General features: G+C 33.6%; 1 protein-coding gene across 2 annotated transcripts; it reads right to left on the minus strand.

Moving 5' to 3' along the window:
- Window positions 1-35124: 35124 nt before the first annotated feature.
- Window positions 35125-88739, minus strand: LOC123538059 (cardioacceleratory peptide receptor-like). Of its 2 annotated transcripts, XM_045322022.2 has the most exons (10): window positions 88009-88739; window positions 56572-56710; window positions 55241-55344; window positions 54148-54241; window positions 49949-50094; window positions 49509-49650; window positions 41456-41521; window positions 36875-36961; window positions 36341-36527; window positions 35125-35777 (listed from the first exon to the last, which is right to left on the minus strand). In XM_045322022.2, the coding sequence occupies exons 1-10, from the start codon at window positions 88141-88143 to the stop codon at window positions 35177-35179; spliced, it is 1701 nt and encodes a 566-aa protein (XP_045177957.1). In that variant the 5' UTR covers window positions 88144-88739; the 3' UTR covers window positions 35125-35176. The 2 variants fall into 2 exon arrangements, with proteins under 2 accessions (XP_045177957.1, XP_053385972.1); XM_053529997.1 differs by lacking the exon at window positions 41456-41521.
- Between the last annotated feature and the right edge of the window lie 55440 nt (window positions 88740-144179).

A 144179-nucleotide genomic window follows, 5' to 3' on the forward strand; every position in this document is an offset into this window, starting at 1 on the left:
CGAATAATAATTCAAGTGTATAATCCTGTCGGGTACAGAACGTTAGCATGGTTATACAATGGTTCTGAAAGGTAATTATAGATAATATGTAAGAAAAGTCGAACGTTCTGGAAATATTCCTAAATCTTTTTCATAGAATCATATAATTTATTGACATTTTTGGAGACTGTCTTACTTGAGCAAGCACTAAAGTGCTAGCTCAAAGAAGCTATGAAATGTAGAATAAAATCTGTAAGAAGATTCTTTTAAAGCATAGAATAAAGACTTGTTACTACATGTATTGACTACACTCGAGAAAATATATCCCTCTCAATTAGTTAGCAAGAAAGTCTAATACAATTTTAATATTTTATGAAATATCCCCAAAGGCACAGTTTCTATAATGATTTAAATGGCTGTTTATTCTGGAAATATATGGAATCAACAGAGAAATTATTTTGAGAAACAAAGCCATTGAACTTAAAATAGGTTAGATTCCTTTAACCATAGTTCATTCCATATTATCTTTCATTAAATCTGCCAACGAAAATATTCGATATAAACAGCCCTCTGTAAATATAAATATATATTAAAGGTGTACGTAAGTTTCACATAATCTCATTTTATGCGAAACTCTCCTAATTCCCTTCAGATGTACTTTGCATTTAATTTTCCATAGTTTCCATAAATCCATACCCGATTATAGAACATATAATATACGATGTGTATAAGAAACGCAGAGATTTATCCTTTATATGTCGAAATCACTGAAAATGGGAGATATCATGATAAAAGTATATTGTGTTAACTGCCTCTTATGTTATTCATTTATACTTTTGAAACTAACAAAAACCTTTCAATCTATATTGTGTAATGCATGAGATGAGGGGCAAAAAACGTAATAAAACAGGGTTATTATAATAGTATTCTGATCTGCAATATTGTATTCGGCTCAAGTGAAATCTTCCTGGCCTGGATCCCACAAGTGCCGAGTGTGATCCGGTCTGGCAAAATACAAGAGAATCGAATGCATCATTGCTGTTCATGGTACTGCTATAATGACCCTTTTAATATACGTATATATATACCTATTTCTAGTGCTATATCAGCCAAATTGGCTGTAATTTAAGAAAAATAAGGCCGAAAAGTCATTTGAAACGGTAAACATTTTTACGCATGGAACGTCGAGACACCATAATTCTGACGTCAACATTTCCTGTTTTTATATCAAATGGGAGCAAAGCATATAATAAGGACAGATATATAGCTGATGTCATATTCACCTCGCTCTTATTGGTGTCCTTGGTAATTATTGATGAAAATCAATAAATCTAAATAGAACAATGACACAAAGGTACGTATCATACTTTAATTAGCAAATTCTTGGCACTGATCTGCAAGAGCTATGTGTATGTAATTTCTGACCAACTGAATCAACAATAAACTTCAAAAATGTTTTAATAAGAAATCGCTTTAATGCAGGATGGCAAATCAGTATACCTATAACGAATTATTGTCCTACTTAAGCAGCAGATGCCAGTCTTTGAACTTTTTGCAAGCCAGTCAGAGATCGTCTTCTTTAGATTCGTCACGAATCATCTAAACACAGAGATTTGAAAGAAATTAAGAATTAAATGATCATGTTTAGGATTAAAAGATCATGTGTATGAAGTTTATTTAAAATCCATAGTTATAAGACTGTATAGTCCATACATAGCAAGTAGTCAAACCTAGGTTCGCGAAAATACGGGTTAAATTTCTACATTATTACCATGTTTGACCACGTGGAAAAATGTTAGGGGAAAAGCAAGAGTCCAGCAATGCATAATGCCTAGCACACAGACATCTGTTCTTCATATACTGCATAAAATAATTATCCATAGACCGTTTTCTTTTTTCAGGACTATCTGCTTAATCATACCTCTGTTGTTTTGTCACTTGCATTTGACCGGCTTCAGGACACTCATTAAGTTCAGTTGGTTTCAAAATTATCCCTTACAGAACTCCGAAACAAAAAAATCGCATTGAACATTATTTTAATGGGAAATAAGGCATTCAGTTTCAGTTTTCGCAACTAGGACTGGAAACTACCTAGTTGCTACCTTATAACTGATATAATTAGCTCGCGGAGCGTACATCTTTATGGTGTCTTAAAGCCTCCTAGTGTGAAATAATGTTTTGCAAACATACTCAAATCAACTGAATAATGCTTCCAGCATGCGGCCTGTCTATTCATTCTCCTGCTTTGGTAGCTCACCTTTGTCGAATTCCAGATTTTGTTATTTTGATATGCCTTGCTCATTTGTCTCTCACTAAGTTGCATAGAATCTAGCGTTTTATTTTTCAATTTAAATACATATGCTAGCATACCGGACTGATTGGCGTGCCTGGTCATGTTACCAAGTCGAAAAATCTCATAAGAATCTATCATGCCAAATGAATTTTGTGCAGTAAATGATATCTAACGAATTACAGGGATGTAGTATTTCCTGCATTAATCATAATATACTTTCAATAAAAACGTACACCAGGCAAATACCTTGATGGTTGAAATGAATCTGTCAGCAGATGAAGAGTCAGGGGCTTGTTACCACCAAAACAGTTAAGTGTCTGTACCTACAACCAATGATAGACTTTTGCACTCTCTGAATGACTTTCGTTGTTTTGAAGTGAGTGAGTCTGTATGAAAACCTGACACTTTGCATATTTGATAAATTACAGCAAAATGTATTCATCCATTGAACGCGTTAACAGAGCCTTACAAAGTTCTGTAAATCAAAATCTAGTAACATTCATTATCGTATTGTCTCAAAAGCATGGCATTATATAAACATTAGTTTATGTCTAGTCCTGACAATTGAGAGGTCTCAATAAAGACGCATTTTACAAATAAAACATATTCTTTAGTGGTATTTAAGCTATTCTTTCTATAGTGGCATAATGCTTTTCCATTAAGGCTTGACAGAAAGCAATATTTACATCTAAGGATCATTTCAATTCACTTTCAACAAAGTCTGTAAAAAGTGTTTCACAATATTTTAATCTAAATGTGCTTAATAATTATCTGTCTAAATACCAATGGCATGATGAAAATTATTGTTTCCCTAGGTAGAGCTTATCAAAATAATAGATGATTATCAAACAAAGTGTAGACAATCCAACTGACATTTGTCCACAAGTAATACAGTAGTGTCAAGATGTAAGCTAGATTAAAAGCTGGTCATCGATTTCGCTTTCCGGTTTCTCTATCAAGACTACATATTCGCTTTATGTAGTACGGCGGACGTAAAACTAGAAAAAAAGCTACTTTCCAAAGAGAAAGTGCCCTCAAATCAAAAGCGTACTTACTGATGTTTGCATGACAGACATGCAGACAAAATTTAAGTTAAACATATAAACGACATAGATGCAAAAGAATATAGAAGCAACAAGTGGAACATGACCTATGAATGAACAGTGGCAAATACACCACTAGGACAGTTTTAACCCGTTATTTAAGAAATAATAAATTGTTCCGATATTTTATAAGTTAATAAGATATTATTGGTGGGTACCAGAAACGACTACCATGCACCCCCACCCGATACCTTTTTCATACGTATCAAATTGTTCGGTAGGACTAACTTCTTAAAAATAAAAAATAAATGTTCCAATGAAAAAACTCTTCAACTATATACAATTTCAATATTTCCATGGAAATTGTTCATTTTTTTTTTTGGAAAAGACAACAGTATAAATGATAATCAGTCATATTTTTGTGAGTTTTAATCAAACAAATGATATCAAAATGGAACTGAGACATTGGCCTTTTAATAGCATTAATTTGTCTTAACTATTTTCGTATTCATGAATATTAATGGAAATGTTACGAAATGACAAAATGTTGTCAGAAAATAACATTGCTACATTTTAAATTTATTTAAATGTACCAAACAGTCTTCAACATGTTCCTCTGGTCTTAAAGTCTCTCAGGGTTTTTTCTTAAATAGCATTTTGTAACTGATGGATATGTATGTACTGTAGACTAGGTATACACTATTTTTTCTTGGATATGATTACAGGAAGTAGCGTTACGCGTAAACATTCAATTATTGCCCATGATTTTGCTTTGATGTTGCTTGGAAATTCATTTATATAATACAGTTATTTTCCCAAGGAACAAAGTAAGACACATTGTCCTGCTTGAGTTATCATTAACATTACACTCTGAAGATATTAGTATTAAAGGTCGAGATATGATTTTATTTAATAACTTAGATAACTGCCTTGGGAAAATGACTCCGTGCAAGAAGGACATTTTCTTCCAGGTGACAAATCACATGAGGTCGTGTTTTTGGTGCAAGAAATCTAATAAATATAATATATCACAAACTTTATAGATGTGCTGTGGTATAATCACTTTAAGAATTCATTATACTAAATAGTTAAGCATTATTCATTCAGTTTTTCGGTCAGTGATATGTCATCCATAAAAGAATTTCGCAATGCCCTTTTCAAATAACTTTAGAATGAAGTCACAGGAAAAACTGACAGGTTATAATATCTCGCCCAGGTTAACTACCCTCTGGCCAAATAATGATTGTTGTTTTGTCCAGTTATTTATTGTGTTGACAAGCGTGTTTCTTCGGGAAAAACATTTTAGTCATTCGATTGTAAGTTTTCCTTAAATTTCGCTAACTTTGAGATAGAACTCATTTTGGTACTCAGTATCATTCTTGCATTGTCCGGTTGTAGATACGTATGCTGACACTCCATACGAAATAAGTTAGATTAGGACCGAGGCAGATAACGATGATGTGTTTATGTTAAAGATTAGAGATTAATTGAAATACTGGGGATTATGTTAGAGAATTATGAAGAAAGACATTGATGTTTATATATTATTGTAGCATATAGTAAAATATTAAATAGTAGTTATTATAGTTGTCGTTGTTGCTGATATTTAGTAGCGTGGACCCTTAGACTCTGTTACACCACAGCGCGGTTTTCTTCTGTTGTATTTTTTATTAAGATAAATGGAATGAAAGTAGAATTTCTATGAAGTTAACCAGGTATAACGTATGGTAGTGAACAGACATTTATAACAAAGTGTATAAATTTCTATCCGACAAAAGTATGATCAAATGATTCGAATATCATTGAGAAAAAATACATATATAACGAATTGTAAGATTTGGAACATTTTCGCTGCAAAGAGCACGATTTTAGAACTTACTAAGGTATGAACTTTAAACTTGGAGTATGGGTGTGTGCAAATGAAATGATTTGTGCAACGATCCACGTAACCCCTCGAGCACCTACGTTCACAATCATCATCCACTAAAAACATTTATATATATTCTTGTGCTTTAAATATTTCAGCGTATAAACCAGGTCTGTAGGTAAAAGTTCAAGGTTACATCAAGGTATAATCTATCCGTCATCAATTTGTTTCCAGAGGATAACTTGATAGCCTATATTTCTGCTGATTTCAAACTTGGATTAAAGGTGAAATTTGATAAGCTGATGTGTAGAGCATATTCATTTGGTTGGTAGATCAAAGGTCAAGTCCCAAAGTGGCCTCATGTGTAAGATCTAGCCTTAGTATTTTGTATTTGGAGCAGAACTTCAAAGTCTCTAAACTTAGAATATAGTGGGAGGTGATGAAACAATTTGAGGACTCCTCATTACTTTCTCTAGACCCCCAATCCCCACCTACACAGACACACATATTAATCCCACCCTTATAGTTTCCTGCGCCTTATTAATCCATCACTAAACTCCAAAAAAGCCCTCAAACTTCCACCAACCGCCACATTTGTATCACCCGTCTTACAAAAAGACCTCAAAAAAGGTGTCTTTAAAAATTACTTCATCCACCACTGATCTAAAACTTTGGGCATACTTTGTCCCACTTTGTGGAGTTCATGTTTTGTTTTATATCTGAAAAAGTACTTAATCAACGTTGGTATAAATTTTCAAACATGTCTAAAATAGGAACTGACACACAGTATAAAAGAGATATTAACAGCATTCAACGTATAGTTGGCACATGACTGGCACCATCCTGGATCATTTAGTAAGGAAGTGATGATGATAATGAAAATACACATACACAACACTGAACTATAGATACTAACAAAGATACAGTAGAATCAGAATTCCTTGTAATAATGTCTAAATGTAAGCATGACTGACAGTCCGTATAATCAGCCACATGCACACCCTATTTGTGATTATATAATCACAAAAAAAAGTTTCAGTGACATTCGTTCTCCTTACATATGTATGGCAAACACTGTATCTAAATTTAATATGAAGCCCCTGTTTAAAGAAAATACAAACAATATGAATCAGGTCTAATAATGCATAAATTTAATTTAGGTAAATACATTGTTAAGAAAATGAAAATAATATATATCTTTCCGTATCAAACTTTTAAGTTGGTATTTTTTCACTGACGTATTACATCAAAACGCACATGTGACCAAGGAATGAAAGAAAGAATATTTGATCAATAGCGAGCTATAACACCTGATTCATCTCAAGGAATAGGGATATTTTGAACTGAATGATCTATTTTCCTGTTCTGAAACTCTTAAACACTCTTGTTGTCAAACTGATACTAAAAAGCTATAGAATTATCTCCAGTAATACAACTTAAATGTCATTGAAATGTTTTACACGGCAAGCCAATTCTGCAACGCAGTATGATACGAATGTCAAAGTGTTTATAGAGAATTCTATTGACTCTTGGCCTAAAAGTAATTAGACTCACCCAGTTCAATAGCTGCTTTCATTTATCAATTTATACTACGAGATTCTTACAAAGACTCTGATAAACGGTTTTTGGGGAAATTTTTAAATATCATGTCTAAAGAAAATAAAGTAGTCGGCCGCTTTGTGTTTCCGTTAGAATGTAAAAATTCCAAACCGTCATTCATGTAACAAGACACACTTCCAACGGAAATTAACATGTTTCATTTAAAGTGTGCTGTAAATAAATCATAGTAAATATATGATAAAAATAAGTAATCGCTACCAATCCGAAATTTATCTGATATTGGATTTCTTGCCAATGGTACCCGTAATATTTTCATTATAGTTTTAACACGGTTATTTACTTAAGGAGGTAGGTTACCTTGTTACCAAGATAAAGTCAAATTAATTGAACCGCAGCAATTTTTTTGTTTTGTGTAATTTAATGTTTTAATTGCTATAGTCTCAATTTCATTTATTTCTGTCCCTTCAAGTAAAATTTTTATTCAGGTTTTAAGTGCATGACCCTCAAAAGGTATTTTATATTGAAGAAGAATGAAAATACGTATATTTAACATTTTTCATTGTATTGTGGTTTCATTATTATCCGTAAAAGTCTTCTTAATTGATCATTTTACTAGTATGCGCGTTAGCTTTCTAAATTAAGCTCGTGTTTCCATGGTAACGCATTTTCTCTCATTTCTAAACAACTATGTATGAAAACGGGTTTTTCGACGGCTTCAGTGTCATTCTATTAATGACCAACATGGAATATTTGGGTAATATTATTAGAAAAATAACAAGCACTTTACATGGTACGCTATTTTTCTTAAAGTTTAAAGTAACCATGGCAACGGAGATGTTTGAAATCGCTTATATCTTGCTTTTTATCGCAATTTCTTAAAAAAGATATAAAATAAAATTATCTTTCTTGTTGATGTAGCTTTAAAACATCTTATTTCTAACGTAAGTAATATTTTCGTGTTATTTGCATTAAACAAATTTTAAAATACTTACAGCAGTACCCCTAGTCTGACATTTTTATGGAAAGTCGTTATGCATGCTTCTATTATTCTCATGGATATTGTTGAAATGCAAATAGAAAGCTGAAGTTGTGTTCTTTAAATAGACCAGTGTCAACGCTTTTGAATTTTACATTTAGATATATAGGTCAAGAAACCAAAATTTTCTACTGAAATTTGAACAATTTTTAGAACTTCGTTTTAGTGTATAAGTACCAAATAATCAACGGAAACTGAAAAATAGGTATAACAAATCAAACTGCCCAATTTCTGTTTGAAAATGGCCGTAATAAGTAACCTTTCATCCAACTATATTCTCAATAACATCAATTACCATCATCCATTTTCTTACATTCCGTCTAACATTTAAATATAACTACATAAAAGAAGCAAATATTGATCATTATTCAGAGCGAAAGACTCATGAAAATATTTCAGCAAACAATGGCTGCTTAAAAATAGTTCAAATAAAGAAAATGCACAGAATTACGCACTTTCAAAATAAAAGCTATTATTTTTGCGCGGTAATCGACACGTAACGTCATGATGTCAATGACGTCATTTTATGGCAACAATGTTTTGAAGCGTTTCTGCGGCAATTTATTCATTATTTCTGCATTATTAAACCCTGAAGCATCCGATCGGAGACAGGTTCATGATTTTGTTTCAGAAGAATGGATATACAAACACATTAAGTTTGTCGTAAACGTCGTCGTGAATAGTCACGTTAGCTTCCGGGTGGGCATGCGCACATACAAATATTAAGGTAACCTACCTCCTTAAGGTGATTCCGCACCTTTGAAAAACTGGACCTAATGGCAAAACGTCATTTATCTTTAAACCTGATCCGGAACACGTAAATTTAAATAACTCCACAAATCAAAGGCAATATTTGTGTTTATTGATAAACCGTCATTGTTTCTACATTTACAAAAACCCGCCCGCTTAGCTCAGTAGGTAAGAGCTTTGGTCTACGGATCGCGGGGTCGTGAGTTCGATCCTCGGGCGGGGCGTATGTTCTCCGTGACTATTTGATAAACGACATTGTGTCTGACATCATTAGTTCTCCACCTCTGATTCATGTGGGGAAGTTGGCAGTTACTTGCGGAGAACAGGTTTGTACTGGTACAGAATCTAGGAAAACTGGTTAGGTTAACTGCCCGCCGTTACATAACTGAAATACTGTTGAAAAATGGCGTTAAACCCAAAACAAACAAACAAACAAACGTTTACAAAAATATATGTAAGTGACCAAAACTGTCGACACAAAATTCAAATTGAGTCATAAAATTAGCTTGAAATAAGCAGATCCCTTTCTACATTGGCAAAAACAGACCTATTTTTAACAATACCGAAAGACAATACACTCTCCTTCGGTTTGTCTTATTCTTGATTGTGAGATAACCTCAAATACACTGAATTGTCTAAACAATAGTGCACTAGTTATTGTAAGGAAACTCTCGAACAAGACATAATTAGAAAGCAGATTAAGGAACCCGAAATATGTTATTTTGTTTTTGTCTATTCATAACACTGTATCAGCTCTTTCTGACTGTTAGAGAAGATAACCGCCCCTTTAGCCTAGTGGTAAAGCGCCCGCTTCGAGTGCGGGAGGTCGTGGGTTTGATTCCCGGCCGCGTCATACCAAAGATGTGAAAATGGTACCAGTAGCCCCCTCGCTTGGCGCTCAGCATTAAAAAGCAAACTGGCCTCTTCTCTCATACCCTCGTGGCGATGGATTCCATCGGGAATGAAGTGTCGAGAGTGATTAATATAAGGTGCTTCATTTGCTTCATAATATTGACCTAAATACCTTAGTATAAACTAAAAGAGAAGATGAAATGATATAAGATGTAATATATGATTTCCTATTAAAACAATTGCTCGTATAGTTCAAGTCAGTTCGTTTGTCAATTATATCAATTTCAGTCTGGCTTCTGTATTAGCCACAGTTACAAACAACAAATAATCTTGCGGCAAAATAATCAAACGTCACGATCTTTATTTCTCACGAACATTGTCGCCTATTCTGAAGTTGGAAAAGTGACACACATGACTTTGAGCTGATGATCTGTAACTTTTCTCACAGTTATTATAAATACATGGCTGACACTTCCGAGAGTATTTCTTGTTTGGCCGATATCTGTCTTTATAACCGCTGTAGGTATTTTCAGTTACTCACTCTATGTCGTGAGTAAATCAATTATTCACTAATTTCATATTCCTGACTACAAAAACAAGAAACAAAAATATAGGATACAGCTCTTAGCATGTGACAGCATTCCAGTGTACAACAATACGAATATATGTGTCTTGTAAATGCCAGTTGGTACGATGTTGTACGATGTGGTAATGATCGACCAGTAGAACTGGGGTAAATGCGGTTATCTTTATCTTTGTACACCACTCAGCCTGAAAACATATACTATCAAAATTTAAGGCAAACATACAATCAGATGTTCATGAAAATCTTAACTGTAAACATGGGTTTTCTATTATGTCCCGAATGAAACAGAAAAATGTAATAACTTAAACTCATCTAATCTAGAATAGTTAAACAGCATATAAGATGGCTACTCAGGTCTCTCTCAGCTTCTTTGAACAACCACAAAATCAAAAAAGAAAAATTGTTTAGCGTGTAAAACATAACATTCTCAAGTTAGAATCAAAATAAAATGAAAACTAGCTCAAAAGCTTATAACGACAATTTCCGTTTGATAACGAAAGAATAACATTGTATCGGAAAAAAACAGCATAAATATATTGATATAAAATTAAAAGCGTACTTGTGAATGTTACTTTCCTAAATGTAGATACCGAGTCTGGCATGAAGATTCGGAATATTCTTATATAATGTTCTAATAGTAGTAATACACGACTTCTTACTCAGTAGTAATAATTATCAAGAAACAGTTCATGCCTAAAAACCCTTAAAATATATGGATATACATTTAAGATACGTAATTGTGAACCTTATGTTTTATTAGAACTTAAAGGAGATGTAGTGTCTGGCCTGAGGAATCTCTCTAGAACTAGATGAATACTCTTGTTTAAATCACAGTCACAAAGTCGAATCTGCCTTTAATATTCAAATATTGCTACAAGCCAACAGCAATAACTATCAAGAAACTCGACATGTCTGTAAGGGTGGGTAGGAGGGAATAAACAAATAATTAAAATACTTGTTATGCTGTCAAATATTCAACCTCGAGTGAAGAATTATCAGTTTACAATCACTTAATTAGTGCATTGAAAACATGACAAAATCGTGACTTGCAAACAGAAAACGCTGTAAAATAACTACCCGGGAACTGGAGACAAAAATAGTTAGCAGACGATGAAAAACGTGAATAATTTCATATTTTTTTCATTTCATCAAAATTATTTTATTGCACTTAACCTAATTTTATGGCAGATATACAACTATGCTGTCTGGATTATAACTATTTCGCTCTTACAATGTTGAATGTCAACGAAATATCAGTGCAGCGCACAATTTCGATTATATTTTTCCTCGATCTTAATTTTAGTTTGTTCAGTAATAAGTTGCAACCTCTTGTATTTTGCGTAAAGAGTCCAACTGATTCGCAGAATTGCAAAGCTGTGTTATCCGTTTGAAAAAGAAAAGTACGTTTTCCATATGAATGTTGGCATTATTTCGCTCATTGAAGCTCTACAGTATAGAAAATGATTCATTCCTATCTATGTACAATAAGCTTTGCAAAAGTTTAGTATAAAATGCAATAAAAGGAAGCCATTCGAAAAGTAGTAGTGTATAATTATTGATATAATTTGTAATGTGAAATTCTTTTAAAAATTTTGCAATATAATGATTTTTTTTTACTTTTTGAGTTTGTTTATCGTGTTTACTGTAAAAAATTACTTCTAATTCATATACCCATATATGATTTTTGGCAGTTGACCTTTAAGGAAACAGAGTTTAAATCTTTAATAATCATTCCGTCATTTGTGATTTATACATACCACATTGTTATTCACACTCTAAATCTAAAGTGATTATACATTGAATATATTCACTTATACATGTACCCAGCAAAGCAGAATATTGCCCGGACAAAGATTATTATCATGGTGCACCTTTATAAACATATTTGAGTTTTACTCTCCCAGTATGAGTATTACACAACCAGTATGGGTATTATCAATCCAAATAGAGTATTACCCAATCAGTTAGAGAATTACGCGGTCAGAAAACCTCATTTTATCACACGTTTTTGTCACCCAGTTAGAACTGTACCTTACCACTGACAATATTACCCAATCAGTAAGAGTATTACCCTGGCAAAGAACTTTGTCATTGCATACATTGTAACAATCAGTAAGAATATTACCCTACCAGTTTGAATATTACCTCTACAGTCTGAGTTTTACTTGAATATACATTGTTATCATTGTCCACGATTCATCAGTCGATTGGAGCATTAACAAACTTGTTAGAGCTTTGCCGAACCGGTTTAAGATTTACAAAACCAGTTATATTACTAGTCGGGCAGAACACATAAGCTTTGCCGACGTCAATGTTTTATCTAACGTTCAACACAACTAGTTAAAACTATACGCCGGGAAGAAAAATTTATTATTGCACACGTTTTATAAACCAGTTCGAATATTTCCCAATCAGAATATTCATCCACCTAATAACTGCACTACCCGCCAGAGAACTTTATCTAATCAGTATTAATTGCTCTTCTTTTGAATCAGTCTTCCACTTATAAAGTTATAGATAAGACATATCTAGACAATCACAAATACCGAGATATTTATATATCTTTGATCCAGAAAATGCATGTTTTTAATATATGCCAGAAAAGGAAACTTATTTCAGGTAAAAACTTGTACGACTTTTATTTTGGCATAACAACAAATGTACTAATATTGTAAAGAATCAAGACAGAAACTGGTGGGAGATTTCTTGTATTATCAGTTTATTTCATTGAAAGAAATGTAAGTTAACTAAATTTCTATTTAATTGTACCACATTTTTTATTATTTGATAGTGATAAGATAATTAAATAATCGCACGAATAAAAATATAAGTGTATATTCCTGTCGTGCATTAAATATTAAAGACCCACCACGACATAATGATCTACTTTTTCTTCTCAAATTAACTTCGTGAAAATCATTCTGATACGACTCGTCAGGTATAATAAAATGGCAGGTGGAAAATGTATACCCTCCCTAAGTTAAAGTATTGTCACAACTTCATCTGTAAACTTACTCAGGCAGTCTCTTTTCAGTATAGTTTTTAAAACATGGAAGTGCATACTGATAAAGTCATATAGTAAATTGTTCAGACATTAATCATATTATCTTGGCCTAATATATGTCACTGTCAATTTGAAACTAGATGCTTGTACGTATTTCTCAATGTTTTCGTGCAAATCATGTATAATTACCATCATAGAAATACATAAAGAATAGAGTTATTCTGTGGAGCGTCTTTAACATGCATCAAAAATGGATTTGAAAGGTAATTATAGATAACATGTAAGAATATTCCAAAATCGTGTTAATAAAATTGTTTAATTGACCTTCTTCTTAATGTCCTACTTGAGCAAGCACTACAAATGCTAGCATTAAATACTACATTACTGTAGAAACCATGTTACTTAACGTATTGACTGTACTTAAGAAAAATATATCGCTCCCAAATTATAATTAGTTAGCAAGGAAGTTTAATCAAATATTAATATTTTATGAAATATCCCCATAGGGGCGGTTTCTGTAATGATTTACGTGAATGTTTATACTGGAAATCGATGGAAAAGACAGAGAGATAATGTTTAGAGACAAAGTCATTGAACTCCAAATAGGTCAAATATATATAATCATTATCATGCTATTTTTGATAAACATGTTTCATCAGATAGATCTGTTTCTGTGAAAAAAAGGATTTTTAAATATCCCGTACGCTGTGGAACTGAATTACTGATCAGTGCAATCATATTATAATTCATTAACAAAAACACAGAGGATACTTGTTGTTCATATTTTTGTTGTGGTATCATTGTTGTCAATATTTTGTTCCTACTAAACTCTGTCAATATTTGTTTCTTTAAAAAGGTTAATTAACACAAATGATAATTCTTTTTTCAAAGAAAAGATTTATTTAAATTGTTGCATATATTTTACCTCAGTATTAAACTGTGTTTAAAGCATTAATTCTAGTAACTACTTTTACCTTATTTCAGTAACGCACGTTTCAGAAATGTTACAGCAAAAAGACACACTTTTAACAAAAATATACAACATATGACAGAAATATAATTCAACATTTTATGAATGAGAGGCTGCGATACGTCTTTCTAAGAAACAGGATACATTCATCATACATGTATAGCTGCATATGTAATTCTTGCAAAATCTGTGCCATTGGTTTTAAACACACCAGTGGTGTATTAAATTTGTAAGAAAGTTTGTTACTTTTTTTTTGTAATATGATTTGTTCTGTAAAAATATCATAAAACCCTTGATATTACATCCTACCATGGATTGAAACATACGTTATTTTAAATGTTAATTATATAAATACCGATCATAATAGTACCAACAGTATAACAACATTCGGATACGATAAGTGACATATTTCTTGAATCCAGGACATGCTCAATTTATTGTTGTGAAACTCCTTACTCACTGATCACCAATGTCAGACAAATGCAATAATTATAGGTTATTAGATTTGTATCGAGAAATATGCACGAGTTCTGCAGCGGAAATATTGCGCGCGACTTTAGGAGCGCAATATTAGTTCGCGAAAAAACGAGTGAAAGTAATATGTTTAGTTTTATAGAAATAAGAGCAGTATTTAAAATATATTATTTTAACGTCCTTTAGGTATGAATTGTGAAAATGGCGCCATACTCATTTAAACAAAAGACAAAGTATTTGAAACATATTGTTAATGTGTTTTTCAATAGAAACTATTTTAACAAAAAAAACAGAGGACTTCTATTGCAGCAATGAACATTTTACAGCACGTATTTCAGGTTATCAGTTTGAAAAAAGACAGTATCTTTATTAAATATATCTGAATAACCAAATCCTTTTAAATAAATATCATTTGATTTGTTTTGCAATATTTGACATTTGGACAGTTGTAGCTCATCAGTCTTTGTACAGACCTATTTCAGATTATAATATTTTTATAAAAATGAGCTGTAAATTCTCTGTAATATATTTAAATCAATATCGGGTACCAGTTGAAGAACTATACCTCTTCCATATGTACATGTTTGGTCGAATTTAAGGCGTGGTGGTCATCTTAATTTGAATAGTCTATGTAACCAAATGAATCATTTTGTTCATAAACTAACTTACATTACATGTATGTGATTTAACCAATACAGCAATGGCTACCTGAAGACCAAAACTATGTCATACGAGTGAGTTAAAATCATCAAAATATGAGTAATTTGATGGCTGTAGCTCATTGTATGTCAATTTTGCTATATTTTTGGCTAGTCTTTTTTATGGCTGTCAACTAGAAAAAAAAAGTACGGACTCTTTTAAATTTGTTCCATTTGGGTAGGTGATGATTTCTTGAAAGATTTGCGCTTTTATCAGCTTTAGCACTTCTTTCGTAATTTCTACCCTACTAGTAAAGAACAGGTCTGTCAGTATGCAAATAGCACAGAAATGAAACTTGGACCATAGTTTAAGCTGGCTGATGTTAGGTTGCAAAGATATTGGACTTTTTAGTTAATAATTAATTTGTTTTCTTTATTGCATGTTTCTTTATAGATTATCAGAAATTCTTAAATTTTCCGGAAAAGTATATAATACTAATATGGTGGGTGTGGTACATTGACCCCACCGTTTAACAGTTCATTCTGTATGTAATAAATAAAGTAGCATGTTATTACCACCAAAGCAAAATATTAATTATTTCATGCAATTAGAGATAAGATTTCGTTTCTACGATCCAAATTAACGTTATTCCAATATAAGGCTATATTGCATTCAGTAGACACCAACGTTGTAATGTTACTGAAATGTTGCATAGACCGACATCCATGTATGGTAGCAGATGCCAGTTTTTGGATTTTTCGGAAGCCGGTCAGGGACCGTCTTTCTTAGATTCAGCACAAATCTTGAAAGACTTGAAAAATATAATGGATTTAATATGCATATATTTGTGTTTTTTAAAATTCTATAAACAATATCTGTCCATTATAAGATTCTGCAGTCCATACTTAGCTTATAGTGAAACCTTGGTTCGCGAAAATATGTGTAAAATTTTCCAAACTATTACTATATTTGTCCTGGTGCCATAAGTGAGGAGAAAAGCAGAAGTCTAACTAAGCACTGTATCTTGCACACAAACCTCTCTCATACCTGTTCTGTATGACAAAACCACCCGTCAACCGGTTATGTTGTTCAGTATTTTGTGCTGAAAAACAAGGCCTCTGTTGTTGTGACACTTGCACGTAGAGCTAGCAGTCGACATTTTGCAGTTCCGTATTTGACCGACTTTAGGATTTTAATTCTATTACGGTTAGATGAATTCTTGTCAGCATGTTTAAAATGTCCATTATAGAGTACCCCCAAAAAAGTACAAGACTCTCATTGAATATCATTTTGAAGGAAAACGTGGCGCCCAGTTTAATTTTACGCAGTTACTGCTGGAAACTACCCAACTGTAACCTTATAACTGATCAAAATGGCTAGCAGAGCATACACATTTAGTGTAGCTCAATATCTCCTAGTGTAAAACACATATATTTTGCATATTTTACTCAATTCAACTGAACAATGCTTCCAACATACGGCTAGACTTCTCCTTCTATTAAATATGTAATGTAGGAGGGTAAAGCTACCCTGTCCTCCATACCATTTGGTACTAAATAGACTCGTACGACTTGTTTTCAATATTTTAGGAATTAAAAACCACTCTACAGCCCCAAATGAATGATTCGGATCTAAGAATATTAATTTTTATTATATACATACTAATGAAATACTGGAAAATATTGATGAAATGTAATTCATATTTTCACTGTATTTATTTTTCACTGCAGTGAAACATTTTTTTCTATATTTTCACTGCAGTGAAACACATTTTCTATATTTCCACTGGTTTTCCGGAACTACTTTGGTATTGTCTTGGGCAGTTACTTTTGTAGATCTACCATTTGAAGAGGAAAAATCTGTATATGAATAGTGAAGCAAACTATTTCAAGTCAAAATATAGAATTTACAATGATCTTAGCCCGCCTATGGTACATTCTATCCGGTATATGTCGAAATTATCGGGAACTGCGTGTTGTATGCAACTCGTACAACTTCACTTTCATATTTAATGTCTTTGCAGATGCTGTAAAGGTAACGATTTTTGTTTATTTCTAAAATAAGACTAAATTTCGGCTGTACGGAAAATGCATCGTTGTTGTTGTCGCTCGTTCTAAATGTAAACAAAAGACGTTTTAAATCATTTGTGTATATAATAAGCAGAAAATTCAAGTTTTTTGCATGAATCAAACATATTTCATACCACTCGATGAAAAAAACCCATATTCAAGCAAAAAACTTGATTATCCTCTATACATTTGTTCAACAGCAAGTCTACTTGTCAGCATTTGTCTTAATATACGGCATTTTATTTTGCAAATTGAATACACATTTCTTGCATACCGGACTGGCTGGCGTTTCTGCTATTTTTTTTCCATGTCAGTCGTCCCTCTTGCCGTATGTCTCTCACGCTTTAAATGATACCTAACAGATTACAAAATGTACATAATTATATAGTGTACGTTTCCACACTAATTATATACTTTTAATAAAACTAGGAAAGGCAATTATTTTTTACTGAATCGTGACCTATGCTATAAGGAACAATTGTCAAGCTTTTTTATGAAACGACAGAACTATATAATGGATCTTAATTGTTGTTTGACCTTGGATGTTAATCCCCTGTGCTTTATTTAAATACTCTGTTAAAAGTAATTTGCACTAAGAGGATAGTATTTCGTTTTATCTTGATTATTCTTCTTTTTAAAAAACGCGATAAACGTTGAAATAGATCTATCACCTTGTTTTGACGTGAGTGAATCTGTACGAAAACCTAACATATTGCGTTTTTCACTAATAACTGTTACAACACAATGCCATTCATTTTCACGGTTCGGTAAGTCATAATCCAATCGCATTCATTATTGTCTCAAAAGCATTATAAAAGTATTAGTTTACATCTTGTCCTGACAATAGAAAGGTCTCAATGGAAACGCTTCATACAAACAGAACACATCATTTAATGGTGCTCAAGCTATTTTTTTCTTTAGTGACATCACACGTAACCATTATCAAACAATATTAATTCTTAAGGAGGAAGTATATCTTAACATTTTGTATGTGCACTTGCCCAACCGGAACAGATTTATCAACCTGTCTCTCAACTGATTACTTATGCTTTAACAATGCTGAAATAATGAATAATTTGCCGCAGAAACATTACAAAACATTATGTGTTCCTTACCACTCAAAAGTTAATAGCTTTTATCTTGAAAGTACGTAATTCTGAGCAATTTTATTTGAGCTATTTTTAAACAGCCATTATTTTCCGAAATATTTTTGATTATTTTGCTTTGAATAATGATCAATACTTTGCGGCTTTTATATACTTATACTGACACTGATGTTACTGGGAATATGGATGGGTGCAAGGTTACTTATTACGGCCATTTTCAAATAAAATTAGGCAATTTGATTTGTAATACCTACTTTTCCGTTCCCATTGATAATTTGGTACTTATATATTAAAACTACGCTCTACAATTGTTCATATTTCAGAAAAAATAGTGTAATCTTGAATTAAATTAATATTACCATGGAAACGAACGTTGTGACTTATATAGCTAAATGTAAATTTCAAAGGCGTTGACACTTGTCTATTTAAAGAACACATTTTTAGCTTTATTTCTGTATTTCAACACTATCCACAAAAATAAAAAATGCAACTACAATGATTTGTTCATAAAAGAAGCACCCTATAAAAAATTAAAGGGTCACATAGACAAGTATGCACTGTATAATGATAAGGCACGTAGGTACGACAAAACTTTTAGATTAGCATAATTTAGTTATCTGAACATAAATTGTTGTTTGGTGCAAACAATGCTATTGACAAAGGATTAGACTTGAATAGGTACTGAAAACGTCAATTTTAGGACGTTTTAAGTAAATGATGTCAAATGATTGAGCAATCATTATCAAAAGCATTTTCATACAGTCAGTTTCATTTTTAGATTTTCTGTGAAAACATCTACTGTTCACGTGAAATATGCCTCGTAGACGACATTTATCCTAAGATGAGCGACAACGTGCGTTGGGATATCTGCTTGCCGGACAGACACAACGTTACGTCGCAGTGCAATTTAACGTTTGCCAGAGCGTCATGGGGAGGTTGTGGCAATTGTGCCTTGACACCGGGGATGTGTAGCGCCGGATTTCATCACATACCACCCGGAACAGGCTCCACGCTGCCAAATTGTGTGCTCGCAGAACGGTGGTAAGGCCACCCCTGACCCAACACCATCGAAGATGCCGCCTAGAGTTTGCCCGCCAGTATGTTAGGTTTGGACGTCGGCAGTTGCACACCGCTTTCTTCACCGACGAATCCAAATTCAGTTCAGATTTTCATGACGGCCGAAGGCGAGTGTGAAGGCAAAGGAACGAGCGCTCCCGTGATAGTTGCGTGGCAGAACATGACAGATTTGGAAGAGGGTCAGCTCTGGTCTGGGCGGGCATATCCTATGACGACCGCATGGACATCTACGTCATCAGGAATGAGGCACTGACCGGCCAACGTTAAAGAGACGAGATACTGGAGCCCATTGTGCGCCCGAATGCTGGAGCCATTGGTTCAGACTTCGTCCTAATAGATGACAATTCACGGCCACACCGAGCCAGGGTGGTGACCCGGTACCTTTAGCAGGAAACCATTGAGCGCATGGACTGGCCAGCAAGGTCACCAGACCTCAACCCAACGGAACATGCATGGGACATGCTGCAGCGCCGGATTTCCTCTCGGAATCGTCAGCCACAAACGCTTGAGGAGCTGACAGACATGCTGACCGACGAATGGCGACATATTCCACGGACAGACATCAGGAAGCTGATTAACAGTTTTACAAACAGATGCCGGGAGGTGATTCTTGCTCGAGGGGGGACACACTCGCTTTTGACAAAAGAATGCAACATGTCTGATTTGAAAGTAAAGCCACAGTAAAAAGATGGTTACCCAACCACCCCGTCTGGCAAAGGACTATTTGTTATGTTGATTTAAGTTTTTTTTCTGTGACACAATGAGTAATTAATGAAATACACTTGTTTACCCACATTGTTTGGTATCAAGTTCATCATTAAAACTGGTGTTATACATCTGCTGTTAGTGTCAATATCTGACCTTTCAATTTTTTGTTGAGTATATATGGAAATAAAACAAACATATTACTTACTTTAGAGAAGATAAAATGTTATGAAGCTGTATAAAACAAGAAAAATAGATTTATTTAATATTTTTCTAAGACATTGCAAGATATAAGATATTCTAAAAATCTCTTTTGGCATTGTTACTTTAAACGTTAAGATTATTAATAATAGAAAAATGCGCGTTACCATGGAAACACTAGTCGCCCGTTATATATATTTAAGCTTATATAAGAAAGCTATCGCGAATCCTAATAAAATAATCAACAACACAAACTTCTACGGATAACAGTGTAATCGAAATACGCTGAAAAGTGTTAAATATCTGTATTTTTCTTCTTCTTTTAACATAAAATAGCTTTGGATGGTCCTGTACTTCAAACCTGAATAAAATTGTACTTGAAGGGACCTTAGAAAGTAGCAGCTAAAACATTAAATTACACGAAATACAATAAAATACTACGGTTCCATTAATTTGAATCTACCCTGGTGACAAGGTATACTACATCCTTAAGGATCAGTTTTATACACTCGGCTAAATGTCTGGGATAAATGTTTAACATTTAAAGCTGCTTAATATACTATATCTCTTTCTTAATAGCAACAGTAATAGATAGAAATTCACATTCTCCAAGATAGAAATGTATCGTACAAAGCGTACACATTCATTTTGACATTTGTCTACAGGAAATAAAAATGTTAGCTAGATGAAAAGCTGATAATCTTATTTTTTATAAAGTGGATGTCGATTTAGATTTCCGGCTTCTCTATCAAGACTACGTGTTCACCAAAGCGCTATTAATGCAGTGTGGCGGACGTTAAAACTAGAAGGAAAAGCTACTTTCCTTCAAATCAAAAGCATACAACAGTGTACGTACTGATGTTTGTATGATATATACCCTAAAATCCCGGTTTTGAAAATAAGCTGGTCTCGAAAATAAGCCATAATTTCACGACAAAATAGAGCTCATACATTTGCCGCACTCAAAAATAAGCCGTCTAAGTTTTTGTATCAGAAATGTGCTAATGAAACAGGATGGTTATATGCGTCAAATGTTTTTACCATCAACCTACCGACTTGTTTTTAAATGAAAGTGCCATCTTGTAAAACATCTTCCAAAAGTTTTCAAATTTTGCAATTACGCACGCATGACTTGTTTGTTCACACCTAATCAATCATTGGGCGATTATATCATTAGTCCAGACAAAACTTTTTCATGGGTAATTATCTATTAGCATCGGATTGTTCATTAAGAAATTGTAACAAAACAGGTATGTCAGAAGTATAAGTATTTACCGACGTCGATGCTTTTACCATAAACAAAAACAAAACAAAAATAGGACATCCGTATCTGCAGTATTTTGGTACTCGAAAATACGCCGATTTTTTAACCGTTAACGGAAATATGTACTCAAAAGTTCGCGGAACTCAAAAATAAGCCGGTCTTGATAAGAAGCCACCAAATCCTTACGAACATTTAAAATAAACCGCGGCTTATTTTCGGGATTTCATGGTATCCAGACAAAATTAAAGTTAAACCTATAAACGACGTAGATGAAACAAACAATATAGATCAACACGTGGAATATGAACTTTGAATGGACAATGGCAAATACACCACTAGGACAGTTTCAACCTGTTATTGGAGCATAAATCCTCACTGCTAATGGCAAATACACCACTAGGACAGTTTCAACCTGTTATTGGAGCATAAATCCTCACTGCTAATGGCAAATACCCCACTAGGACAGTTTCAACCTGTTATTGGAGCATAAATCCTCACTGCTAATGGCAAATACACCACTAGGACAGTTTCAACCTGTTATTGGAGCATAAATCCTCACTGCTAATCCCCAAATCCCCATCATGTTGCAAAGTTACAAGACAGTGTAAATAAAATCCTCCATCCCATGCAAAGTGATTCCACTACACATGTCGTAAATGGTAACAAACTGCACGATACATCTCCATTTCCTGGCAGATGAATCCCTCACATGTTCCGTGTTTTTAGTATACAATAAAGTCATTTGATTTGTATGATATGCTTTTTGAAAGTTGTATTACTCTATAAGAATTCAGTCAATGCACCTGATTATGCGTTCGTATTGGCGAAGGAATTTAACATGATTGTATAATACAATTGATTTCCCAAAGAAAGAAGTAAAATAGATTGTTCTGTCTGAGCGATCCGTAACATTATAGACAGAAAATGTTTAAATAGTATCAAAGGTCGAGATATGCCATTGTAAAAAACTTTATTGCTTCAGGAAATAATACTCCAGAAGGAAGACAAATCACACGAGATAATGTTTTCCGTGGCAACGAATCTAATAATCGTAATATTTCACAAGCCTTACAGACATGTGGTTTTCTTCTTTTGTCTTGTTTAGTAAGAAAAATGAAATGAAAGCAGAGTTTCTGTAAGTTCGCCGCGTTGTTTAGCTCATAGAGAACAGATATTAAAAAGAAAGTCTAAGAGTACAAATTTCTGTCCTACTAAAGAATGCCTAGATGACTATAATATTACGGAGAAAAGATATATGTATAAGAAATTGTTACGGTAAGTGCAAAGTTTTGACAAACACAGAGATTTATAATGCAGAAAACATAATTATACTCTTAATTAAATGTCAAATGAAAAATGTCTGTAAACAAAAATATTTGGCGGTTCTGACAATTAAATAAAAAATAACGTTTTATTTGATCGTCTGTGGAGATATCTCAGCTCAGGGACAATGTATATAATAATGCATAGACAAATTAATCTTTGGTTTACAAATTCATAAAGACATAAATTCAACAGCACACAGATCACGTTGATGTACTGCTTTATCTTTAAATTACGTTCCTCACGACAATTGTCATATTAAACAATCTTAATCGTTCTGTTGCTGTGATTATTTGTATTCAGTTTTGTTTTGTATTATCAGGTCCACTCATACATACGTACCTTCAGAAGTATAAACTGGATCATATTGTGTTAAATGACACTTCTAGCTCAGAAGAGGGATTGTAAAATACCTATGCAAAGGACGGGAGTTCAAATGAGGGAACAAAGAATATTTTGTCGCAAGTTTATTCAGAAAAAGTCTTAGCACGAATTTGGTATAAATGATATCTCTGCCATATCACCTTAGCTTAAAAGTACATACACATGTAATGTCAGTATCAAATCGACAATAAAATGATTTACGTAGGAGGGGATCAACCATATGTAACCTACTCTAAATATGTGTAAGGTAAATACTAGTCGTTTAAAGACCAATGCCCATAAAAAATATAAGCAGCTTAAAGTTGTTCCCAGATCGTTGTTATTTACAGAAGGTTACTGTTAAAAAGTTCCAATGGCTGGCCAGACAATATGCAATAGCTGTGCTAAATTATAAAAAAGTATCAGTCCATTTGTAAGTAAGCAAGTTGAAAGAGAAGTGATATGTTGAATCTATATTGTCTACAAACGGATAGTGAAGGCTGGTTCCAAAGGACCATCTCGGTATGGTATTTATGATGTCTTAAAGATCAAAAGGTCGGACGATATTGTAGGCTGGTTCCAAAGGACCATCTCGGTATGGTATTTATGATGTCTTAGGTATTAAATGTACATAGGTTCTAACAGACCAACTAAGTATTATAATGCTTATGTCTTCTCAAACAAAGGTGAGATATTGAAAGGTTTGAATGAACTCGCCACCACCATTATAGTGTCTCTTATAAAGAAATATTGTAGATATGTTCTAACGGACCAACTCAGCATCACTCTTTTTTTTTCTAAGACAAAAGTGTACAATAGTATAGACAGTTTCTAACTTGCCAACTAAGCATCACGTTCATGCCTTCTAAATGCAGAGCAGATTTGTAGATATGTTCTAACGGACCAACTAAGCATCAGCTTAATTTTTCTAGATAAAACGTTAATATGTAGGTATACTGACAAAATTCCAATGCTGCCAGACAATATGCATATGTCTGTGCAAATTCATAAATAAAGTAAGTACAATTTGTAAGATAGTTAATGCAAATGATCATCTTAATTTTTTCTACAAAAAAGGTACATATTGATAGGTAGGTTCTAAGGACCAACTACGATCACCGTTATTTTATCTAAGAATAAAAGTACAATATTGTAGGTGTTCAACGGACCATCGATCATTAATTTTTCTAGAGTATATTAAGTAATGTTCTAACGACCAACTAAGCAATAATCCTTTAAATTTTTTTCTAAGTACAAAATAGTACATTTGTTTTAGTATGTTCTAACGGACCAACTAAGCATCACCTTTTTTTTCTAAGACAAAAGTTACAATATGTATGAGTTCTAACGCCAACTAAGCATCACTTCATGTTCTAAATGCAGAGCACGATTTGAGTATTCTACGGACCATTCAGTAACTGTTTTCTAAATCAAACGTATATTGTAGGTATTCTAACGGACCATCTCACTTAATCTTTTCTAAGATAAAAGTACAATATTGTAGGTATGTTCTAACGGACCAATAACATCACCTTAATTTTTTCTAAGATAAAAAAGTACAATATTGTAGGTATGTTCTAACTGACCAACTAAGCATCACCTTAATTTTTTTCTAAGATAAAAAAGTACAATATTGTAGGTATGTTCTAACGGACCAACTAAGCATCACCTTAATCTTTTTCTAAGATAAAAAAGTACAATATTGTAGGTATGTTCTAACGGACCATCTAAGTATCACTTATGTTTTTCTAAATAGAAAAAGTACATATTGTAGGTATTTCTAACGGACCATTCAGTATCACTTAGTTTTTCTAAATAAAAGCACGATATTGTAGGTATTTCTAACGGACCATCTCAGTTACGTCTGTTTTCTAAATGCAAAAGCACGAATATTGTAGGTATGTTCTAACGGACCAATCTCATATCACGTTCTGTTTTCTAAATGCAGAGCACGATATTGTAGGTATATTCTAACGGACCATCTCAGTATCACGTTCGTGTTTTCTAAATGCAAAGCACGATATTGTAGGTATATTCTAACGGACCATCTCAGTATCACGTTCGTGTTTTCTAAATGCAAAGCACGATATTGTAGGTACATTCTAACGGACCATCTCAGTATCACGTTCGTGTTTTCTAAATGCAAAGCACGATATTGTAGGTACATTCTAACGGACCATCTCAGTATCACGCTCGTGTTTTCTAAAATGCAGAGCACGATATTGTATTATGTTCTAACGGACCATCTCAGTATCACGTTCTGTTTTCTAAATGCAAAGCACGATATTGTAGGCATATTCTAACGGACCATCTCAGTATCACGTTCGTGTTTTCTAAATGCATAGCACGATATTGTAGGTATGTTCTAACGGACCATCTCAGTATCACGTTCGTGTTTTCTAAATGCAGAGCACGATATTGTAGGTATATTCTAACGGACCATCTCAGTATCACGTTCGTGTTTTCAAAATGCAGAGCACGATATTGTAGGTATATTCTAACGGACCATCTCAGTATCACGTTCATGTTTTCTAAATTCAGAGCACGATACTGTAGGTATACTCTAACGGACAATCTCAGTATCACGTTCATGTTTTCTAAATTCAGAGCACGATATTGTAGGTATATTCTAACGGACCATCTCAGTATCACGTTCATGTTTTCTAAATTCAGAGCACGATATTGTAGGTATATTCTAACGGACCATCTCAATATCACGTCCATGATTTCTAAATGCAGAACACAATATTGTAGGTATATTCTAACGGACCATCTCAGTATCACGTTCATGTTTTCTAAATGCAGAGCACGATATTGTAGGTATACTCTAACCGACCATCTCAGTATCATGTGCATGTTTTTTAAATGCAGAGCACGATGTTTTATATATGTTCTAATAGACCATCTAAGGTCATTCAGGCGTACGGCAATCAAAAATAGTTTGGTATCCTTATCGTTCATGCAAGTTCATTATTAAGTGTTCATTAACCTTTAGCCTGCTAGCGGCAAGTAATTTTGCCTTTTCGACCAGCGCAAACCAAGATCAGCCTGTACATCCTTGCAGCCTGATCTTGGTCTGCGGTGTTCGCTATCCAGTCAGTTAAGTTTGAGCTAACATACCTTCAAATAATAAATGGTACTGTCTAAATTGAATGATAGACCAGTCAATTTTATAAATTTAACAGGGCAAAGGATAAAGAAGAAAATTAAGTCAAGGCAAGATAGATTCTGGTGCTGATAAAGCCAAATAGTTTTATATTCATTTTATGTACAAAAAAGAAAATCTCATTTTCCAGAACAAAACATGGCTATAGATAAAACCACACAGCGATTCGTATTTTAATCGTTCCTGTCTGAAACAGTGCGATTAAGTGTATCGAGTAATTACTATTAGCGTGCCTTACTTGCGCTAATGTGAATAAATTCATTATTTCCCAGTTCTATTAATCTGATATGCCAGTAAAAAACAGGAAAGGCAGCAACAACACAGGGATAATATCTTTTATTTTGAAGTTCGCTAGGACGTGTGTTTATCCATCATTCTAAAATTTAATTTCTAACACGTACTTACAGAAATAGAAACACCGGACTATTTTTCCTCAAACTTCATGCGAAATGATCGACATAATATGACCGGCAAATTGAAAATGGGTCGCGCCTTTGCCTTGTTGATATGTCGAGAAGATTGTATTCCACGTATTAGTTAATATTCATTTTCTTCCCAAAATCAAAAACTTCGGATCCCCCTTTTTACAAGTCTGTGATATGAAATGGATTCAGACCAATCTGAGTAACCATACTAAATGGTATCTGTTGTTTTAAATATAAAGCATGGCTGCAGACGCTGAATGATAAATACAGCTATAGCTATCCCCATGCTTCAGAAAATAAGTATCCGCCTTCTAAGTTTCATTTTTGTCAGGGAAATGAGAATTCGATGACACTCCATCTAATATGATTTATCTCCACATGTTTGCCTGAAGAATGTCTGCGTGCTAGACCAAAGCCACCAACTGGTCAATGCAGAGATGAAAACAATGCGGTGTGTAGCTTTAACAGCCGATTGAAATAACACTGCGAAAAAAGGGACAATATACGGGAGTGTACGGTCCCGTATATTTCGAAAATACGGGCGTATACGGGATGTATATTACAAATATACGGACCTAATATACGATCCCGTATTCGGAACATCTAGTATACGGGAAGTCCGTATATTTGTCATGCATATACGGGATCCCGTATACGCCGAATATACATAAATGTATATTTCCCGTATATATGCAATATACGAACTTTCCTAAAAAATCCCTAGAAATGGTGTTTATTCGTGTCCTGCTTTAACATAAGTTTCATTTTCATGTATTCGAAGGGTCTTGAGACTTTTTTTCCCGTATACTTTCCGTATTTTAGAATATACGGAACACGTATACGAGCCTGTATATTCCGAATATACGTAGTATACGGATCCCGTATTTTTGTCATATACGGACTGTGATTGCATCTAATATACGGGGCATATACGGACTTGTATTTTCTAATATACGGGCTTCGGTTTTTTTCCGTATACGCATGATATACGTAGTATACGGATCCCGTATTTTCGTCATATACGGACTGTGATTGCATCTAATATACGGGGCATATACGGACTTGTATTTTCTAATATACGGGCTTCGGATTTTTTCCGTATACGCATGATATACTAAGTATACGTATCCCGTACTTTTGTCATATACGGGGCATATACGAAACTGTACTTTTTGATATACGTGCTACGGAATAGTCCCGTATATGCATGGTATACGCAATATACGGATCCCGTACTTGTGTCATATACGGGGAAAATACGAAACTGTATTTTTTATTATACGGGCTACGGAATAGTCCCGTATATGCATGGTATACGGAATATACGGATCCCGTACTTGTGTCATATACGGAATGTATTTGCATCTGATATACGGGGATATACGAACCTGTAGTTTTTGATATACGGGCCAGGTTTTTCCCCGTTTATGCAAGATATGCAGAGTATACAGATTCCATATTTGTGTCACATTTAGACTGAATTTGGTTTTCGTATTCGATGAATTCACGGACTAGTATTTCTAAAAGATACATTTACCAGACTTTTCCCGTATATGCATGTATAGTATACAAATCCCGTATTTTTCTTTTATGTAAACTGATTTTGTATATGGGCACACACTGAAAGATGACAAAATGAATGTCGGTGATACCTACAGCAGAATACGGTATGTTAGAAAAAAGCAAGACAAAGACAGGGTATGAGAAAAAAATCATATTGTTATTAATTGGAGACATGTCAGATTAAACTAACATTTTATTCAACTTAAATACTTTTTAAATCAGTTTTTCAAACGGTTATGAATCATTTTCATTTCTTGTCCAAATGAAATAAGCAGAATTAAAATGTGAGTAATCACATCAAGCATTTCTTTATATTATTATATGTTCATTTCTGATTGAAAAACTAGCAATTCGCACACTTAATTCTGCGCGGTTGACTCAACAAATCAGTTGAGTATCACTTCTTTTACTATTGTCTGTACATGTTTTCGTTATTCCCATGAATGCTGATTACCGCTATAGGCTTTTCGATTTGCCGTCTTCTAAAAAGAGCAGTACACCCCTCCTAATGTCCGAAGATGTACTTTAAAAAGACGCATGTTGGTTCTGTACTGGAACACGATATGTAAGCAGGTTACAAATGATGAACCACATGGAAATATTCAGTTTCCTGATCTCAATAAGTATAAGCTTTTATCTGTTGTTACGAATGTCACTGAGAACGAATGGCTCATCCGGGCTGTCTGTCTGCATCTGTTGATCAAACTAGTAGAAACTTCACACATAAGTATATTCTCTATCGTGATAATAAATAGTCGTCCCGTTTTCTGATTCCAGTAAACAACTCTTGTGTCAACCTGGAATAAAAAAAATGCACGCATTAAAAGTTATAAAAAATGGACTCTTGCAATTCATGGATACTGATAATTATATATATTAAATGATGTGAAAATTATGACGAATAAAATGACATGTGGTCGCGCCGGGAAACAAACCCTGACCGCAGCGGCAATAAAGAAGTTTTCCACTGTCGTTACCAATTATAACGCAAGGCAGGGTTTAGTGTTTAATGCGCGTTAAATATACAATTTTTATCGTAAAAATTAGTTAAAACATCTAACTCTCATGTGTTTCCGCAACATTATAGTCTGTCAGTATACGTAGCATAACTATACACCATTAATATCCATATATCTAAAAAAATATAATGCCGTGCCATGAGAAAACCAACATAGTGGGTTTGCGACCAGCATGGATCGAGACCAGCCTGCGCATCCGTGCAGTCTGGTCAGGAGCCATGCTGTTCGCTTTCAAAGCCTATTGGAATTAGAAAAACTGTTAGCGAACAGCATGGATCCTGAGCAGACTGCGCGGATGCGCAGGTTGGTCTCGATCCATGCTGGTCGAAAACTAAAACTACGTTGGTTTTCTCATGGCACGGCTCAATTATATATTTTTTTTCTGTTCTTGTCGGACGATCTGGAGGCCAGTGCCTTTTTTTAGTATTCGTTTAAACATTGCGTTATTTCTTAAATTTATTTTAACCCCAAGATTGCATACAGTTACACTAAAAATAAGATACTTTAATTGCGTCAAATGTTTAATCACCCTTTAAATTTCATTGTGTATTACAATATTGCCTGGGGATAAGAAATATCCGGTCAGTGTTGTTTCAAGCTGGGACATAAAAATATGATAACCCACTTACTACAAGTGATAGGTATTTTAAATTTTATGGTTTTATGGTTAACCTGTTAAGTACATCATTTTGCGCCCTGCTGAAAAAAAAAGACGTTTGTGGTCATATTTGAAGATTTACAGCTGTAAAATGGCATAAAACAGAGAACTGAAAAAATACCAGTCAATCGGAAATAGCGTCAACTTTAATTTGTTAAAATGTCAAAATGGTCCGTTGAAAATCGATTTAAAATAACAGACTAAGCTCAGCAATTACTTATTGTTTGTACATGTATGGTCCTAAAAGTAAGTGTTTGTTTTAGATGTATAATATGTAACGATTTTAAATATGTTAGATACCATATTCATATTACTAAATATTACTTTTATTTTGACAGTAAATAAAGTATTATATACATATTCGACTTGTTCCGCATTTCACTTTAATATTAATTTAAACTTCATTCAAGTACATCGTTAGTAAACCGTTTGCCCGTAAATGCATCAGATAAAAAAATATAATGACCAAAGCGATTAGTTATCGATTCACCCCACCCCCACCCCCGTGTTACAACAACAACACTTTGTACGGGAATCGGCAAATTGGATTATTTGTTCTCCCGCTTTATCGGTTTTAAAGATGTTACTAAAAATTGGTAATGCAAAAGATCTATAGTATGTATGTATTTTAGGTCACTATAAAATTCTTAAAACTTTAGGTTAATAATCAAATTCTACATAATATAAATTGTTATTATTATCAACCTTTTTTTATATAATACTTTGAAAAAAAATACGCATGACAACCGCTTACATAGACTTACAAAGTCTGTAGAGATAAAATAATCTGTAATAGTATTAATTTCTTCATACTGACACTGATATTTTCGCAGAGAAAAACATTTTCTCTCTAGACAGAGGCAAGAGATGTTGTAATTTTTTGCAAAAGTGCCATCTAGAAAAAAGCGTTATTTTGTCAGATTACCGGTACCCATTTTCTAAAAATAAAAGATTGTAATTATTAACTTTATTAATGCTTTTCCGAGATTCCAGTTTTAATCGAATGAATGAACGTGTGTGCCGCCTTATTCATTCTTAAAGCTAGCCTCGGCTACCTAGCTTCTACGAAATAAAACTTCTATCCGGAGTTGTTTTTGTCCTTTCAACTTTAATCTCGTTTAACCCCAATGGTATTCATCAAATGATTTTTGCACGATATTTTTTTATTTCAAACACTTGTAACAGCAACATTTGGTGACTGACATCCTTGTAGACTATCGGATGAAAGAATGAATGAAATAATAGTTAAATGATTAGTTGTGAAGAAATTATCAATCGAATGAATGAATGAATGAATGAATGAATGAACTACTTAACGGCTATTCTGAATTTCCTTTTTTATATTAAGATTACAAAATTAAACTGACCTTTCTGACGCTTCTGAATTTGTTAAAGCAATAAAAAGCAACCCGTGTTTCCGATTAATTGAAATATAATTCATGGTCTGGTTTGTCACAAAAAAAAAATCAGTTTATTAAAAATTAAAACATATAAATCAAATAAGTACTTACTCGTGACTTCCTTTCCCTCTGAAATATGCAATACAGATTATCGCGTGCGGTCACTTGAGCCAGATGTTATCGCTTCGGATGTTATCGCTTCGGGATATATGAACGCGCGAAGCGTGACGAAGCGTGTTCTCAACTGATTGGATACCTAATATCTATGCATTAAAGATCCCAATTAATTTGCGCTAATTTGTGTTAATTGGCATTCATCGAGTTTCTGATTTTTTCAATTTGCAGGTAGAAAAATGTTAGAAATTGTCAGACTGGGTTACCAGGCTTAGGGTACATGGGCTATCTATCTGATTTAGTTAATATGCATACAATTATTATCAATTAATGTTGCAGTAAAACTGTTCGGCAGAAATTATATGTACAGTTTATTTTCGTGGAGATGGGTAAATCAGTGTAAATGCTTATATCATTTGATTTAATGAAGACACTCATTAACCTTTGCCAATATTTTTCGAGCGTTTTCGTTAATCAGTCAGTCACGCCATCCACGTTACCACGGTTATCATTGCTTTAAAGTAAAGTAATGTGATGTTATCGCTACCTGTTTTATCTTTATAAATTTTATTTTTTTCTCTTAAAGTATTTATTTTTTAGTACGCTTGTGACTGGTAATGTGTCTTTCTTTTTGTCTAGAATATTTTAAATAATTGACTTTTTTACAACGGGTGAATATGATAAATTTTAATAAATGGACCATAAATATCACGGTGCGTTTGACAAATAAGTGGAAAGTTTGCAAATAAATTTAGGGGAAAATGTATGGCCAAAACTCAAACCCACTACCCTGATATTGGCAGCTAAACGCTTTGCCGCCCAGCTACCTGCACATGCGATAGTATAATATCAACTAAGAATTATATATGTAATATTTGTATCGCTATTCATGTTTGGACATTGAAAATGAATTTATGGAAATATACGAAATATTCACATGTGCTAGGTCAATACTAAAGAACCCTACATCCACGAGAAATAAAATAGTCTGCCACAGTGTATACTACAGTGGAAGAGAGGGGACATAGGAAACATTTTATTTATCACGTGCACACGTGTTAGCACCACATTCGCACATGTTAGATACCACGTGCGAATGTGTTGATTAACACGTGCGCACGTAATAACTATCTTAGCTAACACGTTCGCATGTGATAGCTATCACGTTCGCAGTTGTTAGCTGACACGTTCGAACGTGAAATATTACCAACGAAACTAATCGAGATATCAGCCTTTTTTCATAAACAAGAAACACTTACTTCGTAAATTACAGCTAACTATAAATAACACTTCCTTATGAAAGACATCCATTTAGAAAAATTGCAGATCTTTCACGCTTTTTCATTGATCAGCTAACACGTGCGCACGTGTTAGTTATCACATGGGCACATGGTAGTATAACGTGCTGTCACTTGCGCACGTGATAGTTATCACCCGCACACGTGTGAATTACCACATACGCACGTGGTAGCTAAGGCGTTTGTTCGAATCTTTGGACGCAGACACATTATATCGATTATTTTTCGTCTGTAAAAATATTAGAATTGATTTCATAAGTAAAGTATCAATACATGTCTTACATACTTTTTCAGTATAAAATATAAATGGATTAGTTCCTCTTTTTTTACTGTATGCACAAGCGTTGGAAATGTGCAGAAAAACAGTTAATTTATGCTTGCATTAGATTTTTACAATGGCGATGATCAACGGATGTATTTATCACTACAAATAAATAGGGATGAATTGATTAATCCTTTTCTTTTCTCAATCGGCTATTTAGATTAAATGTTACAATAAATCGGGAACGCGCTAGATGAAATGATGGATTCATTCATGTTTGATTTTAAATTTATACCTGTTTTGGTCCGTGAATGCTTTTTTTCAGTTCATGTCATATTAGTATTAAACATTTCTTTCTTTCAATTTTGGCATTCATTCTACATACACGTACAAGTTCGAAAACATGCAAAACGTTTGACCTTTGAAATGGCCGGAAAATATAATTTTCACTACACACATTGATTGCATCCCGTATTTTTGAAATATATAAGTTATTTAAACCCCGTATTTCCGGCATATACGGGAAATATACGGAGTTGTATACCAAGCATATACGGACATATACGTCCCGTATTTTCGAAATATACAAATTATTTAAATCCCGTATTTCCGGCATATACGGGAAATATACGGAGTTGTATACGAAGAATATACGGGAAATTTAATCCCTGTATTTTCAAAATATACAAACTATACATACCCCGTATATCCAGAATATACGGGAAATATACGGTGTTGTATACAAAGAATATACGGGAAATATAAGTCCCGTATTTTTAAAATATACAAATTATTTAAATCCCGTATTTCTGGCATATACGGGAAATATACGGAGTTGTACACCAAGCATATACGGGACATATACGTGCCGTATTTTCGAAATATACAAATTATTTAAATCCCGTATTTCCGGCATATATGGGAAATATACGGATTTGTATACGAAGAATATACAGGAAATTTAATCCCTGTATTTTCGAAATATACAAACTATACATATCCCGTATATCCAGAATATACGGGAAATACACGGGATTGTATATGAAACATATACGGGAAATATACGTCCCGTATTTTCGTAATATACGGATTTATGTATTCCCGTACACCAGACATATACGGAAATATACGGTGTTGTATACGATCAGAATAACCCTTTTTAGAATTTCCCGTATTTCAATAATATACGGGGTATCGTATACTAAGAATTCCGTATTTCATAGTATACGGAAATCCGTATTTTATTAGTATACGGACTTTTAAATATACAAGCCCCGTACACGCCCGTATTTTAGTTTTCCCGTATTTCTTCCCGTATATGGGTAATATACGGGATCCCGTACACTCCCGTATATTAACTCTTTTTTCGCAGTGTAATTTAAAGGGATCAGAAGCTGTGAACTATTTTGTTCGTATAAAATACATATAGCATAACGTTGGTTAAGAGCACAACATGTTTGTTTTATTTTCAAAATTGCCTATGAAAGGCATTTAATTGAACTTGCTCCATAAAAGGAAGTTATATCATAATGGCCAATTTATGATATAAACATATGCAAAGTATGTTTAACATGTTTAATATGCGAAGAGATAAAGCGTTGACTTATGTATACATATTTAAACTATTTTGAAGCCACTTCCTATTAGTCTGCTGGCAGCAAGTGATTATGCCTTTGCAACCAGTGCAGACCAAGATCAGCCTTCACATCCGTGGAGTAACTGTTCGCTATTCAGTCAGTTAATTTTCAGTGTAAACCCCTTTGAATAATAAATGGTAATGCCCAAATTGAATGATGGACCAATTCGTTATAGAAATTAAGCAGGGTAAAGGTTAAAGGCACGGAATAATGTACGAAATAAATGGGCCAATAGCCTGCAAAAAGAATTTAATATACAACAACTCTTTCAGACAATGATATCACTTATGAATATATGTAATAATTGTAGGACACTGGTGGTTATTAACATCAGTAAAGGAATATATTTACTTTGTTTAAGTTTACTACATTGCACAGCAGCGCAGAAACATCGACAAGAAGAAATCAAACTTTTTAAAATTTATTTGTAAGGAAAATGTATGTTATATTCATTGAAAAGAACATTTCGAAAATCAAACACACACTGTTGCCTCAACGTCGATTCCAACTTCTATTATAGCGAATTGCGATCCATAGACATCATTTAAGCGTCCATGTTCAGACACATTATTTCTACTTCTATTGGCACCGTTTACATGTACCTTATTTTCAGGTTCATCCTCGATTGGAACATCACTCTCAGAACAATTCTTCTCACCTTTGGATCTGTATGTTTCTAAGAGAATAGTCTCCTGAGCTGTCATTTTTCTGTTAACTAGGGGTAAACCAGACGGTCGTCGGCGATAGAAACATTTGGATTCAGAAGTTGGAACAATTGGTATGGCTTCATTGTGAGTCACGTGATTTTCTGTTTTCATAATTGTTCCATTTTGCGAGGCAATATTCGGCGTGTGCGATGAAATACGACCAATTAGGTTATGCATATCTCTGTATTTTGGATTAGATTTTAAAAGATATCGATAGCCTTGTTTTGACACCGAGACATATTTACAGGATGTGACGTCAATATTAGTTTGCTCTGAAGTACGTTGTGAGCTGCGAAAGGTGAAATTCCTCCGTTTTATTCGACACTGACAAAACCACTTGTACACAGAACCAATACACGGAATACGCCTGCAAATACATAAACAATGCCAAACATGCAATACCAATGATGTTACAGGGCATTTTTAAACACATGTACATTCATTCTCTTAATACATTCATAGCACATCGTTATTTACCACGTTTGATTCAGTTATAATTTATTTACAATTTTTGTCAATATGTGAAAAATAATTATATTCGTTATATTATTTTAACTTAAATATATATATACCTGTTAAATGATATCGCATTAAAACTGTCTTGGGAGCTGAATTAAAAATGATTCCTCAGATACATGGAATGTGTTTACAAGTAATAAATATGCCTAGTGGTAGAGTGTCCGCTTCGATTTCGGGAGGTCATGGGTTCGATCCCCGGCCGCGTCATATTTAAAACGTGAAAAATGGCACCAGTAGCTCACCTGCATGGCGATCATCATTTAAAGGGAAATTAGCTTCTCTTCACATATACCCTCGTGGCGATGGATTCCGTCAAAAGTGACCTATCTAGTGATTCCTGCAGGTTGTAGAACTTGTTTCACAATCGAACCAAAATATTTTAGTATAAACTAAACTAACAATTCAGCTTACCTCAGATTTTGGCATATGCTGGTTCCAAAGATTCCATATATAATAGGATTAGCCGCTGAATTTATAGGAGCTAGACTTTGGACCAGTGACGTCACGGCATAATGTGTAGAAGATTTTGGTTGGTTCGAATTTGAGTAGACATCAGTCAAGTTGAATACAAAATAGGGGCACCAGGAAAACACAAACACTGAAATCAGATTAAACACTAAATAACTAAAGAACATCTTAAGTCAATAAGGAACTAACACTTAAAGTGGGATGACATATCCTAATTCCAGTACTTAAATTGAATTTCAACTAAGTCATATATTTCCCATATTTTTTCACATGCAAAACAATTTCCTCGAGGCGAATCTCTAAGATAACACTAATGACATGAAAAATATCATATATTTCGGAAAGTAGTTGTAAAAGATTGAAAAGCAAAGAGCACTGATGACTTTTTTTTTTAATTTATTGTAAGCATTGAATGATGAAATACGTAACTGCATTTAATGACGTCACTGAATTGAAAAGTTTAAGCAAAGTACTTACCGCATACAATTATGAGTGTCATTTTAATAGTCTTTATTTTTGCCTGAGGGATGATGCCTTTATTTCCACCGTCAGCCGCTTGAAATTCTAAAAATAGTTTAGGAATAAATCTGACAATGTAAAGAGCTATACATTGCAAACTAACATTTAATTAGCTGATTGTTGAAATAGAAAATGTCTCTTACGAGTGGTAATTAAGCTGACACTTATATCTGAAAACCTCTTGATATCTTGAAATTATTTGCTGATCCGACGATATAAACTTTTAAGCATAATGCAGTTCTAAAATTGCAGGTAACTAATACCTAATGTAGCAATTTTATAGAAATGTAAAAATGTCAAATACGTGTCAGATGAAGCTATACAATGACATAAGCATGTTGCAAATTTGCAACAGACATATGTATTTTGAACGTAACACTTGCTACCAAAACAGTATTTAGCGTACACGTGTTGTTCAAATCATACAAAAATCTTCTGTCCCGACTTGTTATAAGTCAGTTGAGTCATGATATTTAAAATTGTACCACTTTAAAACTACAGATGTATCAGATCAGAAACTGATATCTTCCGTGTTTGTTTAATCAAATAGGCATCTTGGCTTATGGACAGCGACGTCTTCATGGCGTCAACTTTGTTTACATTATTTCTCAAGATCAACTTTTATTCAAACTATAAATTATACTGAAAAACTTGTTTTACATCAACAAACAGTTTACGTTTGAATTAAGTTTTTAATACAATACGCACGTGTGGTAACGTTATAATGTATTCAACCGATGCAATAAATATTATACTATTTGAGCCGTGTCATGAGAAAACCAACATAGTGGGTTTGCGACCAGCATGGATCCAGACCAGCCTGCGCATCCGCACAGTCTGGTCAGGATCCATACTGTTCGCTTTCAAAGCCTATTGCAATTAAAGAAACCTTTAGCGAACAGCATGGATCCTGACCAGACTGCGCGGATGCGCAGGCTGGTCTGGATCCATGCTGGTCGCAAACCCACTATGTTGGTTTTCTCATGGCACGGCTCATTTTGTCATTTGTTTACCTGGAAATCATTAACTTGTGTTCAGCGCCTTATTTAGTAGGTCAATCATTGCAGATATATGTTTGAGTTCACTTTCATGATAGGTCGAGAAGGACAAAATTCTTATCTACTTTAAGTAATAAGGCGGTTTATTTTGGTGTTTTCCAGCGTTTGCATTGTACAATGTTTTTTTCTCTGATTTCTAGACGCTTTATGAAATCATTGTTTATGCCATAATAGTATGACAAACCTAGAGAAAAGTATCGATCATTTATTTCAGACAGTTGGACTCATTAGGCACTTAATGATAGGAAATAGAATTGTGATGATGCAGATATTGTGTCATTGCCTGTACCACGTAATTACGGTTATCAAAGTATCTCTAATGTTATAATGTGTTTCATCAAAAACAGTTAGTAGTGGATAGGTTACTGTTTCATACGCTGACACTTCTGACATATACATAACGGGGATTGGGGAGGGGAGGAGTTCCGGACCGGGTGAACGTACTTATATATCTGTGCATGAAATTGAAAATCTTATTGAAAAGTTAATATAGTTTTTGATAATCACAACTGTCTTTTATGTACAAAAGCAACAAACAATTCAAAACTTTTAACGTTAAAACATTTCGTTTAAAGTCGACAATACCAATGTAAACACTATTTACACTAAATTTGCTGATATGAAAAAAAATTAGACACGTATAAAACTGTTTTTGACCAACAGTGACTCAAGTAACCTGCATAGTCACAACAGAGTACGTCATTTTGTATTTACATGTATAGAAATAGGCTGCAAATATGTGTAGATAGATTGATAGTTTATTAACAAAAGGTTACAAACCCATGAGTTAACATATAGCATATAATCATATAACATTTGAATAGTAATGTCCATGGCGTTGTAAAAATAAGTGATTTTACATATACACATAAACTCAGATGTATATCTATGCAATTTGACATATTTTTAAACAATTGTCTTGATCAGAAACAGTTCTGTCAATTAACATGTAACTCACTGAACATATCAACGACAAACTAAACTTTTTATTAGATGGGAAACTACATAAACATGTAATTATCTGGATAAAATGTCAGGGGAAAAAGTGTTAAGGGTAATAAATAGTTTTACGAAGTTCAAAAGACTTGTATACAAAGGTGGACAGTTTTTTCAAGGTTGAAATGTTTTCAGTTGATAACAGTTCTGTAAATTTTGGTATGTCTGGGTTTTTCCAGTAATATTTATGTATATACTTCGCTCTGATGTCTTTATACAATTCACATTCTAGTAAGAAGTGAAATTCGTCCTCTAGGGTATTACATATAACCCATTTCCTATCATTTCTTGGAATTTTGCTCGGCTTGTGCCATCTGCCTGTTTCTATCACTAACTTATGCGCTGACAATCTCAGTCGAGTTCATGCTATTCTAAATTTCATTATATAAATATTATCTAAATAAGACTTAAAACCGAAGGTTGAAAACAGTTTATAAGAAGAAGCTCTTGAAGAATTCTCTAAAGATGCATTCCAGTGTTGCATGAAATCATCTCTTATTCTTTGTTTGACGGTTAGTAAAAATAAAGTATGTATAGCGGTCAATACTACTGTCCATGTTTGTAAAAATACATCTTTATGGCCTTATTTTACCAACGTGTTCTAGTTCAGAATGGCGGACATATTAAGGTACAGTATTATATAATAGAAAGAGTAGGGTTCACGAGAATAATTACGCCTTCTCGAAATAACCTCATTATTCGAGTGGCCACTACGCTTTCTGTTTTGTATCATGGTCCGCCAATATGAACAACGCATTCGGCTACTAATTTTGATTGACAAGTTAACATTCCATTTTAAGCGTTGGTACTATCACGTGACAAGCGTACCCTAACTGAAACAGAGAACGGTTTCAGAAAGTTCAACATTTCCCTACAGTATTCTATATGTAGGCGGGACCTAAGACATGTTCTTATGTGCTTATAGCCGCACCTCTTCCTCAGTTGAAGAATATTACAGATAGAAGTTAACAGTTATAATGACATTGCAGTAAACCACGATACAAGTTATATTAGAGGACCACAGAGATAAATTTCATTGCGAATATACTTTTGATTTTCAAGAAAAAATAAGAAAGGTTGTAATATTTGAGGATGAAGACTGCAGTGATAGTATGAACAAAAGTACTAGGTAATACCGAAATAGCGATGTAATTTTGATGTTATTCTGCAGTAAACAAACGTAACAGGACATACTTCTCTTAGAAATCATACAACCCTATATTTCTCTTAAGTTTTGCCAGCTTTAAGGTTATGGATGAAACAATGTTAAGATGTGTAATCTTAAATGTGTCTGTGCGACAACACTGTCAGCATTGCAGATTGTGTATAGACTATAGAGATAAAATGACCCAGATCATCAACACCTATAGGCATTAGGGCAGAGTTAAATTCCTCTTGTAAATGTAAACGAGCAGCCTTTAAAGTGAGTTTATCAACCATAAGCAAATAATTTAACTGTATTAAAAACATAAATACAGGTAAGTTTATATTGTTCAGAAATTAAATCTGAAAGCAACAAGAGATATATAACACAATGTGTCATTCAATAAGTGACAACATCAAAGGGTCAAAGAAAAAGGGACAAGCAGAATTACATATTATTCTTATACAGTTAGTCAATCGCATAAATTGTAAAGCAAAAGAAAGAAAAATTAAGACCTTCTTGGTAGAAATCAGAGAAGTCAGCAATAAGTATCTTCATGCCACAGGTATCAATTAACTTGAATTGTACAAGGAACATAGCAATGAACACCAAAATGTTAGAGGTATCCAGTAACATGTATTTTATAATAAATGTGTTGCTATTGTTTTGTACAGCACTAGCTACAAGGGAGAACGTTGAAAAAAATTATGCATGCTCATACAAAAGATGTCAAATATCTTTGCATTAATTGCATAAACAACCCTCTTATTTGGCGCTGAAACATCTGAGTAGCGTTGTTATGTTTCTGATAAGTCTTTGTCAATTTGCCGAAAGGAAACAGACGTAAGTTGTCTGAATAAATGCCCAGTCTAAACATTGGCCAGATACTAAATGAAGAAACATTCATATGTACAAGAAACGTCCCGTTCATTATAAACAGTCATTTAGATAATGCAATGTTTTCGTAGGAAAAAAAAAGTATGCAAATTACACTTATTTGTGAATCTCTCGCAACTTTAACATGTTCTTTGTGCATTACTATTAAAACCAATGATGAAGTTTGTGCAGCTTTAATACATAAACAAATTGGATAATATTTCATCATTAATTGTTATCAATAATCATGCCTAAAAATTACATGGGTATTAGATAGTATCAAGCATTAAATGGAAAAAGCCCTTGTAATAAATATTAAATATAACTTTGTCCTAAGTTTTCTTATTTTGTGTTAATTTATTTTGTTCTTGATTGAAATTAGATGTATTTGAATTGTTTTATTCACAGTCACATAGGGGTGACAAATTGCAAAACACAAAGCTCATACATTTAACGACGGATTACCTAGATCCAGTCTTCTGCAACCTTGCACGCTTTCAAACTTATAGCAGTGATCATTATTCGAAGGTGCTACAAAAACAAACAAAAAATGCTCTGGAAGTAAATCGATGTTGCTCATTGCAGTCCTGGAGCGGTCTTCTGCGCATGTCCGGAGGTGATTACCAATTGGAGCGCAGGCAAAAATATAGAAATAGTTGCATGTCCGCACGCATTAAGTGTACAAAATGTATAATATACAGACTAAAGCTTAGGGTTAGTATAAGACCATAGTTACAAAATATATACACTAAAGATACTTTTATTCAAATAGCTTGAATCCGGTATATACCGGAGTCTGTAATTTATCACAGGCGCTCCAGGTCTTCAGTGAGCCACAGTCCAAGTAAATACACGAACAGTACCATAAACATATTATTTGGATATTAATCAGGTTTGGAATTGCTTACACTTTTCATAATAGTTAGTCAGCCTTACGCCTATGTGTCACAAATTGACATACGGGCCTTATTTTATCTGTAGTGTAAATGCAGGTATTGCATCATCTTTTTGTAAATTTTTGAGTTATTGAGGTAAATGTCAGATTTCACGCATAAAATACCTCTCATGTTTTTCTGTATTTCATAACTTAAATTTTCATATAAATTTCATTAAATTCTGTTCAGTAATAAGAAAGTTGATATTTTATAAACTTCAGTAATTCGTGTTTTTATCCCCAAAACCACTATAATGGGCCTCAAATTGTCAATTTCAATTCGCGCCAAAATAGTCAGATTTCCCGGCTATATCGTGGATCCCTTGAAAATGACAATAGTCATAGCTCACGGCTTAGCCGTGAATCCCATGAAATTTAGTATTTGGCGGGACATTACCCTTTAAATAGACTGGACTAGATATGCCTTGCGCACACCACCTTCCGACATTATAGACGAATCTATGTCTGAATTATTTTCTTGCTAGAAATTTATGCTCGATCGAGGTAAGAAATTTATTTGTTAGATTTTTGTATGATTTTCGCATTACGATTTTTATTTGGTAAATTTTTGTTCATTCTACAGAATTCTGTAACATTTACTTTTCGGCATGTGATTTTGGCTAGTTTCGGTATGTCAGGATAATTTATTAAATTTTTCAGACTTTTGTAAATTATTTAGAAAGAGGAGTCTAAACGTTTCGTTTATATAAGATGTTAGATTTATACTGAAATTTGTATCGTGATAATTGTAAAGCACTGTTTCAAAAACTTATGTCAAACATTTTGTTAATTATGGAACGCCATTACTGCATTGTATTGTTATGTTTAAATCTATATGGCAAGTCTAGTACCATGTATGTAATATATTATTGTAATTTGTAATTGTGTGCCAGTCTATAGCACATCTAATTAATGTCCGTTGTAGTGTATGGCATTAGATATTATATGGATGCCAACTATCATATAACGTTTGATTTATATTGAATTTTGTTAATTTGTAGTTGTAAATAATAGCTGCAGTTTATCATGTCCGTATCTATAATGTTTCATCATATACTTTTCATATCATTTCATACTTTAACTTAAGTCTTTTAAGTAAGTAATTTTTGTAATAATGGAAGTAATTAGTGACGTATTTTAATAACTTGACGTATGAACTTAGTAGCACATATATTTTGTATAAGTAGCACGTATTATTTATGGGAGCCTACGGAGGTATGGTGTACCCAAAGAAGCAGTTTTATGCCCTGACTTATTTGTTTTGCTATGGTGCTTACCATATGTTATATATTTTAGCTTCTTCCGCCAGACAATTTTACCTGGTGATGTCATAACCCGGAAGTACAATGCCCGAGGTTCACTTGTCTTCACTCGCCTGGATGTGATATTCCCAGCGCAGAGCTTTCGTCCCATGGTTGTGCCGTAAACCGCAAAGACGATGATTTTTGTTATCCTCTGAAGTCAGCTCAGGGATGCAATCACCTACCACCATAGGAAGCCAATACGGAATCAACGTATTCACGGTTTAAAGGGACTAGAAGATATGTTGTCATATATTGTTTGTGCTACTTAAAGTTCACAATTAAATTAAAGACCTGTGTCACGTCAGATTAGAATGGAACTATAAGAACTTTTGTATCTAGAGATACTGAACTTTCTTTTTTTTTCTTTCTTATAATCAGTTTTTTTTTTTCATATCATCTATTTATTGTTAATAATCATCTTTTGTAAATAAATTTGTAAATATTGTAAAGGGTGTTGATTTGTTCTGATGGTTACTGTCGCCGGTACGGCCTTTCCTGTCACACTATGAAGATGTTTGTTTCATTGTCTCTTAATATAGATTTGAAATGTTTTGTGTTGATATGTTCTTAAGTGTATCCAGAATTCCGAATTTTATGCATGGTACGAAAACAAGGAAGACTGCTAACTTAGTTTAAAGAAGTATATAATTATCATCAGCAACACTTAAAGTTGGTCATATGCGCATCGTACTGCACAAACTGTGTTTTTGGTGAATGTTTTATAAAAGCAATTTTCGGTTGCTGTGCTTTAAAATGTGTTAAATTAACGATAATGCCGCATAAGTATTTGAAGCTGATGCTTTAAAAATAAAGAAATCGGACTAATAAGATAATAATTCTTTTCTTCAATCTTCCACGCAATGATCTCCCTTACCTATAGGTAGAGATTTCTGAAGTTGAAGGGAAGCAACTCCTGCGTTCTGTTCGACTTTTTTTAAAAAGACTGCCCCAGTCAAAATAAGAGAAGTCATATTTGGAAAGCTATTATTTCGTACTTGTAACAGGAAGAGTTTGGTGTATTGGGTTAAAAGCTATAATTTCCTCCATCCTTTTCACACACACACACAAACACATCTATTTTAGCTGGATTTTTACTTTAAAAGATCAGTTCTGTCATTCCGTTAAAATAAGAAGAAATTACTATAATCCTTTTGATTACACATCAAGAACATAGTAGGCTATGTACATACAAGCACAGACATCTCATGCATTCCAATTTTTAGTCCACGGAGTTTGTTAATGTTTGATAGATAGCTACTTATTATTTATATTATTAATAACAGAATCAATTCAAATATATAAATGAATATTCAAACATTTGAACCCTAAAGATGAAGGGAAACAGTATCTAGCATTAAACATGTTACATGACTTTTCTTCGAAGAAAGAAATAAGTTCATTTCTTTAACATATGTTGATATTTGTACGGCTTTTCCTTATCGGGATATCTAAAATATCCACAGTTTCAGGCTGCAGTTTTCACTTTGTAACTGTATAAACATTTGTTAAATATCTGTTCCATAAAAAGCTTTCCACTTTTCCGCAAACTAACACACTGATGTCGAATAAACTATATTTGTTTCTTTGTTTTGGGTTTAACGGCGATTTCAACAGTATTTCAGTTAATATGTAACGGCGGGCAGTTAACCTAACCTGTGTTCCTGGATTCTGTACCAGTAAAAACTTGTTCTCCGCAAGTAACTATTATTTCAGACACAATGTATTTTATCAAATCGTCATGGAGAACATTCGGCCCGCCCGGGAATCGAACTCGCGACCCCGCGATCCGTAGATCTGCGCTCTCCCTACTTAGCTAAGCGGGCGGGTTGAATAAACCGTGTGATCTTTGTACTGTTCATGTGCAGATCATTTCGTCAAAAGCTGAGCTACAAATGTTTTACGACTGAATTAAATCAATTCGAATAAGGCACAAGAAGTGTTCCCAGTTTTGCAAATATAATTTTGTTTGTTCTTCGGGCTGATCTGTTTTCTTACAGCATGCTTTTGTACATCCAAATCAAAAGCGTGTGAATAAGATTTATCTGAGTAAATAATTGTGATATTTCATAACACATTTACAAATATAAATTTTTCGATTAATTACGCAATATTGCGCGTCATAAAACATGCAATTTCTCAAATATGAACTTTGCGATCAAGAAAAAAAGGCTTCTCTGAGATGAATGCGTTTTCAATATGTCATTATCAATTTTTCGCTTTGCTTCTTTCATACGGTTGTAAATATTAAGCTGTTACCATGGTAACTGTATTCCGAATCCTATATCTGGCAGGTAGTAATGACCGCAAATTAGGAAAATTTGATTGAAATAAGCAAGAAAAGTCTTTTATCTTCCACTTTTGGAGTGATAATAAAGTCTTGTTAGCTATTCCGTCTCTGTAAACGGTTTCATGAAATGTATTCTCCTAGTTATTGATAAGTTAAGCAAATGTCAATAACGCTGATATTTCTTTACGTTGTTCACTGTACAAGGTTTGCTGATTTTGCTTTTAGACTTTATAGAAAAAAAAGTACACATCACATCTGAATAGTTAATGATACCTGAATTTTTTGTTAGAGGTGCTAAGAATCTTCTTGCATAATATACCATAAATGGACCACTGTTTGATACATCAAAGCGTAAAAGTTTTTTTCGTAAATTGCGGCCTTTAAATTTGCAAGATCAAGATATAAATTACACATCATTTTATTGGTTTCCGAGGATGAAAGAAAGATCTTATTTAATTTTAGTAATGTCATTTTATGACCTAAATATCCGTTTGTTGTTGACAATGTAAAAAAAACTTCAGGCAAATCACAACATTTGTGTAAAAAATTTCACCGAACATTTTAATGGAAATATTGCTTCTATATTGGCTAAGATATCCATTCCGCGCAGGCTGACCATGGTCTGCACTGTTCGGTATTCAGTAAGTAAATTTTCAGTGAACACCCTTTGAATAATAAGTGGTACAGCCAAATTTGAATGATAGATCAGTCCATTTTAGAAATTTAGTAGGGTAAAGGTTAAAGATAGGTCAGGGAAAAACCTTGTTACGGAAAAGGAAAAGTAATTCAATATGTTCAGACCCGTGAAATAACGTCTAAATTATATTGCCACTTGGAATGGAATTTATAGATATTATCAATGTGAAACCATTTGTTTGCGTTTATGGGGGGATGATTTAGAATACTAGTACAAAGAAACATGAAACCAAACTTTCGATAATAGTTTTCACTTTTGTACATATCTGTTATTCACTCAAAATCTTTTGAATTAAACCTCTGCATCCTCCCTCCTCTGTACCCTTACACTTCCGTAACCTTACACCTCTGACCCCTTACATCTCTGTATCATTCCACCTCTTAAGCCTTTGACATCTAATTTTTCTTTACTTTTATACCTTCGCACCCTTACATCTCTATTTCCTTCCACCTCTGTACCTTTACACCTCTGTACATTTTCACCTCTCTGTACTTTTACACCTCTGAACCCTTACACCTCTGTATCCTTCAACCTCTGTACCCTTACACCTCTGTACTTCAACACCTCTGAACCCTTACACCTCTGTATCCTTCAACCTCTGTACCCTTACACCTCTGTACTTCAACCTCGACCTTTAACCTCTTACTTCACTCTGTACCTTACACCTATGAACCTTCACCTTCATTATTCAACCTCTGAATTCACTTCTTACACTCTGAACATTAACTCTGTATTTACGCCTCTATACATGTCCACCTCTGAACTCTTCCGCTTCTGTACCCTTACACCTCTCTTCCCTTCCATTCCTGTACCCATTCACCTCTGAACCCTTTCACCTTTGTACCCTTCAACTTCTGTATCCTTCCACCTCTGTACTTTAACACTTCCGCCTCTGTACCCTTTAATCCCCAGCAAGAGATACATTTACGAAGTTTATACACGTATAAGAGTGCCAAGTCTCAGCAAGCTGTAAATGCTTTTGTCATAAGGAGTGAGGTGCACATGAAATGCCTCAGAAAAACAACAACAGAATATCTCGTTTTAATAAGAATAGAGATATTCGTGACCTAAATCGGTAACTGTCAGCTTCGCGTGTATAACATGCAACTGTCCATAAGAACAGAGAAGTTGAAAACTATAACTTGAAGCTAGAATAATGATTTGTTGCGTTATTTTTCTCTCTTAAAAGAAATGGTATACACAATAACAAAACAAGACGTTCTAAACAGATAGTTCACAACAGTTACTGTAAAAGGAACGAACAGACATCGAAAAGAAGTACCAAATACTGCAGAAAGTCACACGGAAACAGATACTAGAACATATGCAAAACATAAACTATACCATGAAGATATAACGTATTACAGAGTAACATAAATGTATCCTCTTTAAGATCATCAATACAGTGGTCTATTTACAATATTTAAATACTTTAATACAACCATTTGGTAAAGTTCTCTCTTGTAGAGTTTGAATTTCCGGTAATTGCGTGAGAAATACTCGTTACTCTTAGGCAACTTAACGAGAGTAAGTAAGTAATATTAATTCAAATTTTATGTAATTTTAACTCTTAACATGCTGGTCACGATTAATTCTGCCTTTGCGACCATGACCTGCACTGTTTGCCAGTCAGTATCTTTTTTATGTGCACGCTTTTTTACAGATTGACAAGTTCATTATAGAAATTAAGCAGGGTAAGGGTTAAGACACTCGTATAAAAAAGATGTGATTTAGAACGATTTATAAATAGAGAACAAAGAAAGAGATGTATTGATAGGATTTAGATTCCATCATCACCAAATTATCTTTCAAAGAAAGTGCATGCAGCGAACCGACTAAACATTGATCTGGTGTTACATATAGTGTTATAGTGTGCTTCTCTGGGATTTTAATGTTTCAAATGATGCAGAAGAGTCATGTCATGCTATATGAAACATTTATTGTTTAAGGATAGTTTTATCAATTCTTGAATGCGCGACGTGTATGTCTTTTAGCTCATAAGCAGAAGGATTTATACTTTTGTAAATTACAAATTTTACTCTTTTTTTTTTTACTTATAGATATTAATGACCTCTGTGGCCAAGTGGATTATGTCACTGACTTCGATTTACTTTCCCCTCACCGCTGTTGGTTCGAAACCTCACATTTAGTTTTGAATGTGTCCCTGTAAGGACACTGGCACCAGACCAGAAAGAAATAAAAACACTGTACATGTTATACCCTACACCTAGGTATACTGTTAGAATCATGGTCATAAAAGGGAAAATGTACTAACCCTTTTCAATCGCGCATTTCTCACCTGAACCCCGCAGTTCGGTAAAAGAGTACAATGCATATTGAACAAGTGGTAATTTATCTTCTATCGTGCACTAGTCACATTGTCTCAAATCGTAGATACACTCCGCATATTTTATGCTTTCGCAAACGTTCTTTGATAAACTTCCCTAATGCACTTCTGTTCTAGACGACACGGCCATCTGCACATGTTAGGCGAAATGTAAACAAACAAATTACAGAATATTATAAATTTTAACAGCTATACAATGGAACTCGAAATGATGAATGAAAGTATTCTTAAAAATGATTTTGAATTTGAAATCATATATCGGTACACATTTTTATACGACGATTGACATACATTTCCGTATCAGCCAATCAGAATAATTTTGTTATCTAGACATTAGGGAGTTTTTTTTGCGTCATTGATAAAAATATAATCTACATGAAGTGTCTCTGTGATAAGTGCCTGCAGCACGATGTATGATAAATTACCACTAGTTCAATATCGTTAAAACCCATTTACAGCGCATTGTAGGTGAGAAATGCGCGATTGCAATTGGTTAGTATATTTTCCCCTTCACGACCAGGGTTCTGATAGAATAGGTAGGTTATAACATGTACAATGTCATTTTGTTCTGGTCTGGTGTCAGTGTGTAAGAAGACCATGCATATTGCCTTACGAAAGGCTTGTGGTTCTGCCATGGCACCCATTTCTGTCTATAAAAATGCCAAGGAGATCTCCTCGGATCTTCCTCCAACATAAAAATGTCGATATGACTTTAAACTCAATAAAAAAAACAATAAAATCAATCTTAATCTGATATAAAATAGGCATAATGTTTTGATTAAAAAACTTCAACAAAATTACGTCTTTAAAAGTGAATCTTTCATCTTCCATTTCTATGTTAACTTGTAAATTGCATCATATACTCAATCCTAGCAATATTATAAGCATGGTTGTTAAAATACTCAGCAGAAACTATCTAAGAATCTCAGTTCAAGTTACATATACTTACTATTTCGACACGTGGAAGCATTGAAAGCATTATGGAAGCCACGCCCTTTGTCCCAGATGACGAAAATAATGATACCATAGCATACGATGATAATAAGGGCAGGGATAATAAAGGCTGTTAATGCTACAAGTGTTGTATAGAGCTGAAATAAAAAAAATAGTCAAAATAACACGTCTGCTAAAAGGCGTATGTAATGTAGACCATGATGAAAATCTCACTAGACGCACTAAGGCGCTAAAATGTTGAAATAAAGACTTTATATTCCAGAAATAAGCATGGTAAATTAACTGAAATTCATTAAGATCGTCACTTTTTTATTGACCAAGTTTTCAGTGAAAATCAGGAAAATGTTTAATCGAGTTTATACTTGAAACATATTTTATTGTTGTTTGCAATTATATCTAACAGAATAATAGCAGTCTTTAATAAAATGGTACTACCTGCCAGTGCCAAGTTTCGTGTAAATTCATGATGCAGTACTGCTTTCCGCTGGTATGATCATATGTATCAAACAGCAGAAATGATGGTACTGACAGCACACCAGATGCAATCCAGGCTGTATTTACTAGAGCTCTCACAGTAGTCGCTAAAGACAATTATAAACATCCATGTTACAATAATGCTAGATGTGTTTCAATAGGACACTGGTGTCCCCACTCCTGTCACTGTATGCATATTTTTGGCTAAGTCACGGGTTATAACTCTGGTCTGGCTATATGTAGTCCCAATTAAAACACCAGGTGTACAACCTGATCACACGCTAAATAACAATCCTTTGAGGTTGAAATACTTTTTTTCAAAATATGCATGACACAAATTCGGACGGACGGATGGACGAACAGACGGACCAACAAAGACAAGTCTATGTGCCCCCCCCCCCCCCACCCCCCCCCTTCCAAAAAAAAGAATAAGGGGGAGAAGGGGCACAAAAACACTCAACAAAGCAACATTTTCAAAACTTAATAACACATCGCCGATCAGTATGAAAACCTGATGATTTTATTTACAAATGGTATAACAAACAAAGCAGTATATAAATCCACTAAATATATTTATGTTATGAAATAAAAGAACCATTCAATGCAATATTTAAGATTACAAGGTAGATCACTTTCAAAAGACTATTACAATATCTGCCTAGCTATCATCCAAAGCAGTCTATCATTTTATTAATGATTTATGATATCTATATCTTTTATTATTTACGTCTTATTCTTTTTAAGTTCTGCTAAAATCAACTGATTCATTTTTTTTAATTAGTAAACACCTCTCTTCCATTTATTGCCTTAAATTTAGATTACACTGACATTTCACCTTTAGTAGTGTGTTTGGCATTGTTATATATGCATATTATTTAGATCCCATTGATCTGAGTTACAGTTATTCAAACATTTGTTAGCTTTGAAACTATTCACTATTTTTTTGTTTTTCGTCCCGTTTTAGTAAAATATATCTGATTCTATTTAACAAAACTTATCATAAATTCAATTTAATGCTATTTATGATAATGCAATTCGATTAAGTCGGTGTTAAGGTGATTCAATGAATAAAATCAAAACGAAGATATCCTTTGGAAGCACATTCTCATCCATCAGAGGTTCGTCAAAATCCCGAGACGAACCTCTGATTTATTTCCATCGTTTGGTGAGCATGCGCACTCGTAATTACTATCGGGAGTGGTTTCAGCCAATCATTGTTCGCCATTATTTGGAACTCCGAATTGAAACTTCAAAAAATATGTAAACAAGATACTTGCTTACGATGGATAAAGGCTGTATTCCATGATTGCGATAAATAAAGATTTATTCCTGTAATTCGACGTTAAGAGATTTACATCAAGAAATAATAATATTCGTCGTAAATGGACATCGTATTCCCTCGATAATATGGGAAGGACGCGATCACGCTTTTCACGGACGATTTTGATTGGTTCGCTACGATTTGTCGCGAAACGACGCTGATTGGCTGAAACGTTTTACCTGTATTGTAACCAAACCATAAATATCGGCGAATTGTGCCAGAGGTTCATCCGGGGAACCACGGTAGACCTCTGGTATGCGAGAATGTTGGAAGCATAGAACGTAACTAAGTAACTAATAGGGGACTCGGTTTGACCGAATTTCTTCATGAGAAGTAATGAAATGTGCAACACTCCTCAGGCTTCCTCTAGCACTGGCTTAAGTAGAATTCTATAACTGTAAAATTGATATGCGTCTAGATCCCAAAAGACCAGAAAATGCAACAATACTGAGCCTATTTAGAAAGGAGTTTTTTTTTCTTTTACAGTCACCAGATCATATTTGAAGACTGCTGTTATGACATTTGATAAGGGGGTCCGATCTCTGGAAGTACAGAATGCAACAAAGCAAAATAAATGCATTTAAGAAGTTTAGATAAGTAACATTTATTTGCTTGATAAGATATCATGTAAGTGCGAAATTTAAAGAATTAAATAATTTAAATGCTATTGTTTGTGCGTTTAGACAGGTCTATATCACATTGAGACTTCATGCATATTCATGAATCGCGCAAGAGTTTCTTGGATGATTTAGAAAAAAGTCCAATACCCGTCTAAACATATCACAAACACCCTTCAATGCTTATATTTACATTTTTACAGTAGGTTGCTTCAGTAAGAAGTGGTTTACTTTCAATGAGTAATCAGAAAATCAAAATAAAGGGGAGGATATCGATCTTATCAAATTCTCGATACAATATTCAAAAGACCGCCCATGTAAAAATATTATTTGCCTTCCGAGAGAAATATAGTAAAAATATCCTAAAATCCAAGAAAAACTCATAAAGTCATACCGATTAAATTCAATTTGATGTTTAACGTCAGAAAAAAAGAGGTTTAGCTATAACTTAATGTCCATTTTGGACTGTTATGTCTAATTTCAAAAGTTTTTTTCGAACGACGGCATTTTGTTCACTTTTTGTGAATGACGTCCGCTCGTGCGTGCAGTCTCGCGGAAAAGACCATTCAAAAGTTTTTTTTGTTTTTTTTTTACGTTACGAAACATAACATGAATGTATATATTAAGAGATTAAATATTAGTAAGTTCTCCAGATACTGGCAACATGCAATGCAATACAAATGTCCGATTCCGTAGTTCGAAACGCAAGTCTTCTCATATCAAAAATAATGAGACATCAAAACTGAATTTACGTAGTTCTATTGATATTTGTCCAAAAGTAATAACAAAAGTGTCAAAGAACTCACTAGACTAATAGCTTGTCTGCCGTTTTTGTAATTTTGAGATGGTTCATTATGTGGTTGTCGTTTTTGATTTCCGGCATTGTCTTAAACTATATTGTTCGTAGAAAATCGTAACAGGAGCAGCGTAGCTACTTCTGCAAGTCTTTCCGCGCTGATAATCAGTGGTGTTATTAATACATTCGCCGTTCGTTGTTAAAAATGCAATTCCCGTTATTTTAACTCTGATGCAAGGATAGGATGGCCACACAATATTTAGAGGACCTTGTCTGTTATTTCCTCCAACTGCCCACTCCTTACAGCGGTTTCTACTTAAATTAGTTATAAATTAATAAAGAATATTGACATAAAACTGCTCAGATTACTGCAACTAAACATGAAATATAGCAGAAAAAATCTGCTTGACTTTCCTATTTAAAACATAAATATTTCCTAACGAGACGTAGAGGTAGTTTTGTCTGAAAGTTTTGTAAAACATTGTCGTTGTTATTTGTCTAGAATACAGAAGATTTTTTTATCACATATCTGCATTTAAATTTATTTCAGTGGCTAGACATAACCTAAATGTGCTTTGCATGTTATATAATTCACGAATTGATAATATTAAACCAAACTCATCTGCAACAGACTTTACTTTGCAGAGGAAAAAATACTATCTTTGTGTTGAATAAATGAAGTAAATAAAACATCTTGATTTAAATATCTGTCAATGCAGCTGATACCCATTATTATGTCTATAATATACATATTCAATCGTATTTTTGAGCTTTCTTGTTGTTGAATAAATGGCATGTGGAAAAATAAGGTTACTTTGATTGTCTTATAATCTATGAAAACAATCAGTAAACAAGTTGAAACACCAACATCAACAACCATTGGCAAGCAAAGTCCCTTAAAAATGGCACAACTGTAACTGAAATTAAGGATTATTCCAAATAAGGGATCGTTTTGATTAATGACAGAAGGAAAGTTGTTTTTTCTTTGGTATACCATAACATTTGTAATATTGTTCAAGATTAAAATCTTATTTTATGTCTAAGTTTTCAATTATACAACACAATATGTAAATACAAGATATAACCAAGTATATATATAACAAGTCAGAAAAGCTCCCAAAATGCCTGAAACTAATTTGAATGTCAACCCAAAGAAAAAAGAGTATTCTTTTGAATGTCGATACCATTTTCCCAAAGACAATGACTCAACTGTATAATATTCTGTTAAGAAAAAATAAACTACGATATACCAATATTTAGATTAAGAACTTTTGTAATATCTACACATCGGGGGTAAGGCCGATACACAGAAACACAGCTGTGTTTCTATCCCCGTCTTCATCACTGCTGACAATTTGCAAATGTTATTACGAAACTTTGTGAAATTTACCCTTTGTAAACGATCTAGGGTTAAAAGTCGTCATACCTTTTCTAGTAAAGTTCATTGGTCTAGCGATAGCATCCACTCTATCAATGCTTAATGACACTATCATGAATGTTGAAGCATACACCACCAGCACCTGTCAAGGAAACAAGTTTGTTTGTGTACTATACAGCGTAAGTGAAACAAATCAAGTGCAGAACTGACCTTTGACCTCCAGGCTTGCAACTATTGCTAAAACTCTTGCCAGCCTTTAAAACAAGAATTTACCAAAAATGTCACGCTTTAAACACTCGAGATAAGTATTCAAAGATAAAGAGTACACCGATTTATTAACTTGATATCATTACCTAATTTATAATTTATCTAGAGCATGTTCTTTTTTGTATAAAACACTACACTCTCCATGATGTTACTACAATAATACAATCTTCTATCACTGAATAAATCAGTTATCCGTTACTTCTGTCTTACTTAGGTTATACTAATATGTTTTTAAATTAGATTTGTGGTTATGAATGCTTCAAGCTTATTTGAATCACTCTCGAGTCCGCTTCCTGGAACACCGGCACTGGTTTCATATGAAACGATGTGGTCCTGAATCAAATGGGGCTTCAACTCGCAAGTCCTGGGTTGAGAGGCAAACGTGGTAACTACGAGACCACCGCTCCCCTTCTATTTTGTCTTGATTGAAGCATTGATTTATGTGAATGGTTAATTTACCTTTAATCAAATACATAATGTAACTATTTTAAAATGAAGCAAGTGATTCCTCTGCCTATAGTACAGGGTAATTATTACAAACGTAAGGGCATGAGGGATAGATGACGCATGACATTGTGTGCTTTCCAAATCTCATTTCAAATGCCTGATTCAGTCCAATTGCAAAAATATATATGGAAAACATAGTCTTTAAACAAATCTACCGCCGCTCAATAGCAGCGTTAATGAATTAAGATCACAAAGTCAATGTTTGGCGACGCATTTCTTTAATTCATTCAATATAAGAAGTTATACTTTATACGTAAATATGTAGGCATATGAACATCAAACACACAAATGGAAACGTAATAGCAATTTCAATATACTACCTTTTCAATTGTAATAATTCCTTGTACATCGGGATAATATACTTTACCTGAAGGAATCTGACAATTTTGCAGAGCGCAGGTCCCCCATACCATTCAACAAGGCAACGTTCGGCAATATCTACTGTGACATGAAAGACTCCAACTGTCAAGTCTAAAATTGAAATTCATGATAATGAGGGATATTTATTCTTTTAGTGTTAGTCCGTTCATTTAAAGGGACTAACCCACAAATTTCAGGCGAAAGTAATTTCTCTCAACAATCCATAAAAAGTGAGTTTCTGAAAGTGACTAGTGGTACAAACTTATTGACAGATTTGAAAGATATTCTTATAAATAACCCAAAACATTGTGCAGAAGGTAGTAAACCGTTGCAACGCTTTTGAAATAGTGCAGAAAATTTACATTCTTCTTGTATTTTTAGCAATATCTAACTTTTTTTTCATCCACTTTTTTCACTGTGATATATACATTCTATGCCAAAATTGATGGAAATGAACATGTTGCAAAATTTCACTCAAACTGTGGGCGAGTAGCTTAAACACAGGATGCAACAAGTGAGGGTCAGCTACAAGTGAAATATCAAATCTTGTGTCATGGAAAACAATATCTTTTTACTTTATTAGTAATTTAACTTCCTACCCATTTTATGAGAGCAAATATAAGTAAAACTTATGATGTCATATGAAGCGGTCAAAGAATTTTTTTATTAACATCTTTGAAATTTCCTACTTAAATCCTTAACTGTTGCTTTGATTTTCATCATTGAAGACTATGACAAAAATTTAAGTTTCTGTTTCGGAATATTTATGCGCTAAATGGCATATTTTAGTAGCATGACATAAGCAATGTATTTGTAAATGATAGCAGCTCAAGGGAATTCTTTCATTTCAATAGTTCCATAAAGCCATAGAATTAAACAATATATTTCATTCAATGAAACTGTCATACTTTTTAAGATCGTGCTGTAAAATGTGACTGCCACTGAATAAACCGATTTCAAATACATACCATGTCTCCATTTTTAAAAGTTAAAACGTTTTACAAATGGCTTGATAATCGATTACCGAAGCAATTTATTCTTTTTAAAAAGGTCATTATGCCGTAGAAACCCACGATAACTAAATGGATTAAACACAAAGCATTATTTGTTGCATGTTCAATGTGTATGTTTATTACCTTCAGTTGCAAAACAGACACGAACTGCAAGCATCCATGGTTGCGCATGTTCCGATTTACACTTTATATCAATCTTAGATTAACGGGCATATATGATAAACCATTCTACAGATATATATAATTCGCCCATGTAACGATATACCTACTCTTCATGGACAATGTCAACAAACTGATTTTGCAAAAAATAGAGATAAAGTCTTACCAGAAATTGCTAAATTCACTATGAAGAAATTCATCCTAGTTTTTCGTCCTGTATTAGACAACCCAATGGCAACAAGGACACAGACATTTCCAAAGACGATAAACACAAAGAGAACAATGAGGATGATCAGTTGTGGCACCTGAAATGAAAACGATTTGACTAAGTATTGGTGTTTAGGCAAAATTTTAAAGGCTTTACATACCTTGTTCCAAGCAAGTTTGTGCTGGTTACTGTTGGCTTTGGCCTTATTATATTTTGACAAATTCTGACATCCAAAAACAAAACTCTAATATAAGCTAAAAGAGTGCTGAGAAACTGTTTGGTGACAAAACGATCAGTGAAACCTGTAAATTGTTCTGATTAAAATTGACCAGTCCTTGGCTTTATGATACAAATTAGGAAAATATTTGAATAATTTGAATATATTCGAAATTAAAGATTTGCTTTGTGATCTAATTTTTGCTATCATGATATTAATTGATAAATCTAAATAACGGCATGATAAATCAACGAGCAGAGTGATGAGTATTGATTAATGGACAAGATTTTGACAAAGTCCTTATCATTTTTTGCCGTTTGTTTCAACTACCACTTTTTATAAAATTCAGTTCTTCCCTTTGGGGTAAGATTTCATCACTAATATTTATATGTAAAGATTTGGTAAACCTAGTAACCACGCGGTTTGGCGCTAAATCTAAAGGCACGAACTCTCAGAAGCGATTATCTCCCCTAGTGTTACACTAATCATGATATGCCCATCATCCGTCTGCATGTTTGATTTTGAATTAGCAATATAAAAATAATGTCCGATCAACTTTATACAAAAATACATCTGATGGATTGCATCAATTACGCATTTAATAAAGTTAACATAATCCGCTCATCTGATAAAACTAAACTATTTAATGTTTTCAAAGATTTTTGCTCTTTTGGGATTATTTCTTTACGAAATTTCAGACAGTAACGATCAAAACACATTAACACCTGGTTTTGAATTCAAAATCATTTTAAAAAGCTTCATAATAAATTGAAGGAGATCCATTCCTAACATTAGACTGTAAATGGTGAAGCTTTTTAAAAGTAGTTGACAATTTTGTACTAAGTTTAACCCATCCACAGTTTAACACCCCGCCGTTACATAACTGAAATACTGTTGAAAAACGGCGTTAAACCCAAAACAAACTCAGACAATTTTGAATGCTGACACTATTGTGAGCTGCAGGGTTGTCACGGATCAACTGGAGACCGCAAAGACCAGTCCTTGTGACACATTACATGTACTTGTTGATGGATATTTGGACCGATCCAGTTACAACACCCTTCCCCTACATTGGCTTATTTTACGATGAGTGGTTCTGGCGGTGGTTGGTGCGCTCAGTGCTCCAAGAACGTCTTCTTTTATCTTCTAATATTTGAAATGATACTTAGCATAGATACTGAAGGATTATTGCCTGCATCAGTTGTTTCTTTTACTCTTAGTTTCTTAATGTTTTCTGAAACGTTTCACTCGAATACTGGTGAGAATAAGTAGCAACTAAATTGAAAGACACCATTTGTCAGCATAATACTGATTATTATAACAAACCTCTTACCGAACCGATTAAATGTTACTGATAGTTTAGAATCAAGTTTTAATTTAGAAGCTTCCCTGGTGAAAAGTTTTGAACTAATCTGCACTTTTTGGTAATCAAAAGTTATTTTCTCCTTAATTTTAGTCCAGTATTGCTACATGGTGAATAAGTACCTTTGTTAGTCATTGTAAAATTCTTTTAGAGATTTCCAAATGGACATGGACTCGTCCTATTGCTGATTATTTCCTTAGATTTTATTGTTTATTTACGTCTCATCAATGTACATACATATGATACAACATAAAACATCATAATTAATTAAAATATGAATCTATAAAACAGTACATTGCCACTCTAAGCAGAGTTATAAGAGACAATAATTATTCTGATATCATAGACATAATTCATTTACACTGACAAACATAGGTAAGTGTTTTAAAATAAAAATTAAAGAAGAACACCACCACTAATCAGCTATAAAGAGGAAATGTCTTAAAAACTGATAATAAAGTGAATTTATAAATGGGTGTTACTATACTAGATAAAACAGGTATAAAACATTTTTTCTGTATTATTCTTAATTAAACATATATTACTGATTATTAAAAATAGTTTAAAGGTAATCTAGATAAGAAACAACCTAACACTTAGGATTTCTACTAAGTTAAACTGGCTATATATTACAGGATTGTAAAAAGCCTTAAAATACAATGTTTCCTTATGTCTATGTCTGGGAAAGGAAAGTACATAACCACAAATGGGTGAACTAACATTCAACCGGTAATTATTTGCACAACTGAGTGGTACTGGTACAGTTCTTCTTCTGTGCTATATTATTTTATTCATAATTACTACAATGGAAATAATATCTCTCTCTTTCTTGTATTATCCTTGGTGTTGGTGTGTTTGTCATGTTGTTATTTATTCTCATGTATGTGGTTTTAAATTTATGTACATGTTGTTTTAAATGCTACATGTAAGCATAACTTACCGAAATAAATCTGTCTATTTATAAACTGATAGAAAGTTTTCATAAAACGTACGGTTACCATAGAATACGGAGGTGTATAGTTGCCGGATGTAATTACGTGCACCTTACACTTGTCCATAAAAAATATCGCGAGATCGTAGTGTGCTAAAAGCAATGTGAGCAGTTCTAAAATAATATTGGTATAATGCAAAACTACGTGCAACAAAATAAAGGTTTCATTCTTAAGGTAAAATGCCTGAACGTATAAAATTTCCAAAAGTTCATTTCACCGAAGTACGCATGCCTCTTTGATAATGTCCTGTTGATACAACTTAGTTTCTCTGATCCCTAAAATGATCATTCTGCTCCGTTTCATAAAACTGAATATAAAATAAACCGCAAAAATGTGTGACGGTGTCCATGTTATTCCATTTCATCATTACATTATGTTATTACATCCTGATGTTTTTACCATCAAAGGATCTTTTTTAAATTTTAAGGGCTATCATAATGGCAGCCTTAGAATGATGTTGGCCGGCTCTAAAAGGTGTTCCCGTTCAAAGACTCAGCGTCTTTACAGTTTTACAAGTTAAGGACGCTGCCGTTTCGAAGATGCGGTATCGGTGTTAAAGCATTTATAAGCTAAACTGAGTTTAAAGTAGATGTCATTACACTAAAACAATTTAAAATTATGTATGTAGTTAACGTATACTGAATAGAAGCGGGCAGATTCAATCACGAGATTGCTTTTTCATATTCGCCCTTATAACCCTGTAAAATGTCACCTGTTTAAGGTGCTGTGTTCCATTTGATTGTCTTAAGAGATTTATGAGTTTTTGTAACTAATTGTTGTCTTAAAGCATGTTTACAGAGGAAACCTTTTTTGCAATGATGTGATAGTAAAAAACCTGGGTTAGACATGTAGGTCATGACAATCCGTAAATAATAGGAAATAAATCTAAAAGCTTTGGAGTTAGACACGTTCATGCTCACAAAGACATTCGTTTACGGTTGTACGGATAAAACCGAATCGAGATGTGTGATAATGAAAACGTTCCTCTCTTGTTACTTAAAAACTTGATAATTAATGTCTAAAGTGCTTATTCTTGTCTAAAGTGATCATTCATGTCTAAAGTAAAAATTATTGTAGTTATAATTGTCTCTTATACCTTCCCAATTTGCTGTGGACAGCACGTTTCAAGCCTGTTCAAGAACAGCAATTAATTAAAACATGTATCACTGTAATGAGATTATTTCCTTCCTCGTGTGACAATAAGAGCTATATAAGTATACATAACAATGCTACATTTATGATGATAGCTAGAGAAATTACCAAGAATTATCGAGATAAAGCATCCGCAAATATAATTGAAAACTATTATTGAACTGGTCAGGCTTGTTTCATTTTTCTGCGACAGCTGTATAACTTGGATTTTGACCTATATTCTATAATAATCGGGGGCACAGAACAGGTGCGAGCTGAAAAGATAAACAATTTATTACTAAGTCTAAAATGACATTGAATATCAGAATGCACATATTGGATAGAAGATGTTTAGTAGTTTTATTACCCAAAACTAAAATGATTTATTCTAATTTTAAAGAAAGTCTTAAATAATTTATCATCGCAAGCGAAATCGAACGTAAACTTCTTCCCCGTTGCGCACCTCGCGTAGGTAATACGAAAAATCTCAAATTTCATGGAAATAATGACTATGCAAACAACAAAAATGTGCAAATTAAATGGGAAAATCACTATTCCATCATATATGTAAATATATACATATTACTTTACCCAAATAAAAAATATTTCAACAGTTATTGAAGTTCTCCCAACCTGCAAATAATACTAAAGGGTTACTTATGAGGGATTCTGACCCACCAGGAAAAGTATTTTTAGAATCAGCAAAGGACGTCAAATCATTTTGACCTTTTATCACTGAAAGGATACCTAGTGATCATTAAGATTTGCTGCTTAGTTGAAATATTTGCAAATGAATCGTGTGTTTATAGATGCATATCCAAATCTTTTCTGTCTGTGCATCCTGATTAATTGTCCATGCGCCAAACAAATTATTACCTCTACGCCGTTTGTTTTTTAAGACATTTCGTGATTAATGTTTGGTTTTTTCCATATTTTATTTTGTGTAATTGGAAACCATTTGTTCCCAAATAAGATGACGTTTAATTTCCGTTACAGAAATTAGCCGCTCACTTTTAAATGATGTACGTTGACTCTACAAGAAAAATAGACAGCCTTGAGTGGAATAAAACAGAACACGTGAAGCTAAGTCATTAACAAAGACCACATAAATATTAATTTACTTTCAAATTTAATTATGCCCAAAAATGTTTCATTTGATAATTACTATATTCTACATTGTATATCAATATGTACTTAAAATCAGTCAGCCTTAAACAGGGGTGTTGTAGTTTTCATTCCCTCTGGTGAACAGACTCAGTCAAACTCTTATCACAGACTCGGTTTGAAAAACAAAAACAAAAAAAACTTTGAATTCATTCAAGCAAGACTGTAAAATATGGTAATTAAGCGTGTACGCTTATAATAATTTTTAATGTCACTTTTATACAGTATTGCTTGATAGATTGGATTCTATGAATTCAAAGTGTTTTTTAATATTTTATGAACTACCATCATAGCAGTCTTAAACTGCAGCGAGGCGGCCGTAATGTGTTGTTACAATGACGGTACCAGTTTGAAGATACAGTATCAGTTTTAAAGCATGAATAAGCTAACTTAACTTGAAAGTAAATGTCTTAAGATTTAGTAAATAACTTATAAGTATTTAATTTCGAATAGGTAGAAACAATGCCATTTTTATTTGTTTATTGAACAAATATATAAACAGTAGTTGACTTAGACAAGACTGAAACGGGCAGAAAGAAATGACGATTCAATCTTATTGCTCATATTTGACCTTATAACCCTGTAAAATGTCATCTACTCGGTAATGTCTTAAAGCAGCTTTACGGATAGAAATTTTTCCTGTGATAGTGATTAAGACTGGAAAGAAATGTAGGCCATGACAGTCCGTAAATAATGGGTAATAAATCTGAAAGCTTTAAAGCTAGACACGTTTTGTGTTCGCGGAGACATTTGTTGTTGACTGTACGAAGGAATCCCGATTGGGGTGTGTGATAATGAGAAAGTTACTGCCGTGCCAATATAAAACTTAATCATTCATGTCCTAAGTAAAGGACTGTTGCTCACACACAGTAGTGTACGAGCGGTTTTTGTTGTTTTTTTTGGTCAGGATATTCGCCATTTTGTAAAATGTTTCTTTGAGTATTTCTTCCTAACAAAATGTATGATGAAAATAAATGCTAAATCATCAACAAGAAGGCTGATAATGTACCATGTAGCCAAACAGATTCTACTTGTTTCGAAACAAAATCCACAATTTCTTTTGGCCGGCCTCTGCCTTAAACTTATGTAAAATGCACAATGGGTTCGATGGGTCAGTAATTTCAAATATCTATTTTAGCAGGTTAGGTTTGGTTCTGATATTTTTTTCTGACTGATATATATAATGATAAGCTACAACTGAAATAAAGTTTTGTCATAGCACTTTATATTATCTAGTTATTCAATATCTTTAAAATCTTAACTACAGATATTTTTTTCAGATTTAAATACGTTTTTTCTATTGAAGAAGGTGGGTGGGGTAATTAGGTAAAAATGTAAAATATGAAAATATGTTTGTCACATTTATGCTTACATAATATTGAGATCACCATGTATTCTTTGTAACCTGTATGACCTGAAATCTCTTTAACATTAAGTGGGATATTATATGTTATATAAACTTACCCCATTTTTTTCAATTTTGCTTATACTTGCATAAGTGTCTGAAGAGGAAAATGCAATATTAGATAATACCGGGTGCGATGACCTGTGCTTTTTCTGCTCATAAATGTCTTAGAAACTAATGTTCTTCGAGCTCACAGAGTAAAAATCTTAACTGTAGAAAAAAATGAGAGTGCATCCCTAATTGTCCCTTATATCTATAGAAAAATACAGTACTAAATGTTTTAATGCAAATTGTGTGGAAAACATATTGAGTAAGCTGTGTAGCTGTCACACTACTAATATTCGGTTCAATCATTAACACCAAAAAACATCAAAAGTCAAATTATTCGTTCGTTGTATGATCATACCTATATTTTACAAGAGGGTCATTATGACCCTATTTCGCTCACCTGTTAAACTGTACATTGGAATCATTAAGATAAACATTCTGACCAAGTCTCATGAAGATAGGGTCATAAATGTGGCCTCTACAGTGTTAACAAGCTTTCCCTTTGATTTGAGTGGTGACCTAGTTTTTGATCCCACATGATCCAGTTTCGAACTTGGCATGAGAATCATCAAGATAAACATTCTGACCAAGTTTTATGAAGATGAATCAAAAATATGGCGCAAAGAGTGTTAACAAGCTTTTGCTTTGATTTGAGCAGGTGACCTAGTTTTTGTACCCAAACAATCCAGTTTCAAACTTGGCCTAGAAATCATCAAAATAAACATTCTGACCAAGTTTCATTAAAATAGGATCATAAATGTGGCGTCTATGACGTTACAAGCTTTTCTTTGATTTGTTGGTGACCAATTTTGACCCCATTATGTCAGTTTCATTTGAGTAATTCTCAAAAAATTATGATGACAATAATGCATAAATTCAACAAATGCATAAATGAACCATGTACCAACAGATTTACTTATTTCAAACAAAAATCAATTTGTATTTGGCGCTCTGCTTAACTTTAAACTGCACAATGGGTATCGAGGGTCGTATTTCAAATACTAATTTTAGCATGGATTAGTTGTGTTCAATATTTTTCTGAACTGATAAATATAATATAAGCTACAACTGAAAAAAGTTTGTAAGCAACTATTATATATCTATTATTCAATATCTTAAAATCTTAACTACAGATATATTTGTTGAAAAGATTTAAATACTGTATTTTCATAAAGAAGTGTGGGTAATTAGGTCAAAACTAAAATAGAAAATTGTTTGTCCTTTAAAAGGCCATAATATTGAGATCACAGATGTATTCTTGAACCAAGATATACCCAAACCTTACATTAATGTGGCAATTATGTTTTATAAAGTTCATTCAATGTTTTCAGATTTTAGCTTAAATGCATAATTGTTTGAAGGGAAAATGCATATTGATAATACCGAAATCCGGGATGCGACTAAACTGTGACTTTTTCTGCTCATAAATGTCTTAGAAACTAATGTGTCTCTCATCACGAGTAAAAATCTTAACGGACAAAAATGACTGCACCCTAATGTCCTTATATCTAACGAAAATCAGTTGTTAATGTTACGCAAATTGATGTAGAAGAATGAAAGCTGATGTACAAGTACAGGTGAGCTAAAAAGTTCAGCATATAAACATATCAAACAAAAAGGAGAGATGAAAAACAGCTCAGATAAAATCAACATTAATAAACCATTAAATGTAACCCGTAATCTCACAGGAGCAGTCTATAATATCAATACCGAAATATTTTATTTGCTTGCAACACAAAACAAACCAATAATTCAAACAATTATTGTCACTTTCTAATCCATTTAGGACCAATTTACGTCCTACAAATCTTCAAGAATATTTTTCAATTAATGGATTCATTTCAATTCTGGGAAAATATCTTAATCAAAGGAATAGATTAAAAGCAATGTTGTAGCAACTTTTTATCTTGAATATATTTACGCTTTAAATTATTTCCGCGAGCGAAAGTATAAGCACTTTGTTGATGTCTTTTCGAATGCTCTTTACCAATAAAATCTGTGAAAAGGTATTTTGGGAGCACAGAACGCAACAAAGCAACATATGAGCCGTGCCATGAGAAAATCAACATAGTGGGTTTGCGACCAGCATGGATCCAGACCAGCCTGCGCATCCGCGCAATCTGGTCAGGAACCATGCTGTTCGCTTTTAAAGCCTATTGGAATTGGAGAAATTGTTAGCGAACAGCATGGATCCTGACCAGACTGCGCGGATGCGCAGGCTGGTCTGGATCCATGCTGGTCGCAAACATACTGTGTTGGTTTTCACATGGCACGGCTCATATAATAGCAGACTCGGTTTGACTGAGTCGGATCATAAGAGGTAATAAAATGTGCAGCAGTCCTCACCTCCACTAGGCCAGGCTTAAGCGTAATTATTTTATAGTAAAAAAAATATGTTCTCTATGATCGCAAAGGACCAGAAAATGTAACAACACTGAAAAGTATAATACACAACACAAGATCATTTTGAATGGATAATCACTGATCTGGTTTTACAACTCACAAGCGTTGCTATAATATTTGAACGACCCGTTACAAATTTATAAAGGAACCTGAAACCTCATTACAGAGTATTAGGAAGAATGTCTTCCTTTGGGGAGTGCTAATGACATTAAGATACTTATGCCTTGTAATACTATAGTTAATTGCATGACACATTTAAGATATCTGAGACAAGCTTTAGCAATCAGATGCAGACTTTGGTCATGAAATGGAGGAATTGGAGGAGTGATCCGTATATTTTGTACAAAACGTCAAAGGCATATACACGTATACGAGGAACAGTGAAGAAAGTAGAAATGATAAACCATAATATTTTCTGTATCTATTCTAACAATCAAAACCACATCTACATAATGACTAATTTCTAACCTTCATATTTTGCTAGACTATGTCATCATTTCAAGTAAGCAATAAAAATATGAGCCGTGCCATGAGAAAACCAACATAGTGGGTTTGCGACCAGAATGGTTCCAGACCAGCCTGCGCATCCGCGCAGTCTGGTCAGGATCCATGCTGTTCGCTTTTAAAGCCTATTGGAACTGGAGAAACTGTTAGCGAACAGTATGGATCCTGACCAGACTGCGCGGATGCGCAGGCTGGTCTGGATACATGCTGGTCGCAAACCCACTATGTTAGTTTTCTCATGGCACGGCTCATATTGTTTTTAACTCAAATGTAAAAAGACTACACGTTGATTGCGCTGTATCTGTTTATATGATTGTAAAGTTTAAAATCTCACTACTTTGTACCACAAAACGAAATGCATGTAGACAGGGAAATCAATCCTTCCAATTCCATTTTGTACCTTATTGCTGCTGGTTGTCCTCCCACGTGCAAGTTAAAAGTGGATTTGAGCTTGTGTCTCATTGTCTGATATTAGATAAAAATCCTTATGTTATTAAGATAAGTTCGATTCAAAAACAAAAACGCAGAGTTAAAATACACCCGTCTTTTAAACTGCTGAAACTAATTTGACACTGTTACATCTATACTGGCAACAATTTTCATCTTATGCCATGTATATCTTTAAGAAAGAGGAATAGATTTTAGCAACTGGAAATATGTCGTGTGTAGTTAGAGAACTGTGGAAGAAATAATCCATCTTTGATACTTTGATAGTGGTATAATGAGGATATTAAATGTAGTAGAAAAAAGATAATAGAAATACAATTACATTGGTAGAATACCAAAATCTATAAAGTTAACGTAACAACGCAGGAAGCAATGCCCTATGAACAAGACAGACATGTGCTCAGTGAGACATATGAAGAGGTTTTAACGACCATATAATAGATGTGGTTTGCGATAATGAGGTATCAGCTGTCATTTTATTTGTAAGTAAACTTCCATGAGCTATTTTCTGCACGTAATACAAATCTTATATTTTCTAGAATTTATTTGAATCTTAGAAATGGGAGATACAAGGCAAATAGTATAATTGACATAAATGTGCTATAAAAAGTATTAAGAAGAAACACTATATGTACCGAAGAAAAAAATCGAATTAATCATGCTAAAACAATTGTTCTAATATGAAAATGGAATGCTAAACATTTTGGTAATCTTTCAAATATATATATATATATCCGATGAAGTAAAATGAATTCATATAACTCAACGTTAGGTTTCAATAAAAGACGCATCACGGAATTATTCTTTACCTTGGGCAATACGCTCACCAATGAACTGAAAAATATGTAATATTCAAATAAATTTGAATGAATTGCAAAATATGTAATATTCAAATAAAGTTATATCAATGCCATTTGTCGGTTACAATACTAACCTCCTGTCTGTCCGCAAAAAAATGACATAATTGCACAGAACAGGCATAATTGCTGAAAAGATAATAGTAAGGTAACGGTTTTTCATTCCTCTTTCGCCTAATATTCGTTTTATTTAACTAAAAAAATGATTTTGGTATTTTATATTCGGGCAGAAGGAGTAAAAAGTCATTTTTGTACGCTTATTTTCTATTACTGAGGCCAAAAAGTAACCAAACCTTGCCTAAATAGTCGATATTACTTGAAACATATAAATGCCCTAGATAACCTTTTCTTGTTTCTTTTAACAAATTATCAAGCAAACTATCTTACTATCAATTTATGGATAAGCTCGCTGACCTCAAATCACTTGTGCAATCTTGGTTCAAACCCATGTTTTGTATGTACAATTCCTACATGTAACGACACGATTCAGCTAACTTACTGATGACTAGGTGCACGGCATGCCTGAAACAATATCTGTATACACATGCAGTCTTCCCCCACCACTAAAAGCTAGAACAGTCCCCATAAAACCTCAATTTTGTCTGTGTAACTCTACACCAAAGATGGTTTTGCTTTGATGGATTTATATGGGAAAGGAACAAACAACACTTATATATTAACGTGACTGTCATTTAGAACATGCTAACAAAAACACATTGTGTGCCAAAATTCCTTAAGTAATCATATCTTAGTAAGCAAGTGAAAAGTTTAAGAAAGTAAGACTCATCAACAAATGAACAAGAACAACAATGGTCTGCAAAGAAATATGACAAAATACATGGAACCGTAACCGATTAAATGAAAGATAAAAAATGGCGGATTTGTTTCTACGTCTCGGCTTACAATTATGATTTACTTCTTACTTTTCAATTATCATTCTATAAACCATCATTCCAGTTACACAATAACACACAAGGCAAATGTCGATACACGAAGGTTGATTGTCTTTTTATGCAATTAAGATCGGTTTAAATGATTGTGCACTTTGGTGTCACGTTGCAATTTCGTCACTACGCACAACAGACCGGATATACATGTAGACTGAAAATTTCATATCGATTTCTTTTAATCACAATTTATACAAATTTATTACTTTAATATTCTTTCAGGAAATATTCACCACCACAAAGTACTCCAATTAGGACAATTAGGAATTTATATGAAATGAAAGGAGGATAAAAAGATAGCTTTGTATGCTTTGAGTCTAATTAATTAGAATGATTGAAATATTCTGGAAAATACGTATCATAATATTCTCTGTTGTGCATGATAAAGCATTTAGTTTCCTGAAAGTGAACGGCTTTATAATATCTCATTGGTACTGAAATGATGGAAGTAAGAAATATGTATTGCTAATTGCATGTTTGTTTTGTTATCTATTAGTATGTATTTTTTAAAAGAAGTCTTCATAGGATTTTCTACCTCAGATTTGATACATTGAAACGAAAACATGGTGTCATAAAAGTGACAACTTCTTAATGACAACAGTAGATTTCTGCGCTTGTGAATATTTACTAAAAATATGTAAGTCTGTCAGATAAGCCAAAAATCCTATTTTCGACCAAAATCGCGGTTGGACCCAACATTTCATGCTCCGTCATATGGATCTAATTACAAATATACATATATTTCCATTCCCCTTTCATAACTGCGTGCAATTCAACGTTTACTAACGCGTTTCCTGACGAATTCCGTTCTATATATATATTGTAGTACCACATTAAATGAACAATTTATTTCAGCTGTCAGCAGCTCCCCGAAAATGCATAAAAGGAATGGTAATATTTTGTTAAAGTAAAGCATAATGTCTAAGATCGAACTTAATGTGGTTTTGAACTAAGTCATATGACTGATTTCTGATATCAGATAAAATTCTTTGTAGCAATAAATTTGTTTCGATACACGACGAAAAAGCAAGACTGATCAAGGACCCGTTTCAGAATTTTTTGTCTTTACGTCTGACCGTGAGTTATGTCTACAATACGAGTTTTAAGAAATCATTTTTTCGACAGATGTTTATCAATGTTATTTCTGATGTTATCTCGGATTGTTATAAATATTTGAACAGAAGGTTTGCATGCGTGAATGAAACTGGTTCTAGAACTTGCAGACTATCTTGAAACACGTTTAACCTGATGCTAACCTTTGTCCTAAGAAAGTCACTGCCTTATTAACCTTTACCCTGCTAAATTTCTAAAATGAACTGGTCCATCATTCAATTTGGGCAATACCATTTATTATTCAAAGGGGTGTTCACTGAAAATTTACTGACTGAATAGCGAACAGTGCAGACCATGATTAGCCTGCACGGATGTGCAGGCTTATCTTGGTCTGCACTGGTCGCAAAGGCAGAATAACTTGCCGCCAGCAGGCTAAAGGTTAATGTAAACTAGTCTTAGGCACCGAATGCTTCCAACGTATGTAATGCATTAGGTCTACATTTTTGTTATCGAAGGCACTTAATATTTATGGCAATAAGAGATTTAAACTTCTTAAGCATTAAAATTAAGCAAACGTATAAACAAGAACACTTTTACCGGTGCTATAATCCTTATAGTGCTGTGAGGACAGACTGTTCATTTTGTTATTAGATGCTGTAATACCTTTGCTTGACTGGTTTTACCTGATTTAAAAAGTACCAAGCATTTTGATAATGTTTAACCATTGCAAAACATATCTTATCCTTAAAAGTAACAAAATCATTTTCAGTCACTTTCTTAAAACTTAAAATAAAAGTATGTTCTGGTACAGCCCCTTTTACACTATCAAAGTTTCGTCTTTTATATTATACATCACTACTGATGATGGATTAATGTTTGATCATGCAAACGCATCGTTACTGAGAACCCCAGTTTGTGTTGAGTCATTTGTTCATTTTTAACTTATAAAAAGACAAGATTAGCAACTGGCAACGGTTTTCATTATATGCCTTATGTGTCATTTTAAACGATGTAAACATTGAGCTACAGTAGTTTGACCTAGAAGTGCGTCCCCACACCTTATCACTCTACATGATTTCATGACACTAGGTGAACTATTTTTAAGATACATGCAACACTAACTTTTAAGCACTTTATATTATGTATTTTACTAAGTAAAGGACCATAACTCTGGGTTTGCTGAGTGAATCCCAAACATTGAAATAGAACACCAGGTATACATGCTATATAATATTCCCTTTAATGTTTTAGGACACTATGTCAAATATTTTGAGATGCATAAGATATAAACTTTATGTCCTAAATGCATATTTTGAATAACTCTGATCTTGCAGACTAAAACCCAAAACAAAACTGAGGCGCACAAATTCAAATGCTGAAAAATATACCTACATGGTTTCTTGACTATAGGTCAAATATATTTAAGACACTTTTAAGTATTATATGTGTATTTTTCACTAGGTCAGTGGTTACAGCTCTGGTCAAACTTTTATGCACCTCATTAATATTTTTGTCTAAGTCAAGGGCCTCAGCTCTGGGCTGGCTAAGTGAAATCTTAAACAAACCCCCAAGTGTCAAACTTCACACGCTGAATAATGTTCCTATTTTTTATAATCCAAGGTCAAATACTTTTAGTTCCATTAATCCATCGTTTTTACTATGTCAAGAGCAAAAAACTCTGTCTGCATGTATTTCCAGTCAAAATTCAAAGTACACAGCTTCACGCGCTAAATAACTGACTATCCTGTAAGGTTTAATGACTATGGGTCAAATATTTTTGAGATATGCAAGACGCAAACTCGGACGGAGGGACTGACATACTACGGACAAGGGCAAATCTAAGTAACTCTCCAAACATTGTTTGGGGGCGGGGGCACAACAATTTAGATGGAATGATCTGTCTTTGATAGCTTGATATGTGTGTAATGAAGACAAATGAATGGAAAGTACTGTAATAAGAATAATAAGATAAGACCAAGGACGTCTACAAAGTTGGAAGCAATGTCGTAAGAAGAAAATACATCTGTGTCCTGGAGACATTTGTAAAGAGTGAAAATTGATGTAAGTTTCACAAATGAGACATTAAACATCTTTTTACTTGTAATTACTTACATGTAATGATGTTCTGAAAACCGGTGATGAGATTGGTATTTATTACCTAAGTTATGTAGGAAACTAGGAAAATGCGAATTCATTTGGTAAGAAACATTTATGACGATGATTAAATCAGAGAACTTAAACGTTAGGGCTCATTTAGTTATTAAAGCGTCAAAATGGCCTTGGTCACATCATATTACGAACATAAATATATTCATTTATTGTAATTTCCTATCTTCGGCATTTGAGCCGTGCCATGGGAAAACCAACATAGTGGGTTTGCGACCAGCATGGATCCAGACCAGCCTGCGCATCCGCGCAGTCTCGTCAGGATCCATGCTGTTCGCTAACGGTTTCTCTAATTGCAGTAGGCTTTGAAAGCGAACAGCATGGATCCTGACCAGACTGCGCGGATCCATGCTGGTCGCAAACCAAGTATGTTGGTTTTCCCATGGCGCGGCTCATATGTTATCTCATACATGTGTAACATGTTTGGATATTTAATTGACTAAGTAAAATGTATAACTGAATTCTTAGAATTTTACTATATATCCCTTTATGGCTCTAATACTATAGGTTCATATTCATCATTCAAAATAGTTCGCTTTTTTAACCTTGGAGGTATTCATATTCTATATTTGTATACTTACTTTATCTGTTTTTCATCTTATAAGTAAAAGCATCACGGAAGTAATAATACAGGCGAATATATAGTTTGCACTAAATATAACTATTATTTTATTTAACGCTTAGCCTTGCGTTTTTGGGCAAAAAAAATCAAACAATACCCAATCATAGAGAGAAAGAATTGTTTCACATGAAAATTGAACAGGATGTAAGACATGTATATTACTCTACGAAACAAGTGTCAGTATACTGATAAAACACTGAATTCCGGAAAAGGACTACCTAAAGGGGCCCCACTTCCGGACAATTTAACGCCTTTAAAAACTCACCATTTTCAAGGAACTGTTACATATGTTCGTTTTGATGCATTTGCAAAAGCGTACGAGTGTTGAAATTTCACATAACTAGGTGGAACACAGTTTTCAGCAATTGTTTATTTTCACTTCTTTACAAATGGTATTCATTTTCAACGGGGAACAACTTTTTCAGAATATTTTAAGTATCCGTTGTACGGGACAGTACGGCAGAACATGTAATGGTCAGGTAAAATAATGGTAAAGCTGTTGTTCGTTTATCAAATATTTCTGTGTTTTATGATATACTCCTAAACCTTAAGTTAAGTCTAAAAACAACGATAACAGGTATGTAAACTAAGTGATTATTTACTTATTCTTCTGAAGACGTCGTTAAAAACAGCTAGTGATATCTTTCACACGCTTGTACAGAAGAAGAAACGATTGAAATAGTCGTGCTTCAAGGATTGTTCTGATATTGAAAAGGAAATACTGAGGACAACAACTTGCATAATTATACATTTGCAACTTTTGGGTAAACATCTTTTTTATACCCGATGAAGCAAAATGTATGTTAAGTTTTTGAAGTGCCCGTAAATAAGCTTTAGTAGGTGTAACTACGTTATTCAGCTGAAAGAGAAAAAAAATAAAACTATGACAAAATGCATCCTTTCTTGTCCTAGAAATAAAAACAAGCTCTTAATAGACAAATAATGTTTGAAAGAATCACCCTTCCCGTTGTTAAATTCGAGTAATTGAACGAAATGTTTTGAGTCATCCAAAGGCTCTACTTAGTGTTATTACAGAGAAATAACACATCAGTTTATTATCTGCATTTGTTAGATTTAGTTGTTGCATTTAATTGTGGGCATTTTTGACATTTATAACACCTCGCTTTTAATCAAACACAAAAAATACCATCCACTTGCACACATAATTGAGTTCTTATTGCAGTGTCATTTTTACATTTTAATTTGATTGTCAATATTCGAGAATGAGATACTATATTGTCATTATCATTTATAATGGTCACAATAAAATGCTTTGTTTTTCTTTTGATTTGTTGGGTTTAACGTCGCACCGACACAATTATATGTCATTTGGGGACATTTCAGCTTTAATGGTGGAGGAATTACTTCATCGCGAGCGGGCACCTTGGTAGCTCCAGCGACCTTCCGTAAGCCAGATGGATGGCTTCCTCACATTGACGAATTCAACGCCCCAAGTGAAGCTCGAACCCATATTGGTGAGGGGCAAGTCATTTGAAGCCAGCGACATTAACCACTCGGCCATGGTGGCCTCAACAACAAAATGCTGCAGGATTCCCTTGTTATCTATAATTATATTACGAGAAGGATGGACATTTGATAAAATGTATCCCTTGGTATTTTTAATGAAAAAGTACTTCTGTAATGTAGCATACGGTTTTAAACTGCAACTTTAATTGGTTGCTTGACATGCTAGATTATGATATTTGTTAAGGTGAGATGTTGTTACCAACAAAAGAGCCGCATACGGGTAAGGTCCTAAACATCCAATGAGAAGTACCAGATACATGGAACATTATCGAAAACGATATTGTTTTTTTTCTCAAACTGCATTGTAATCAAATAGTTAAATGTGTAAATTAAATCGAATACAAGTTCAACAAGATAAAGCATAAATATTATATACTGTTGTTTACCAAAAGTAGTAAAATCTTGAAACGTATTTCACATTACAGATGCTCTGGCTCCTCCTATATCTAACGAAGCATATCTTAACTTACAGTATCTAAATAGATAACAGATCTAAAAACAAATTCTGGAATTAATACGACTAATATGGATCATAGAAATATTAGATTTTAGGCAAATAGTAAAAATGCTCACAAGGAAAGTTTCTTTAGTTTGACAGCATAGAGTTATTTCGACATAATTTAGGTCATATGGCAACCATGATGACGAAGACTTCAGATGCACCTCCGGGTTTGAAATGTATCTCAGGCATGGGCGGACACCTGGGTACAACCACTGGTACTCACCAGAAAGAAAATGCCATTGTGCCTTAGGTATACTATGATAACAATGGTCAGATAAGGGAAAATATACTAGCCCATTTGGACCGCGCATGTCTAACCTAAAACGTGCAGTCCGGCAAACAGGTACTATGCATATTAAACAACTAATCTTCCATCGTGCGTCAATGATTCTAATCGCATATTATGTGTGGAAAGTTCATTGACAGCATATGCCGATATATGGAGAATGATATATAAATCTAATCGAAATAACGTGAAAAACGAGTACATAATCGCAGTAGCAGAAAGCGTTTCGGTTTATTAATCTGTAGAGACTGGACGACCGAAGAAATAAAACTTTATGACATCTCTTATTTGATTAATTAAGTGGAGGAGTGTTGCGAGTAATCAGAATGTGAACAGGGCGATCTAGCACTATATTTGTATGTGACTGTTGTGGGTGTGTGGGTATATACTTTTTGTTTGATCTCGCTAGTGAAACAATATTCTAACACGATCCGTAGAAATTGCTATATAAACATATAGCGAAATCGCGTATACATGAATCTACGATTATATATAGCTGTTCCATTCCACCCTACGATTGTATTACGACTGTGAGATTCTACTCTGCATCCGTTGTATGCCGACTAAATACTCGACTTTTTCAGTGCTTATAGTAAACTAATAGTAATACAAACTACATCATATTTTCTGAAACAAACAATTTATAACTGATGAATTTATTTGTTTTATATTTTACCGTAAGAAAATGTTTCAGCCAGTTTTAACATCAACATCACTGTATCTATATCTGGTCATGTACATAGTTTACAATTTCTGCGTTGTGGGCACCACAAATGTCAACTAGATTCTTTGACAGTAAATAAATTATACGAGTGACGTATCGAGATCAAATGCAGTGCTGTAAAATGCGAAGAATTTGCGTGGTTAGAATCGAAATAATAAATATGTTCCAATACTTTTATCAGTTAATAAAATATGGGCACTCGTTCGGATGCGAATATTAAATCATTCGTGCAAAGAGCACTCGTGATTTAATTATTACGCATCCGAACTCCTGCTCAACATTACAGGTAAACGCAGTTATAATAAATGGCATCCATTTGGTTCATGATGATTTTTGTTGTTGTTTTTTCTTCTTCTTTTTTTTTTTTTGCGGGGGGGGGGAGGAGGGGGGGGTGGGGGCGGGGATCGATTTTACCGTTGCATCGACACAATGACAGGTCATGTGGCAACTTTCCAGCTTTGATGGTGAAAGAAAACTCCTGGTGTCCCTCCGTGCAAAATTTCACCACGGGCGGTCACCTAGATAGAACCACCGACTTTCCGTAAGCCAGCTGAATGGCTTCCACACATGAAGACGTAAACGCCCTGAGCGAGGCAGTATAAACGGACTGATAAACAAGGAATATTTATAATATTCTGCGTTGGTGGGGATGTCATGTATTGAAACAGTATAGCTCACGCGTTGTTTTAATATCAAGACACAATTTTGACGCTTGACAAAAGAGTTTGAATATTCCTGTGCAATTTTAAATTAATACTGCATTTCTGACACTTTTCGGCATATATATATATATATATATATATGCCAGCAAATAGGCGGTATTTTCTGTCCTGTCTACAGTAACCTATTGTGTTTCTCCGATAAACGCCATTAGCGACAGTATTTACAGTATTCAATAGTCTGTTGAAATGTAACGATTGTTTGTGTGAAAAAGTATGATGATAATTTATAGTATGAACGAACTAAGTAGATTACTGATTATGACTGGATTAACAATAAGTAAGTCATATACTTTGACAAAGACAAAGCTATTAATTTCAATTGATGAGCGTCATTCAAACAGAGTAAGTATCTTCATAAGTACCACCTAGCACGAATTTAGGAAAAAGTGTCTAATTTACAGTAAAAGATACAAATCATTAAGTTTCGTGAGTGTTACTGTCACACTGTTGCCATAAGCAGTCAATAAGGTGTATTAAATTTTTGCTCTTTATGATTACATAATATTCGGACGTTAACGTCAGTTGATCAAGTTGTTATTCTTTGAAATAGTGTCATCAGGCCTTTTCTCAGTAAATTCATGTTGTTAAATTAATTTGATTCACACTTTTCGTATTTTTGACCCTGAAATATTTTTCACCCTGAATATAATTATCAGTTCTGTAAAATATAAAAAAAAGAACATGAAAATTGAGCTATGACAGTCATTTAATATCTTACTTCATCGACACAACAATACACATTTACGTCATAGCAAAGTCTAGTTTTCCGTTTTACTAGATGTTACGGTTACTGGATGATACTGTTCGCTAATGGTGCAGTAAAGAAATTGTAAAAGAAATACAAGTCTCAGAAAATAAATAATAAATATATAAATAAAGGTTTTTCAAAACTAAAAGTGACAAACGGGGACAAACTAAATGCGATAAAACGATAAAACATGTCGTTTTTGCGTTATGGAAATATAATATGCTTTTGCGTTTTTCTCCTGCTCATTCTAATGAAATAATTATAATAATCGATTCAAATTAATAGGCTTTACATCCTTTTATTAAAAACAAACGAACATATTTCTTTTTATGAATTTTACAATCACGGACTAGCAGTTCTAAAACAAGGGCCCGATTTGGTATCAACATTAGTTAGTTATTATCGACATTGAAGCATTTTTATAAAGCATTTATTTACTTGCTTATCCTTTTCTAAGCACTATTATTTCTTTAAAGTTTCAGAATAAAAATTTTAGAGCTAGATCTCAGCTAAACATATACTCGAAGCTAAAATCATTTGAGGTAGTGTTACAAAGCGTTTCTACGATTTTCCAAGTTACTAGTATTTCAATATTTCTTATTTTGTGTTAATTTTAAAAGGGATCAAAACATACTGTTACAAAATTGCGGTTCTCTTGTAATTTTGTTGTTTTATATTATTATGATTTTAATTCAGTTATGGCCTGGTCACTACGCCGGGACCCTTATATTATTTTAATTGCGATTCTCTTGTAATGTTGTTGTTTTATTTTATCATGATTTTAATTCAGTTATGGCCTGGTCCCTACACCGGGACCCTTATATTATTTTAAAAACAATATTTGCTTTAATTCAATTGTGGCATGTTCACCACGCCGGGATCCTTTTCCTTTTGAACAAGGCAGTCTGAATGACAGCTAAATCCCCCGCCACTGCTATGGATAGTGAAAGGGTAAAACCTTTGATTTTAGCTGTGACCTTGACCTTGAACTGACATGGCTGACTCATGAATTCTGCACAACGTCTTGATGAGGTGATCATTTGACCAAAGTTTCATGAAAATCCTTCAAGGGGTTTAGGAGATAAAGAGCTGAAACCTTTGACCTTCAGTTGTGACCTTGATCTTGAGTTGACATGGCTGACTCATGAGTTCTTGATGAGGTGATCATTTGACCCAAGTTTGATGAAAATCCTTCAAGGGGTTAAGGAGATACAGAGTGGACACCAAATGGAAGGCTCAAACCTTCGACCCCTAGTTGTGACCTTGACCTTGAGCTGGCATGGTTGACTCATAATTTCTGCACATCGTTCTGATGAGGTAATCATTTGACCAAAGTTTTATAAAATTCCTTCAAGGGGTTTAGGAGATATAGAGCGGACACGAAATGGAAGGCTCAAACCTTTGACCTTCAGTTGTAACCTTGAGCTTGAGCCGACATGGCTGACTCATAAGTTCTGCACATCGCCTTGATGAGGTGATCGTTTGACCCAAGTTTGATGAAAATCCTTCAAGGGGTTTAGGAGATATAGAGCGGACACAAAATGTAAGGCTCAAACCTTTGACCCTAAGTTGTGACCTTGACCTTGAGCCGGCATGACTGACTCATGGGTTCTGCACATCGCCTTGATGAGGTGATCATTTGACCCAAGTTTAATGAAATTCCTTCAAGGGGTTTAAGAGATATAGAGCGGACACAAAATGGAAGGCTCAAACATTTGACCTTGAGTTGTGACCTTGACCTTGAGCCGGCATGGCTGACGCATGGGTTCTGCACATCGTCTTGATGAGGTGATCATTTGAGTCAAGTTTTATAAAATTCCTTCACGGGGTTTAGGAGATATAGAGCGGACACAAAATGGCAGGCTCAAACCTTTGACCTTGAGTTGTGACCTTGACCTTGAACCGACAAGGCTAACTCATGGGTTCTGCACATTGTCTTGATGAGGTGATCATTTGACCCAAGTTTCATGATAATCCTTTAAGGGGTTTAGGAGATATGGACCGGACACGATTTTGTTACGGACGGAAGGACGGAAAGACGGAAGGACGGACGGAAGGACGAACGCAGACCATTCCTATAATCCCTCCGCCACGGCGGGGGATTAAAAAATAAGGAAGGAAGGTGTAACAAAATTATTAGATTATTCTTATAATTTTGTTGTTTTTATTTTAAATGCACAGAAAGCATGCAGAAGTATGACCCTCAGTTGTCAACTGTCATGTTTACTAATTAAAGGACCATAAAAGACACGCCATCATATATTTTGACAGGCGGGAGAAAGAAAAGATAAACAAATTAATTAAAAAGCCGAGAAAAATGTTCGGAATGCTGATTCACTAGTAATTCACGTAAGCGCAGGTGTCTTTTATGGTCACAGAAGGTCAGTTGTATAAAATAATTTCTAATAATAGTAACTTTAGACAGGATGATTGACATGCTTTGTATATATGTATTAATCATGGAGAAATTAGCTCGTAATGAGGAGCTGGCCAAATAGTATATAAGGCCAGTGACTTAGCGTTACAAGGTTACAAGGGAGAGTTTTAGATCGGACGTTGAGCCGGTGACATGGCTCTTCGGAGCAGTCACGAGAGCGGTACGTGGCACGAAAGATGTTGTATGTCGAAATTGTTATATTGAAACTTGGTTAATCTATGTCTTAAATCTCGAAGAACTAAATAGAAAACTTATGCAATAAAATTATAGAAATTATAGACTGGTTGTTGACTCTAATTTAAACGGCAGCTACGCTACACGTGGTTGAATTGGTGCCTTAAAAGAACCAGGATTTAAACGAATCTTTAAACGTCGCGGACCAAACACGTACGAAGTACAAAGAAGAATTTTTTGAACGGCACGGAAGTTACAGAGGTGGTATGTTAAATGATCCGTTTAACTTTGTCTCCAACAACGCAAGAAACAGTGCATAGTAAGAAATTTTTGAATTTTACAGACACTTAATTGATAATATTAGATAACTAGACACAACACGAAAAGAAGTACAAAGAAAATAATTGGCGATAACATTGATGATTTAATACCACAGCAGAAATAGCATTTGTTTGATGTTAAGACATGGCTGATAGAAAAGTTGGTGCATAACTGTAGAAAAGTCTAAAGTGTTGAGGTTCCTTCACAATCAAAGGAAAAATACGGATGCAAAATATTTCAATATTTGTGACGGACACAGAAAACATCAGCGTATTCCACAGTACCTTTATTTCAAATGTAGCGAGAACGCTACAGGACACTGATATATATCCAGATGAATAACACAAATGTATCAAACGTAACACTTCGATATGGAAACCACCAGAGCAAAATATCCATGAGAAACACAAGATATGCAGTTTCTTAAAAAAGAACACACATAAAAAGCTTAGAGGACAAAAATGACATTTAAAATTAGCATGGAATTAACACAGATGATGAAAAGTTACGCGATATAAGAATTCCAATGGAAATCGCAAATTCACAGAAACGAAACACTGTTACAACTTCGGATATCCAAATGTGCAATGCAGATGAAGGACTACACATTAACATCATACGGGTTGTCACGTCATGTACACAGTTTGTTTTGCCTTAAGCAGAAAGTTACTGTTTTTTTCTTGTGACAAGCAGATCTATTATTTATGATATGCAATATGGGTAGCTACGTGTACTTAGATTTAATTTATCAGATGTCTATGTTTAAAGTGTATCTGTGATGTAAAATTTTTGGGATGTGTGTATTATATTTTTTATAAAAGATTTCATTTTGTTTTGAAAAGTAACGTCTTTCTAAGTTTTATAAAATTCAAATTTTATCTATATTACAAGTAAAAAATATGTCTGTATATTAAAAGGAAACCTGGAAAAAATCGTAAAGGGCAAACGAAATGGGGTCACTAAACAAAAAGTCTTAGTAAAACTTGTTAAATATTAATGTATATGATCATATTCAAGTCGTACAAAAATATATATTTGCGGGGCAGGGGAACAGAAATTAATGTTATATTGTTATTGTCCTTGTTTTTGAGCTGTGGTTGTAATGTATATTATTTATCGAAACTTGTAAACTCGCGAACCATGTACACTTGTATGAACGTTAGATAAGATGGTTGGTGTAAATGGTATTTTATGGATAGTAAAGTGTGTAAGCTGATACTTTTTTTTTAGATTTCTATTTTAGATTTCAAACATAAATTTTAGATGACGTCGTATTGCGTTCCGTGAGAGAGATAAGTCATTATGCTAATTGTTAACAAGGTATGTGTTGCTTCAATTTGTGTAGAAAGTTCTCGCTGATGTCATGGATTTGCATGAAAAGCAGTGCAGAGCGGATACCTGCATAAGCAAATTCCATAGAAGTTTAGACCATGATGAAATTGGTCGATGTGCTTTAAAGTTTTAAGGCGCTGCTGTATGGCAGGACTATAAAAAGTACAATTTGATATGTAAATAGAGATATTATAAAAATGTAGATATATTTTGACCGGCTTACATTGCAAAGGGGAACAATGTAAGAATATCGGTCAAGAGGGGAAGGAAACCCCTGTGTTATTTTGACATGGGAACTTTACAAATTGAAGATACATTGCTTGCTAAACTGATATGACATCAGTTGTCACAAGTATTGTAAACGACAACTACTTGTTCTTTAATACCCGAGATATTATATCGAATAGTCTGTTCAGTAATTATATGACTGACCTCGAAAACATTGCAATGCGATAGAATTGTAGTATCTACTGAAATGTTTGTTAGTGCATAAATGTATGTATCAACAAATGAATTTTGCTATTATTTATTATCTTTATTTGATTGTTTTTATTAGCATGTGATAATGTTTTTGTCGACGTTGACTTCCACTTGTTCGCTATAAGTTTACTTTCAAAATATGTTAAAATTAAGGAAAATGGCGTATCCAATTTCAAATCTTAGGGTCGACTGAATAGTTGTTGTCAATGACCATTTTACTAGCATAATTGTGGAATATAGTAAAAGGTTAAAAGTGTTGATAACAAGAAATGAACGTGCAACAGAATGTTTTGATCTATGATAGTGCAACAGAAAGTTTTGATCTAGTAATTATTTTTGACTCTCCATTTTCTAAAGAACGTTTTCCGTCAAATTAGTAATTTCCAAGTTGTCAGTTCCTACCAAATATATCAAAATAAAGATAGGTGGCATAATTTTGTTGGGGTCACGTGCCAATTTTAGCATTATATGGTAATTTATATATATTATTGCACTGAATTATGTTATTCACTTATTTTGAACAACATAACTAGTTTGGTGGTGTAAAAAAATTGAACACGGTTCTGTAGCCTCGAAAATTTCTGTTACAAAATACCTTTCAACCGGGTCTTTATTCTCTTGAAATAAATATTGTGATGGATATCTCAATGGTGTTCAAAATTTCCGTTTCATGTAGAACATATGAATTTACCCTTGGTGATAAATCAATCAAGCCGCCCTTGGGCAAAATCAAAAGTAAAACTTAAAAGCAAACACAGCTAAATTGGCATTTACTACGGACCAACATAATAATAATTATTTCTCCCATTGAAGATAAATATTGAATCTTAGTTAATTGTGGTTCCTATTCCGACCCGGCCTACCGGGCCACTTTTCCTCTTAAAAAAATAAGAAAGGGAGGTGAAACAAAATTGCGATTCTCTTGTAATTTTGTTGTTTTATATTATTATGATTTTAATTCAGTTATGGCCTGGTCACTACGCCGGGACCCTTATATTATTTTAATTGCGATTCTCTTGTAATGTTGTTGTTTTATTTTATTATGATTTTAATTCAGTTATGGCCTGGTCTCTACACCGGGACCCTTATATTATTTTAAAACAATATTTGCTTTAATTCAATTGTGGCATGTTCACCACGCCGGGATCCTTTTCCTTTCGAAAATAATAAGAAAGGAAGGTGTAGCAAAATTATTAGATTATTCTTATAATTTTGTTGTTTTTATTTTAAATGCGCAGAAAGCATGCAGAGGTATGACCCACAGTTGTCAACTGTCATGTTTACTAATTAAAGGACCATAAAAGACACGCCATCATATATTTTGACAGGCGGGAGAAAGAAAAGATAAACAAATTAATTAAAAAGCCGAGAAAAATGTTCGGAATGCTGATTCACTAGTAATTCACGTAAGCACAGGTGTCTTTTATGGTCACAGAAGGTCAGTTGTATAAAATAATTTCTATTAATAGTAACTTTAGACAGGATGATTGACATGTTTTGTATATATGTATTAATCATGGTAAAATTAGCTCGTAATGAGGAGCTGGCCAGATAGTATATAAGGCCAGTGACTTAGCGTTACAAGGAGAGTTTTTCGATCGGACGTTGAGCCATATCCGATCGAAAAACTCTCCTTGTAACGCTAAGTCACTGGCCTTATATACTATCTGGCCAGCTCCTCATTACGAGCTAATTTTACCAGGATTAATACATATATACAAAACATGTCAATCATCCTGTCTAAAGTTACTATAATTAGAAATTATTTTATACAACTGACCTTCTGTGACCATAAAAGACACCTGCGCTTACGTGAATTACTAGTGAATCAGCATTCCGAACATTTTTCTCGGCTTTTTAATTAATTTGTTTATCTTTTCTTTCTCCCGCCTTTCAAAATATATGATGGCGTGTCTTTTATGGTCCTTTAATTAGTAAACATGACATTTGACAACTGTGGGTCATACCTCAGCATGCTTTCTGCGCATTGAAAATAAAAACAACAAAACTATAAGAATAATCTAATAATTTTGTTACATTCGGAGCAGTCACGAGAGCGGTCCGTGGCACGAAAGATGTTGTATGTTAAAATTGTTATAATATTGAACTTGGTTAATCTTGTCATAAATTTTGAAGAAATTAATAGAAAACATATGCAATAAAATTATAGAAACTATAGACTGGTTTTCGACTTAAATTTATACGGCGGCTACGCTACAATACCAGATGAAGGTGGATGAATTGTTTTTTTCATATATATTCCGTAAATATACACGAGATTATTCTTCCTCGGTCCCTTTTTAACAGGAACGCAAAGTTATTGCAAAAAAGATCGAAAACCTTGTAAGTAAAAAGAAATATCAGAATAAGTAACCATTCGTGACTGCGTAAAATGTTTGTAATAACTAGAAACACATAAGGCAATGTTTGCTGGTGAAGCTTTTTATATGCCTTAAAACAAGACTTTGTTCAACATAGATGCCAATGATGTTTTAATTGCGGCCAAGCATTGGCCAGCCGACACAGACATGTTACGTCAGTTTGATATTGACTAAACTTAGAAGAACGTCCAAAGATGAAGGTGTATTGAGTCTTGTATAAACAGCCATGATGTCATTAAAGTATTTTGAATGTTTTAGTGATAAAACAGATAAGCAATATATCAGCTGGACTCATAATCAGATTTACATTTAACGACTTTTGATTCAAAAGTTAAAGGGCAAGGAAAGCCTGTCAATAAATTAATTTTATATGAAAGCCATTCTCAAACTTTTCATTACCCTGAAACAATTTTTAAAATCGTACCACTCTTGAAAAAGATATGGCTGTTTGAAATTTTAATAAATGGCTGATCATGGAGGTGGCCATTTTAGTGTTTTTATGACGTCATTTACACACTGCTGAATTCTTTATTTAGCAAATAACCTTTTAAATGGATCAATTTCATATGTTTCTTGACTGTAAGATGTAAAACATGATAATTTCTTTCATTATAGCCGGAAAAAATAGAGAAATTATTTCATAGAAATAAATAAATACACTTCAAATATGTATTTAGAAATTTGATAAATCCGCCATTTTGTTTTTTGTTACCATGGAAACAAAATGGCCGCTATTTTGATAAAATATTTAAATGCTCATAACTTTGTCATTCTTAAACCGAAAATTCTTTCACTTCTTTAAATGATTTAAGAAATCCTAGCAGATGGATTTAACATGTGTACAACATTGCCTTTCCCTTTAAGGGAAATTTAACATGTTTGAAATACAACGTTATGTTTCTTAAGAACATATTACTAGTAGCCAAACTTTGTTATGATTACAATTTTTATATGAAACAAAAATATGTGTAAATTTAAGTTTTAAAATTGACTAGTAAAATATAATTGAGCCGCGCCATGAGAAAACCAACATAGTGCGTTTGAGACCAACATTGATCCAGACCAGCCTGCGCATCCGCGCAGTCTGGTCAAGATGCTGTTCGCTAACAGTTCCTCTAATTGCAATAGGCTTTGAAAGCGAACAGCATGGATCCTGACCAGACTGCGCGGATGCGTAGGCTGGTCAGGATCCATGCTGGTCGCAAACGCACTATGTTGGTTTTCTCATGGTGCGGCTCAATTTATAATCACATCTACGTGTCGTACATAACCGTATATATCTTATGAATCAGATATATAAGCAACTTGTTGAAAAAGAAGTTAATGCTCTCCTACATAAAGACATTACAGTTAGGAGTGGTAAAACTTTTATTCAATTTAGAACAACTCCAGTACTTCATTAATTATGTATCTTTTCAGAGGAATCATTAAACATGTAAGAGATTTGTTGTATATGGGTAAACAAATTAGCGCATATATATCTCTAAATAATATACGAGACGTCAAGTGTTATGGTAAGAAAACAGCTGCATTTATGCAGTAGTCTCTGACTGATGGATCGTGTGGCCAGATTTTACTCTTGTATAAATATTAGATTATAGGCGTAAATTTCAATTGCCTCAGTGGTGTAGAGGTTACGCTCTTCACTTTCTGTCCGCGAGACCAAGGTACGAAACTCAGTACCAGAAGCTATTTTTTTTCTCTCTCTCCTTTTTTTTTTTTGGATGTAACAAGATATCTATCGTTATTTAACCATAGCTTTTATTCATGATGAGTGAAACATGTTTTACTCTATATTACAGGAATGTGACGACTTATTGGCAGTTTTTGGCTTTAATTGTGCAGTTAGTAAGCATGAAGACAACGAGCGTATGTTTGAGGAAGAAAAGAGCACAGATGAAATCATTGGTAAATAATTATCATAAACACTAAAAGTATACTTCAGTAATTACAACATAACGCCATGATAACGGTATGCTTTATGTTTTATCTTTTAAAAATGAAAAGAAAGTACTATGTAAGCAGTAAATTCAAATGCACCCATGGCGACCGTGCTACCGTGGAGCCAGTGTGTTGCAGTGGAAGAGTGTTCGCCTTAAGATTGAAGTGTCCCGGGTTCAATCTCGGCTACCATTATGGTGTCAGTGTCCTTTTACAAGGCACTTAACTCCGTCTCTCTCTCTCTCTCTCTCTCTCTCTCTCTCTCTCTCTCTCTCTCTCTCTCTCTCTCTCTCATATATTTATATAGCCTTCGATTAAACCAAGTTAAGGTTTCCTGCATTTATACTTTCAGATGATATTGATATTTCTGTGGATGCTCGTGTGGAACAGTATCTGGCTACACCACTCATACTTACTGAACAAGAGAATGGGCATGATACATTTCCAGCTGGCGATCCCGATGATCCACAAAATGATCTTGAAATGATCCAGGGTAAAATGCGGAATGGATGTGACTGTAGCAAATATTGCTACAATAACTTAAGTGAGAGAAAAATTCTAGATCACGTGCTGAATTTGAGAGAAATGGAAAGGAATGAGAAGGAAATGTATATCATGGGAACAATTGGTAAAGTAACTGCTAGTGTGAGATGTAAAGACGGTGAAAGGAAACGAACCAGGTGGGAATATGCTTATGAGGGAAAGAAGGTATGTCGAAATGCATTTCTGTTGATATTTGACATAGGGAAAAGAACTCTTGAGGGTCTACTAAAACATATGAATGAACAAGGTGTTGTACCTCGTGTTCATGGTTTAACAGGAAAACCCTCTAATAATGCTCTTCCCAAGGAAGTGATTAAAGACGCGGTACAGTTCCTTGTTAATTATGCAGCTGAGGAAGGACTTCCGCAACCGGCACCATCTCGGGGACGTGATGGTATACCTCCAGTTTATCTTCCTGCGTCAAACACTAAACTCTCAATACATAAAGAGTATGTAACAGCCTGCGTGCAAAATGACAAACGTAGTGTTGGACTTACCACCTTTACAGATGTATGGAACAGATGCGTACCTCACATTAAGATAATGAGTCCTCGTGAAGATGTGTGCAAGAAGTGTGAAGACTTCCGCCAAGAAATATCCCTGGCAAGAAATGAGGATGACAAATTGTCCGCAACAGGCAAATACCATCAGCACGTGCTTGATGCCCGTTCCGAACGTGCCGTTTATGAACAATGTGTAAAGGAATCAACAGAAATGTTTCAGCAACAGTTGTCAGTGCGTAACTATAATACGGTGCATTACACATTTGTCTTCAGTCAGTACCTGAAATTACCCCATCATTCAAGGGAAAAGGGTCCCACATTTTTTATACAGCCAAGGAAAATCCAACTGTTTGGCTTCAGGATTGACGGATACAGACAATACAACTACCTCCTTGATGAGAACCAGACAATAGGTATGTATACATCTATTATATAATATGCTCTACGTGCGCAATTATAGTTTATACCATTATTGAATTTCGAGCAATTAGTGATGTCGTACACTTCTCCGCGGCATTTACATAAGTAATCCCATAATGTTAAAACTGCATTCACAACTCCATGCCTGAAATCGAATTATTGTTATATAGATTTAACAAGGCCATCGAATTGTTTATCGTCTGATATAACACGGTTCAGAGTTTGGACGTTTCGGGATTTAAACACGAGAGCAATAGCCCGAGTTGTGGTGCAGTGTGGCCACCCGCTTAGTTCAATAGGGAGAGCGCAGATCTACGGATCGCGGGTTCATGAGTTCGATCTTCGGGCGGGGCATATGTTCTCCGTGACAATTTGATAAAAGACATTGTGTCTGATATTATTCGTCCTCCACTTCTGATTCATGTGATGAAGTTGGCAGTTACTTGCGGAGAACAGGTTTGTACTGGTACAGAATCCAGGAACACTGGTTAGGTTAAGTAGCCGCCGTTACATATCTTTAATACTGTTGAAAAGCGGCGTGTAACCCAAAACAAACAAACAAATATGCGCAGTGACGGAGGGTTACTAAGAAAAAATGGGTCATAAAATTGAAACAAATAATATTTTTCAAACACAAAATAAATAAAAAATCTATAAAAAACGAGAGAGATTCAAAAATGCACCAAAATTTATTGTGTGCATGTTTTTATTTTTGCATACGGTCTGTCTGAGCTATCAAACATGTAGTTTAAATTTTACATTTATTAAAGAAACACTTTCATAACAAGGTAGAGTCTATGTCTATTTTGAATTGCAGTCGCGCTCAATACACGGAGACAACCATCAAACGGTTATCTCAGATTTTCTTATATTAATTAAATTGTTTTTATACAATAAACAGATAAACAAGGTATGTCTCAAAACTGATATTCTTGTTATATAATGTCTTCATCATCAGTACCAACTGTATGACATTAATATCTTTATTTAGACAGTTTATCTGTAAGCAGAACAAAATTGATAGTTTAAACTTACCTGCCAAAAAGTGACATCAATATCAACGTAGAAATAATCCGCATAAGTGTCATTTATGGAAATTAAATTTAACATCGTGTCATTTTGACACGAGTATCCTGTGCAGTTTAAGACCGAGGATTTTGTGACTTCCATTTTGTAATTATGATTATAACTTTTTTGTTGAGACAATTACGATTTCCACTTAGTCCAATGCTTTTCTTAATATTATAAATTACGTGGAATTGTACATTTATTACAAGTTAGTTTTTACACTCGTTTTTTTTTTTTTTTGTATTTGTTTCCGGATTAAAGTAAAATTTTCATGATATATCTTCTCTAATTCTTTCAGTAATATTTAAATAACAAGATATCATTTTTAAATATTTTCCTAAAAACATTTTATATCTGCTTCATAAGAAATCTGTAAGTATACTTATTTGTCTTCATTTAAATTAAATTCTCGCAAATAAATTCTGTTTTACCATTTTGAATCACTGTATTTGTATTATTTTTTTCTAAACAACAGAGCAATTTCAAGTCTCTTAAAACTTGATTCAATCAAGAACGACACGAAAGTTATAAATCCACATATTTGTCCAAATTAAGAAAATATAATACATGGAAAGTCTCTTCAGACTTTAAGAGTATTATGTATGAAAAGTTTTTCAGCATTTCAGCAGAGTTTCCTTTCATCATCACGAAAACAGTTCTTATAATATTCATGCCTAGCAGAGAATTACCGATATAGATGAAGCAGTACTTTCGAATTTTGTCCAATGAACATGTTCTTGGAAACCGTTATTTTCTATTCTTTTGGATAAAATTTACTTTGTAATAGATAAAGATACTGTTCGAAATTCATGTCGCATATTATACTCTTTGTTATCTGTCCAATAATAATATATTACCAAAGTTTAGGTTTAGTGATTTGCATTATATTCATTAATAATTTCTCTAAATTTAGATCACTGTTCTCTGAATCTAATATCGGTAAAGTTCTAAAACCCAACGTAATTAAAACATATAAATGAATATAAGTTGTATTCCGCTGGGCATATGATTCTCAAGTAACATTCATTAAGTGTTAAAATATAAGATCTAACTTGGTAATTTGAAGTTCAGAGATACATAATACAAGATTGGTATCTTGCCTCCTCGCCCGCACAATTTTAACGTCTCTCCGTTTATGAAAAGACCAAATATGTTAGTGAGATTCGAAAAACACAATTTCTAATTGGTAACTGGAACTTTTTTAGATACGAAACTCAAAATTTCGAGTTAGTTTATTGCCTCCTTGACCGCAAAATTTGAGCATCTGTTCCTTTCGTCCAACACCAAAAATGTTAACGAGCTACTTCCCTTAAACACCTGAGAAATTTCGATTAATAAAGAACACATACTGGCAATTTTTACCATGCGAACGCTTTGCTAACTGTTTTGGTTATATTAAATGATTATTTGAAAAAGTAATTCACTTAAATGTTCACCCTGCGTTTTTTTGTGAACCAAAAAAAAAAAAACTAAGAGAGAAGAAATTGTATTATTGAATTGGCATGTTCTTAGTACACAGTAATTTATATTAACCTAAACAATAGTGAATTTGTAAAGAGGTTGTTGAGAAATCAAAAGTTTCATAATGCGTTTTAGGTCACTTTTCGATTATGGCGTGCTATGAAATGGACTGTCACAAGTGGCGTTTGATATGAAATACCAGCTTATGATAAACAAGTTTAGTTATTTTCAAATGACATGCAGGCATTAAGCTTAAGCAGATTTGAAGACGACCCTGTTGTGTGAAAAACAGGAGGGGAGCTGAGAGAACATATAAATAAATAGTCTATCCCCGATAATAAAGTGAATAAACACACTGCCCCCAGATTCAAAATGTAAATATTAGCTGTCCCAAAGGCCAGTGGGGATATCTTAGAACATTTCTCGCTCTGCTTACAATAATTGTTCCAACATTTGACATGGCTTTCAAACCTTTTCATTTTGAAACGACACACAGCATTTTCACCTATGTTCCATATCTCATATGCTCGTTTTTCAGATTACCATTATTTGCATAAGTCAGAGATTAACTCCGCCCCGCCAGGTCGAATAAAACGCACAATATGTAAAGTGTACTTTAAAACTAAGTTGCTCTTTCCTTCGCAAAAAAATGTTCTAGCTCAAACGTTTCAAATCTCCCTCATGTTATTAAAATATTGACAGTCTAAAGATAATAAAAATGCCTTTGCTTATAAAAAAAGTCAGTGTTTGACATTTCATCTATTTTTTGTGTCGAGAAGTTAGTACTCTTATACATCCAACAACTGTTCAGGTGTTTACGTACATTGTTATATTATTTTTCTCAGATTTCTGGTTAAAGAAATGTAAAGAACTATTAAATGATGTGATTTGTCCAAAAAAATATCACACTTCTAAGTCCATTTCACGAAAATATATGAAACAAAGACCTGATTAAATAAAAAAGGACATTTATTGAACAAAATCTTTCTCGATTTATTTGTACCTGTATGTAAAACTTGTTTCTTACACATATATTTAGTACAGCAGCGTATCATACCGTGGTGAAATCAAGAGCTCACACAGACACGCATTTCAATTAAAATAAAATACACGAAAAAGCAAAATGAATATTGATGTTTATGGCTTCGGTTTCATTTGAATTAGAGTTGTTTCTGACCAAGTGTTTACACCAGAACCACTGTAATATATCACGCAATGCATGGGGGACCACAGTATGCATACAAAATCTGTAAAATTGATACACTAAATACATCCATTCATAATTGATGAAATTACATTGGTGTGGAAATCACCCTTTGCATTCACTACAAAATCCCAAACTTTCCACTTCTTGTTTTTGTTTACTCTGAACTCTACTAGATAGGTATGAAATTGTAATAAAACTTTAAACAGAATGAAAAAGAAAGTTGTTTTTTTATTATAACTTGAAACAGAATATACAAACATGCTGTTTTATTAAAACTTGAACACTAAAAAAAGGTAAGGGTAGAATTCTCGGAAGTACAGATTACCCAAAGCACCGCCATAGAGTCTTGATGTTTTATAATAACTAAGTACAAACTTGTTGTTAAAACTTGAAACAGAATACAAACTATAATATACAAACGTGTTGTTTTATCAAAACTTCATACATAACATATAAACTTGTTGTGTTTTCTTTTCTAAAATTTTACACAGAATTAATACAAGGTATTGTCATGAGTTCTTGAAAGTGAGAGGAATGAAATACAAAATGATTTATTAAATATTTGCAAGAAACAAAGCTAGCTTCCCAGTATGAAATTTACTCACACAATTTTACAGCCGTTCTTTAACTGAGCTATGGCATTACTGCTCAGCAGTGTAACCAAGCTGGATGTAATAATGATTAGCAAGTAATGTTACTTGAACTGCAGATGACCTGGCTTATGCTGTTTAATATTTGCTCGTTTACCGGTGTACGCATTCTTGTAACAAAAAACGCAGCCTTGAATATTCAAACCTTAAGGTAACACGTAAGGCAATTGAGTCAACGTTATATTACATGCAACAACGCAACAGGTGGTCACACAAGTTGTTGATAGTCAGCAAGTTTTTAATTTGGCCACGACTAATTTTTAGGCAGAAAAAAACAAAGCATGGTCAGTATGAATATAAAAATGCTTAAGAATTTTATACCAATTGTGATATAATTTGATAAGCTAAAACTTAAAAAAAATGTGAAGAAAGACTACAGAAAGCATTCATATTTTTCCAAATAATGTTCTTGAGAACTACATTCACCTATAATGATACGATATGACTTAAACAAGTTATGGTATGAGCCGCACCATGAGAAAACCAACACAGTAGGTTTGCGACCAGCATGGATCCAGACCAGCCTGCGCATCCGCGCAGTCTGATCAGGATCCATGCTGTTCGCTAACGGTTTCTCTAACTGCAATAGGCTTTGAAAGCCAACAATATGGATCCTGACCAGAATGCGCGGATGCAAACGCACTATGTTGGTTTTCTCATGGCGCAACTCATGTGTATAAGTAATAGTCCCGTATTTCTTGTTTAGGCAGTAGGGCTGAACAATAAAAGGGAATGTAGCCTGCTTGCTGTATATCATTTGACACGACAGCTGGCTAAGATTTCATCCCTGAAATTTATGCGTTCTTAAAATTTCTTGTCTTGTACTTGTGTCTTGAAAGTGCCATGATTAAGCGGCACATTCATTGAGAACTGGTGCATTTTGATTGGCTTTGTCTTTAAAGCAAACATGACTAAGAAAGAAAAAAAAATGAAATTGGAAACGGATGAAAAACTTTCATATGTCAGAACTTTATTATTTGCATGAACTTTACTAAGATATATATATTGGATAATTTACTACTGTTTGCAGATCAAATTGCCCCTTCAACCTTTTTAAAATCGATAGAGTTGCTCTTCTACGTCACAAAAACGGTGAAGCTGAAGCTATTTTTGGAGCAATGCTGACAGGTTAAGCCCGCCTCATTCATTCACCTTGTCGTGATTTTTTTCTTTACTAGTATCTTGACGTCACACAAAGCGCGCGCTCTGACTCTATCTTTGAAGTATCACCGTACTTGCATACATTGTAAAGTTCAATAAGGTGATAATAGATATATTGTTTTAAAAGTAGAGTATAGAATATTTCAACTACGTTCAAATGAAAACAGAGTTTTTTTTGTTTGTTATGACAATTATTATTGACTAAATTTCAAACCATGCAAAAGTACACATGGTTTTATAGAAATGTATCATCATTGATCATTGAACCTTCAAGCTACGCAACACTTGTAGAAAATGTTATTGTTATATCTATAAAAACTGATTTATTTGATATTCAAACTTTTGCAGAGTCTTCCGTAGCTTAACTATCGCAAATCTAATTCCATTATAGATCTTGTTTTTCAATTTTATATTTTGGTGGGGTTTACATGTAGATCTATAGATGTGAATTTATCTACTATTTATTTGAAGTCGTTAAACCACTATTTCAGTAATTTACATACATGCAGTTGATAAGCCTTGTCTTCGTTCATGGAAAGAACCAGTTATATACTCACATAAGCCAAAATAATTAGACGTTTAGTTTGTTTTATATTTGTGACGGTTACTCTAAAAGGACCAAAATATATGAGAATAAATCACAGTTCACCGTCATGTAAAGTTATTGGTTTTATCGCGTGCACATATGTGTTACGTTAATCGTGTTAAGGGGAATTATAATAACTTTTACATAAATTAATGAGGAATTGAAACCCCTTTTTGATTAGTCTAAATAATGAGACCTCTTGATACGTTGTCTACCTAAAGGGGATATCGACCAGTCAAAAAATATAACGATATTCAACACATGAGTAGAGCTACGATTATTTGGACTACCTTTTTGATACATGTAAGTTTTATTTGAATTTAGATCTATCTCACATTCGCAACAAAATCAGCATTTAAACCCAAATCTAGCGATGACAATTTTTTTTTTGAGTGGAGAAAATAACTCGTTACTGTTTACTAGGATCGCGTCAAATGAGTTAGACTAAGACTCACATATTCCGTACGAAATTGCCGACTTTTTTTCAGCTAAAGAGGCATGGTCAGTTCCTGGAATCGAACTTATGCCCTTCAGTCAATCATGAGCGGATGCAACAACTCGAGTCAGTCGCATTTTATAATTATTGTGACAACTAAACACGAGATATTCAAAAGAAAAGTACGCAACAAAATATAGTCAGAAAAAGGCCTGTAGTGTATAACAGGGTGTCTTTTTTCACATTCACGCTACCTAAATGTAGTGTGCATTGTGGCAAGATTTATTTAAATTTTAAATGAAGATTTGATCTAGTACATTATGTACGTTCCGGTAAAAAACACCCCTTCCAACATTATTTAAATCAGCATTTCTCTGTCATGCAGCCAATGTAAACACGTTCATTCAGTGTATTTTAACTCGTATCGGAAAGGAGTTACCTGTATAGACGAGATCCAAAAATAGCTTCAACATCGCTGATTTTGTGACGTAAAGGTAAAAGCTAGATATAGTCTATCGATTTAACAGAAGACGAAAAGGCAATATGATCTGCAAACAATAGTAAAAACAGGAACTTCTGTACTTCAATCCTGACCCAAAGGTCTAATGAGGTCGTTAATCAAGCAAAGAATAATCCTCTGTTATTGCACAATGATAAAACTTTATGTTTACTGCAATAACAACAAGCAGAATAAGAGATTCCTGAAATTATATTTATCTAATGGAAAGAGAAGGGTCTGAAAACAATAACGTAATCTTTTTGATTAATCCCTTCTCTTCAAATTAAAAAACAGTAGTCCTATATATTGCGAGGCCATTTACTAAATATCTAATCAAATTTCAGTTAAAGTTTAGGGCAATGGATAAATTATGACAGTTGCTTAACTTGTCAAAAAGAAGAGTTTTCTAAATTTCAAACTCTTTGGCATTAACATGGATTACATTGTTTAAAAAGTGCTAACCTGTACGTATATGTCAGCAACAAATTAATACACTTACTCAAAAACTGTAGATTACAGCATTTATTCATTTATTATCGATATGAATTTGCCTTCGTTTTAGTTTTCAGACATAATATTCTGATATTGACTGTTTATTAACATTATGGTTCATTTATGTCTATATAAAATATAAGTAACCTGATATAGTTTCGGCTCATTATAAATTCGCAAACCACGTCCTGCTTGTCTCAAACCGAGTCTGCTATCATTCTGCTTGGTTGCATTCTGTGCTTAGGATCTTTCTACAGACTTTATTGCGAAAAATGAGATGCACTTTCTACTTTTGTATAACCCTATACGAGATCTGCAATTTAGTGCTTCTGGAAACGTTTCCCAATCTATCTTATTCTGCACGCTTAAACCGGCAAATGCCCCTTCCAGAACGGAACGGTTAAAATTGAGAAACAATGTTTTGCATTTTATTTTAGATATTAGTCAAAGCATCTGTGACTCAAATCAAAATAGACACAGGCAGAATAAAAAATAGCGACAGAAGTTTTTTACTTGTAACAATCTGTGTTCCTTAAAAAAATACAATAAGTAAAAAAGCCGTCAATTCCGTAACGTACAGTGCTTTGTTTAATGTACTCTCACTAAAATTAAAACCAGCATTAGGCAATAGTTTTGTTGTATTCATTTCTTTCTTGTTGCAGCTGGGCCTACAAACTGTACTGTAACTACGACAAATGCCAGTTTGAAGTCGCGTCTCTATCCTTGTCTGCTTTAAGAACAAGATAGATATCTTAATGATGTAATGGTATATAATAGTAGAATATTTACAATTTAGTAAAGAAATGAAATAAGAAAACCTCTTACGCCTACCATCACCAACTTAAACGGGAAAACTTTTTTCTCAGCAATCGGAACAGGCATTTATTACAACACTAAAAGGCAACTTATTCCCATGATTCTTAGATATTCATCCTTGTTTTTCTGTTCAAAGGGATAGGCTGAATACACCTTCGTATGTTATCGTGTAAACTTGATACCTTATATTATTTCTACATTTGTATGAAGTCTTTTGACATGTAACATGTAAAATAAATCTTAATATATTTATAAAACCATCCCATGATTAAACAGTAATATATTGAATGGCCAGGTATCTTCATTTAGTAATCAGAAAGTTGCTGGATTTATTTGAAAGGATTTTCATGAATACATTCTTTGGAGAAGACCAGATTATATTAAGATCTGTGTATAGTGTAATACTAAAAAAATACACGCAAATGATAAAGGTGTATAATTCTTTCTGAAACAACGGCACACCAACAAAAGTATAGGTAATATGAAAACTTTCCAGCCGTTCACGGTGTTAGGTATTATTTCATCACATGCAGGCACCTAGATAGAAAAATCGGCATTCTTTAAGCTAGCTGAATGGCTTCCTCACACGAAGAATTCTCCGCCCCAAGCGAGGCAGTAACCTACATCGTTCGGCCGTTGAGGCCCCTTGAGAAAAGCTTAGCAAGCAGGTAACATTCAGTACCTATTGTTAGTTAATTTGGCGTCGCAATTGTAACACATTTGCGATTCCATATATTTGTGTTGATGGCTAGGATGATAAACCGCTCAGTAAGTTTGAAAATGGCTAGAGGAGATGTGTGCTGACTTAAAAATCTATAGTACCTATGAATATTTTTCAGATGAATTAAATAAGATTGAACAAAGATGAACGTACCTTGCGAAAGTTTCAACCAATATGTTTAATAAATGAATACATATGTTACATGCATTTGCACTTAGTCTAAGCTAATTCTTTTATTTTTAACTGATTAGACAAAAAGTTGAAAAGATGTAAATATGAACAGTATTTTGGAGCTGTGCTTTATTCCAGAAATCTATTTATTTCTATGCTGACATCAATACCGGAATTCAGTTCCTTGTACTGCTGATAAGTTGTCCTAACCCCCCATTACTGATCTTTTAATTTTGTCTTGAGGCTGGTGAATATAGAGGGTTTTTTATTTAACAGAAAGCAGATGTTACCACAGTTATTTGACCAAAGAAAGAGTTACATAATTTCAAACCAATGGAAATTTTCTTATAGCCATTGATCCTAGGAAAAATGAAGTTGGAAAATGGTATTCATGTGTTTTATAAACTATATAACCGGATATTTTTTGTTTGGTTCGATTTACATTGTCTCCCGTCTCTATGTTGGTTCGACTTACATTGTCTCCCGTCTCTATGTTTGTTCTGTCATATTCCTCATACTAGTATATAAATAGTGGAAGTAACTCCAGCAGGTTGTTCTTTCATATTCCTCATATATAAATAGTGGAAGTAACTCCAGCAGGTTGTTCTTTCATATTCCTCATATATAAATAGTGGAAGTAACTCCAGCAGGTAGTTCTTTCATATTCCTCATATATAAATAGTGGAAGTAACTCCAGCAGGTTGTTCTTTCATATTCCTCATATATAGATAGTGGAAGTAACTCCAGCAGGTTGTTAATATATTGATATTTGTCATGACCCCTGACTGTTAACATGTATGGTTTAGAAATGTGATAAAATGCTAATTCTTAAGGCTTAAGATTTACTTGAAAATATCTTCAATATTTATACATTACTTGTAAAATTAACCATGCAGCCAGATAACCAAGCAAGTGCTGGTTGGTTGTTTTCGCATAATTAAATGAGCAGACAGATGTCTAAAGTAATTAATTTCAAGACTCTTACTATTTATTGTTAAAAATGACCAAATGAGCCGACCCATGAGAAAACCAATATAGTGCGTTTGCGAACAGCATGGGTCGAGACCAGCCTGCGCATCCGCGCAGTCTGATCAGGATCCATGCTGTTCGCTTTCAAAGCCTATTGCAGTTAGAGAAGCCGTTAGCGAACAGCATGGATCCGGACCAGACTGCGCGGATGCGCAGGCCGGTCTTGATCCATGCTTGTCGCAAACGCACTATATTGGTTTTCTCATGGTGCGGCTCAAATTTTACTTTTTGTGCATTTCTGCAGTAAACATGAATTACATAAATCCACTCAACTCTCAGAATAGTCATTTTTCAACAACATGGTATTTACCATTCCGGTGTAATAATTTCATTTTTACTGACTCATGTTGATCTGTTAAAATGCATTTTCCTTTCTGCGGCGCGCCAATCGTGCCAAATCAAATAGAATCGACCAGTAATTTTCTCGCTGCAGGTTTTTTTTAAAGTAAGCTGGCGCTGATAAGTGAAAGATTCTAACCTCAAATTAATTTTCAGCGATCTGCCTTCAAACTGATAAAGGTACATGCAATATTTAATGATTATTAATAGCGAAACATGTTCGCTCTTACTCCTATTTTCGTTCAGATTTGTTTGATGCAAAAGACGTTTCGCATTTCGTCGACCACGAGAGAATTTATTTTCCCTGTCAACATTTATACAATTGTCGAAGTGATAGATATCAGCATGACTTCTGGATAATAAGATTCGTGACAATAATAGAGAATTGTGAGATTTATGATCGATTGCAGTATATTTAAGAGATATTATTATTTAGGTTATGGTGGTACCACATACAAATCAAATAGAAGAAAACATTGAATTTCTTAATTTGGTATTTTTTTTTAATTATTTACCCAAGAATTAAATGCATCTGTTGTGCATTAATACGGCTATAAACCACACTTGGACTTCTTTAAGAGATCATGAACTGTGTCAGTAAGTCTTGGTGATCTGATATCAAAGGAAAATGACTATCTACTGGTATTTCGTACTGATAATGATACCTCAAGGATCTGTAGTATATAATAAATATAATAAATGTATTTCTTGAAATATGGCTAAGGTGGCAAGTGTAATACGTAGCGTATCAACGGAATAACATTTAAAGTGAAACTTATCAGGAAACAAATGGTCCGCAAACGTAAGGCAAGTTGAGGAAATCTAGGAATCAATTAAGACAGACAGAAAAAAAGTAGAAAGGTACCAAAAGGAATTATTATCTACACCTCATCTGACATTCGAAACTATAAAATTACGATCAACATCTAACCTTTCAGATATTCAGATATTATTAGATCTGAATTTTAACCAAAAAAATGTGCTGGTGGTTTTGTCGTTACTTGATGGTCGGTATCAGTGATATCATTGGTCGTCTTTATTCGGTTCCGCTTTACTCTAGAACTGTTCGAGAAATAGCTTTGAAACTTTCCACATCCTGGTTATCATCATTAGATGCCTAAGTAGCCAAAAACTATAACTCGCTCATTTGTGAGTATAATGGCTCCTTATTTATTAAAAAAAATGAAATGTCTTGATGAAACTTTCGTTTTAGGTTCATTTTATATAAACACTTTAAAATAAATGACTTTGAAACTTCATAAGGTAGATATGTTGTCCGAGAACTGTAACTCTCGCATGCAATTTATCATAACAAGGGCGGTTATACTTATACATTTAAATTAAATTTGCTTCGTTAAAATTTACTTGAACACTGTAAGTGTTATATAGTTTTGAACATTTGTACTCTTGTCTATCATCAATAGCACATACATGTACATAAGTAAGAAAACAAAACCTGACATGCATTTTGTCAGATTGTCATCTTTAGATCCACTTTTCTTGATTTCTATACTCACTATACCTACGAAATCGTATGCACTTGTTTATTATTATTATATTAGTAAGTAAGCCGGAACCATTACACTAACTGTCTTGCATTTATCAGGCTTGGCCTTTTTTCCTTAAAGTTTGATAATTGGTGTTTCTGGTTACTTTTCATCAGTCTTGTGAGATTAAGAACCATAACTCTTTTCTTGCATACTTTTTATTATGTCAATCACCTTCAGATATGCATTAGAACTTACAGGCTGTGCTCTACGTCGACTACATCATAATTTCAAATAGGCAATGAAAACTACTGCCCAACTGGAATATAGACAGGATCGCTGTATGGAATTTTGTACATTTATGGAATTCGCATATCATCTCTGATAACCCTTAAACAGAAACGTATACTTTGAATTCTATAGCCATTACTTAAATATTATTTTAGGAAATATTCAACGTAAATAAATCTAATTTGAGATTGATTTACTGAGATAATTTAACCCTTAGCCTGCTAAATTTCTATAATGGACTGGTCCATCATTCAATTTGGACAATACCATTTATTATTCGAAGGGGTGTTCACTGAAAATTTACTGACTGAATAGCGAACAGTGCAGACCATGATCAGACTGCACGGATGTGCAGGCTGATCTTGGTCTGCACTGGACGCAAAGGCAGAATTACTGCCGCCAGCAGGCAAAGGTTAAGAAAAAATTCAGTCCGCTGGGTGTGAATCTAACATATGAAACTAATTGGTGAAAATTAGAAAGTAAGCATCATAACATCCGTTGCTGGTAATTGATAGATTACTTGTCAGAAATACAATAGCCATCTTTTCTGATTAGATATATCAGGTATTCTAACATGGTATATCCACTGTCACTGTTGGAAATTCAATAAAAGTAGTCGTCTAAAATAAAAAATTAATATAATTAGAAAATATTTCAACCTGCGGACAAAGGAACGAACAGACCTAATTAGAATATATTTCAACCCCCAGACAAGGGAAAAGACTGACGTATGTTTTGGTCACCGTTTAATTGTAATACATGTCATTGAACGTCTAAGTGATATGAGAATATGTTTTGGTCATCAACCTATTCATCATCAGACATCTAATGGAAGTATAACCAACCGATCAGCTATCGTGATTTCCTCTTAAATATAATCTAAAATAGCGTGATGTAGGTTTTGAATTTGCTTGCTATTTTCTGATATCTATTTTTTTTTCTAATACTGGATTCGGGGTTATTAAGACAAAATAATTTTTAGGGTAATTTAGGCGCCTTTCTAGCTTCTGATATGGAGGAAGACTCCATAAAAGTATTCATTCGTATTGTAAACTGAAAAAACAATTTAGCACCCAGATAATATGAAATATATAGCTTTAAGAAAAACTTAAAAAAAATAGAAATAATAAAAGAGTTCTGATATTAAAACTGGAATGCTAAATATATATTGGCAACCTCTGAATTCAGTCCGACGAAGCAAAATGTATATTTGTGTCTATAACATAAGTATTAAGGAATCATTCTCGATCACTGAAAATGAATAAAAGAAGTATATATAGGCGTTACGTAAGTCTACAGTGCCCTATTAAATGCAAACTGAATAGTATTAAGTGAAAAACAATTTTATAGTCTTAATTGTACGTAAAGTGGTATAATTTTGCAATATAAAACAATGACAAAAGTCACATTCACAAAACGCAGCCGATGTTGGTTCTAAACCTGGCTTGTGTTGTAGAAATATTTCATGTGATAAAGTAATCCAGTTGGAACATATAAGGTCCGTGATTCTACCCGCACGCCCGTCCATGTCTGAAATAATGCCCGGAGGTACAGTTTGGATCTTCATCCACCGTTAGCAGACGGGAAAATTCGTCATACAGTCTATGACAATAATTATGCCGATGTGGTTCTATACGCAACAATAAAAACACAATTATCCTCTTAACTTATTTGGCATTTGTTTGGAATTTTTGCGTTAAACTTCAGTCTAACTAAAGTCACACGAGTTCTCTTGTAATCAAATGTAAAATATGACCATCCTTAGAGATAGAGAAAGGAAGTTTATTGCATTGTCATTTTGTATAAACGGTATTTTTTATTGAATCAATATTCACTTGTGGATATTTTATTGTCAATGACACATGTACGATGGTAACAAGAAAATGCATTAGTATTCTCATGTCACCCATGATCTGATAACGAGGAAGATGAAAGTTTGATCAGATTTTTCTTCTTCTTATCAACATGATCAATTGTCTAAATTTTAGATTGACAGTCATTACGGTAATGCAGCATAAAATCTCAAACTAAAACACGGAAAGGTTATCAGACATGTTATGATTAGAATATGTTTCTATGGGTTTCTGCTTCAAATTAGAACTGACAAAATTATATACTAAGTTCCAATGTAAGACTGTAACACAATTTCCACAAGTATGTATACTTTCCTATAAAATTCCTCTAGCGTTTTTGGTTGGTTGTTTTCGCATATTTAAATGAGCAGACAAATGTCTTAAGTAATTTAAATTTCAAAAGACTTTCTTGTTATTGTTCAAAATTACCGAGTGTTGCTTTGAGTGTATTTCTACAGTACATATAAATATGAATTGCATGAATCCTCTAAACTCACAGGATAGTCATTAGTCATTTTTCAACAACACGGTATTTACCATTCCGGTGTAATGATTTCATTTTAACAGACTCATGTTGATCTGTTATAATGCATTTTCCCTTCTACGACGCACCAATCGTGCCAATTCAAATAGAATAGACCAGTAATTTTCTCGTTGCAGCTTTCTTAAAGTAAGCTGGCGCTGACAAGAGAAAGATTCTAACCTCAAATTATTTTCAGCGATCTGATTTTAAACTGATAAAGTTATATTCAAAGTTAAATGATTATTTATAGCTAAGCACTTTCGTTCTGTATCCGATTTTCGTTTAAAAAAAAAAAGAAACAAACACAAACGTTTTTTCGCATTTCGTCATACAGACGACTATGAAATAATTTATCTCCCCGTCAACATTAAAACATTAATGCTTTGTTATAGTGACATGTCAGCATGACTTCTGGCTAATAAGGTGTGTGACAATTATAGGAGTTTGTGATATAAACCACACTGGGACTTCTTTGATAGGTCAGGAACAGCGGCAGCAAGTCTTTGTTGATATGATTTCAAAGGAAAATGACTATCTACTGGTATTTTGCTACCGATAAGATATTATTACCTCAAAGTCTCTTATATATAACTTTTGTATATTAGTTCTCTAGTATATAATAAAGTTAACATAACAATTGTATGTTTTCGAATATATCTGAGCGTGCAAGTGTAGTACGGAACGTATCAACGGAGAAACATATAATATAAAACAGAAACAAATCGGGGAACACATGATTTGCAAAGGCAAGTTGAGGAAACCTAGGCAACAATTAAGACAGACAAAGCTGAACGATGTGAAAAACTTAGAAAACCACCAAACGGAATTTCTACGCCTCAATTGGCATTCAAAACTATTAACATTATGCATTTTGCGAGAATAATGGGTCTTCGTGTACCTAAAAAACATGGGAGTTCTTGGCTTCGTATAAACAATTTAAAATAAATAGCTTTGAAACTGTCAGAGAACAGAAACTATCGCATGCACTTTGTCGCAATAAAGGCGGTTATACTTATACATTTTAGATGGAATTACTTGATTAAAATTTGAACACTGTAAGTGTTATAAAGTTTTGAGCATTTGTACTCTTGTTTATAATCAAAATTCGCATATAAAGGTAATTATACGAACTATAATCTGACAGTCATTTTGGAAAAAATATGGTCCTTTATGTACGTAGAAAATAGGACTGTCCTCTTCAGGTCCACTTTTCTTAAATTCTATTCGACCTATGCTTTTGAAACTATGTAGACTTGTTTATTATGTTTCGATTAGTAAGTAAGCTCTCTGTCTTGCATTTATCAGTTATGGCCCTTTTTCCTTTGATAATTTATGTTTCTGGTTACTTTATCGCTTAGGTCCACTTTTTATGAATACTTAAGTTTTGCAAAATAATTTTATTTTTCACCATCAGTCTTGGAGTGCAAGAACCATAACTCTTTTCTTGCATATTGTATTATGTCAATCACTTATGAATGTTCTGCGCTCTACGTCGATTATGTCATAATTTCAAATACGCAATGAAAATGGAAACGTATGGCAGTACATGTTCTATGAACGGTATTTCCACAAGACTGATAATTTTCACTGATAAATATTTTATAGCCGATGACATTTACATTAACAACAAAATGAATGCATTAGTATTCCCGTGTCGTCCATGATCTGATAACGAGGAAGCAGAGAGTTTGATAAGACGTTTCTTCTTTTTTAATGAAAAAGTATATTGTCTTTAGTTTGGATCGACATACATTATGGCAATGTAGCATAATATGACTAAAACAAGAAGACAACTCAATGTAGCATAAATTCTCAATCTACAATCTTGAAAGGTGACTTGATGTGTTATTATTATAACAATTTCACATGAAATAAAAAGGACAAACTAACTACATGCTGCCAAGTTCCCACAATTATGTATACATGTACTTCCCTATAAAATTTCTCCAACCTTTGATAATTACTTCTAGTATCTAAAATATAAAAACGTTTCACCTTTTCTTGAACATTTGTATGTGTAAAAATATCTTAGTAAAGCTACACAAGCAATAGTTATAGTTCATAATAGTTCAACGACTTTAGTCGTACGGATGAAAAACGAAAGTAGAAATATTTAATGATGTGATTTGTTCAAAGCAATATCATACTCTGCGAAGTGAGCTGATATGAGTAAACGCATGAATCAATTTCTAAGAAAGACATGATCAGAAAATATAAGAACATTTATTTAATAAAATCACTCTTAAGTAAATTTCCATTCCATGTACATGTAAATAATAAAATCTATAAGAAGATCCTTTGGAAGTATAGAATTCAACCAAGCAAAATAATAGCAGACTAGGTTTGATTGAGTCTGTTCATGAGAGGTAGTGGAAAGTGCAACACCCCTAGAACCGGCTCAAGCGGAACTCTATTACATAGAAATTGAATGGACTCATGATCCAAAAGAATAAGAAATAATCAGAAAATATAACAACACTGAAATATAAAACTGGTTTCTTACACATGTCGCAGTGTCAAGTATACACTGTCCGTAGTTTATGTTTTCTGTATGTTTATGTTATGTGTGTCCCGTATTGTCCTCCGTAGTCGTATTATTGTAATTAGTCCGTAATCATCTTTCGTGGTGTAGTTGTCGTATTTAGTCATGTTCAGGCATTATTCTTAATCCATCCAATACACCTCATATAAACCATATCCAATAGTCCAGTCTTTACCCATATCACTTACTCATAAATTTCATAATTCACTAACTAAAATAACTAACTACATGGATGGGACTCTCTTCTAATTCCAGATTGCCCTGCATGAGCACTTAGAATGAAATATTGATGGCGAAGGCAACAGTTGTTGTCACTGACAAATAGAATACTATATAGGCGCATATTTGTTTATTTCCAGGTAATTTAGAGGATTGTTGTCAGCGTGCCCCCGGTACTACGATTTCCCCACCAATGCTATCCCTGTTCAATTGAATTAAGTCTTGCAAAAACAAGCGCACAATGTCGAAAGTGATTGAACAGGAATAGCGCATAAACGAGGTTTTGGTGTGGAAATCTTAGTACCGGGGGTAGCACTTTCAAATAGGTTTCGAATCATGTGCATGATATAAACACAATATATAGATTAAAAACCTTACACCCTGATTTATAATTTTTGTTTACCTTTCTACTTTCACTTTCGAGCTCAGTTTTTGTCGCTGACAAATATAATATTATATAGGCGCATATTTGTGTATTTTCCAGACCCGATATCCCTTAACCGAACTCCTATAAGCTGGATCAAACCTAACCAATAAGCCGAGGTAATTTTGGATTACTACTCAGCAGTGTATCCAAAGTGGATGTAATAATGATAAGCAACTAATGATGATTGAACTTGCTGTTTATCAAAACTTGAAACAGAATTAACGCACTTTGTTTTTCTGTAGTTTGATACTGAATACAAACGCTGTAATTAACTTACATATTTCTACACTGTTCAATCTCTGACACACTATTACTACTTAGCAGTGTATCCAAATTGCATGTAATACTGATTAGCAACTGGTGATGCTTGAACTGCAGATGACATGGCCTGTGCTGTTTTGAACTAATGTATAAATAGGTTTTATTTATGTGCTCTTATATAGGAGTACGCATACTTTAAACAAAAATGTCGTCTTCAATATCAAATTGTAAGGTAAAACGTAATTTCAATGTTGGGAAACGTTTCATAGATTGTATCAACACAACAAGTAGCCACACAAGTTGTAGACAATCAAAAATTTTAAATTTTGATGACTGTGTTTTAGTCAAAAAAAAATACAAGCAAGGGTTAATTGGTTGTTTTCTCTTTTTTAAATGAGCAAATAGATGTCTAAAGTAATTTCAATTTCAAGGATCATACTTCCTATTGTCAAAAATAACCAAATGGTGATTTTTGTGTGTTTCTGTGGTAAATAGGAACTACGCTAACCCCAGAATGGTCACTGTTCAACTACAGTATATTTATCATTTCAATGAAATAATTTCATTGTACACCCTAATGTTGATCTGTTAGAATGCATTTTCCTTTATGTGACATGTCCATTGTACCAAATCAAACAGAATCAATTAATACTTTTCTCACTGCAGCTTAATTATAAGTAAGCTGACACACCTAAATGAAAACATTAGCATCTAATTAATTTTCAGCAAACTTTTCAAACTGATAATTTTAAAGCTACAATCAATGTTAATAGCTAAATAGGGTCGTTCTAAATCCGATATTTGTTCAAATTTATTTGATGCAAAAGACGTTTTGCATTTCGTCATCCAGACGACTACGATAGAATTTATTTTCCCCGTCAACATTTAAACATTTGTCGTGGTGATAGATATCAGCATGACTTCTGGCTAATAAGGTTCTTGACAATTATAGGAATTAGTGAGATTTATTATCGATTTCAGTACTTTTCAAGACATATTATATAGGTTATGATGGTATCGCGTACAAATCATGTAGAAGAAAAAACATTCTCAATTTGGCAATGTTTATATTTATTTACTTAATAATTAAATTCATCTGCTGTCCATTAATACTGATATAAAACACAATTGGACTTCATTCAAAAATCATAAACTGCGTCAGTAAGTCTTTGGTGTTATGATATCAAAGGAAAATGACTACCTATTGGTATTTCCTTACTGATAAGATATTGATATCTTAAAGATCTCAAGTATATAATTAACATAACAAATGTATATTTTGAAATATGACTAAGCTTGCAAATGTATTACAAAACGGAATAACATACAATATAAAAGTGAAACTAATCAGGAAACAAATGGTCTTCAAAGGCAAGTTGAGGAAATCTAGGAAACAAGTAAGACAGACAGAAAAAGGAAGGAAAGTACTAAGCGGAATTATTGTCTACGGCTCATCTGACAATCGAAACTATAAAATTACGATCAGCACCTAATAATTAGGGGAAGTTATACTTATACATTTAATTTGGAATTTCTTCGTTAGAATTTACTTGAACACTGTAAGAGTTATATAGCTTTGAACATTTGTACTCATGTTTATCATTAATAATGCATACATGTACATAGGTTGTCAGAATTATTGTCTTTTCTGTACCTTAATGTTTGATAATTGGTGTTTCTGGTTTCTTTTTCATCAGTCTTGGAGGTTAAGAACCATAACTCCTTTCTTGCATATTGTATTATGTCAATCACCTACAGATGTGCATTAGAACTTTCAGGCTATGCTCTATGTCGACTACGTCATACTTTCAAATACTCAGTGAAAGCTACTTCCAAACTGGAAAAGAGATAGGCTCGCTATGAGTTTACACAATTATGGAAATTTGAACAATTATGGAAGTCGCATATCATCACTGATAACCCTTACACGGAAATGCGTTTATACTTGGAATTCTGTAGCCATTACTTAGATTTTATTTTAAGAAATATTCACCGTAAATTAATCTAATTTGAATCTGAGTTTTCAGTCGGCGGAGAATAAGGCACTGGGTTTGACTCTAACATATTGCACTAATTGGTGAAAATAAGAAAATAAGTATCATTACATCCGTTGTTGGTAATTGATAGTATCACTTGTCAGAAATACAATAGCAATCTTTTTCTGATTAGATATATCGAGTTTCTTAACATGATATCCACTGTGACTGTTGGAAATTCAAAAAAAAATTGTAGTTTGAAATGAACTTTAATCTATATAAAATATATTTCAATCCGCGGAAACCTATGTTTTGGCCACCGTTTAATATAATTATCTGTTATTAAACGTCTACGTAATATTTCTCAGAATATATTCTGGTCGTCCGCTTATTCTTCAGAAATTTAATGGAAGTAAAACACGTTATTTCCTGTTGATGTATCAGCTAAAATAGAATGATGTAGGTTTTGAAATTGGGTGCTATGTTCTGATATGAAATTTTTCTTGTTCTTGATTTAGTGTAATAAAGACACAATTTTGGTGAATTTAGGCGATTGTCCAGCTTTTGATGTAGAGGAAGACACCATTAAAGTACTCATTTGTAATGTAAACTGTAAAAGCAATGTGGCACTCTTACACCTTATATGACAACAGGTATAATCATATGCCTTATATAGCTTTAAGAAAAACTTTAATTTTGTTGCGTATATTGGGAGAACTATGGGCGAAAGAACCGTCTTTGATACTGTGACAGTAAGTGAAATAGAACAGAAAGGACAATTAGATCAGAGCAGAGAAGTTTGTAAAGCACATGTATTCATGCCGGAAGGAAGTTATGTCCTACCAAAAAGACACATTTGTGCTCAATGAGATATTTTCTAGAATCTTGTCCGACGACAAAATAGATGAGATTTGTTATAATGAGCAATTAAACGTCAAGTTTCTTTGACATAAACTGCTATTCGTTTCTTTGTGTATGTATGCATATTACTTTTTATGGTAGTTACAAAGAAAATGTTACAAATAACTGCAAATATTCACAGTCGTAGGTATTTTTAAAACAGATGTATAGAATAAAATAAAATCGAAATAATCAAAGGGTTCTGAAATTAAAACTGAAATCCTAATTATATATTGGCAACCTCTGAATTCAGTCCGACGAAGCAAAATGTGTATTTGTGTCTATAACTGTTACAGATGTATTAATGAATCATTCTCGACCACTGAAAATGAATAAAAGGAGTATATATGTAGGCATTACCTAAGTCTAAAGTGCACCATTAAATCATTAAATGCAAAACTGAATGGTATTCAAATTAAGGTCAAATCAATTTTAAAGTCTTATTTCTTCGTAAAGTGGAATAATTTAGCAATATAAAACAAGGACAAATGTCACATACACAGAACGCAGCCTATGTTGGTTCGAAACCTAGCTTATGTTGTAGACATATTTGAGACGCACCTTGAGAAACCCAACATAGTGCGTTTGCGACCAGCATGGATCCAGACCAGCCTCCATGCTCTTCGCTTTCAAAGCCTATTGCAATTAGAGAAACCGTTAGCGAACAGAATTGATCCTGACTAGACTGTGCGGATGCGCAGGCTGGTCTGGATCCATGCTGGTCGCACAGCCACTATGTTGGTTTACTCATGGTGCGGCTCATTTAATATATAAGGTCAAGTATTCTATCCGCGCGCCTGTCCATGCCTGATATAATGCCCGGAGGAACAGTTTGGATCCCTCATCCACTGTCAGCAGACGGAAGAATTCGTCATACATTCTATGACATTAAATATGCCGATGTGGTTCTATACGCTACAATAACAACATAATTATTCTCTTAACTTATTTTGCATTTGTTTGGAATGTTTGCATTAAACTTTAGTCTAATTAAAGTCACATGAGTTCTCTTGTACTTGTAATCAAATGCAAAAATTGACCATCCATAGAGATAGAAAAAGTAAATTTATGGCATTGTCATTTTGTATTTTTTTTATTGAATTGTCAATATCACTAGTGGATATTTTATTGCCAATGACATTTATAATGGTAACAAGAAATTGCAATAGTGTTCCCATGTCACCCATGATCTGATAATGAGGAAGATAAAAGTTTGATAAGGCTTTTCTCCTTATGAATTGTCTACATTTTAGATCGACAGTCATTACGGTAATGTAGAATAAAATCTCGGACTAAAACATGGACAGGTGATTAGACATGTTATTAGTAGAATATTATTATATGACTTTCTGCTTTAAATTAGAAATGACAAAATTAATACTGCAATGTTCCAATGAAAGACTGTTACACAATTTTCACAAGTATGTGATTATTGTACACTTCCCCATAAAATTTCTCAATCCTTTGGAGAAATGTTTATGTATCTGATAAACAGGAATTTATCGAAAACAGTAGTGCTTGTTCTTGCAAAAATAAAGATGTCTACGTTAAGATACACAAGCGTCAGCTGTAGTAGAGAATATTTAAATATTTTATCAAACTAACGAATATTAAAAAATATACCCTGTCAATCCTCCCAAATGTGAAACATTTTATGTAGACTACTTTTTCCGACACCCGTAATAAATCCTAAAGCAAATCTCTATTAAGCAGATAGTATGAACGACCATCGGGAGAAAACTAAACAATTTTAAAGTATTTATACTTCCCATTACTACAGATTTTGAAAATGGGGAAATGGTCGTCTATTTAAATGTAGGGTTATTTTTATATATCCAAGATACAATTTTAAATGATTTATACTTCCTATTACTACAGTGCTTGAAAATGGGGAAATGGTCGTCTATTTTAAATGTAGGATTAGTTTTATATAACCAAGATACAATTTTAAATGATTTATACTTTCTATTACTACAGTGTATGAAAATGGGGAAATGGTCTATTTTGAATGTAGAATTGTTCTGATATAACCAAGATGTTTCAAAACTTTCAAAGGAAACACATAGAAATGTTCAACAACAAAAAATGAAGGACATGCGAAACTATGAAAGAAAAGAATTGAATAGACGATGTATTTTTAAAAGAAAATAATTGACACTTACCTGCCAGAAGGTGACATCAACATCAACGTAGATATAGTCCGAATAAGTGTCATTTATCGTAAATATGTTTAACATCTTATTATTTTGACACGAGTATCCCGTGCAGTTCATAGCTGAGGATTTGGCGTCTTCCATTCTTTACCTTTTTAACTTCTTGACACAATTGCGATTTTATTAGTCCTAAACCACTATGTCAAAAACATTAACATTTACCAGAAAGTCTGGTTTGTAGTCTGTCTCCGTACTTTTCAGAATTAAAGTAAAATTCTCGTAATAAATCTTATGAATCTAAGCAGTAATAATTAAAACAACATGATACTTCTATCCTTCCGCTTTAAATATAGTTATCGCAAACTTTGTAAGATATTAAAAGTAATTTAATAAAAGGGGATTGATTTTATCATTCCTCATTTAATTATTAATAGTTATTGTCTACAACACCACATTGCTCATCGATCCAAATCACACTAAACTACTCGCAAAGTCTTCAATTACTGGATTCTTTGACAGCAATGATAAATTCGCATAAAATTCAATTCTCACAAAGTATTTCAAATTTGATTTAATGACATTTGAAAAGCAGAAAAATACAAAAGTTTTAAATCCGTATAAGTATCTAAATATTTGATGCAAACGATAACAAGTATTACAGTGTAGTGTCCTTTTAGAACCTTAATGTAGTTCTACTAAAATTCTTCGCTACGTTCGCTCGTCATGACTGAAAAAGAACACAAATGTTTTTGCCGATAGAGTTGATGTAGGTCTGCCGTAGTTTGTGTCAATGAACAAATTCGTGAAAACTGTTTCCTTTGTCATATTTAACAAATTAATTCTATTTTGTTTGCAAATTGAATAGATGCTGTTCTAAATTAATATCGTGATATTATATCCTTCATAAACTTTCCAAAAAAAAAAAGAAATATGGTAAGAGATTGATAGTTATTTGTTTATTTTAAATATTTCTACATCTGTATAAAATCTTATTCTTAATCCGATATCGTTAAAGTTTACGACCCTTTTAAATTGCTTAGTGTAAATTATCTTCAAATGGTCATTTGTCGCTCAAGTATCCTTCAATCACTGTTACACCTTATTATGATTATATATACTAGGAGTTGCGTAATTTACATTTCACTTCAACCATTTGAACGTTTCAGTTCCTTATCGTGTAACCAAATAAAAAAGTAGATTTTACATTATACATGTCTCATCTGCAATTAAGACTTTATCTAAAATATACAGGAGTATAAATCGATAGTGATCGTGCTATGAATGTTTTAGGAGGCTTTTTTTTTAATGTTTAAGGCAAATTCTTGTCAAATTAAGGTGTACTTCGTTGTCCTGTAATCTATTGTTCACTTTTATTTGATTATGTCATACCATTCTCAAGGTAACCTGATACATACTCGCTAGGGGCCTCCGTGGTCGAGTGGTAACGAACTGCTACTTTGAATAACTTATCCTTTACCAGTGTTGGTTCGAAATCACGGTTGGGGTATAGAATTCTTCCATGTGAGGAAGTCATCAAGCTAGCTTGGAGAAGTTCGTTGGTTGTTTCCAGGTCCCTAAGATAATGTATGGAAGGACATCTGGGTCTTCATCATTCACAAAAAAAAACAAGACAATCTTCATATGACATATTATTGTGTCGGTGCTACGTTAAACGAAACTAATAAAAATGCCATTTGTCACTTCGCTGATGGTCTAATGAAAATATGTAATATCTCCTTTTTGCCTTTGATCTTCTATTCATGTATCTGTTGCTATAACTACTTAAACGAAAAGTGTTTGCATTTCGTTCCGAAATACGTCAGAGATTTGATGGAAATTAAGACATATTCACAACTGATAAGGAGGTCATTTATTAAACGTAAAGTTATCACGAAAAAGGAAACAGTTTAAATGCAACATACACAAATTTAATGTGTGGCGCCAGCGAGACACTAGTTAATTGTATTTTGTGCCCAAAATCTCACTGGAGAATTTGATTGATTATAAGTTTAGTGTATATTCCGTTTACTCTGCAGTTTGGCAATCATAAGTTCAAATAAGAAACTTGTAGCAAATGCTGTGTTCTCTGTAGATCCAAGTGACTGTCCCGAATGGCATTTATGCTAGACAAAAGGCACGTGAAAGTTTTCTCATTGATGTAAGTGATCATATTTGCGTGTTTTAATGTTCTGTCTACATTTACTTTTAATTTTTAAATGATTATGGTTTTAATTATCGTAACAAAATATTTTGGTTTGTGCATGTATTGTTTCTAAATCAATACTTATTATGGTTTTAATTATCGTCACAAAACGTTTTGGTTTGCGCATGTATTGTTTCTAAATCAATACTTATTATGGTTTTAATTATCGTCACAAAACGTTTTGGTTTGCGCATGTATTGCTTCTAAATCAATACTTATTATGGTTTTAATTATCGTCACAAAACGTTTTGGTTTGCGCATGTATTGTTTCTAAATCAATAAAATCAATACTTTTTAATTCTTCCTGTGAAGTGATACAGTGTATACTTAAATATGGATTGGCCATAAAAATGAAGTTTAAAATATCTAAGAATAATAACCATGTTACTACCATAATTGGATGGATGGAGGAATGAATGGATGGAATTTAATTTGCATATCACATATGAACTTTAAAATTATGGTATTATCACAGCTAATTAAATTCAATTTGAAGGGACAAAAGATCTAGTGGACTTAAACAAACAAATAATATCACAGAAACACTTAATAACAATTATACTAGTTCAGTAATACCAAGTTTATGAGAAGGCACCACTTGTAAGTCGCACTTTAAGCATACCATGGAAACAAATGCTTAAAATTAAGATATTACTAGAATGTTAAGACAAACCTAAGCCGAAACAAACAGCTTAAACTTAAAAAAGTAGTTTGATAAAAATGCAGTAGACATCATAAAAAACTGTTCATTAAATGATTTTTGAAGGTGTAACAGGACTGTCGACACTTCAACAGATAATTACGTCAACACTAAGTCAAATCCTGTTATTTCCCAGGTTCTCTGTTATAAACTACTGCATACTTGGATAAAAGTACAAAAAAAGGATAATCAGTCAGCTTTTATTCATTGCAGTACCAAATCACAGTATTATATCAAAAGTATAGACCTTATGCAACTAACAATATATGTGTATGGCTGGCAAAATCCATGATAATGTAAAAACCCAGAGTAACATGGCCAAGATAATGGAGAAAGTTTTAACTTTTTGAATTTAGAAAACCCCAGATTGAAAAATAAAATATCCCTTATTTATTTCTAGAAGTGGCTAAGCTCTGACAAAAGGTAAAAGTTACCTTGCGAGTGTCTGTGAACTAGCAAACTAAAATTAAAACATATTGCTCTATATATACCCTGGCATAGCCCGAATGCATGAACATTCCATGCTCAGATATTCAGTAACATACAAGGGGTGTATATAAAGTATTTATATGGTATGAATTAAACAAATAAATGTACTATAAAAGTAGAAAGATTAACATACATGAGATAGGCTAAGATAATGATTGACCAGCCCACATTCAAATAAAGTGGTCAGTGTAAAATGTAAACGCTTCAGTAATTATACATATAACTTTGTGCTGTAAAACAAGTAAATTTTGTGATAAATCAATTTTCAGCAAGTACTGTAAACTTGTCACTTAAGGAAATAGAAATTATTGCATTATATTAAATCAAAGTAAACATAGTTTGTCATCTTTAAATGCGGAATAGGCCATTTCTGCGACAAAGGCAACGTTGAAATTGTGCAGCTTTTTTCTTTCTTTTTTTGTTATATCTGATGGCAACCCATTCGATAATTTGGAACCTATAAAGTAAAATGATCGTGCGCTCAATCCTGTTACCGTAGGAAGACCATAGCCTCCATTGTTTCTAAGCCTAGTATAGGACTCATGCACAGAATCTTGAGCAATATACCAAGGGGCAAAGAATTTTTTCATGTGAGGAAGTCCTCAAGCTAGCTTGGACAAGTTTGTTAGTTCTATCCAGATGCCAAAAGTAATGCCTGGAAGGGTATTTGGGTCTTCCCCCAGTATAAAAAGCAGGACAGTCTTCAAATGACATACTATTGTGTCTGTGTGGTGTTTTAAATCCAGCAAACAAAACTATTGTTTGTCACTTCACTGATGGTCTAATTTAATTGTGTATTATCTTTTTAATGTCTGTGTGCTGCTGTTCATTCAGTAGTTGCTAAAACTAGATAAATGAAATTTTAAAGTGGTTGCATCTTATGTCGAAAAACTTCAAGAGATTCGAATTATTCGATGTATTTCAAACGTATAATGTATAACAAGTTAAATAATATTTGAGCCGTGCCATGAGAAAACCAACATAGTGGGTTTGCGACCAGCATGGATCCAGACCAGCCTGCGCATCCGCGCAGTCTGGTCAGGATCCATGCTGTTCGCTTTTAAAGCCTACTGCAATTAGAGAAACCGTTAGCGAACAGCATGAATCCTGACCAGACTGCGCGGATGCGCAGGCTGGTCTGGATCCATGCTGGTCGCAAACCCACTATGTTGGTTTTCTCATGGCACGGCTCATTTCCTAATTTACACGCTTCAATTTGAATTAGGATTACAAGGCCTGCTATATTAGAAAGCCAGCTTAGGGACTTTGTTTCAGAAACTTGTCTGCAATGTTTTCCCAGTGCTGTACTTGATATATCTGATGTATCGAAAAATGTATTGACTCATTATCTAATTGTGACAGAAGTAAGTGCTTTTAGAACTAATAGTCACTTATAGATTGAATTTCGAATCTTCTTCGTGTAATGTGGGTTTGTTTGTGTAATGTGGTTTACTAGCATTCATTTCGTAATGCAAATATGATCATTTCAAACTTTAATTTGGGGGTTATTTGTTGTGTTTTGTCTTTTCGTTAGGGAATACGTATTTTTAAAGCTTGTACATCCAGAAACTTTTACCTGCTCACAATTTATTTAAGCCCCTTTTGATTATATGTCAATGGCTCTGAAAACGGCAAAGAAGCAAAACATTATGTTTGACGAAAAAATCCACATGATTGTAGGAATAAAAATTACTGCCGCACATTTTTACGTGATATTTACTTTAAACGACAATTTTCAATTTGATGATGAACATTTATGCTAAGTTTTTTATATCCCTTGATAATTGACAGACTATATATGTTATCATAGATATTTTTAAAAATTCCTTTATGAATGATAGAGTTTTGACCCAAACGGACATACGGATCAATATATATTTTTAGGAATGAGCAACATTAAAAAGCTATTTCCTCTACCTTGTTAAGGATTTCAACTGAGAAATGTAAGTGGGTCAGGAATGTCAGTAATTTATGGGTGATAAGTCTGAAAACTTGACAGTACGACACATTTATGTTCAAGTCGACATCAAGTGATGATATTACGATTGAAACTTACATGAAATCTGTGCTAATGAGATAGTTGCTGCCGTGCCACTTGAAAACTTGACAATTCCTGTCTTAAGTAAAATCAACGAAATAACTGTATTTACTTATTATATTTTCTCTCTGCGAGCGTATCGAGTATCGGTATATAATCAAGGCAATCTGGATAGCTTTAACAATGCCAGTAAACAACCTTTGATATAAAGGTCGATCTATACGCAACAAGTCATCTATAAGTCTACGCTTTTTCAAGTTTGTGATAGTTGTCAAACTAACAACAGATAATGAACATTTTTAAAGGAATAAAAAGTTAACAGGACTAAACATCAGATCATAGAAAACTAAGATATGTCGCTTTAGCGCTAAAGGCTTAAGAATGGAGGAAGATAGTTCTCATTAGAATTAAGTTTCCCTCAATTTTGTCCAGGTAAAATCAAATCTTTAAAACGATCCTTCTTAAGCATAAAATGCCACAAAGGAAGAGGCAATAAAATCTGAAGCACTACCTAGGCCCTTAAGACTTTTTTTAAGCGGATTTGTATTTCACAGAACCATTTACTCCTTGAATGCACGGACCTTGAACCTAAGAGCATGTAAATCGCAAATGTCGTACAGCCATTTTGCCTACGAATTAAGAACACCCGAAAATATTTAACCAAGGCAGCTACTGAAATTTTAGTTTTCACATCTAGAATACTGCAATGTATGGTGTAGCTAACTGGGAGGTGCTTAAGATGTAACGTATTTAAAGCATGTTGGCAAAGCGTGTCCTCAACACAAAGAAATTTGACAGTTCAAAGCAAGCATTGTCTGACTTGCATTGATTGCCGGTGAAAGCTTTCTTCCATGTAAAGCTGTCACATTGGCAAAGCATCTATGTATTTCACAGAAATGCTTACAGAGTATGTTCCTAATAGATAAGGTTTGAGATCGTCAGAAAGTTTTGAATGTAGGTATGTTGTTTCATAAAACAAGTGCAAAACACTTAATGACAGAAGTTTCTGTACAATTGGTCTAAACACTCTAAAATGAACAGAAAAATTTGAACACTTGATACATTAAAGATATTTTAAGACACTGTATTTTAGAGATTTCATGACATTGTTCTAACATCTTTTATAATTGTTGTATATGGGACAAGAGCAGGTGTTATATTGTAATTTTATGTGAGTGTTTTCATTTCATCATTAATATTTTAGGGTTTGTTGAATTAAACTTACAACACCTTTGAATATGCCATTGTATAGAAATATGCGTTTAATCAAATTAATCAGTTTCAGTTACAGAATCAATACAGCAACACTGAGTGAATGATACACACGTCTGCTGTTGGTTTCAAAATCGCACGATATAGTAGGCAGTGAGACAGTTTGTTTTTCTGATGGTCATAATTCAGACTAATTCTGTCAGAAATATCAAACACACTTTCAGCTTTCTATTGCAATGTGCAGTTACAGACGCAAAGCACAGAAAAGACATTTGATAATCAACAACGAATTACAACGTCTCGTATAATGGACACATATTTGTAAAGATAGGCGAAAGTATGACAGATTCACTAAATGATGAATATAAACATTTCATTCATTATTGTAAGAAGGAAAAGGAAAATACAGATGCATAATTCAGCAATAATATTTTATTTAAAATAAAACAAGCTCAAACACAACATTCGTGATACAGATAAATGTTGTAACAAGTAACAAAACCAGGCATAAGTGCTGGCATATAGTCCGTGAGTGAATATGTGTTCGCCTTATTTCTCTCTGCCACTGAATGCAGTTGAAAGACTCTAAACAGAAAGCCCCTCTAAACGGAAGAGTGTCCTTCTTTCCATTGAATAAAAACCCTCTCAATTGGTTATCTCTGAAACTGATCTTTGTGCACGAAATTGTCCGGGTAAGAGGGTTCCGGTGTACTTGATTGGGTATGTTGCTTGGGTTTTAGGCCCGCCGGCACAATATAAGTCAAATGGCAATTTTCCAGCTTTATGGTGAAAAGAAGCCTTTGTGCCAATCTGGGCACTTTGAAACCACATTGGTGAAGGACAAGTGTCTTTAACCCTTAGCCTGCTGGCGGCAAATGGTTCTGCCTTTGCGACCAGTGCAGACCAAGATCAGCCTGCACATCCGTGCAGTCTGATAATATTATGCACTGTTCGCTATTCAGTCAGTATCTTTTTGGTAAGCACCCTTTTAACAGTTAATGGTACTGTCCAAATTGAAAGATGGACAAGTTCATTAAAAAATTTAGCAGGGTAAGGGTTAAATATGAATAATCGGATAAGATCAAGTAATGGGTTTGATCGAAAGTTATACAAATGATCATTTACATTACACTTATTGTGTTCACTGACTGCTTAATACGTGTTAGATTTTCACTGGTTGTATTCTTAAAAAAATCGATTTTTAAGTCTAATAAACATATTTTGCCTACGAAGTCATATGAATATAGGAGCTATTGTATTATATTTGTCAAATATTTACATTGACAAATATATATCAAGCTGAAATTAATTAGAAAAATCTATAAGAAGGGCCTTTAGAAGCGAAGAAAGCAATCCAGCAAATACAATAATAGAATCGGTGTGACTGAGTCTGTTTATGACAGGTCATGAAATGTGTAACACCACCCCAAACCCCGGCACTCTAACCATCTCAGATCTCGATTAAGCAAATGTATAAAAACTTGGTATGTTCTTTACTACATGGCCCTTAACCTGAGAAGAAATGTTCGCCATGCAATCAATATTTAGATATTTTAATTGCTAACAAAGAGCTGTCCGATTTTCGTTACAATTTGTCTTTATTTGCAAATTTAAAGCGATTTGTCTTAGCAAGCGGACTACAGTAAAAATATGTATTTCCCCTTCAACATTTATACTTTATAGATCAGCAGGACTACTGCCTAATTAGGTTTGCAACAATAAGAGGAATATCACTTAAACCTTTAAGACCCTTAAGTGTTTTACGTTACAAATTTACGATATTATCGCATACATACCATATAAACGAAATGCGGTAAATGCGGAACTGATCAAATAGTTGTTCTCAGTTGGTAAACTATCAAACCAAGTTAAATGAAAATACATATGAGCCGTTCCATGGGAAAACCAACATAGTGGGTTTGCGACCAGCATGGATCCAGACCAGCCTGCGCATCCGCGAAGTCTGGTTAGGATCCATGCTGTTCGCTTTTAAAGCCTACTGCAATTAGAGAAACCGTTAGCGAACAGCATGGATCCTGACCAATCTGCGCGGATGCGCAGGCTGGTCTGGATCCATGCTGGTCGCAAAGCCACTATGTTGGTTTTCTCATGGCACGGCTCACATTTCTGACAGAATTATGCAAAATGTGTTAATGCAGATTTTAACACATATTCACGGTTTTGTATTGCACTTTATAAATAATTAAGGGCGACTAAATCGTCTGAAGATAATTAGCATTTGGCATTTTGTGTTAAAAGCCAGCCGCTTTTTTTAAATTATAGTTTTCATATATCTAAATACTTCCTGCATCTTTCATTATTTGAACAGTTTAACATTGACTATTCATATTTCAGTTCGTTCTGAATCTAAATTAAAATTAAACTTCCTGGAACAAATTATCCTGACATGCTTTTAGATTATTAATAAAATATATTCCATAATTCGAATGGACAGAGAAAAAGAAAGTAAAATACATACACTTCCGTGTTAATATCAAAAGTTTAACAGAGAATAAACTATCAAGTCCTAACTTACTGGTAGCAAACTTTAATGTAGGGAACCCTTACAAACACAAAACACTTCGATTTCCTTCAAACTATTTACATTTGGTACTGACCAGAAATCATTTATGTAAGCGTTCCATTGACCAGCCACAATTTGGTTAAATCTTCTTACTTTAGTTTATGGTAACTGACCTTTTCAAATATGATCAACCTGCTCTTTATTTGTTCAGTACTATATTGATTTGTGCTTTGGTGTATTTTGTACCTACTAGCCTAAGGTCAGGAATAGCAGTTATGACAGATAACATATTTCACAGATAACATGAACACTACCGGGAATTCCATGACCAATATAATCTCAAAACCAAAACAAATTTATTGATAATATTGGATAATATTGAAGCAATTCATATGGTAGTGTTTGTAATGACAGGATATCTATAATTATTGTCAACTACATATTAATAATTTAATAATTTTCATTAGGAATGTGTTAGGCTATGTTTAAAATTTATATCTTATAATGGTTGGAAATTTATTCAAAATATAATTTTTGTTTAGAGATTATTTTGATAATGTGATTCCCCACAGTGACGAAGGTAAAACACTGCTATCTCATCAAAGTGCCACACAAATGGAACTTTATGTAACTTGGGGATTTTTAAGCTGCACTAAATATTATAGAACTTTAATTATCAAAAAATTCCGCCATGAAATAATCATCACAAAGTAATCCCATTTGACTTTGATCTTACAGAGACACTTAAAGTTATATAGATCTACGCAGTCAACGGAAGATAAGAAGTTAATTGTATTTTGTATCAAATACATTAAAATAATTGATGCAGTTATAGAACGCATGCATCATAATAGCCAGTGTTGGATATCTAAAGGTTGTCAGGAATAAAACAGAGACAATTGTCTAATTAAAATTTTATTAAATATATGCAATTCTTTAACATAAAATCCTCTGTTACTGTTGGTTACAAAGCTGCAATATTTGTCGTGAATAAAACAGTTTTTATAATAAATATCATTTATATTCTAAGACATAGTGATGGTCCAATTTATGCGTCTATTATATGGTTGTCTGTCAACTTAAAACATCTTGTCAAATTTTGTTCATTCTGTCCGTAGCCATCTTATTGTACTCACCCAAGCGTATCTGCAATCATTATTCCAAACTTAAGTATATTATATTAAAGTATTTTATTTATGATAAGATCGAACTTGATCTGCTTTAAAATTGCGATTGATTATATTTGACAACAAACTCCTTCACGGTACGCAAAAAAAGTTTGTTTTATTACAATCAAATCTGTTAAAAGATGCTTTGGAAGCAAAGAATGCAACTAAGTAGACTAATAGCAGACTCGGTTTGATTGAGTCTATTATGACAAGTAATGAAATCTGCAACATCTCTCGCACCCCCTATAGCACCGGCTTAAGCAGAACTCTATTACACATATATTGAATGGACTCTATGATCCTTCCCAAAGGACCAGAAAATATAACAACATTGAATCTTAGTACGGTGAGACTTTTTACAGCCGCCACACGGCACTTAAAAATTGCTGTTGTGATAGTCAATAAAATCTGTAAAAATCCCTTGAAAACAAATACTGCAACTAGGAATACACATGTGTAACCAGGGTCCCGTTTTACAAAAGTTCATAACTTTAATGAAAAGCTCGGTCTCAAATACGAATAATGAGAACTGTTTTTTTTTTTCATTAGAATTCAAGCTAATATTTCTGGCGAAGAAATTACATGTGTTAGTGTAAACGGTGCTAACAGTCGTCAAAAATAAAATAAACCAATACTTCAGCTTATACTAAGACGAAAATTTTAGAGGGTTTCGTCATCGTTTTATTTTTTTATCTAAAATAGCCGCGAAAGCAGAACGCGTACCAAGTAAACACTTGATTTTGTATATGATCTTCTTAGCAAAGGGATCTAATACATGTACCTATCACGATAAAAAGCAAAAACAATGAAAAGACACCTTTCAATAAAACAAACTCTTTTGTAAAAAATCAGTCAGCATTATCAAAAGCCTCGTTACTGGTGTCCAAAAATGTATTTGTAACTTATATCGTTGTTATATTCTAGCTGTCTTATACCGTGGCCGAGTTGTTACGGTCGCTGGCTTCAAAATACTTGCCCCTCATCGATGTGGGTTCGAGCCTAACTCAGGGCGTTGAATTTTTCATGTGAGGAAGCTATCCAGTTGGCTTACGGAAGGTCGGTGGTTCTACCCTGGTGCCAGCTCTTGATGAAATAGTGCACGGAGGGGCACCTGGGGTCTTACTCCACCATCAAAGCTGGAAAGTCGCCATATGACCTACAATTGTGTCGGTGCGACTTTAAACCCAACAAAAAATAAATAAATATACCCTAACTGACAACAGTTTTCGCTGTATGCCTTATATAACTCTGGTTAAAACATCTAACCTGTTAATTTGCTACCTGTCCAACATCTTAACGTTACTCAATGTACTATTTTCAAACTCTATGCATGTTTAGAATAAACTGTAGTTGATAACATATCTAAATTTCTAAGATATCTAGTAACGGTATGGAGCCTTTTTCTCTCACGTTACTATAATCCCATTTTTAGAGTAATAAAAATACAAATTTATGATTTTATAAATCAAATGTATATTTTTGTAACTAATATTGTCCCTCATGTGTTTAAAGCGTTTGTAAATTTCAAATATTTCAGCGTATTTTGTTGGCTGATATATACAACGAATGTGTACGAGTGAGTTTTATATTCTGACATATAATAAAGGACAGGTTGCCAGTAAATATCTTAGAGAAAATGTGAAGAATATGGCTACTACAGTGAAAGCAATAATAGACCCTTCTTTGATAGTTCGATAGCTGTATAGAAAGATACGTGAATTAAAAAAGAGGCTAATCTGAGCCTAAATTACTAAATTTCTATAATGAAGGCAGAATCACTTGCCGCCAGCAGGATAAGAGTTAAAGACAATTAGATCAAATAAGTCTATGAAGTTCATGAAATAATGTAGAGAGAGATGCCTTAAGTAGAAGACACGTTTGTGCTCAATGAGACATTTCCCCAGAGATTTATGATGACCAAATACGTGTGATTTGTTATAATGAGATATCAATTGTAACGTTACTGGGATATACTCATTCGGAAGATCAATGATGACGTTTTATGAATATTACCTTAGTTAGGTACCGACACATTTTTCCCAAGAATAGAATTACTTAAAAAATGAAATTCTAAGGTTCATAGATTTGGCTCCTTTATGTAGCAGTAAAATGGGCAAAATTATAAGCTTCTATTAACTGCATTCGAAGTCTAAAAGTAGTCGATGTTATTAACATACACACATTGATGAGTCATTTGCGCCGAAATTAGTTTGTGGCTTTTTTATTAAAATTTAAGAAAATCTAAGCGAGTGCGTGAAGTACTTGCATTTTTCGTTCAGAAGTGGCCAATTTTGGCTGAAATAAAACGAGCTTAAGATTCATCAAACGCAAAAATGACCATCAAGATGATGAAGACATTATAGCAGTGCCATTTATATATATGCCATTTCTATTTGACTAGTACATCTTTTTGACAAATGAGATATTTTATTGCCAATGCCATTTGTAATGACGACTTTTATACGTAATGGTAGTCCCTTGTCGCCGATAATAATATTGCGAGAAAGATTTTATTCGATAATGCTTTAGCTTGTCTCTTGACTTTTAGATTAAAAATATTTTCCCTTTGGATACTTTACTGTAATGTGGCATACATTCTGAAACTAAAACTTCGTCAAGCAGTTTGACGTGCTTAGTTATTTTATGTTTAAATTCTATTATAAAGCGTTTACGGTCAAGACGAGATAAGAAACGTTCACAATTATATAATACAAGTGTCTCAATCAACTTAAAGTGGATGCAAGACTGTATTTACCTTACACAATCTTGGTCATGTAAGTCATAAGCAAGCAAATGTTCAAAAATCAAACAACGTTTGTAACCGAGATACTGACTGGTCACATTAGCATTTAACGGCAAAACATGTGTGCTTATCTATGTCGACGTTTATATTGGTTTCTCGAAAAAAAACATTTTCATTACAAAGTATAGTTAAAATCTGAAATGTTACTTTATTGATATCACTGTAAATACCTTTTCTTCTTGAAAACGAAATAATAACCACCAATAATTAGTCAGTTCCTTTCCAGGTCCCGGTCGGGTAAGCGACTAGATACAGATATGGCAGGATTTTGACCAGCGGTTTACGAAATATTTCGTTTGGTACGCTTTTATGTTTACCGAAATTAACCATAGACTTTCAAATGTATATCCGAATTTACCTAGCGAAAATATATGATTTTCCACTTCGCCGGGCACATATTGTCATATGCCTTAAAATGCCGAGACAATTGCCAGTGGTGAAATGGCGTATGCCGCTAATGTTGAGTCAAAATTGTGAATTGACCCGTGTCTCAGTTATTTTAAGAGGTTACTATTTTTAGATTTGGATGTCCAATTAATATTAAGTAAATATATTTATGGTCATCAAGCTTCAAATTTTTTCCAAAAAATATCACTGATAATAAATTCCGAGTTAAGCAATAAATTCTGTTGTTAGTTATTCCGAGATCAGACAAAGAATTTGTAGGCTTTGTTGTGTTCTCAGTATGTCGGAAGTTCAACTGAAACAGAACTGACTTCATCGCGTGCATATCCCAGTGAAAAAAATTCATTTGCAATAAAAAAAAACAAATGTACTATACTGTAAAGTCATAAATATTCCTTGTAGACTAATTTTCGTTGATTTCGTGGTTTCTTCAATTCGCGAAATTATTTTCAAATGAACAAATAAAATTTCCAAAAAAAAAAGTTATATTTAAAGACTTTATATCCCATGAAATATACAGACACTTCAGTGGAAACCAAAACAAAATGTTAAAACACTTCACAGTATTTATTGAACGTTATAGTCCTTGAAAATATTTCTGCTATACTGAATTCTATACGCATACGTTATGACATGAATCTAAATCTGAACAATTAGTGTCGTATGCAAGTTACATTCTTCATTTACAAAATTTCTTAATTATGTTTCGATTATTGTAATAACAAGATTGTACTAGGACATTTTGTATTATGAAAATAATATGTTTTCGAACTTGTACAGTTGCTGGAGTTGTATACATAGGGAACTACTAATTATATATCTTATTAAATAAAACATTTAAAATAAGGTGCTCCTGGTACTACCCTTAAATACGCTTAGAATATCTGGATTGAGCAAAATGAAGCCGAAATCCAGGAAAAAGTCTGTTACACGTTTGATGCAGATTTAAAAAAAAAATCGATTCCATAGATAATTTACTGCGGGAATATTGCAAAATCAAAGCACACTGCCAGTGCTTACATGACGGTGTTAATTTTGAATATGTAAAGTATTTGTGAATATTCTACCAATTATTTGTATTTGAAAATCAGATTACTAAATTGGGAGCTCAATATGTTTACCAATAAAATACAATACATAATCACTGATATTGCTATTGAAATAATTTTGAACAAATCTGTAAGTTTACTTTTTAACCTTTATCATGCTATATTTCTAAAATGGACTGGACTTTGATTCAGTTTGGGCTGTATCACTTATTATTCGAAAGGGTGTTCACTGAAAATGTACTGACTGAATAGCAAACAGTGTAGACAATGAACAGCATGCACGGACTTTGGTCTGCACTGTTCACAAAGGCAGAATCACTTGACGTCCAACAGACTAAAGTTTAAAGCTCTTGTATGTATTTTGCATGTAGATCCTTGTTTGTTTGTTTGTTTTGTTTTGCATCAATCTGAAAGTAATATGTCAAGGTTTGATATGTTAGATAACTAGCTTAAAGGTCTTTGCTTTGAATACTCGTTTGGGATATTCACTGTGCATTTCCAGAAAGGTGCTTTATTTATGTATCTTAATAGTTTGATTGCTATAGCCGTATAAACTGATGGCTCGTTCTAAATCAATGATAATTCACAAGTTTGTTAAAGTCTTCACCGTTCAAGTTTGGATATGTTTACTTGTCAACAAGGAGCATATGTCTAATCTTATTTTCAGCCGTTTTTCAAAATAATTTGAGATGGACGCTGAAAACGGTAAACAACAGTATGTTTTGGCCAGTTTTCAGGCAATAAAAGTTACTTAATTTCACTTGTTTTTATTGACACTAATAAACTCTTGACATGTATAAGCAAACGTAAGTATCTAAATTGAAACGAACTTTAAAAATTGGTCATTAAATCTACTTTAGTTTTAACTTATACACTACGATGATTTTAAGCTTAAATATATTGCTTCAAGTAACTTTAAGCATTAAATGTAACCAAAACAATTGTGCTTGCTCACTCAGTTCGGTACGCATATATCTTGATCAAAAATGGCTGCCATTACTCGTTGTGGAAAAAGGAGCTTTTTTATTTTTTGTGACTTTTGTGTTTAAACTCTGCCAACTGCTTTTATTATTGATCCAACTAGCATCCAGGACTATGAGGAGGTTATCTTCGGTGCTTTTTGGTAAAGTCTTCAGTGATTGTTCGCTGTGTAATGGACCTACTTAAATCTTTCGCGACATGTTCACTACATATTTCTTTTGTTATTGCCACTTGCGTTTCTCAGAAACGTGGGTGATAATATTGTCTCATGCATACGATCATTGTCTTTTAAAATTTATCATCGAAGGAAGTAGCAGGCGGAAGCATTTAACTAATCATTTTACAATAATTTGGAGGTAGAAAATTGATTTTTATTTAAGTAATACAACATTTTATTAATCATTCCCAGTTTTCGAAATGCCATTAGCTGAAGTTAAAGATATTGAGAGTTTAGTTGTTACAAAATTATTTTATCGCAAAATACGTTTTTGATATGTTAAGTTCCATGTGTTTTAAAGTAAACGTAAAATTGATATATTCATATGCAATCTGTAAATATAACTTCTTGCAATATACCAAATATTCTGTTATATAAATGTTGTAAGATATAAACAATTTCCAATTTGAATAATATAAGGTGCGTTCAAGGCTGCTACACACCTATGTGATCTCTGCTTATCAGAACTCGAGCAGGTTTTTCATATTAACTGAAGTAATTATTGTTAAAATGTGCTAACTTAACAAAAACGAGATCGATTAAGTCTAACAGCTAGTCGCTAATTTGATTTAAAGATCTCAATTACAATTTTTAACAAGAAAGTTTCAGATATCAAAGCATTTATCAAAAGCTTTTCCGCAAATTAATCATTGAAATGACAGTTTATCAGTAGAGGTGGATGTCATTAGCTGTGGTAGTGCATTACCTTGAGAAATCGCAAAAATGTTTCGATTACACGCATGGCTTCTATTAATGATCCAATACCCTTTAGATATGATATATGTATTTACTGACATAAGCGCTTAATAGGTGTGTTCGGAAATTTAAAATCTCTGATAAAGACCAGCATTTAATTACAACAATAACACTGCTATTCCATGTTGTGTTTTTTTTTTCTAGAAATTACTTTTTGGACATTTTGAACAAACGGAACATTACATTTGTGAATGCTTCTTTACAAGATTGTTTCTTGACGAATTAAGAGCGCCTGCAACAACAGATTTTTTTGTCTGTTGTTTACTTTTAAAATGAAGCAACCCTTTTCTAACTATTTTCCTGTCCTCAAATGAACATGCAGAACCAACACTTATTACAATGACCGATAAATTAAATCTAATATGCAAACTCATGTGAAGAAAGAAAACAGAAATAAAAAAAGAACAAATGTGCATATGTTCCAGTTTTTGAACTCCTTTATCTGTCTACTTTGTGTGCTTACTGTAAAAGCACATATTTTCACTGAGTGAAAATTTCGCGCATTTGATATTTTGAGTATGTTTGCATTTTTATTGATTGGTTTAAAGATTAGATACTTCTCGGCCCCACCCTGTAAACATGAAGTCATCGGGCCAACGACGGAAAAACCGTCAAAGGAAAATCGTTGTTGGGCCACTGTTGGCCCAACAATGATTAGTAAGTATTGTAAATACAGCGGTTTGGCCAACGTTGAACCAACTTTAAATTTCAGTCAAAGATATCTCTGCATTGGCCCAATAGTGATTTTCAGGGAAAGACTTACACCGAGAAAACATCGTTGGCCCAACGTTGGCCCATTAGAAGTAATAATATAATAATTATATATTTTACAGGTGACTGTTTTATCACAAGCACCTACAGGTAAACACATTGTGTAGGTGTAACATGCAGTATTTAATTAATAATCAAATACTTTTCTGCACCAATTTATAATCTGATAGTTCGGGCTAACTAAACTTAATACTTATCTGCAGCCGTAATGATATTTTGAACTATTAAAATTTTCTACCTGAAAAATCAAATTTGTGAAAAAAAATATTGAAAACAAAAACTGCTATAACAAATATCTGATTTTGTACAATCATAAAATGTTTACAATAAATCTGTTGAATATTCCAGAACATGAACTCTCGTTAACCCGAATTATGTAAGAAATCCCAGAAAATGTGGTTAATTTTACTCTCTATGCGAGATTTCTAGCTGCATAGACATGTGAAGTAAAGGAAACTATTATACATGTTAACAAAAACCCGGTCTACTAGCTATAAACTGTGAGTAGAAGTTTTTCAATATTTTTTGATAAAGTTGTTTAATCTTAAGGAGAATTTCTTTTATAGCCTGTATGCATGTAGTATCTATGTGACTTGAACATATGTTGAATACTTTTATCTAAAACTGGCGGATGGTACTAGTGTTGAGTATTTAATTCTGTAAATAAAATAAGTCATATTCTCGTTAATTTTAACATATTTTTCTCGGTTAAATATAGACAAAAATAAATTTCATACAGTTTATGTCCAGAGGTTTATGTGCATCTGTATAGATATTGTTATCAATATGACGTAGATGGTTTAATCAACATTATGATTTTCATTTTTTTCTACAGGATGCTGTTCAATAAAGTAATAATTGAGCGCCTAGCACTGTGGGGCACAGGAAAAAAAAGAAAAGATAGAAAGCTGCAACTTCAGTGAGAAAAGAAAACAATCAGACAGAACTTGGATATATAATGAGTTAAAATACAGACAGTAATTCATTTTAAAAGGATTTGATCAGTGACTGAAAAAAGAAAAATAGATTTATAAATGGCTGGAATAAATATTTGACATGTTGTAGTGATGAAATATTCGGTTATATTTCTTCAGGAAACTTGCAAACAAACTTTAAATAAATGTTAGATTTCTTCTTGTTAAATGTTAAACAAAATCACAATTATTTGAAAATAAAATGTGTACTAAATAATTTTAGTTTTAGTCTATTTTTTCAAATTCGTTATCGTTGGGATAGCGTTGGCATCCTTCTTTCGGCCAACAAAAAGATAGAGTTGGCCCAACGTAGGACCAACCATAATAGACAAAAAAATGTTGTTGGCCCAATGGAGGGCCAACGATAAGTGTAGGATACCAGTAGTTGGCCCAATGGAGGGCCAACGATAAGTGTAGGATACCAGTCGTTGGGCCAACGGTGTACCAACCGTTGGGCCAACGTTGCGCCAATTAGCAAAATGGCGTTGGGCCAACGTTGGAAATCTTCGTTGGGCCAACGAAGAGTCTGCAGTTGGGCCAACGTTGGGCCAACGCATGTCTGCTATCTGGGCATGTGGTTCTGGGACGGTCTGTGTATGAAAAGAATTGGAACCACTGCCTTACCCTTGCATGATCATAAGAGGCGACTAACAGGGTCTCAACACTTGGTTTTGCAGTAACTCTGTGATTCCAGCAGGTATGCAAATTTTGATTCCATACCTCATGTTTAATACGATGTAAATGAGATGTGAAACCAAAATTTGTAGTCCTACTTCTCGAGTAGCGTGGCCGCGAGTTTTCTATACGATTATATGAAAAATAGTATCTATATTTTTTATCATAGATTAAAACCAAGTGGGTCAATATCAGTGGTGGTTTATGAAAGGTAATGAACAGAGCAACACCTGTCACACTTCCGCGTTGTGATTTCTATACATTCACTTTAAAAGTAAATAAACTTGTTTATTAATAGTTTATTATATTTATTAAAGTCTTTAAGGTTCTAATGTCCTTTCTCGTTAACTTATAAAATAAATGAATATTCCCGAAACTTAGATCTAGAGCCAACAATTAGTTTAAGAAAATGTTTATCAAAATGAGTTAGCTTGATGGTAACCGTGACCAAACTCAACTTGGGTAGATTGGGTCCTTCTTTTCTATACTTTAGGTCATATGACAATCACATGTCTGTCACCTTTTGCAGCATACTCTGCAATGATTGGCCAAAGCTGTTTTCACTCTTGACCGACTCAGCTCCTGACTGGTTTGGCCGAGACTTCTGACCAAGTCACGTTTTCTAACATATGGAGAAATATTGTAGGTTTATTCTTCGGACACATAATGAAAATTTAATTGTTTTGATCTCACATTAACTGGGCATTGGGAAGCCTAGGATGGTCACTGCCAATACATCATCTGTCATACTTATATAAAGCTTGACCGATTTAAAGTACATGTACATGTGTACCGAACAATTACATATACATGGTAGGCCATATATTACACACCCAACCCAACCCCTATCCCCAAATAACGTTGAAGGGATTGCATTTTTTCAAACATATTCATGATCAAAACTTTGACTTAATATCGTAGTTTGAAATCAAATATTCATAGTTCAGTTCGTAAATCGTAATTCAATGTAAACATGCTTCCGCAATCGTAGATCAAATTTCCAAAATATTCAAGTCGTAGATAAATATTTAATGTAATACATGGTCTTGAAATCATCATTTGAAACTAATCAGGTCGAAAATGAATATTCAATGTAGATCCAGGTCCAAAATCAGCAATCAAAATTTGAGAGGTCATAGATCAAAATCCAGTGAAGTCTGAAATGACATTTTAATATTATAACGTAATTTTAGTTTTGAATTATTTTGAAGTAATTAAATCAACATTAAAAAGACAAGGTTGTAAATCAAAGTCGAATATGTCCTAATCACAGATCAACGGTCAAAAATGTTCAGGTCGTAGACCACATACAATGTAGACCCAGGTGTGCAATGTGAGCTCAACACTAAAATCATTCAGGTCGTAGATCAACATTCATCCTGGTCTGCAATCGTGGATCAATATTCCAAAATGTTCAGGTCGTAGATCAACATTCGGTGTAGAATAGAAAAAGTGGAAACTCCACAGGTCGCTCAACACAACAAAAACGAATATGTTGCAGGCTCGGTTTGATTGAGCCTGTTCATGGACGGTAGTGGAAATGCATGCTACCGTCCACGCCCTCTAGCCCCGGGTTGAGCAGAACTCAACATTTACACATGATAGTACAAAAAACAATTTATAGACATCCGCAGATGTGTTCATACGGCGGTGCACATTGAACCTTCAATGCTACACTAGTGTGTAATTCCATGAAAAGACTTAGGTCTTGAAATATTAGGTCGTACATCAAAATTCAATATACACCATGTTTCACAAGCGAGATCCAACAAGTCCTCTTTAGCAAGTCGGCACAGGCCGCCTAAGATGGCGGACAAGCAAAACATCCAAAGGAAGGCGGCTGATTTCAAATGAGATATTACGTCAGATATCTCGAAGATTTACAGAAAATTAATAGATATGTACTTGGAACAGATCAAATGTTGCTCTGCTGCCCATACTTGTCACGTTTGTACAGCTCAAAAGTCATATTTTGTACAATTTGGCGACTGTTTATATATGCTACCAAATCAAGTGTAACATATGCAGGTCTATTCTCAAGTAATCCAAATATAATTACTTCTCACATTTCTTCCTTTCCTTCAGGCTTTTCTTATTAGCATCCAGTATTCTTTTACTTTACTGCATTTCAGTATGTATTTGTAGGATTCTGTCGGAATGGGCATGTTCCTATCAGAATGGTTGCGTAAGAATTTTATGTCTCGGAAAGAGATACACTGAAAGTAGCGAGAAGGAGTAAATTCAGCCGATTGTATTATTTCAAAGGCAGCTTTCTTACGTAAAAGTTAATACCCTTTTTCTATAGAAGCGATATAGTTCTTTGTGGAAATACAAGTTTCTGAATATCTGACATGCTAGAAAATGTCGAAAAACAGCCATAAATAAGTGATTTTATATTAAATAAAGAACAATCGAATTTAGTGGTGTTCAGCCTATGTCTAATCTCTCTTAACCCGAATGAAATTCCGTTGAATATTGATAAAGAAATAAAGAAAATGCTTTTATTATGAAATACAGAAATAAAATATTTCAGAGGCACAGGCATCGTTTTCGTATGAATGTCCCGGCTTAGCTGCCCTAAACGCCAGCGGCTCAGTTTAGAATCAACAAGTTTCCAATGTGCCGGTTGCGCCATGCTGTTATAAACTTCTTTGGTAATGTATTACGATTTCTCTAACGTATAATAAGCTTAGTTTATCTTAGGTTCTAAATGGTCTTCATTTGAAAATTGAAAATTACCAAGTTTTTATTTCTATATTTTATTGTTAGAGAAAATACCCAGCCATCAAATATAATGTTTTAGACAATAATATTATGTATGCAATCAAAATAATGAGTTAAAAAGTATCTTCTTTTATTTCCTAAAACAATTTAAACGGCAAAGTTGTAAGCTCGAACATATTATATTATCATCCAGTTATAATAAAAAGCTAACATATTTTTCGTAGAAATTATCTACGCTAATCGTACCTATACTATTCGAACAACTAAATATACACTTATAACAATACTATAATTCATGTTTGCGAGGGCCATCCAAAAATAACAAGAAGTTATAAATAACATTTTACTTGCTGACACGAGATGCTGGGGCAAACCTTGAGTATCCGTTGCTAGGCAACCGTAATCATTGTGTCGGACCTGCGCAGTCACATTTAATTCCATTTCTTTTAGATCGTAGAATTTTACGCTTCTTTTAGTTTTGGAAATGAGTCGTAGTCTTAGGTACTCAGTATGTGGCAAAACTTCCAACTGGTACTATAAAATAAGTGATATTACTCCGCTCGTTTCGTGGCATGCAGTGTTAATACGGAGGTGTGACGGTGACGCATCGATTGGTTCTGTGCTTCCCTCTTATTGCAGGTCGTTATTAGGGCATAAAAAAGACACTTTCTGTTTATTTGTTTGTCGCACTGAAACTCGGTGTGCTATTTACACGTCAAAGTTATGAAACATGAAAATCAACTGGCCGTGATTTCTTCAAACATGGCCGTCCTTGAAGACGTTCATGTATGCCATTCAGATGACTGATGTTTCATTGCTGGCTCATAGATTTTACCAATGTTTCGCCAATAGCATCTATGTGATTTAAAAAGTTCTCACCTTCAGTTTGACACCTTTCTAGCACGACTTTTGCAACTGTTACACTTTTTTTTTGCTCTGCCGTCAGTCAATGATCTATTCATCTTGAGCAATCTGTTTCATGCCCGTCTTACTCGTAACAACCGTATGTATTGGCCATTGGCTAATTCCAATATCATGTGCTATCTACGCGCAGGTTATTCGTCTATCAGAGACATAAAAACTGTTTCACTTCCCCAGTATTTTCTTAAAGCGTTTCCTGAACTGGTCGCGAATGACTGTGCTTTGATAGTACATCGTATCGCCCAATCTTTAATGGATGACCCTCGTAGGTAAATAAGTTAGTGAATAGTGTAAATCAAAATAGGTTCAAAATTATTATTATTGCAAGTCACTGCATGAGGCTCATTTCAATTCCAACTATCAAGCAATTATAGTGTACTATAATGTAAATAACTAAACTAAACTAAATAGCCCTTTGAACATGCGCAAGAATCTTCCTTGTCCCCTGTGGTCAATAAAAATGAAGCATGTCTCTTGACAGTCAGGCTTAGAGAGGTCCTCTTTGCCATCTCATTTGCTGAATCTGTAATCTTTGAAAAGCATATATGTATATATACATAAATAAAAAAGAACAGAAAATTAAATAAAGTGTTAAATGTAATATCTGGTATATCTCTTTGTTAAACAAAACACAAACTGCATATTCCCATTGTGTAGTAAATAAACACTTTATTTTTATGCTTGCTCGTCATCTCAAAACCTGCACAATGTTTTCTTTATGAACAGAATTATTATTAACATTCAACCTTAAAAATTATCTGTTTAATAAGTGCAGTATGTTTCATTTATAACTTAATGTCTTCTTAGAAGTTTTTTCAGTATAACTTCAATCATATATGATATCCTATCCTTTGGTGGATCACAAAACTCAGATAATGTCACTCTTGTTTGACCGATCAGAACGGAACTTGGATAGCCTCCACCCCAGTAAAAAGGTCGGTCGTTAAACTGGATGAACTTGTCTTTTATCAAATCAAATGTATGTGATACTTCACTGAGCTGAGATTCACGTACGCCACAAGTTTAGGCACTCTAGTACTTCCAGATGTTTGAAGTAGTCCGGAAAAAATTCATTAGGATCTATGTCCGGAAGTTCTATGTCAGGATGATCCTCTTCTAGAAAGTGTCCCAAGTCCTTGACGTTAGAAGCATCTGCCTCACTGTCGAACGCAACACCTAACTAATGTCTTAAGTAAGGCATTTTCTTACTTCGAACTTTACTGTTAGCTTTAAATTCGTCAGGAAGCCTACGTAGAATGTTCCAGTTAATGCTTTCTAATCCAGGATCTAGAACTAGTAGCAACATTTCTCTAGCTTTTTCATCATTGCGATGAGATCGTTTCCATCTGTATATGTAAATAGTATACTGACAGGGATTGCTCCAGCCATCATCTCTCCGAATGTAGCATACAACCATTCTGGACAGCAGCGCAAATTGATAGCGATAATTTCCTGTTTCCGAATTCCCAAATGAATAAGCGACTTTGCCACTTTGCAAGACTTTAGGTAAAGTTCCGACCACGTAACAACATCGCGACTTCCGTCCGTGGACACAACTATAATAGATTTGCCGTCTCCCTTTGTCTCTGAGTAATACTTTAATGCCTCCGGATTCGTTTTGTGTTTTATTTCAAATGGAGTACGATCAACTTTAACATAATTCTTCATGAACATACCATCCATTTTACTTTTCAAACGAAGTCACTCTAAAACTATCTATATCTACAAAATTACACAAATATCAGCGACCCAAAACGTTATATGCATACTCGAGATAAGAGCAAAATCCAAATTTTACGTGACCTGCTCCAAATTAAGAACCATCGTTATCTGTCTGTTTTGTTTATTACTACTTGCGTATGTAATGATTTAAAATACTTCACGAATAGTGTGGCCATGAGCTTTTCTTATATAATTAAATGAAAATGAGACCTATAATTTTAATAACAGATGGAAACAAAATGGTTTATGGCGGACAGGGTTTGGCTGGGACGGTTAATGAGCGGTAATGAAAAAAAACAGCAGCTGGTCTATCCCCAGGCTGAATGGATTGCATGGTCTCAACCATGTTTATGATCAGAAAACTTGAGTTTTCTGGTTTGTTTTGATATTGTAGATTGAAATCCAGTAAACTCTCTTTGTCTCTGAGTAACACTTTATTGCCTCTGGAATCGTGTTGTGGTTTAATTCAAATGGTGGCCGGTCAATTTTATTAAAACTCTTTGTAAACATTTCGTCCATTTTACTATTCACGTGAAATCACTTTTTAAAACTATTGATATGTCCTCAAATGCACGTACAGGATTAACACACATTTAAATGACCGAAGGCTTATAATGAGTGTATTAATAACATGGCTGTCAAATTCTTGTTATGAAGCTAAAACATGTCAATTTCTTTCAAAATCCTAATTTTGGTTATTGTTTTCTTATACGTTTGCAAATGACACGAATGTTGATTAACTTAAGTTCAAAATATTAACGAATCAATTGTTTGAGATGGTCCTAGCTTTATAAATTCATATGCAGTTTGTGTCACAGGTGTTAAATTTAATAAAAGAATAAGTTCCAATATTGTTGTTGCCTTATAAAATTCCTATATATATACTCATTGAAAGAACTCCTATATGTAAAACATTTCCTATATAAATTATTTGCAAAAGAGTAGAATATTTGAATATCATTAGTCAGTAGTTATTATATACTAGTCAGACGTAGGCCGTAGCATATTTACTAATACATCCCCTTTTTACACCCTTTACCTGTTATTATGTACATTAGTTTCAGGTCTTTGGTGTACCCGATTGGCTATTGATGATAGACAATAGCCATTACATCTGAGAACTGCTATATCTATGAGTTATACATTCATATATCATTGAATATTAAAGTCTGTTTATTTACAAATTACAGGTAATGCATTGCAAAACACAATGATCTTTTCCCAAGACCTACATTCTAATAAATATTTGATATGTTGCTGCGTTTTCATGTATTTGTAAGTTTTCTTTATACCATTGTTTAGGTTGACCTCCGGCCGTTGACCGCCATGTTTGTTTACATGTTTGTTTACATTTTGTATGTACATTACATTTAATATAATAGAATACAATATAATAGATTGATGATAGAGAATCGCCATTATATCTGAGAACTGCTATATCTATGAGTTATACATTCATATAATCATTGAATATTAAAGTCTGTTTATTTACAAATTACAGTGTTACGTCATTACACCGACAAGCCCTTTATAGAACCCATAATACCCAAAACACTGAGCAAGCCAAACAGCGACATTTGCAGTACATCTAAACACATGTGTTAAACAATTTTAACAAAAAAGCCCGGTGAAATTTCGATAATTATAACTGTAATAATTTCAATGTGCAAATCGGACAAACAACAGGGGAAGTAGCTATAGTCGAAAGAAAACATTACGAAATTATAGAGTCATTATTCAGCCATCTATACATATGTATTTTTAAACTTCTACCACCGACTCTAAACACAATCTTTATATTTATAGCTTATGGAAAGTTTTAGGCTTTTATCGGACAATATATCCTGAGTTAAAACTATTTAAGACATATCGTAATAATGTTAAACTTGTAATTGAAACTGATTATGTCAAGACAGCAAAGACAAGGCAATAAAGTATAGTTTTAAAATGGCATTTTACAAGCTCAAACCGCTACATTGAAATTGATCATGTCTAGATACCAAAGACAAGGCAATCAAAAACAGTTATCGGATGGCTTATTATAGGCTTCAACAGGAAAAGACACCGCCACATTGTAGATGCCTTGTCTCATCGTCACAATTGCTAAAGTGGCTTTTAGTTCCTTCTTCTAATTGCAGTTTTTAAAATATATTTTCATGGATGGATAAAATGAATTACGTTAGTGCAAAATGCTTTATTTACCGTCGATTGCATATGTACAGTGATAAAAATCATTATCTGGATACAATGAAATTAATCGTGGTGTAAACATTTCATGAATTCAACTGTACACCATATTATTTATTAATTATCATTTTAGTTACACGGCAAGTATGAATAAAATTATTTAGTAACATAGTATTTTCAATTAAAAGACGTCGATAAATTGAGCAAACATGATTATGGACTTCTGTCCTTGTTTTTACATTATTAAATTAGATTATTGTATATTTACAAGGAATAGAGCCACCCATTCAGAAGTCCACGTCGAAATATGTTAAACTGTAAAACTATTGACGTATATACCAGTTGAACACATCTACATATAATCACAAACGAGTGCAACATAAATAACATAACAGTTACAATAAGTCACAAACATACCTTAAGAAGAAACAAAACAGACGCTGCACTTGAACGGTCAGTAGCAAAGCTACATTGTACCACTAGGGAGTTTTAACTAGTCTATTGGTGCATAGCCTCTCTTAACCCCACTATGATGTTATTTTCGGAGACATCGTAATTGGAATTAAACCCAGCACAGACGCGACAGTCACTGCATGCACACAGTGTTAAAAGAAACGACGCTAATGTAAAGATACGCAAATCAAGACCGCATCGAACCGTAAACTCAGTGACCCTGTAGAACATCGAGAAAAACATCATGTTGAGTATGACGGAGTAGTTCAGTGGACAATAAATTACTGTTAGAGGACGATAAGAAGCTACTAAAGTTCGTAGAAATATTAACCTAAAGCAAAAACAATAATCTTGTTTTTGTTTTGTTTTGTTTTGTTTTGTTTTGTTTTTGATTTTTTTGTTGTTGTTTTTTTTTTGTTTTGTTTTTTTATTATTTGTTTCTTACCACATATGTATATAGTGGCTGATTTCTGCCATTTCGTGTGTTCGTGTCGGCGAGGCGAAATGTCGAAGTAAAGAAAACACGGAAGGTCGAAATAATGCTTATTTGTCGTGTGTTCGCCTTCCGCCTTCCGAGGTGAAAACACGAAACATTGAAGGCAAAATAACGAAATATTAGAGGCGAACACACGAACTTTTGTATTAATCATTTTTCTTATTGGCGGGTATTATAACTTCGTTATTTTGCCTTCAATGTTTCGTCACTTCGTGTATTCGCCTCGGAAGGCGAAAGGCGATCACACGAAAATTGAGCTTTATTCAACCTTTCGTTACTTTGACCCGCCGACACGAATAAGTGTAGGGGTCTGCCTTAATTAATACACTATAATAATGGCGCAAAATGGGGCGTAATGTATATATGAACTTGATACTAGAACTTAAATACCTGAAGAGTGACATGTGAAGATTTTTTTAACATTATCTTTCGTTTTAGGACAAATATTATTTTATAAATGGTAAAACACATTTTTAAGATAGCATATTCATTTCAGCAGCATTTGTGTAATTGTTATGTGCATGCCTACCGGAAGGCGAATACACGAAAGGACGACATTGCACATTTGTCGTGTGTTCGTGTCGGCGGGTCCAAGTAACGAAAGGTCGAAAACTGCTCATTTCTCGTGCGTTCGTCTTCCGACTTTCGAGGCGAGTACACGAAGACACGACAAAAGAAGGGAGACAACACGAAGTTTTTATACCCGCCGGCACGAAAAGTGATTAATACAAACCTTCGTGTGTTCGCCTCTGAAATTTCGTTATTTCGCCTTCAGTGTTTCGTTACATCGTGTATTCGCCTCCACCAACACGAACAAATATGCATTATTTCAACCTATCGTGTTTTCGTTACTTCACTATTTCATATAAACATTTTGTCATTATCTTTATGATAATAATACTACGGGTCCATTTGAGTTACAAGTTAGCTTCCGTCTGTCCTGCTTTTATTTAAAATTCTGTTAGATGGTTTTGATTGTCAATATCCGTCTACAATGCTTTTTTGTGTTTAGTGAATATTCTGTTTGATTTTTGATACATAAAAATGGATGGATATCCAACAGTCCAACAGGGAAAGCCATGTTCTAAACACGTAGCCTATCCAAACGTAAACCAAGCACGCGGACGAGTACACGTCCAACTCACACTCACACAAAGCAAACACAGAAGGACAAAAGGAATAAATAAAGGAACACAGTTGGACACCGCCTTCGAACGGTCAGTTGTAAAACCACCACAGGGGAGATTAAACGGGTTATGGTGCATCTAACCTCACTCTTACAAAATGTTAATATTCTTACAATTTAGTGTGTTGTGCTGACATGGTCTAAGGATTCCCCTATTCAAATTACTTTTTCCTGTATATGGTATTTATGTTTGTATTATCTACCCAGGTGCCCGCTCGTGATGAAATAATGCACGGAGGGGCACCTGGGGTCTTCCTCCACCATTAAAGCGGGAAAGTCGCCATATGGCCTATCATGTGTCGGTGCGACGTTAAATCAAAAAAAAAATGTTGTATTATATAATTGTGAGGTTACACCTCAATTTTATAACGGTTTTATAATGTTAAAAAATACCTTTTTCAGGATATTTGAAATATATAATATATATCTCCTCCGTATGGACAGCCTGTTGATGGTCTTTTTGATGTCTGGGTTTATAATACAATATTCTAATTTCAAAATTAATTACTCAACCTGAAATATTAAGATCTGATGATCGATGCTACTGTGTATTTGCCATTCAACTGCAAAGTAAATATAATTATCTCGGTTGTGATTTCCTCTGAATGTAAATTGCATCAGCAACTTTATCTAAATTACGCTACTAATAAAATCTGCAAAAGGATTCCTTGGAAGCATAGAATGCAACCAGAAAATAGTTATAGACCAGTATGAAGAACTGTAGATCGTTGGTGCAATCTAAAGTATTTCAGAGGCGAATGCGGAATGTGTGATAGGGAGTCATTCTTGCATATTACGTGACTTTTTTGTTGTTGGTTTTTTTTTTCACGTTTAGTTCTCTTGTTGCTGCATCATACAAAACAGGAACTAATAAAAATTTTAACTAACAACACTAAAAATGAAACGCGAAGGGGTATGTGTGGGAGTTTTCACTCACTAGTTGGATCTCATCTAAGAAATTATAAAATTGATATGTTCAATCGTACAGTCATCAAATTTAACCTGTATTATTTCACAAATAAATCTTATTTTAACATGCTTAGTTTCGACAGATTTTTTGTCATTAGATTTGTTGTGCTGCATCAGTGTCACCGCTGCGAACAACTATTTGTAAAAGAAGAAAGTAGAGACATGGCTAATTACAATATTTAATTTAAAACATCAATTTATGTCGCCTGAAGCTATGAACTCGGATATAAATCAAATTCATGAGTAGTCTTTGAATCCTAAGCATATTAGTTTTGGTGTGTATCTGGTGCCAGACCATTACAATTTCTGAAGTAACATTTTGATAAATGGTTTCTTTAAGAGAAGCAGACAACGCTTAGAATTAACTGAAATAATTTGTAAGATTTTTTTCTTCAGAATCTGATACAGAATGTTCCTTCATCTATTTCTTGTAATCATGCTTAACAAGACATTAGGAGACGAAGATATTCCATACTTGTTAACTTAAGGTATCAGCACAGATTAAGCCGTGCTCTTTTATAAAACATCTTATTCCGTTTTTTTTTTTGTTGTTGTTTCTTTGTTTTATCTTTTTTTGATTTTATTTTTTTGTTGTTTTTTCAGTTACAACCTTATAGCGCGCCACTCAACAAATTAATTCACCTCCTTTTCGCAAGTATTTTTCTTATTATCATAAAACCTACGAGTTTATAATAGTACAAGTACGGGTACAAGCACGTTTTCCCGATCCACTTACTTTGGAACAATTATTCACACAAACGACTGTACTTGTAAATACGAGTACATTGTAGCAGGTGATTATTATTATACTGAAATTTACTATGAGCACGCAAACACGGACGAGTATACACATCGTAACCTTTTTGTAAACGATGTTGAAAAATAATGATACTAGTAGATACAATATATTTTTGCACTATGAGCAATATGGATTTATTTATAATAAATATATAGAGTTATTTACTCTCTGTTTTATGTCAGAATATTTCTAAGAGAAATGGAAAGACCACAATGTTTACACTGAAATTTTGTTTTGAAGGTCCCCATAGTAACATGTAGCTCAGTAAAATGGCTTTCAATATTGGCCAAACAATAATCAAGCATGACTATTTTTAGTTACGTATTTATTTATTTCTTTTACAAGGAAAGTCGAAAACTGTTCGTAGAAGTTAAAGTAAAACAAACATTTATCATGAATTATTGTACAAATCTAAAATATTTAGGATTTTAGCAGTTTTGATTAAGTACAGTTAAATGATACATCAAATATTAGGGTTCCCCATATCGCTGTGAGGAATCACATGATCAAAATAATCTCTAAACCAAAGTTATATTTTAAAGAACATACATTAATTTCCTATCATGATAAGATATGAAATTTAAACATAGCGTATCATCTGACTAATGAAAATTGTTAAATTATTATATAGTTGACAACAATGATACATTTCCTGTAATTACAAACACTAAGGAATATTAGAAGTCTCAGTTTCTTGAAGTGTTCTAGATAATCAGATGGTAATTGTGATTGAAATCTGTGTAGTTTTAGAATACATCTATGTTGCCATATGATGTTTACAGTAAAAGTTGCTTCATTATGATCCCATATTATGCATAAATTTATTTTGGTTTAGAGATTATTTTGATCATGTGATTCCCCGCAGTGCATATAGACATAACTGAAGTAGAAAGATATGAGAGATATTGCACATTACCTCTTAAGAACTGGCTCTATCAATCCGAATCTTGCATTTGCTTGATATCATGGTTTGCTTTGAAAATATTGTTATAGATTACAACTTAAATAAACACTTTTTTTCTGCGTTAGAACACTATACAATGCCTATATTTTTCAAACAATTAATAACAGAGCAAGTGCTAACATTCTTTATTCTTAACCTCTGAAATCGAGAAAGTAACACAAATGAGTTCTATAATAGCTTTGCTATTATTATTATTATTATAATAGAGATATGTCTTTTTAATGGAATCCCCTTGGTGTCTTTTTTCTAAGACGATTGTTCTCTCATTAAATCATGTCTGTCTTGTTTTTGTTTTGCTTTTTGTTTTGAATTAGAAATGGTGAATGCTGAATTTGTAAACTACCATGATAATGAAATATTTAACTAGAATCATGACACATGTCTACGTGACTGACAGCATATTTAGATACATGTATAGAAGAATATTTTCAATCAAATTGTAAACACCAAAGGTAAATCTGATCAAGGTCAACAACCCTCTGATCAAAATGCGCATCAAATAAATATCCCCAAACTTTTTTGCTAAAGGTTATAAACAAATCTTACATTTCTTCTGCACAACGATCCACCAAACGTTTCACGCAACGTTATAATGTTACGTTTACGTTTTAATACAATTATTACAATTATAGTATATTGTGGTTTTCACGATGATGTCCCTACATCTAAAAAAGTATTTAAGTACAAAAATGCACATGTTAATTTTGATAACAATTTGAAATTATTTTTAATTTGTATTCGTTCATATTCGGGTGTTGTTGACATGGAAGTTAAATTTTGATGATATCAGTTTGAAACAACGAAACTTGCAAATATGTAACATTATTTCTTTATGAAATAATGAATAAAAGTTAATGAATAAATCATCATGTTCTATGAAGAAACACATGTTTTGTGACAAAGCGCACGACATTTATGCCACATTAATATATATATATATATATATATATATATATATATATATATATATATATATATATATTTATTTATTTATATTTATTATGGACATTGTACACACCTGTGAAATAAAAAATTGCCTTTGATAATAATAACATGTTGCTTCCTTAACGTACCCGGATAAGTATAATTTTGAATTTCTGTCAGACATTTTGCTCATCAGTTTGTTCTTGTAACTTCCAAAACCGAAGAGGAAATATCATACTAAGACAAAACCGGACGTTTCATTGTTATACATGCAAGTAGGCATGCGTCATGAATTTCTCAACAGACATACTAGTATATGGTGTTATAGAAATATCAAACTTCATAGAGAAATGCATTGCTCGAGCTTATATTTTACAAATATGTTAGACTACGCACATTTTATTTTACAAAGTGTTAAAAAGTTATCCAAACCTTTTCTATATAGAAAGTATAGTTCACCCTAGTACAATTGTTGATATTTTGAATATTTGTATTGCGTTGAAACGATTCTTCAGTCCAAGCAATAGCTCGTAAACAATTTTTTTTTTCTCGTCATCACTGTCCTCTTTTCAGATCACAGTCGTCTTTGCCTGAATGCCCCCTTCCCCACCCTGCCCCACCACCACAAGTACAAGACAGCCTTATTAGAAATAACACAATTTTCCCATATTCGATGGCACATATTCCTAAACAGCCTCCAAAAACTTGTACTTTAATGTCCTTAAGCTGATGATTGTCAGCAACTTTATTGCCTTATTTTAGAACAAAACACGGAAAACCATTTCGGAAGAAAATTCTTCTTTTTGTCTGACATCTATCTTTATGTCAGTAAACGGATTTTAAGTAATGGGGTCATGCAAGTGATGGACGCAATAACATCACGTGTTGCCGTTCGAGGTTGTTTGGATGTTTTCGGAATTAATAAGATACTTATATTGCACTTTAAACCCATTATCATGACGCATATGTGGTAATCAGCTTAAAGAAATGTTATCTTCAGGTTTATAAATACCAAATGGTCATACGCGTTTCGCGGATAAAACTATGATTTTTTTTTCAAACCAAAGTACATCTGTCTATAATCTATTGCAATGGTAAAAACAGTTCAAAGGCATAAATTTTGAAATTCTATGTTAGACTTCAATAAGTTTGATCATAATTTGAGCAACCCTCGTATTTTCAAATGTTAATGAAATAAATACATCTAACTTACAAATGTGGGTCTCAAAAAACTGATTTGTCACCTGTAGCAACGTGTGTTACTGCACGTTAGGTAAATTGTATAACGTGATTATTGAAGAGTGCTTGATATATATCTTTAACTCTTATCCTCCTAAATTTCTAAAATGAACTTGTCCATTTTTCAATTTGGACAGTACCATTAACTGTTAAAAGGGGTATTTACCAGAAAGACATTGACTGAATGGCGAACAGTGCAGACCTTGACCAGACTGCGCGCAAAGGCAAAATCAATCGTGTTCAACGTGATAAGGTTTAATTTGTCTCATACGTACTGAATGTTATGGAAATTGTAATATGTATACATAAGATGGACAATGAATCCGATATTTCAAACAAATTATATCAATCATCATGCATTATTAATCGTCACACAAACATGACACAT

Source organism: Mercenaria mercenaria, chromosome 18 (assembly GCF_021730395.1).
Source record: "Mercenaria mercenaria strain notata chromosome 18, MADL_Memer_1, whole genome shotgun sequence".
NCBI lineage: Eukaryota > Metazoa > Mollusca > Bivalvia > Venerida > Veneridae > Mercenaria > Mercenaria mercenaria.

What these genes read in the sequence shown, in the direction of transcription:
- LOC123538059 (XM_045322022.2), bottom strand. Translation starts at nt 88,143, where the DNA reads ATGGAAGTCACAAAATCCTCGGTCTTAAACTGCACAGGATACTCGTGT. An exon ending in AAATTGTCAGATTCCTTCAG is followed by an intron (nt 54,242 to 55,240) that starts GTAAAGTATATT and finishes TTTCCTTGACAG; the next exon opens with GTGCTGGTGGTGTATGCTTC. An exon ending in TGCTTCCACGTGTCGAAATA is followed by an intron (nt 41,522 to 49,508) that starts GTAAGTATATGT and finishes TTGTTTTTGTAG; the next exon opens with CACCTTCGAATAATGATCAC.